This window comes from Arvicola amphibius, chromosome 14 (assembly GCF_903992535.2).
Source record: "Arvicola amphibius chromosome 14, mArvAmp1.2, whole genome shotgun sequence".
Taxonomy (NCBI): Eukaryota; Metazoa; Chordata; class Mammalia; order Rodentia; family Cricetidae; genus Arvicola; species Arvicola amphibius.
Genome location: NC_052060.1, coordinates 14,928,525 through 15,072,257, shown reverse-complemented (window position 1 = coordinate 15,072,257; position 143,733 = coordinate 14,928,525). Strand labels below are relative to the sequence as shown.

The 143,733-nt window shown below is 48.0% G+C and overlaps 1 protein-coding gene and 1 non-coding gene across 2 annotated transcripts; both read right to left on the bottom strand.

Moving 5' to 3' along the window:
* Window positions 1-24,851: 24,851 nt before the first annotated feature.
* On the bottom strand, window positions 24,852-24,957 carry LOC119801525. Its single transcript, XR_005283215.1, has one exon. It is a non-coding gene; the product is annotated as a small nucleolar RNA U13 (small nucleolar RNA).
* Window positions 24,958-52,556: 27,599 nt separating this feature from the next.
* On the bottom strand, window positions 52,557-113,889 carry Syt6 (synaptotagmin 6). Its single transcript, XM_038311462.1, has 7 exons — window positions 113,727-113,889; window positions 101,898-102,246; window positions 99,630-100,188; window positions 66,804-66,924; window positions 61,584-61,755; window positions 60,388-60,538; window positions 52,557-55,134 (listed from the first exon to the last, which is right to left on the bottom strand). Exons 1-7 carry the CDS (start codon window positions 113,887-113,889, stop codon window positions 55,063-55,065), a joined length of 1,587 nt encoding a protein of 528 aa, XP_038167390.1. The 3' UTR covers window positions 52,557-55,062.
* Between the last annotated feature and the right edge of the window lie 29,844 nt (window positions 113,890-143,733).

Sequence of the window (143,733 nt, the reverse complement as noted above, 5' to 3'; positions counted from 1 at the left end):
GGCACTGGATACTGTGGCACATTGCTTTCTCTAGAAAACTGGGAGAACAAACTATTTCCTTTCCATGGCAACTAGAATATTAATAAAGCCTATATTTGAAAACGGACCAAAACCACGCATGGGTACATAGCAAGATTAAGTCTACTCTGAGGACACTGGGCTGAAGGTACCCGGGATGTCAGGTAGACAATTTCATTTCTGTCTTAAAGCCCTAAAAGACTACAGCTAGAGAAAAGAGAAAAATGCTAGAGAAAAGAGAAAAATGGAGTGGGTGTAATCAAGGCAGGTTTTCTGGGATGCGTGTGCTCCCAGGGAGAGCTGAGAGTCCCAGGTGGGCTGGATGAGTGGCTCAAATGAGTTGGACCTTGATGGGGTGGCTAACAGGTGTACTTGATGTGAGGCGAGTGGTTGACTTGCCCAGAAAAAAAAAATGTGTTTGGGCCTTGGCTTGCAATCAATCATCTGCCTTGGGAATGGAGCCAGACAGTCATCTCATCAAATGAAGCAACCTGGCTGTGCGGAGCGCTTGGATTCCTCCCCTCCTAGGAGTCCTGAGATGCGCTGACAAAGAACAGTGGCTCATACGATCTATTTCTGCCTCCTGCTAGTGACTCACTGGATGACTCAAGGTGAATCTACCAATCTCCGAGTCCCGCCCCCTTCCACGGGGAAAAGAACTCGTCAGAGTTTCCCAGCAGGCAAGGTCGGCTGTCAGGAGGGGCTGGGCAAAGACCACCAGGCTGTCTTCCCGGTGTCTCACTCCCGTCGGGTCTTTCTGACTCTCTCTTCCCACTCCCCAGCTTTATTTCAGGCTTTTTCTTTTTCCCAAATAGCACTGCTCCCAAGTAACCCAGGCACGCGTCCTGGGATGACATCGCCAACAGCGCAAACTCTGAAGGCTCCCCCTGATCTGCGGGGGAGCCAAGCCCATGATTGCTTGTTGTTTGCAGGATAAATAATGCGAACCTGAGTGCTGGCCCCTGCGGGTTAGGGCAAATTTCCATTTTGCAGTAGGTCAGCTTCCCAAGCGGTGGAGCTTTGAATGCTAATAGGCGGTTCTCTCCAGGCACCCCTCTCCATTCTTTACAACGGGCCCGGGTCCTGGTGGGACTTTGCATTAGAATCCAACGGAGAAACTATTGCACTTCTCATTGTTTTCCTTACAAATTAGTTTTCTAGATTTAATGGCTCTGGTTGCTGAGCAGATTGAGGAAATTGGGGTGGATGGTGGGGTGGGGTGAACTGGAGAGGCCATTACAGGCGCTTGGTTATTGGTTGTTCCCAAAACGGAGGGGTTTGAGATTTAGGTGGAATTAACTCTCACCAGAGTTGGGGGGCGGGTTGTGAAGTGGGGGTGAGTTTTCTCTTTCTTGGAAGGGAATTTTATTTGTTGTTATTGTGTGCTAAAAAAACATTAGAGAAATTGTGGTGTCACAATATAATAGATTGAGAAGGTTCTCAATGGATGTGGGGGTGTGTTGTATTCTCAGTTGTGGGAAGATCTTGTTATAGTCAGACCTGGGAATTGAGCATTGCCTGAAGAAGATGGCTTCATTAATACCACGCAGCATAAAAGTGAAAACCAAACAAGAGGGGGAAAACCCAAGCTGGGAAGCCCTGGCCTAGAAATGTGGGCTTTGGTACATTTTGGGTGGGTAGAGAGGGGCACAAGATGCAACTCCAGTTCCAGGAGACCAGGGGTGGGCTGGGCTGGGCCTTGGAGGAGGTCACCAGGTCTGGGAGAGAGTTGGCAGGAGCTGGTAACCTGGGCGATTTATCTTTGGGTTTAGGATGTGTTAGTCATCTTTGCAGCAAGCTGAGACCAAACAGTGCCTTTCAGGCTGGAAATCAATGCCGAGTGGGAGTTCCCACCCGGGGCTGAGCTTCGAAGTCGGGAGATGGAAGTGGACTGTGGGATGAGCAGCAAGGTAAGTCGCTTTTCTTAAGGGGAAAGGGAGGAGCCACGAACTTATACCAAGCGTTAGCAGCCTCTGCTTCAGGTGGAAGCCTTTTTGGGCCAACAAGGTGGTATTTCACAATAAAAAACTAAGCTAATAAGGAGGTGAATGTCCCTATAGGTAAGACTAGGCTAATTTTCCAAAGAATAGGATTAAGACTGTGTTGATAGGAATACTATGTATCCCTTCTCTATCCTATACTTACTGCAGTCTTTGGAAAGAAAGAAATTTGTTGTTGTGCCCAGGGGTGTTTGTTTTCAGGTCATGCAGGGAAAAGCAGATTGTAACATCTGTTCTGGAGAGAGCAGAAAGAGTGGAAACAGTTCATCTTGCTCCTCCCTCAACACACAGTCGTTGTTCTCGGCTGAGAACCCAGTGGTAGGAAGAGCTCACACACATCCACTCAATGAATGGTGGGACCAAGAAGAAAATGGTTGAGTCTTGCTCCATCCTGTGATGGCTAATCTTCATTGTCAAGCTGACTGGCTTTAGGATCACCACGGAACAAGCCTCTGGGTGTGTCCATGAGAGTGTTGGCAAAAGACCTACCTTGAGTATGAGAAGGATCATCCCTGTGGCTGGGGGCTCAGGTGAGTAAAAAGGAGAAAGTGAATTGAGGACCACAGTTCATCTCTCTCTACTTTTTGACTGTGGATGTAATGTGACCAAGTGCTATCCCACCACAATAGACTGTGTCTCCTTGAACTAAAAGCCAAAATAAACGCTTCCCAACTTGTGTTGCTTCTTGCCTGGTATTTTGGTCAGAGCAACGAGAAAAGTAACTAGTACACCATGGGAGGGGAAGAACAACCCAGTAGTGGTGGTTTGAATGAGAATGGTCTCCAGAGATGAATACGTTTGAATACTTGGTCACCAGTTTGTGGAACGGTTTGGAAAGGGTGTGGAGGAGGTGTGTTACTGGGGCAGGCCAGCTTTGAGGTTTCAAGAGCCCACACCATTCCCAGTTAGCTCTCTACCTTGTGGTTATGGATCAAGCTGTGAGCTCTCACCTATGCCATGGTTTTGCTCTGCCACCAAGACGCTGACCCTCTAAAACAGTAGGCTCAGTTAAATCTTCCTTTTGTAAGTTGCTTTGGTCATGATGTTTTATCATGTCAATAGAAATGTATCTAATACATCAACAGAGGACAGGCTTTGAAGGAAGAGGCAGAAGGGATGGAGTGAGACAGAGTGGGAGAGCAAGGGATGCTCACTTGGTCCTTGTCTTCCTTATGTGCAAATATAGTAGCTGTCATTGATCATAGGACCTACTGTATTCTAAGTTCCTTTACACGGAGGTCTCATTTAACTCTCATAATAATATTAAGAAGGCACCAAAGGATGAAAAATTCCCTGATACTGAGAGGTGGTAGCAAATCCTTATAATCCCAGCACTTGGGAGGCCGAGACAGGAAGAGCACATGGTTTGTTTTGTTTAACTTTTTATTGATTCTTTGTGAATTTTACATCCTACACCTCAATCCCACTCATCTTCCTATCCTTCCATATCTGCCTTCTGCCTTTGCAGCCTTCCCCAGACAAAAGGAAAGAAAAGAAAACAAATCTCGCCATGGATGCTGCAGTGTGTCACTGTGTGTCACACAGCTTTACCTGCAAAATGTTCAGTGCTATCAATGAGTCATTGGTGTTGTTTGAGGCCCCTGACTTCTGTTACTCGATTATCAATACTGGATTATCAATACCAGGACTCCTCTTGGATATCCTGTTGTTCTGTGTCATGAGGTCCCATAGCTTTGGTTCTGCAGGACCAGTCCCTTCACATGCTCCAGCGGTTCCTAAATGGGGTAGGTGTTGGGGTGGGCCAACTCAAAGCCTTGGATCTGCACTTGAGTGGTAGCTGAGTTAGTCAACCTGCTCACTCTCTTGTGCCTGTGCCACCAGGGCCAGCAATCCCACTCTACCCAGGCAAGGGATGTGGCAGGTCTCCTACATCTATGACACCAGGGCCATCTCTCCTATGCTCCTGTCTTCAGGGCCCAGCTCTCCCACACCCATGCTACCAGGGCTAGCTCTGCCATGCTGCCTAGGAGAGGTGCAGCCCCACCCCCACCCCAGGAAGGGGCAGGGCCAGCTCTCCCATGAGAAGAGCACATGGTTAAGGCCAGCATGGGGTATGTAGTGAGATACCCATCTAAAAAAGAAAAAGTTCCTGTGACTTGTCCAAGGTCATTCCATTAGTCACTGGTGGATCCCAGCTCTGTCTCAGGCAGTGGGACCCTAGAACTCAGGCTTCCCACAGTGTACATATGGTCCTAGGAAACAGAGTGGGAGCATGAATTGACATTCTCAGAAGAAGCTATATCTAAAGATCTGGTGAACTGTTTGGCTTTGGCCTTGACCTTGGAGACCATTGTGGCAGTGGAAATATGGAACGCTATAGGTAGGGCCGAGTCAAAATTATCTAGGATTATCTTAGGACTTCTTATAGCCAATTACTTTAACTTTTATATGTGACCTAGCACTTTTATGACTGATAGATAAATTCCTCAGAATGTATTATGAGGCTTAACCTCCACGAAGCCTAAAGCGGACAGTGCTGTCAGATAGCATCGGAAGCCCACAGATGAGGGTTATGGTTTCGTAACTGCAGTTTGTATGGAAAAAGCCTAAGCCCTGGCAGCGTCCTCAAAATGCTGACTGGGCCGCCCATCGTCACAGAAGCTCGGTAGAGAGATGATTAATGGCTAATGGCGGTGGCGACGCTGGGAGGTGTGACCGATAGAAGGGTCTAGAGACAGCGACTTCAGGCTGAAATAGAGAGCAACCCGGTTCTTGTGAGCTGCCTCCGGCTCCAGGGCGCTGCCTCCTCAGCCTGGAGAATGGTAACCACTTGCCCCACCCTGCCTCCATCTTGGGCATAGCTGTTCTGGGAATCCCAGGTGTGACTAGAGAAAAGGTTAAGGGTAATAATGAATTATCTCTGCATTTTTCTGCCAAAATAAGGACAGACAAGACACAGAAACCAAGACATTGGTGTCAGGCGTTTGTCCTGCTTTAGTGACTGTTGTCATCTAGGGCCACCCTGTCTTGTAAAGCTCTTCCACTTTTCTTGAACTGTGACAATTCCAGAGACTGAAATAATTTGATTCCTCGAGCTAAACAACTTCCTTCTGCCCTCCCAGCCCTATCAAGCCCTAGCAATGCCTTGCCAGGAAAGATGTTTATCCATCACTTGACATCCTTAAACTGCCATTCCCTGGTTACCCCTAGCAACAACCAACAGCGAGCCGAAAAAGGAAACTTCAATCTCCTTTCTCTAAATCCTATAAGAAAGGGCTTCTACTCTTGTCACAGGGTCCTGGGCTCCCCTACGGGGTCCTGCTATGCTTGTCTATCTGCCTGTCTGTGGAGTAAATAACTCATCTAGTAATCCTTTTACCCAAAGGGACAGCCTGCCTCAGTGTCCCCCTCGAGCCCCAAACCCCGGAACCTTTCAAACTTGTCTGCCTGAGTGTGGAGTGTCAGTGCTTTATAACAAAAGCAGTTTCTAAGCGTTATGAGTTTAGATACCAAGTGTCCTCCCATCTCTCTGCCCCAAAGACTGATGAGTTGAGGGCTTAGCAGCCAGTTAATGGGTTTGGGGGAAGCCATTGGATCCTAAGGGCTCTGGCCTAACCGATGGCTAAATTCCTTGTAGACTGATAATAATCTGTCAGTATTATTAGGAGGTAGGAGAAAGAAGGAGGCAGGGGCTGATGGCAGGAAGTACATCACTAGGGGCATGCCCTGGAAAGATGTCTCTTTGCTTCCTGCAGGCTGTGAGGTGAACAGCTATGCTTGTCTAGGGCCTGCTGCCACTATGGTGTTCTCATCCCCTCAGGCCCAAAGCCACCCAGTCAGCCAGTCATGGCCTGCAGTGTCTGCATCTGAGCATTACCTCCAATTGAGTGGCTTATGCCAGGGGTTTGTCACAGTGACAGAAAGGTAATGGAGAGAGACTCCTCCAATCCACTGCCACCAGCCGACCTGATGCTCCCACCTTGCAACTGAGAAATGAAGCCACTGATCTGTGACTTTCTCTTCTTCTGTATCTATTAAAGTGGCTCAGAACAACTTCCATGTGTGTTCCTGGATCATCATCCCTCATGGCGTAGAATAAACTTTTTTCTTCTTTGTTCTAAAGTAGGATCTCTATTGGAGGACTGGGGATTGAGCACAGGGCTTTGTGTGTGCTGGGCAAACACTGTACCACTGAGCGACAGCCCCAGCCCCTGAGCTCTTATTTTAGGTCCACAGTAGTCACAACCTTCGGGGCTCTGCATCTTTCTTGCTTTGGGTTTCCCTGGTGAAGGACTGTCACCTGCCATTAGAGGTGGGATCATTTAGCCTCATGAAGAACAGATAAACTGTTAGAAAAGGGCAGTGGCCAAAACAGTGGTCACCCTACAGACCTGGATGACAGCTTCGATGAGTCACACAGAGAAGACGAAAACAATGACAGTCAGTCCCTTGTTCTTTGGGGACCTGTCACATGGGTCACAGTGGTCACTGATGATTATGGTGCTGGGGTGCCACATTCCAGGGTGAACAAGACTCGTCTGAAAGTGGTTCAGGACAGCAAAGGTCACAGAAGAACTGAGCTCCTTGGCACTCATCTGTCCCCTAAGTCAGAGTTCTTCAGACAGTTGTGTGTTGCGGAAGAATAGGACCAAGGTGGGCCTTCCAGAGAACTACCACCTGGGAGACAGATACTGAAGGACCTCTGTTTGTTCATTCATTCATCCAGTTACTCGGATAACATTCACTCTGCAAGTATTGTGTGACAAATACATTAAGAATAGAGGATCTCTGGCTGGAGAGATGGCTCAGTGGTTAAGAGCATTGCCTGCTCTTCCAAAGGTCCTGAGTTCAATTCCTGGCAACCACATGGTGGCTCACAACCATCTGTAATGAGGTCTGGTGCCCTCTTCTGGCCTGCAGACATACACACAGACAGAATATTGTATACATAATAAATAAATATTTTTTTTTAAAAAAAAAGAATAGAGGATCTCTGTTAGACCTTCAATGTTTTAACAGTATAGCTAGACCGAGACATACAGCTACGTGTGAAAAGTGAGAGCAAGACCAGTGGGCTAACTTGGAGTAGGGGAACGTGTAAGAAGCAACAGTCCTGTAGGGCCTGCAGCCGGGAACTGTTCTGGAGACTTAAAATTACACGCACACACAGACAGACAGAGACATGAGGACACAGGTCATCCTTGATACAAGAATGCCAAGTTTATTGTGCTCAGGGGAAGCTTCTATAGTGCTCTGGCCATGCCCCAGCTCTCAGGATCTTTCATCTGCAGGCCTCTTCAGAATCCACTCTGCCATCAGGGTCTCATGCTCAGAGCAGCTGCAGGGGAAAACAAGCTGTTTACAAGAAATCCAGGGTCTGGGGGTCCACAGCTCCCAACAGGAAAGCCAGACAGAACTCTTGAAAAAGGTACTGTCTACGCTGACCCCTGAGAGCCGATGGGCATGAGGCTTGGTGAGAGGTAGGCAGCCAGAGAGGTGAGCTTTCCCAGGTAAAAGAAACAACATGGATGAAGACCCACAAGGAAGCGAGAACATGATAGGCCTAGTTCTCCCCATTGACTGAAAGCCCATATCAGGCTGTGCCAAGGAAAGCCTTGTGAACTTTGTCTAGACATGCGGGCAAGGTAGAGTCATTGACGGGCCTTGAGAACAGGAGCATCAAGATCAGACTATGGATGTGAGCCACTCTGGCTGAGATGTGGAAGGCTCTTAGGAGGTAGACCAGTTACACAGCTATTGGAGTTTTCTAATAAAGAAATAACATTGCTTGACCTTCAGATAGGACATCCACAAGCCAGGGGAAAACCTTTGGGTGCTGTTTGGAGCCAAGGCTTCCTTTGCCACTATTCACAGATCAGGGTACAACCTAGAAGTGCCAGTGTGGGCAGGAGTCTAAAGTGGAATAGCACAGAGGGGTGTGGTGCCTCACACTTGTAATCCCAGCACTTGGGAGGCTGATACAGGAAGATTGGGAGTTCAAGGCCAGTCTGGTCTACATAGGGAGATCCTGCTTCAAAAATCAGAACAGTAACAACAACAGAAGCCAAACAGATCATAACTAGACGTGGTTCTAGAAGACACCAGAAATTCTATCAGATGTAGAAAAATGAAGTAGATATCCTTGGGCTAAGGCCTCAGAAGCTCAGCAGCATATCCAGGCAGGAAGCGCAGGTGAGCCCAGGATGAGAACATCAGCAGGCACAAGAAGTGAGGTCAGAGACACAGAACCAGGACATGGGGACCCATGAGTTTCCATCTCTGCTGTTTTGTCAGCTCTTGTGATTTTATAATTTCATTAGCTCTGTCATTTCAACCCCCTTTGCCTCTATTATCTGTGGGAATTGGTAATATGAAGTTTTGAAAATGCAAAGGGTGGTTGCTTGTTTTGATGAGGTTGGTATGGAAGATGTTGGGGCTGGGTCTATGTCTTACTTGGTAGGAGAAAGTTTATAGAGGAGGGGTTGGACAGAGGTGGGTCCTCTGGAGAAAATAAACGAATCAATTTATTCACTACTTTTATTTATTTATTTATTTATTTATTTATTTATTTATTTATTATTTATGGCAGGGTCTTACTTCTAGCTGGCCTGGAACTCCTTATGTAGACCTGGTTGGCTTTGAACTCACAGAAACCCACCCTACCTGCCAAGTGCTAGGATTAAAGAAAGACATGCACTGCTACACCTGCTTCACAAATTCTTTTAAACCTCTCCTTTCAAGAGGTGAGGTATAGTTTTGTCCCCTGAAATACAGGTTAGGTTGAGCAACGTGTTTCTTGTGACCTTCTAGAATATAGTGGAACTGACAGTGTGTAAGCCCCGAGGAGAGGTTATCAGTGCCATTTCTCATGGCTCCCCTCAGATGATTTGCTCAGGGGAAGCCAGCTGCCATTTGTGAGGCTGCTCAGCTAGCTCTGTGGAGAGACACACACAGAGGCAATAACCCACTTGTCACGGGCATGGGAGGAGGCAGTGTCTGCCCCCAGTCAAGCCTTAGGGACAATCAGGTCCTGGCTTTCAGGTTTGCTAGCTGAGATCCCAGAGTGGAGAGCAGAAGTAAGTCATTCCTGTTGGGCTCTGTCTACAGTTGTCACATAGGGAAATTGTCTTATGTTTGTCAGTCCTAGGGTGATTTGTTCCATAATGAAAGAGACTAACCCAGAGATGGAGTTGTAGCTGACTGGGTTAACTATACCCCCATAAGGGAACATAAGGAATATACCTTCTCACTTATGAGCTTCAGTCATTTATTCATCCATCCACCCATCTATCCAATTACCTCTCGACCCACTCACCTACCAGTCCATCTATTTATTCATCTGTCTATTAATCCATCTACCTATCCATCCATTCATTCTCCCACCTATCCATCTGCCCATCAACCCACTCACCCATCTATTCATCCATCCATCCATCCACCCATCATTCCATCCATCCATCCATCCATCCATCCACTCATCATTCCACCTATCCATCCATCCATCCATCCATCATTCCACCTATCCATCCATCCATCCATCATTCTACCCATCCACCCATCCATCCATCCATCCACCCATCCATCCATCCACCTATCCATCCATTCATTCTCCCATCTATCCATCTCCCCATCAACCCACTCACCCATCTATTCATCCATCTATCCTTCTACCCATCCATCTACCCATCCATCCATCCATCCATCCACCCACCCACCCATCCATCATCCATCATTCCACCCATTCATCCAACAAATTCTGTGTAAGTTCCGGGAGAACCGGAACTCTGCTGCCCACCCATTCCCCTCCTACTCTTTTTTCTTTTCAGGTTTTTTGAGACACGCTTTTTGCTCAGCTGCTGAAACTGACTCCTGCCTCCATCTGTTTAATGCTGGGACCACAGGCACATCTCTCTACACCTGATTTTCTTTATTTGTTTTTATGTCTCCAACACCTAGCACGCAATCAGAACTCAATATGTAACTGTTAAAGAGACAAAAATTGTCCCTTTCAGGGAGTTCTCAAACTCAGGTTATTAGATGAGAATATCAGCATTCAAAGAATGCTAGAGTGGAGATAGGTACCTCAGAGGACAAGGTTGTTTAGGATGGTAGAGTCAGAAAAGGGCTGTTGACCGAGCTGAGTGCGTTTTTAAATTTGAAGCAGGATCTCACTATGGAGTCCAGGCAGACTTCATATTCAGGGGAGTCTTTTTATCTCAGTCTCCCAAGTGCTAGGATTATAGGCAAATGCCACCACACTGAGCTTTGAGCCCAGTTTTACAGACAGACAAGTGCATAGGAAGTTGAGGCAGGCTGTCATGAGACCATGTGGTACACACACATGGAGTCTGATAGAGTTCTGGGTACCTGAAACCCTAACTTGCTCTTTAGTTTGGAGGGGGTAGGACTGCTGAGAGGCACACATTAGGAGAGCTTCATACCCTGACCTCAGGATCAGCAGCACAACCTTGTCATGGAGGTGCTGGGTATTCTTCAAGGGAATGCAGCCTTTATGTCTCCCCGGCCCTCAGGGGAGCTCAGTCATGTCTCTCCAGCTTGATGTTTCTTCTCATCACTGTGCTTCACTCAGTTCATTTTCTTTGTCTGGTTAATACACAGTCACCCTTAGTACTCAGTGCAAGAATCCTTTCTTTTCCGATAGCTGTCCCCGATCAACCTGCCTGCTGGTCCACTTTACCCTGGTCCCATCCTTCCTTTTCATCCTGTTGGGTTCGATGCCAGCTACTGATGGGCTGACTCATTCTCTTGGGCATTCTCAGGTCATGTTTCCCAGAGAGAGAACCTAATCTCTCAGCTTTCTCAGAGAACTGATCTTTAACTAATTACGAGCTATCAGTCAACAGCTGTTGGGAGCACAGAGGTCCTTGTGCTCACAGATAACCACCAAGGGAACCAGAAATGCTAAACACACAGACTTATTCCTTCAAAGGAAAGGCTACATAATTTGTGATCCAGCCAAAAGGCTGGGAGTGGATGCGGTTAATAACCGGGTGACATTTGCACTATCTGTATGGCCAAGACCACGCTGGATCCTTCTCTGAATCCTTATTGTGAGCTTGTAGAACCTATTTTTATGGAAGGTGTCACACATATTTTACAAAGAGTTTTGATGTAGTCATATCTTAAGTTTTATTGTGCATGTGGTATTGAGTTAATTATTACCAGGAAAGTTTTCATCAAATTATGCCGTGCTTAAAAATGCCTAAGGTAAATTACACGGAGTCAGACTCTCAAAGTTTGAACCAACACCGGCTACTAAGTGGTGATGAGCTGAACTCCCTTCTTGCCTTCCTCAGATGGTTACTTTGTTGGCTGTGGTGGTTGCAGAGACCCTAACAGCATAGCTCAGCCGCAGGGAAAGTTCCCTGAGGATCTAGGGGAAGATGTCCTATCTCACTTTGTGTTGCTCTGCCAGAGTAGCATAGCCAAGGTCATTTAGAAACAATAGAAGTCTATTTGGACCATGATTTTGGAGACTTCAAAGTTCAAGATTGAGAGGCTGCATTTAATGAGCACCTTATGTTCTGTAATCACATAGTAGAAAGAGACAACAAGTGATGTGTGTGTGTGTGAGAGAGAGAGAGAGAGAGAGAGAGAGAGGAAGGAGAGAGAGAGAGAGAGAGAAGAGAAGATACGCAAGGATCTATCTCTCACGTTAAGCGCGAGAGCACCAGCGATCGAGGCCCCTCTCATTCGCTCGCGCGCTCCGCCCTTCTAGCCTCTCCATTCCGCTCCTCGCCCTTCGCTCTCTCTCCTCTCTCTCTCCTCGCTCTCTCTGCTCCTCTCTTCTCGCTCTCTAGCTTTCTCTCTACGAGAGAGAGAGAACTGAACTCATTGAGTTATCAGATCCACTCCTGGGATAACTAACTCATGCCTGTGACACTGGCATTAGTCCATTCACATGCCACCACCAAGAGCTGATCACCTCTTAAAACAACATGACACTGTTGTCGATTAGAGATTGACTATCCGACATACCAACTTTGGGGGAAATGTTCCAAGTGTAGCGGACAACAAGCAGTAGACTGAAGGCTTGGGCTTTTGTAGCAGACAGTCTTTGTCTTTGGCCATCACATCTCATCTACCTCCAACGCCAGCTGCGGCTGCGTGGGAAGGTTATGACTGACCCTGTTCAACCTCAGTACCCAAGGAGTTCCACATTAAGCTCACACCCTGCCTGCTGCCTCTGAGTGTCAACAAGGCCATGTTCACTTGAAGCAAGGGAAGGTTGGTCAGTGTACCAGGGCAGCCTCCAATAGGGGAGAGACTGGAGCTGGTGGATAAATGTTCGGCAGCCTGCCTTGTAGGTGGGCAGTTTGAGAAATGACTTGCAAGCCTCTGGTGGAGTCGATCCCTCCGTTGTCTCCATCCCTCCATTGTCTCCAACAGGCGGTGTCCCCATTGCGTTGTCTCCTCCTGTCCCCTCACTCCTCCGTTTTGATAGCTTCACAAGCGGTGTTGCGTTAGAATCCTAATCTTAGACTGTTCGTAGGGGAACCGAGGATTTATTCTGACGGCCATGAGGAATGCTCGCAGCACTCTTTCTCTGATAATACCCCACGATAAGCGTGATGTACTCTTCTGGGCAGAGAGGGCACAGCAGAGTAGGTCACAGTCCTTCAGCATAAGGAGCTTATGGCCTCCCCCTCTCTGGTAAGCGCTTCTGGTGTTTGTATTTCCGTTATCTCCTTTGGCCCTCTTGGCAACCTCTGCAGAGAACCAGTGCAAACATCATTATCCTCATCTTACAGGGAAAGCAAGAGGAGACAGACGCGGTCAACATGGCCTACAAGGTCACGCAGTGGTCAGCGGCCTTTTAAGCAATTAAAATCTTTAGCCAAGTATATGAATTATCTTAGTTACTCTGAGAAAGCAATGTTAAAAGCAATGCATTTGCAATAATTTAATTATCCGCTTGCCTTCATTATTTTTTCTTTGCATTCTCTGTTTCTCCTTAACTTTCCAAATATTGTACTGGCTTTTAATCAGCGCTATATAATTTCTTCCGAGAAACTAGGTCAATCTACAACGTGTTAACACAGCTTTCCTTTTGCAGTTTAAACAAAATTTTAGTAAAATTTCATCTCACAAGGAGGGAGGAAAAAAAAAAACCCTTTGAGTGCTATTGCATAATTTGAAGCCGAATGGCATGATTGCATATGCATTGTAGATGATCAGAGGGGGCGGAGGGCAGTGTGGAGGGAGCCTGGCAGGGTAGGAGTCTACCTTCTCTCTGTAGGTGGTTCTAACCTGCTGGGGGCTTTAAATAACACCCTCAGGCTGGTGACTCACACATTTCCATCCCCAGCCCTGAGGAGGTCTCCTGAGCTCCCGGCTGGCATATTCAGCCCGTAATTGACATTGCTACTCTACTGAATGTCTCGCGGACACTCAGACTTCACGCGGCCAGAGCAGAAACTCTTGGTTTCCATTCCCCTACCACAGAACTGCTTCTTTCCCAGTGTTTTGTCTCTTGGTGGGCGGCGCCACCCTGCTGCGCTGTTCAAGCGACGGGAACGTGGAAGCTGTCCCTTGCTCTCTTCTCCCTCACCATTGGTTCCGTTCCATTACCAAGGCTGCGAGCTTGTGCCTCAGATCTGCGTCCTCTGCCCTATCCTGGCCTCCTCACTGGTGGAGCCACTGTCAGCTCTTGTCTGGCCTACGCCTGGGTCCTCCCAACAGGTCTCTTCCTCCTCTCACCCTTGCTTTCCGTTGAGTGAAGGGAAATTTTTCTTCCATTGTCTTGAGTGTCTCTGTTCGATTGGAACACATTGGATAAACAGCCGTGGCTGCCCTTGGTGATCCAGGGAGCGAGGACCTGGCTCATCTATTTGTCTTTTGTCTCTGAGAGATGCTGAATAACCCGCACTTCAGCAGTGTTTTAAGAGCAAGAGAACCCGTCCTTCAGTTAGTCTTTCTGTTCCTGTAAGAAAACATTGACCAAAAGCAACTTGGGGCAGGGCAGGAAAGGGTTCATTTGGTTTACAGATGACAGCCCATCATGGAGGGAAGCCAGGGCAGGAACTTAAGGCAGGATCTGAAACAGAGACCACAGAGGAAAGCTGAATACCGGCTTGTTCTCCACGGCTTACTTGACTTGCTTTCTTATAGAACCCAGGGCCCCTTGACTAGGGGATGGCACTTCCCATGGTGGGCTGGGCCCTCCCGTAATGATCGCTAATCAGGAAAATTCCCTCACAGACTTGCCTAGATCCCCGTCTGATGGAGGCAGTTCCTGAATTGTAGGTCCTGCTCTTCAAGAGACTCTAGTTTGTGTCAAGTTGACAAACATTAACCAGCACACCAAGAAGGACCCCTTACCCCAATGACTGGGCCACTCAGGAAAATTTATGTTTGGTCAGTTTGAATTGGGCGCTAGAATCAATGGTGTGTGTGTGTGTGTGTGTGTGTGTGTGTGTGTGTGTGTAGGGGAAGGGGAGTGTAGTGTGGAGCTGCGGGCGGCTTCCCACCGCCCATCTCCCAGCCACCGCCTAGCTTTACCTGAAATAACAATAGGGAGGGGACAACTTGCTAGAGTCAGTTTTCTCTTTCTACCTTGTGGGTTCAAGGATGGAAGTCATACCGTTAGGCTTGACAGCAAGCACCTTTGCCTGCTCAGCCATCTTTCAGATTCCAGAACATCCCCCTTAAGCTTATGTATCTGAACCCTTGGTCACTGGGTGGTAGTGCTGTTTGGAGAGGCTGTGGGTTCTTCTGGACATGGGACCTGGCAGGCAGACATACAGCTTGATAAAGGATTATAGGGTGACAATTCCAGCCCAAGCTTGGCTTTCTGACTGCTTACTGGACATAACAAGCTGCTTCTGATGCTGTCACAGCCATAAGCCACTCCGCTGCCGTGTCATCTCTGCCGCGAAGGACCATAACTCCTGAACAATGAGCCAGACTCGCTCTCACTCCCCGGAGCTGCTTCTGTTAGGTGTCCGGTCACAGGGAGGAGAGTGATAGCAAGTAGTCACCACCATGGGGCCAGCCAGACCAATAGGTCTTCTCTTGATGGTGCTGTTTATATGGCTAGATTGTCGATTTGACTAGCTTGATAAAATGGGCAACCCTACAGCTAGCAGAAACAGAATGAGGTGACATGAAGGTGGGGGCAAGAGGACCAGGCTGGCAGTTGGGCTCACAGGTCGTCCCGTTAGATATGGAAGTCAGGAAAAAATGTGTCTATGGTGAGCTGAGCAAGAGTGAGAACCTTGGGAAACTTAGAATTGAGGTTGGTGGGGAAAATAATAAAAGCCACCCTCAGCTGGGGCTGCGGGTGTGGCTCAGTGGGTGGAGCGGTTGTGTAGCATGAAGGAAACGCTGGGCTTACTCCCCAGGGCTACAGAACGCAGATGTTGTGATGCGCAGCTGTAATCCCAGCACTCTAGAGGCAGAGGCAGACAGGCCAGGAGTTCACGATCATTCTCAGCTACATAGCAAGTTTCGAAAGTCAAATCCAGCTGGGGATATATAAGGGCTTGTCTCAGAAGCAAACAAAAACAAAAATTTTCAATGAATGTGATTCCCTGTGAGAATAATAGGAGAGTTTCTGAAATACAAAATCCTCAAGTCTGGAAACACCCCAAATCTTATCAAAGTAGCACGGAAATGATTGTAATTCAGGGTGTAACTGAGTGGTTAGGGTCTCACCATTACAGCTATTTTAGGGACAATCTGTGAATACTGAAGATTGTTCAGGCTTGGCCGGAATGAAAAGTTTCAAGTTTGGGGTTCAAGGAGACACTGAGGCAGATTGTCCTCTGGGGTAAGAGACTTATTCGAGGTTATTAACTCCATAGGCAGACAGGCTGACAGCTACATGGTGGAGGCTCTGAGGAGAGTTCAGGCCCCTGTGGCAGAGCGGCGTTAGTGAGCAGTCTACTGCACGTGGTTCTATGATGCGATGTTAGAGAGCAGTCCACAGCACGTGGTTCAGTGATGTGTGTTAGTGAGCAGTCCACAGCATGTGGTTCTGGAATGCAGTGTTAGTGAGCAGTCCACAGCACATGGTTCAGTGATGTGTGTTAGTGAGCAGTCCGTGGCACATGGTTCTGTGATGCAGTGTTAGTGAGCAGTCCGTGGCACGTGGTTCTATGATGCGGCATTAGTGAGCAGTCCACCGCACGTGGTTCTGTGCTGCGCTGTTAATGAACAGTTCACAGCACCTGCTTGCAGTCAGGCCATCCTTGAATCAGCTATGAGGATGGGCAAGCAAGAAACTAGAAAAGTAAGTTCCTTTAGCTCTGAAAACAAAATTGCTGCAGTTTCAGAAATTGTTATGGTTCATCCAAAATGGAGGAGCCTCACAAAATGGTGTGACCCTGGCTAACTTTGAATACAGCTGGCTGCTTGTTTGTAGTTTCTGCACATAGCAAAATGCCTCAAACGCGTATTCATTTGTAACCCTTGTTCCCTACTCTCTTTGCAGTGCCCCCTCCCCTTGCTCCTTCTCCATTCCTGTATCATCTGTAGTTGACAGAGTCGGTACCTGAGCCAGGGACAGCCATTTATGATCAGCTATCTGTACAGTACTTGTGCAGGACCAATAGCACGGCAGGCGAGTTTACACTCCACAGATGCCTGAGTGTTGAGTTGAACTATGACATCACAAGTCACTGTGTATGAAAGGTCTTAGATTCAGGTTCGAAAGGGACGTTTAGGATTGTTGGAGGTAAGGAATTTATTAAAAGAGTTACTAACACTATGGACAGACAGACAGACAGAAAGCAGCACGGCAGGGGCTGTGAGGAGAATTTAGGCCCTAGCACCAGAGAAAGATAATGAGCTGGGGACTCTCAAGAGAGAAATCGGGGTGTGGGCGGAATCTGCGTGGCAGGAGTGGGGTCTCCTCTCTTCCCACAGCTTTATTGTTGGGGGACTTGTTTCACAACAAGAGCGTGCAACCGGACTTTCTGATTCCCAAACAGGCAGCACGCAAGAGGGTGGCCACCAAACTCACTTTTCCAGGTGAGAAATCCAGAAACCTAGAGATTCACAGACAAGGCCCTCAGGAAGCCTGTCCATGCCTGTGAGCCGGGAGGACAGCTGCAGGTGTCCTGGCCGGGGCACTAGGCTGGCCTGGATCCTAACATTGAATGTGTGTTAGCCAGGGTTTTCTAGAGGAAAGGAACTCATGGAATGAATGCATTTTAAAAGAGGATGCACTGATATTGAATGAATGCATATTAAAAGAGGATGTATCGATCAGCTTACACGATGTGGTCTGAATAGTTCAATCCTGGCTGTCTTCACACTAGGCAAGCTGAAAACCCAATATCTGCTTGGTCAATGGGGCTGATGCTTCAGCGTTCCCAACCTGGTGCTGAAAGCCCGGAGGATTCCTGGAGATTGCTGGTCTCCAGGCCATGTTGGAAGCTCAAAGTGGGTACTTCTGTGAGCAAAGGAATGTGCCAGCAGCATCAGGGTAAATAAACGGGCGGCAAGACACAAAGCAAGCAGGCAAAAGCGTTCTTCCTGGGGCCTCCTGCTATTCAAGCTGCCTCATTTCGAATGAGTCTTCCCACTTTAGATAACCTGAGGAAGGAAACCTCTGTGCCCTGCAGCCTGTCTTTGAGTTGCTTCTAGATCCAATCAAGTTGGCAATGGAGAGCCACCATCAGTCTACACAATGAAAAATTTTCAGCTCCACTCTAACCTAATGGGCCCATCATCATGTATATGTTTCTCACTGGCTACAGCATCGCTACTAGCTGACTAATCAGGTGTCTGCAAGAAGGAAAGCCAGGCAGACCTTCCAGTTCAGGTATGTGGGTCCTACCTCTAGAATAGAGGCCTCAGGCTTTTCACTGTGACCTGCCAAAGAACAGCACAAACCCTGAAACTTTTCAATCACCCCAAATTCCACAGGTGAAGAAAAATTCCACGTTGCGCAATTTATCACCAGTTAATCCAACGGCATGGAGCGATGAATACACATATGCACTCATGAGGCAGGCTGATCCTTATTTGTAATACAATAGTTTCAAAGTTATTCACAAATTATAGGCCCCAAAGATCATGATACACAATAACCATAACAAATTAAACTGGAAATTATACAGGTAAATAATCATGAAACTAAATTTGCAGTGATTTATAGTAAATGCAAATTTTAATTAAAGGCCAGCATCATTAACCTATCAAAGCCTACAGTCAATTCAGAGCAGCACTGTTGAAAGCACCGGCAATAATATGCCATTATCCCAAGCTGCAGGAGTTCCCGCTACCCGTGAGTCTGCACACAGGGAAAGCGTCATCTCATCTCCAGCTGTAACCTTAGCAGAATATCAAATTAGAGTCCTCAGGAGACTCCGACCATAATCATTTTCCTTGGAGTATTCTGTCTTTTAGTAGCCCTGGTGATGAGTTAGCCAGTTAGGTGAAAATAGTCCTGGCGTATAAAGTGTCTGGCGTGGATACAAAGGTCATTTGCATCTAGAATGTTCCTGGACATGCTTGCATTTAGGGAGGCAGAAGACGCCGCAGGGAGCTGCTGGCCCAGTGGGAGAATCCCTGCTCTGGAAAAAGTTCACAGACGTGTGTGTGTTACAAACGTGCAACTCATCTTTCTCGACTCAGATTTTCAGATGTCCTGATGGCTTCAGCTATAGCCACAGGTCCACTCTGGGGCAATCATCTGTGGGCCAGGGGTGGTGTGGCTCTGTGGGTGGGAAGGGCAATTCCTGAACGCCACAGAGGATCGTATATGATAACAGAAAATAACAGTATAAGCTGTATCAAGACTGTAAAACCCATACCTTGGAAACCCACAGAGACTTGGAATCTCTAGTTTTTCTCTAGCCTCGGGGTAGCTGGCGGTAAAATCTAGATTCTGTTCACAACAAGACAACAATCTAAGTAACACCTGTAGGATACTGCTAACTTTCCTGTGTAGAAATGCTTGCTTCCCCAGCCCTCTGGGCTCCATCTTGGGTCACTCGTCCTGGTCATTGCCTGCATTGCCAGAAGCTGGCAGCTAGAGGGACTGGGGATCTGGTCAGGTCCTATCATTATCTCCCGGCAGGCTTCAGAGTGTCTCTGGCTGGGTGTGGGGAGGGGCTTCTGAATTTTCCGCTGGTCCCGTGTCCTGGCTCTGCTGTGGTCTTCTCTGCTGCATCTCCAGGAAGGATCTGGAACTGAGAGAAGTACAAGACAGCTGACCAGACCGTCCTGCGTCAAATGAAGTCTCTCCATGTCCTTAGAGCTTGCCGTTTTATGTCGTTGTAGTCAATCTCAGTTCTCTGCCTCTCCGGGTAAGAGCCTGGGCTCAGAGATCAGTGCTTTTCGGAGAAATCTCACTTTAAATGTCAATAGCAGAATATTAACTTCTTGTTTCTTTTTGCATCATTCTGTAGCAATTTAATCTTTCCCCAGGCAGATGGATACGTGGGACCAAGCATGGGAAAAGGTCAGATCCACTGAAAGGCGAGTGAGAAAAGCACATTAATCATTTTTCTGAATATCGCTCTTCTTATCATAATAACAATAAAAAGAAAGCAATTACACAGAAACATAAGAATTTGAGCGTGACAGGGGGAAACGTAGACGATGCCCAACTAAACACTGAACTTTTTCTTTCTGTTTTACAGTGTTGGTACATAGGGCCTTATACATGCTAGATAAGCACTCTACCACCGAGCCACAGCCCAGTTTCCAGTTCCGACACTTGCCGTTGAGATGTCCTCACTGGGCTGCTCCTGATAAGAGCTCCTCTAACTATGTAGCAGAGAGATGTTATGTGAAGATGTTGAGAAGCCTCGAGAACTGCTCACCGAGGAACTTTTCTGGCCATATGTAATCACTCAAGTTTCTTACCCTAGGTAGGTGAACCTATCTAACCGTTATGTCTTCTGTGGTAGCTAAGCAGACTGGCATCCTCTGGCTAAGAGGAGCTATCCCCAAGGGAAATCTCTTATTGATTCTGAGCTGCTGAATCCTGAATTGACACAGCTGAGAGGAATAGTTAGTGAACAAGAGCTCTCCCACGGGACACACCTGGGCAGCCAGGCGTTCCCAGAACGAGCCTCCTGCTCCTCAATCTGGGTTCTCTGGTCAGAAAAGTGTCAGGAAACGGCTTCGGTGTGACGCTCTGATTGATGGGTGCGAACCGCAAAGCACAATCAAGAGCGGGGGTTGGGGGCGAACACGGATAAAACTGAGCTTGAGTAGAACAGCAGGTGGCTGAGGACTGAGCGGCAGGGTTAGCAACCAGTCTGTGGGAACTCCGAAGATGTGCGACACAGGGCGTGACAAGAGAGTGGGCTCTGGCCCCAGCTCTGCACCTGACAAGCCGTGTGTGACCTTGGACAAGTCATCAGCCAGCTCGGAAATCCAACTCTTCCTCTAAACCTTTTTAGGGAGGACCCAGGGCTCTAGGAGGCCGGGATGTTTACTCCCACCAGGGTGGGTAAAAGCAAAGCAAGTAGAATCAGTGCTTGGCTGCTAGACCAGCTATGCCAGGGGATATGATGGTTTTTCCTTACAGAGTGAGCATGGATGGATGTTCTTACTGATATAGCAGGTGGGTATTTGGTCATAAGACCTCTGATGAAACACCAGAGATTTACAGGTAGTAGAACCTCTTGTGGGAGGGGAACGAATAGCAGGCACCAGAGAGATGAGTCTGGGGTCAGCAGAGATCCAGTCTGGGTTCAATTTACTGGAGAACTTATTTTTATTTTTTAGAAATGTTTTGTTTTTATTTTTAAATTATATATATTATGTATGTATGTGTGTATGTATATATGTATGTATGTATTATGTATATATGTCTGAGTACTGGTTTGTGCACCTGAGTACAGCACCTGCAGAGACCAGAGGAGGACATTGGATCTCCTGGGGCTACAGTTACAGGCAGTTGTGATTCACCTGATGTGGGTGCTAGGAATCCAACTCAGGTCCTCTATAAGAGCACTTAACCACTGAGCCACCGAGCCAGTCTTTCCACATGGGATGCTAATTGACCCTCAAGGATGCAAGCTCTGCTTCTACTGTTAGAATGTGAGAATAGAGCTGTCCAGCCAAACATCACAAAACTTCAAGTTCTCTCTATTTGGGTTCAACAGACTAGGACTGGCTAAAACAATGAGAGCAGAAATGGGGACCGTGTCACTTCTGAGCTGGAGATGAATTGAAGCCATGCCTTCCTCTCCAGGAACCTTGGAAACCACATGACCCATGATAATGGCTCTGGCAAGATGGGAGAGAGCTGGACCTCTGAGCTACTGCAAGAGGAAAACAGCTTGGGAATGTTGCTTTTGCATCTTTCATGAACAAGAAATATAGTTTCTTGTTAACCAAATCGAATTATGGGGTGTTGTCATGACAACTCATCTAAGACAACTACCCTGGTAACTTCCAATGAACCCCAAAGCGAAAGTTCTGCTATTGGAAGAGCATGACTGGAACTCTAATGATGAGTCTCCTGATAAGTCAGGATGGTATCTTAAAATCTTTTTTTAATATTTTCTTTTCTAAATCATTTTTAAATGATGTGTTTATTCTTATTTTATGTGCACTGGTGTTTGGCTGGCATGTATGTCTGTGTGAGGGTGTCAGATTCCCTAGAACTTGAGCTACAGCCAGTTGTGAGCACTGTGTGGGCACTGGGAAGTGAACCCGAGTCCTCTGGAAGAGCAGCCTGTGCTCTTAACCGCTGAGCCATTTTCCAACTCCCTGATGTCTTAAAATCTTTATGGGATGCGAGACCTCCATTTTAGCTTTGGTGATATGATGTCGAGGTGACAGAGTCCAGTCTTGTGAGGCTGTCAGTCTAAGCACTTACTGTGCAACATCAAAACAGAGCTTGCTTTCAGTTTCTAGTGCTTTTTTTTGATATCTGCTCAGGATGGCAATATGTTCATGTAGGAGAAATATGGGCAGATCCCATGGTTGTCCTGCCCATTTGTAGACAATGAACAACTCTCTGGTCACTTTAAGTTGGCAGAAAAGCTTCAGTTTAAAAACGGAAATGAAGACCTGGAGAGATGGCTCAGTGGTTAAGAATGCTTAGTGTTCTTCAAGAATATGAGCAGGAACTTGGGTTCTCGCACTCTCCAATTTGCTCACAATGGTCCCAGTTCCTGGGGACCTGAAGCTCTCTCTGGTCTCCATGGGCACTTACACACACACACACACACACACACACACACGTGCACGCGCACACGTGCAGGAGAGAGAGAGAGAGAGAGAGAGAGAGAGAGAGAGAGAGAGAGAGAGAGAGAGAGAGAGAGAGAATAAAGATTAAAAACCCAAATGACCAGCGAAAGACAATATTTAGATGCTCCAGTTCAGTGCTGGGGATGTAACCTAGTTGGTAGGGTGCATGCCTAGGATTCATAAAGCCCTGGATTCAATCCCCAGCCCTGCAGACCAACCAAAGCATCCTGAATCACTCCAACCTAGCACTTGGGAGGTGGAGGCAGGAGAACCAGAAATTCAGGGTCATCTCTGGCTATATAGTGAGTCAGAGGCCAGCCTAGGATAACCAGGGACCCTGTCCCAAAAATCTAAAGCATGAAATAAGTAAAGAGAAAAGGGTTATTTATATAACTTATGCTGGTTGTACTGTTGGATCTCTGAAAAGAATTATATATTTTAAAAAGATCCTTCAATTTTATCCAGAGGTTAAGTCAACACCTTTGTGCTTTTTTTTCCTTTTAAAATTTTTAAATTCAGTTTACATGCCAACCACAGTTTCCCCTCCCTTCCCTCCTCTCCCTCTCTCCACCTCCCATCCGCTCCTCAGAGAGGGTAAGGCCTCCCATGGGAAGCCAGCAAAGCTTGGCATATCAAGTTAAGGCAGGACCAAGACCCTCCCTGCTGTATCAAGGCTGAGCACGGTACACCATCATAGGGAATGCGCTCCAAAAGGCCTGTTCATGCACCAGGGACAAATCCTGCTGCCACTGCCAGGGGCCCCACAAAAAGACCTAGCCACATAACTGTCGTCCGCATTCAGAGGGCCTAGTTTGGTACCATGCAGGCTCCCCAGCTGCCAGTCCAGAGTCCATGAGCTCCCATGAGCTTGGGTCAGCTGTCTCTGTGGGTTTCCCCATCATGATCTTGACCCCCGAGGCAGCACCTTTGAAATATGGTCTCTTGTAGATCGCTTTCTGACTCTTGAAACATGGATATATCCACCTTCTTATATGTTCCTCCTCCTTATCTGCCCCTCCCCCTAACTGGTATTTTATGTCCCATAGAGGGTAGAGTTTATATATGTGGGGTGGGGGGCGTAGCAAGGACACACACTGTTCTTAGTAGGTTGAGAGGTTTTGTGCCTGGGCCTGCAGATGGGCTGTCTAGGCTGAGTCTCTCTGTATGCTCCTGGCAGGTGGCACTTGTTCCCCCTCAGCTTCTAGGAAGAACAGGCCTTAGCTGGGGTTGTCACGTCTCTAGGAAGCCAGAACCCGACAATCCTTTCCTGGTTTTTCTTGCATAGTTGGTGTGTATCCCAACATTTACACGTTGGAAATTTGATCCCCAATTCTGCAGGCATGAGAGGTGAGGTTCCAGGGAGGTTTCACTGCTATGAGACGGACTTGTGGGAATAGGCCCTCTCTCTAGTTTGTTCTTCTACCTTGTGTATAATGGCCTTTCTCCCTCTCCTCCCTCCAAAGTATGCTGTATTCCAGCGGCCATGTGGGTAGCAGAGACTGGATACTCATGAGATAGCCAAACCTGCCAGCACTTTGATCATTGGCTTCCCAGCTTCCACCGCATTGAGACCAAGAGTTCTCTTCTTTATTGATTCTCAGTCTCAAGTATTCAGATCTAATGGCCCCAAAATGGACTGAGACCGTCCACGTGGGTCCATAGCAAATATTCAAACGTCTCTTAGCACAGCAGGCTTTGAAGCTGCAGACAGAGCTCAGTAGAGTACCTGCTCTGCTGCTTTACCAGGATACCCACGCTAGTCTTCGCAGGTAAGACTCAAATACAGTCTTGTATCTGACTCCTCTCTCCCATCTCAGTATCCTTGGAAAGCAGAATGTAAGGTCTCTAAATGGCCCCGTGTCTTCAGTACCCACGTACCTCTCAGGACAGCAACAATTCCTTCCAGAGAAGTCCTCCATAAATTCCCCTTTTGAGTCACTGCATTTTTTTTTTTTTTTGATCAAGCTGAAGGCACCAAGAATCAGAGAAAGGTTCACGACCATTTCCTTGTAGATTTTGTTTTGTTTTGTTGTTTTCGAGATAAGGTTTCTCTATAGCTTTGGAGCCTGTCCTGGAACTTGCTCTGTAGACCAACCTGGCCTCCAACTCACAGAGATCCACCTGCCTCTGCCCTCGGAGTGCTGGGATTAAAGGCGTGTGCCACCACCACCCGGTTTCCTTTGTATATTTTTATAGATGGTTGCCTAGGCTCGATAGCTCACATGTATTTCCTCAGTGTTTAGCCAGGGCACCTTTCTCCTAACGTCTCATTACATGGGGAAGCAAACGCATTAAGGGGAATGTAATTTCAGACACTAATAAACTCCATGAAGAGATGGGAAAGATGATGTGATGGAGGGCAAGCTGGGGGAAGAAGAACATGTCACCAGGGGAGTCATCTGCCGCCTATCAGGCACCAGGGCGTGAAGCCACTTCCACAAGATGTGGAGAGGATAAAGCATTCTGGGCGGCTGGAAAGGTAAGTAAAGAATCCTGGGTAAAAACAGGTTTCAGATGTTCGGAACTGGAGAGCCTTGGGGAGGGGCCCTGGCAGCCATCAGGAGGGGCCGAGGGTGTGATGAGGATTTGGGCTTTTATCTGCAAGAATAAGAGTCTGGGGCAGGGGAGTGGGATTAAGCCCAGACTGACCAGGTATGATTTATGTTTTCTTTCTTTCCTTTTTTAACATGTCAGACAAGTAACATCCTGCTGTGGTAACACAGTTTGAGGGAAGCCTATCCCTCACAATGACATGAAAACTCAATCATCACATTTCTGAATCATGAGAAAACATCTCAGTTTATATTTCAAAGAGAACAATGCCAGGAGCGCACAGGAGGAGAGCTGTTAAGAATGAAGGATCCCGAGGGAGAAAACCAAGCACTGCACCCCATCTCATTTACATCCTCTCGAAGAAAACATCTTTGGAACAAACCCAGGAACTCTGAATAGAGGTCACTATTCAACAGTATTATTATTTATTTTGTCAGGTGCAATGATACCATGATTTCTAGGTTAAAGCCTGGAGAAGCTAGAGATACAAAATGCAGGGATATATATGAGCGACGGGCTATGATGTCTGAGATTTTCTTTGACACAGCTACAGAAAGAAAAAACAAGTAATTGGGGTTTCAGATTCTCCCTAATGCAATTTGAAGACCTTTTTCTTTTTTTTACATTTTCTTTTTACGTGTGTGTGTGTGTGTGTGTGTGTGTGTGTGTGTAGGGCTTTCCTTCCACTGGCCAGCAGCAATCAGTCCTGGAACAGATACTAGCAGAAGGTCCTCTCAGTCAGTTCAGTTCCTGTGTTGTCAGGCTAGCAATAGCTGCAGGTCTCCCAGACTGTGGGCACATGGCCCAAGATTGTCCCCAGCTGAGGTACCAGCTGCAAGCCTGGGCCTTTGCAACTTCTGATCAACTGCTGCAGACGGAGGTTCTCACGACCCCTTCTTTGGGTTGGTTAATTTGCTAGAGAGGCTCAAAGAACTCAGGAAAAGACATTTACTGCTTTATTGTAAAAATATTTTTCTATTGATTTTATTGAGCTATACATTTTTCTCTGCCCTCCTCCCTACATCTCCCCTCCCCTTCAACCCTCTTCCATGGTCCCCATGCTTCCAATTTACTCAGGAGATCTTGTCTATTTCTACTTACCATGTAGATTAGATCCATGTATGTCTCTCTTAGGGTCCTCATTGTTGTCTAGGTTCCCTGGGATTTTGATTTATAGACTGTTTTTCTTTGCTTTATGTTTAAAAGCCACTTATGAGTGAGTATATATGATAATTGTCTTTTGGGATCTGAGTTACTTCACTCAATATGATGTTTTCTAGCTCCATCCATTTGCCTACAAATTTCAAGATATCATTATTTTTTTCTACTATGTAGTACTGCATTGTGTAAATGTACCACATTTTCCTTATCCATTCTTCGATCAAGGGGCATTTAGGTTGTTTCCAGGTTCTAGCTATGACAAACAATACTGCTATCAACATAGTTGAACACACGTCCTTCTGGTATGCTTGAGCATCCTTTGGGTATATACCCAAAAGTGGTATTGCTGGGTCTTGAAGTAGGTTGTTTCCTAATTTTTTAAGAAATCGCCATACTGATATCCAAAGCTTGCATTCCCACCAGCAATGCAGAAGTGTTCCCTTTTCCCCACAACCTCTCCAGCATAAGATGTCATCAGTGTTTTTGATCTTAGCCATTCTTACAGGTATAAGATGGAATCTCAGAGTTGTTTTGATTTGCATTTCTCTGAACGACTAAGGATGTTAAACATTTCCTTAAGTGCCTTTCAGCCATTTTAGATTCCTCTGTTGAGAGTTCTCTTTTTAGGTCTGTACTCCATTTTTTTTTAAATTGGATTATTTGTTATTTTGATGGTCAGTTTCTTGAGTTCTTTGTATATTTTGGAGATCAGTCCTCTGTCTGATGTGGAGTTGGTGAAGATCTTTTCCCATTCTGTAAGCTGCTGTTTTGTCTTGTTGACTGTGTCCTTTGCTTTACAGAAGCTTTTCAATTTCAGGAGGTCCCATTTATTGTTTCTCTCAGTGTTTGTGCTACTGGGGTTATATTTAGGAAGTGGTCTTCTGTGCCAGTGCATTCAAATGTACTTCCCATTTTCTCTCCTATGAGATTCAGTGTGGCTGGCTTTATGTTGAGGTCTTTGATCCATTTGGACTTGAGTTTTGTGCATGGTGAAAATAGATATGAATCTATTTTCATCTTTCTACATGTTGATATCTAGTTATGCCAGCACAATTTGTTAAATGTTTTCTTTTTTTATTTTATATTTTTTGCTTTTTTGTTGAAAATCAGGTGTTCATAGGTGTGTGGATTAATCTGGGTCTTCGATTCATTTCCAATGGTCCTCCTGTCTGTTTTTATGCCAATACCTGGCTGTTTTCAGTACTGTAGATCTGTAGTAGAGATTGAAGTCAGGGACTGTGATGCCTCCAGAAGTTTCTTTATTGTACAGGATTGTTTTGGCTATCCTGAGTTTTTTGCTTTTCCACATGAAGTTGAGTACCATTCTTTCGAAGTCTGTGAAGGATTTTATTGAGATTTCGATGGGCATTGCATTGAATCTGTAAATTACTTTTGGTAAGACTGACATTTTTACTATGTTAATTCTACCTACCCAAGAGCATGGGAGATCTTTCCACTTTCTAATGTCTTCTTTAATTTTTTTCTTCAAAGCTTTAAAGTTATTGTTATACAAGTCTTCCACTTATTTGGTTAGGGTTACTCCAAGATATTTTATGTTATTTGTGGCTATTGTGAAGGGTGATATTTCTCTGATTTCTTTCTTGGCCCACTTATCATCTGTATAAAGAAGGGCTACTGATTTTTTTGAGTTAATCTTGTATCTTGCTGCATTACTGAAAGTGTTTATGAGTTGTAGAAGTTCCTTGGCAAAATTTTTGGGGTCGTTTATGTAAACTATCATATCATCAGCAAATAGTGAGAGTTTGACTTCTTTTCTGTTTTATATCCCCTTGATCTCCTTTTGTTGTCTTACTGCTCTAGCTAGGACCTCAAGAACTATATTGAATAAATATGAAAAGAATGGATAACATTGTCTTGTTCCTGATTTCTGTGGGATCTCTGTGAGTTTCTCTCCTTTTAGTTTGATGTTGGCTGTTGGCTTGCTGTATATTGCCTTAATTATGTTTAGGAATGTTCTTTGTATCCCTACTCTCTCCAAGACCTTTATCATGAAGGAATGTTGTATTTTGTTGTAAGGTTTTTTGGCATCTAATGAGATGATCATGTGTTTTTTATTTTTCAGTTTGTTTATATGGTGGATTATGTTGACAGATTTTTGTATGTTGATCCATCCTTGCATCTGTGGGATGAAGCCGACTTGATCATGGTGGATGATGGTTCAATATGTTCTTGGATTTGATTTGCCAGTATTTATTGAGTATTTTTGCATCAATGTTCATGATTGGTCTGTAATTCTCTTTCCTAGTAATATCTTTCTGTGGTTTGGGTATCAGGGTAATTGTAGCCTCATAAAAAGAGTTTGGCAGTGTTTCTTCTGATTCTATTGTGTGGAACAATTTGAGGAGTATTAATGATATTAATTCTTCTTTGAAAATCTTGTATAATTCTGAGCTGAAACCACCTGGTTCTGGGCTTTTTTTTGGTTGGGAGACTTTTGGTGATGGTTTTTATTTCTTTAGCAGTTATAGATCTATTTAATTTGCTTATCTGGTCTTGATTTAATTTTGGTGATATTTATCCATAAAGTTGTCCATTTCCTTTAAGTTTTCCAATTTTTTGGAGTACGGGTTTTTGAAATATGACCTCATGATTCTCTGGATTTTCTCCATGTCTGTTGTTATGTTCCCCTTTTTATGTCTGATTTTGTTAATTTGGATGTTCTCTCTCTGCCTTTTGGTTAGTTTGGATAAAGGTTTGTCTATTTTGTTGATTTTCCCGAAGAACAAACTCTTTGTCTAATTGATTCTTTGTTGATTTCAGCTCTCAATGTGATTATTTACTGCCATCTAGTTCTCCTGGGTGAGTTTGCTTTTTTTTTTTTGTCCTAAAGTTTTCAAATGTTCTGTTAATTCACTAGTGTGGTATTTTTCCAGCTTCTTTATGTAGACATTTAGTGCTATGAACTTGCCTCTTAACACTATTTTCATTGTGTTCCATAAATTTGGGTATGTTGTGTGATCATTTTCATTGAATTTTAGGAAGTCTTTAATTTCTCCCTTTATTTTTTCCTTGACCCATTAATGCTTCAGGTGTGTATTGTTTAGTTTCCATGTATTTGTGGGCTTTCTAAAATTAATTAAAATTGCTGTTGAATTCTAATTTTAAGTCATGGTGATCTGATAAGATGCATGGGGTTTTTCCTTTTTTTTTTTTTTTTTAAACCTGTTGAGGTTTGTTTTGTTACCTCGTATGTGGTCAGTTTTTGAGAAGGTTCCATGAGGTGCCGAGAAGAAGGTATATTCTTTTATGTTTGGATAGAATGTTCTATAGATGTCTGTTAAGTCCATTTGAGTCATAACATCTGTTAGTTCCCTTATTTCTCTATTAATTTTTTGTCTTTTTTGTCTGACAGACCTTTCCAGTGGTGAGAATGGAGTGTTGAAGTCTCCCACTATTTGTGTGTGGGGTTTAATGTATGATTGAAGCTATGGGTTTTTTTTTTTTTTTTCATATGAGGGTGCCCTTGTATTTGGGGCATAAATGTTCAGTATTGAGATTTCCTCTTGATGGATTTTTCCTGTGACTAATATGAAATGTCCTTCTTTGTCTCTTTTGACTGATTTTAGTTTAAAATCTATTTTGTTAGATACTAGGAAAGCTATGCCAGCTTGTTTCTTAGGTCCATTTGATTGGAAAATTTTTTTCCCAACCCTTTACTCTGAGACGATGTCTGTCTTTGAGGTTGAGGTATGTTTCTTGTATGCAGCAGAAAGATGGATTCTGTTTTGTATCCAATCTGTTAGCCTGTGCCTTTTTATAGGTGTGTTGAGTCCATTTATATTAAGGGATATTAATAACCAGTGATTGCTATCTCCTGTTAATTTAGTTTTCATTGTTGGTGATGTTATTTTGTGTGTTTTCCCCTTCTTTGGATTTGCTGCTATGAGATCATCAATTGTCTGTGTTTTTGTTGATGTAGCCAACTTCCTTGGATTGGAGTTTTCCTTCTAGTACTTTGTGTAGGGCTGGGTTTCTGGTTAGGTATTGGTGAAATCTGGTTTTGTCATGGAATATCTTGTTTTATCCTTCTATGGTGGTTTGAAGGTCTGCTGGGTATAGTAGTCTGGGCTGGCATCCGTGGCCTCTTAATGTCTGCATAACGCTTGACCAGGACCTTCTGGTTTTCATTGTTTCCATTGAGAAGTCAGGTGTAATTCTGATAGTCTGCCTTTATATGTTACTTGGCCTTTTTCCTTTGCTGCTCTTAATATTCTTTCTTTACTCTGTATGTTTAGTGTTTTGATTATTATGTGGCTAGGGGACTTTTTGATCCAGTCTATTTGGTGTTCTGTAAGCTTCTTGTATCTTTATAGGCATAGCTTTCTTTAGGCTGGGAAAATTTTCTTCTGTGATTTTGATAAATATATTTTCTGTGCTTTTGAGTTGAACTTCTCCTTCTTCTATACCTATTATTCTTAGATCTGATCTTTTCTTGGTGTCCCATATTTCCTGGATATTTTGTGTTAAGCTTTTGTTAGATTTAATGTTTTCTTTGACAGATGAGTCTATTTCCTCTATTGTATCTTCAGTGCTTGAGATTCTCTCTTCCATCTTTTGTATTCTGCTGTTTATGCTTGCATTTGTGGTTCCTGATTGTTTTCTCATGATTTCTGTCTCTATAATTCCTTTGGCTTGTATTTTCTTTATTGTCTCTATTTCAGTTTTCAAATCTTAAATAGTTTCTTTCATATATTTGATTGCTTTTTCTTGGTTTTCTTTAAGGGATTTGTTGATGTCTTCCAATTTTTTTGTTTGTCTTTTCCTCCGTTTCTTTGAGGGAATTTTTCATTTTCTCTTTAAGGGCCTCAAACATTCTCCTAAAGTTATTTTTTTAGGTCACTTTCTTCTGCTTCATCTATATTTGGTTGTTCAAGTCTTGCTGTTGTAGGACTAGTTTTTACTGGTGTTGTGTTGCTCTTTGAGTTGTTGCATGTGTTTTTACCTTGTCTACCCATCCTTTCCTCTGATTGGTATAGTTGGGACGTCTGTGACTCTGGTGATCATTCTTTCAGGTGCCAGTGGATCCAAGGCTCAGGTGGCTGCTCCTTGGGTGCAGTCAGGGCCACAGTTCCAGTCACGCTATTGGTCATTCCATCTTCCTAGAGGTCTCTTGGCACTCCCGGGATTTGCTTTGCAATACCAGGGGTCGTTCGGACCTGCACCCACAGAGATTGCTTGCTTGGGGATTTTTTCTGCTAAAGTTGCTGCCTTGGGCATGCTCTGGCAGAGGGCCTGGCTCAGGTCTACTCCCTCAGCAGTTCCGGATTTGTGCCCTGAACCCGCTGAGGCCTCTGGTTCCAGTATATTTCGTCAGAGGTTCCAGACTCATGCCTGGACCTGCAGAGGTCCTGGCTCATGTCTACTCCCTAGGAGGTTTCAGACTCATGCCCAGACCCATAGAGGTCTCTGATTCCAGCCTACTCCCTCAGCGGTTGCTCCCTTGTACCTGCTTCTGTAGAGTTCGTTTTCTCAAGTCTGCTCCACCCTAGGCCGCTGGCTCAGTCCTGTTTCCATAAATGTTCCTGGCCTGGATCCAGTCCTGCAGAGGTCCCTGGCTTGGGGTTGGTCCCACAAAGGTTTCTGGCTCCAGTCTACTCCCTCAGAGGTCCCAGACTAACGCCTAGACCATGGAGGTCTCAGGTTCCCCCCTACTCCCTAAGAGGTCCCAGACTCACGCCCAGCCCCGCAGAGGTCCTGGCTCAGGCTTCTTTAAAAATATTTTAAAGGATACAAAAAAGCAGCCTGATGACGAGACACATGGGATAAAAGTCAAGAAGCATCCTGAGCACAAGATCTCATCCTGGAGTTGGGATGGGCTGCCGCCTCATCACCTAAATAAATTCTTGTTCAACTTCCTGTAAGCCTTGTGTGTTAAGCTGATGAGAAGTTCTCCCAGCCCTGTCCTTTGGGGTTTTAGAAAGATTCTTTGGATAAGTGGGACTGAAATATAGATGCCAGTGTGGGAAGGTGATTGGATACAGAGAGTAGGAGCAGATGCTAATGAACAGTTGGGAACCTGGCAGGGATGTGGGTCCTGAATCTCCTTGCCTCCACTATGCAGCACTCCTTCCTCTAGGACTTAGGGAAGGCCCCTTCTGAAAAGAGCAGGGCCTGCTGTTGGAGAATTTCCATATGACCACACAGAAAGGCCTCTGATTCTCTTCGGGGAAGAGATATTCTGACTTCTGTGGCTTGCCTCTCGGAGAAAAAGGAGTAGGTTAGAGAAAATGAGACTGCTCTGTGGACCACTTCTGGGGTCCCAGACTCCCTTCTACGTTCTTAAAAAAAAAAGGACTATTTTTCATTTTTATTGCTCTGAAACCGCTTTAGCCACTAAGGATGAGATGCCAGTTATTATGCTTCAACAGAACACATGCTCATTGTTCTACTTGTTCAGGAAAATAACGAGGGTTATGATGGGAGTTGCAGTCCAGGATCTGCGCTAGGAAAACAAAGCGTCTATATCCTATTATCACAGGGGACTGGAGGTCAGGCATTTGCTGGCGTACAGCTCTTCGCAGTAATCTGATGAGGAACAGGGATGGCTAAGCGTGGTAGGGTGGGCTGGAGTTGGTGACAATGACAGGCAGGGCTGGCAGGTCGGATGTGAGGGATGCAATAGCAGTCCTGGAAAGACTGATATGGAAGTGGCTTTGGGTACAACGCTGAGGAACGCAGGTCTTAAATTTACGCGTTGTTTGATCAAGTATGTGAACACATGTTTATCTGTAGAAATATTCTGTCAGCGTTTAGGGAGCTTTAATTCAGTCTCAAGTCTTGGCCCCAGCAAAGGAATTTCAGCCTGTCTGAGATCTGCCTGTAGGAGAGGCTGCCTAATAGTAAGCCATTTGGTTTTGCCACTTTTTCTTTTCCTTTCTGGACAGCTGATAATACAAATGGAGGTATGCATCTGTCAGCACGCGCATGCCAGTGGCTTGGGTTTCCTGGATATAACCTAATTTAATTGTGTCTTTTATTCTTGAGGCTATTTACCCCCTGTCTGTGAAGTGTTTTTGTTACTAATATGCTCTGATTTCCTGTCACTAAAATAACAATAACAATAATAAAACAGCTGCAATTCCGGTGGTGGTCCTATTGATCAGGGAGAGACTGGGAGTGATGCTGGAAGCGCAGATAACTGGGCTAGTGCTGTAAGACAGACAGACCTCACCCCTCACAGGCAGCCACTGCTTAATTCATTTTGTATTTATCCTGTCGTCCACCCTGGCCCTTGATTTCCCCCCTCTGCTTGGCCTACCTTGTCATGCTGTTCTCTAGAAAACCAGGTCACCCTGTACCTAACTTTTCCCTGGCCAATGATGTTTTAGCTGCTTACTGAGCCCGCTGTGTTGTACCTAATCCTCGCTCAGCCCCAGCTATGTGCACTGCCATTAGGAACATTATAAATCACCACTTAAGGACCATAATACCTACGTTAATGGTTGGAACAAAAAGTCACCCCCTCCCTTGTGTCTAAGCGGCAGTTGCGGGCTCCCAGAAGAGGCTCTGCACTGTCTTCCTAGCCATGGCCGCCGTCTTCCACATTCCCAGCCCTCACCATTCACAGAACATCCTACTCCATAGCACGCTGCTGCTTGTCCTTTCTCTGCTACCAGAGATGGGGACCTGCTTTCCAACCATGGGGTTTCCCTGAAAGGAACTAACCACAGTCACTTGCCAACAGATAAGGCACTTAATGCATTTATGGCACATTTCCTTATATGTAAATAAAAGAGTTGTTGTTTCTTTACTTGTTTTCTTAACATCGTACCAGGATTGGGAAGACTTTATTGATGATCCAAGGACATAAGATTTTTATCTTTCATAGAAAGACAAAGAAGAGGAGGAGTAGGAGGAGGAAGAAAAAGAGGGAGAAGGGGAAGAAGGAAAGGCCTTACACAGATGCTAACAGCTGCTGTAATGATGAAGAAGTACATACATGGGGCAGGTTATACACATATGTGTATATGCGTATGTATGTTTTATTTTATAATATTGAGTGGCACATGTGTCAGGTATAATGATAAAAAGATACTTTTCTGTGTAATTACTCTCTCTCTCTCTTTTGAGACAAGGTTTGATGTAGCCCAGATGACTGTGACTTTGGGGTTGCTATGATGATGACCTTGAATTCCTGACCCTTCTTGCCTTTGCAGAGTTCCTGTGGACTGGGATTATAGACATCCGCCACCACATTCACCTAAAAAGTTCCTGAGACACAGACAGGCCAGGGAATAGGCACTTGCAATGCAGAATGATAGGAACTATCATAATAATGAGTTACGTATGAGAATGCACGGAATGCATACTAATTCAGTTGAAGACGGAGAGGGATTGGGCAAGGTGCAACCAAAAAAAGGGAAAACAGGGACTCTGAGAGCTGAAACACTCTTCAGAAAGGATCTCTCAAAGAGTGAAGTCAAACGGGAAGACTGGAGGAGTAGGCAGATGTCACTCGTAGAGGGGTTGGAACACTGGTGTGCTAATGGGAGGTTTTAAGCAGGGGTTCACATAATCAGATGTATCTCAGTGCTGTACGGGAAATATCTGGAAGGAGAAAAATGAATTAAGGGAGAGCAGTTAGGAGGCTGCTAGGGTAAACTAGTCAAGAATATAATTGCCTGATCCAAGATAGTGCTGGAGGCTTACACAGAATGGGGTGGACTCGAGAGATATGTGGGAGGTAAAATCAATAAGACGTGATGTTTAATTAGATATAAGGGATGGAGTCGAGGAAAGAGTGAAGGGCAGAACACTCGTTATATCTGGATAACCACAGGGTTGATGGTGCCCCCCACTGAGATCATAGTCATGGACAGAGAAGGAGGTCTGGGGTGTGGAGGGATGATAATTTCGGTTTGGGATGTAACATGGGGAACTTTGGATTCCATGAGATGAAATAAATGTACACATGTACACGCACAGATACTGAGACGTTCTGCTGTTTATATTTTCTGATGAATTCTTGGATGTTTCTAATTCCAGAAAAGGGACAGAATTACAGACTGCATGGCTCTCACATGACTGCCAATGCTGACTAGACATGGGACAACTGTCAGGAACAACATCAACCAAATATGCTGGCTGACCAGTAATTTGTGTGGTCAGCTTCAAATCAATGTCAATCAGATTCTTTCGCTGGGTTGTTTCAACCAGGCAAGCTACCCAGAGCTTCCAGCCACAAATAGACAATGGCATGAGGTTGTCTTTCAGGTTTGGGCTGTGGTAGCTGCTGGGTCTCTGTGTAAATTGCTAAGAAGACAGCAAGCTGCCACCGCCTACAGTCTTCCTAAAAGACTTGAAAAGAGGAAGATGGAACAAATACAGACTGACGGAGAACTTGGAAACCAAGCCACTATCCTTGAGTCTCTGGAAGAGAAAGATACGCAGAAAGAGACAGGGAAAGAGGAAACACTTGGTTTGTTCTGACTTTCAATTCCTGATTCTTTGAACATGATCACATGCGTACACACACACACACACACACACACACACACACACACGCACGCACACACACACTCGCACATATCGTACATGCTGAGGATTGTGATGGCTACTCTTGGTTGTCAACTCAATTAAATCTGGAGTTAACTAAAATCCAAGAGGCTGAATGACCTGTGGGGGGTTTTTCTTAATCAAATCATTTGAAGTGGGAAGACCCGCCTCGAATCCAGATCTTCTGAGGTGGGAAGAGCCACCTTAAATCTGGGTCACACCTTCGGCTGGCAGCCTATAAAAGGACATGGAAGAAGGAAGCCCTTGCTCTTTGCCTGCTTGCCCACACACTCGCTGGCAAGTTCGTTCCTTCACTGACACTAGATTTTATTTCTTCAGGATTCTGACATATACTGAAGGCCAGCTGAGACATTCAGTCTTGTGAACTGAGCAACTACTGGATTCTTGGAATTTCCATTGGCAGACAAACATTGTTGGACTAGCTGGAACACAGCCTGTAAGCCACTCTGATAAATCACAATATAAATATATATTCATTATATCAGTTATATTACTTAAAGAACCCTGACTAATACAAATACTTAATTTTTTCATTCTAGTTCTTTTGAGTATATAGCCAGAGTTCTCATTAAAACAGAAATCAGAACCAGGAGTGAGGCTTCAAGTGATAAGGCCTTAAAATCTAAAGCTAAGCTATGATCTCATTGGAATTATATATAATAAAAACACACTACAAGACAGGAAGTTTGCAGCCTGTGATTTTGGGTGAAGGAATAAATAATAGGCACATATAAGCCATGGAAACCCAGTTTACATGCATAGGTTAAACCCACTGGAAGTTTTATGACTGAATTAACAGAAAATGCATAAGAAAGACTATTCGTTGCTTATGGCTTTAGCTAAACGCTAGCAGCAGAGAGACAGGGTTCTGTCTGGAAGACCTGTCTATCAGAAAATGAGGGCAGGGTGATTATATAATTTTGGTGCAAAGAGCCCATTTTGCCTGTAGCTGAAGCTCTCTGATTACTCAGAACCAAGTTCAGAAACTAATGGTCCTTGCTAAACTATGGTCTAATCCTAATTTTCTGTCTCATTGAGTTTCTAGTGCCAATGTTAAGTCCCTGATTGACAAAGATAGATATTGGGGCTGCTGAGAAAGGGCTGTTTGGGAGGAGACGTTGCTGGGACAACAGCCTCAAAAGCTCCTTCAAGATGTTTCTTATTCTGCCTTCCCTACAAAACAAAAAGACCCCTTTCCACTAAGTAGCTAAGGTTAAAACGACAGAGGAGAGAAGCCTGGAGGGGCGTACCCCATGCCTGCCAGTTGCATCTCTTCATGTAACATGGCATCACCATTTGAGAGAAGAAAAGCCAGGTTGAGGATGCTAATCCTGCATTCTAAACAGCAGGAAATGTATGAACATGGTACTCAAAATTTATTTCAACTATTAAGAACAGGCACCATCCCAAGGACACCGTCCTTATGGAACCAGCCAAGGCACTTTGTTTTGGTAGTATTTAATGTATACGTGAATAAAAACACGATGCTATTGTCTGTTCCTGAAGAGCTCTTCCTATCCCTATGCAACTATTTTGAATTCTTCCTCCCTGCTTTTGCAACCGTGCTGGTTGCTGGGGGTGTGGCCAAGGTTAAATTCACCATTTACTTTACAAATTGAAGACAGGAAGTTGCAGAATCTCACAGAACAAAAGAGAAATGGACCTAATTTGAATATTTGAATATCATGATGACTTCTTGACACTTACTGCCTGTGAACAAGGAGCAGGCTATACCTTCAAGATCGTCTGTGAGGGCACTGGAGAGATGGCTCAGTGGTTAAGAGCATTTCCTGACCTTCCAAAGGTCCTGAGTTCAATTCCCAGCAACCACATGGTGGCTCACAACCATCTGTAATGAGGTCTGGTGCCCTCTTCTGGCCTGCAGGCATATACACAGACAGAATATTGTATACATAATAAATAAATATTTAAGAAAAAGATCTTCTGTGGGGAGAAGGGGCATGACTTGAAGTTACAGAGGTGATCAAGGTAGACCACAGCATCTCCCCGTGATGCCACAGTATGGGATTTGGGATGGACAGCTTATGCTGGGGAGCTGGGCCTATGAACAAACAGGCTCATCAAACACCCTCAAGGTCTGAGCAAAGAGACGTGGAGTCCGGAGCGGCCTCTGGAGCTGGGCTCCAAACCCTGATAAGCCAGTGAGAGAGCTGAGGAAGGGGGTCAGGTATGGGATGAGAACAAAGCAGGTCTTTGGAGCTGATGACTCTAGAGAGGAAGAGACCCTCATGCCTAGCCGGTTTCTCTGCTTCCCAGGTCTTCTGAGGTCCCTGAAGTCTATTGTCTTCTGCTTTTTTTTTTTTTTTTGGTTTTTCGAGACAGGGTTTCCCTGTAGTTTCTAGAGCCTGTCCTGGAGCTAGCTCTTGTAGACCAGGCTGGCCTCGAACTCAGAGATCCTCCTGCCTCTGCCTCCCGAGTGCTGGGATTAAAGGCGTGCGCCACCACCGCCCGGCTGTCTTCTGCTTTCTTAACTCAAGCATAAGTATAATAATAAGCTCAAACTGCAAGTTCAAGAGCAAGATCTAGGCGAACATATATTTTCCAGATCCATATCATATCTCCATGTATCTAAGACCCCAAGAGTGTATGGAATCACACAATAAAAGTGCAGATGAAACACTTTCTTATTCTGGTCATTACAAATGCCTTGTAATACATACAAGAATGTAAATTATTATTATTTATATATTATTCTTTATTATTCTGTCGAGCCGTCCAAGCTCCATGAGGAAGCTACTGCTGCCGCTCGCTCTCCTTTTACAAACAAAGTGATGGAAAGGGTGACGTTACTTTGCCTGGGTCACACAGCCTACAGGAGTAACTGCAAAAGCCTGGGATGAGTTTATCTTTCAGTTCCTTAGCAACAGAAAGGACTCAGAGTTCACAGGGCAGAGGTATAAGCCCTGGACCAGAGTCTGGAGGAGCAATTCTTCTCTTAAAATGAGTACCACTTTGTAGTCACCAGGACATTTGCAGAGATGTTGGAAGAGAGCAAGCGAATGAAAGGATGTTTGTCCCCAGCGTTTCTCAATTCCCCTGTGCATGTGGGGGTTCTCGTCCCCCACTCCATCCACCCACCATCTCTAGTCTCGCTGCTCTCTGTTCTCTCTGGATGAGACCCACTAACCTGTCTGCTCACTCATGAAACAGAGAGAAACGTGTACCCCATAGCTGTCCTTCCTCAGTTCTATCCCCACTATTCTTAGGGTAATGCCCCCAGTTTTACTAAGTGGAAGTGAGCAGTGGACAAGGACAAGGTAAATGGTATTTTGTGGGAAAATTTTACATAGCCCAAATAATTGCGGAAATGCTGAATTAAACAAAAGGAGATGTCTGTTCTTGATTCATATCTCCTAGATTAGGGCATGCCAAGAATGTCCCAGAAGGACTTGACCACCCAACAGCTTTCTAATGTGGCAGGATTTTCAACAGTAATGGAGGAAGGGAGAAAGACGTTGTGGAGGCGGGAGGCGTACAGGAACATCTCAGATCCTCCTCAAGGGCTTGCAACCACCCACTCTCCTGTTCATGTGCAACTGACCTTGGCCGGAAATCGCAATAGGTAGGCGGGGGTTTGTCTGTGTGGGTTGAATGTGTGGTTCAGGCAACTGTGTGTTTGTACAGCCGTGCACCCACACACCTAAGCACAATTGCTGGCAAGCAGTTCAAAGGTATGAACCGGGAGAGATTTTATTATTCGGTGTTTGAAGTTTCCCATCACCTAATATTTGCTCAGATCTCTTTGGGGACACTTTGATAAATAAAGCAGAGCCTACCTCGTGGTGGCTGGAGCTTGTTGCTCTAGGTGGTTGGAGCTCCTATAGTTCTTCAAAGCCTAAGGTCGTTTGAGAGGATATATGCTCCGACTCCATGTTCTTGGCCCTCTCCTTCTCCTGCCCTACCTGCCGAGGACATTCTGGAGGAGCCTTTGCCTTGAACTTCTTCCCAACTTGACACCCTCTGTTTATTTTTGCACCCCTAATTACCCTTTCAACTTGCCCTGGTTTATTTTTAGAGGTTTCCTATCCACCTCATTAACAACTTGCAAAAGCTCCTGTCTCATATTTCTCCCCTTTATACCCTTCATTAAACACAGTGGCCTTTGTTATCTTGGAGCAGGGGCCTTGTTAGGATTTAAATGGAATGACTGGAAGCTATTGCCTAACTGATTTTCAGGCGTGCCTTTCCAGTCCTCCAATCCTTTTGTTTGCCTGGGAGTCCAGGGCCTGTCTCCCTAGGGTTCTCTCTGTTCTTTTTTGGTTGTTCTTTTTAGTAATCAAAGGCTCAGCCTGGAGAAGAGGCTCGGCTTCTGGCTGCTCTGTTTTGGTCTTGTTGATTTGGGGGGTGGGGGTAGACAGGCAGCTCGCACTCGTCCTCTTCCTCTGTTCCCACCAGGGGTGATGAGGGAAGAGGTTGGCTTGGATTTTACTCCCAAGCCTTGGCAGCCAATGTGTGAACCGAATGGCAATGCTTAATTAAATGAACACCAGGACCAAGGTCCCGAGCTTACACCTGCTGATCCGCCCACCTCATCAGGAAAACTCTGCCTAATCACTCCTTTCCACTGGCCCAGTTTGTATTCAAGCCTTCTTGGTAGGACTGGCCAGCATACTGAGCATCCTTCATCAGAGATACCATATCCCGGTACCATCCTGCAGAGGGAGGAAGGGCTGCAAGCGCCAGAAGAGGGGCCAGATCAGTGGTCTGATCTGGGTTTTCTGGGAAGGGTTAGGGACTCTGAGGGAACCTATGGTTTGACTAGAGCAGGGGAAGCCTGGTCAGTGAGATGTCCTCTTTTGTGAGATTTCTGGTGTCCCTGGCAAGAGATGAGCCCTGCCATCTGTGCTACTGGCTCAGGACTGATGGGTGTGGAGAGAAGGAGCCAGGCTTCTGGAAGCAGGATGGAGTGGGTAGGACCAGACTCCTCTGTGTTGAAATCTTTGCTTCTTTCATGGTCTGGAAAGTTCTCTTACTTCTCTCAAGAAGGAGGAGATATCTCAAGGGCGATGGCAGAAATGATCATAGCAATGTATGGAAAGGGCTGGGCACAGTGCCTGGTATGTCATAATCCTTCAACAGACAGCAACCAGTACGGTTAGTATCATCAGTAGAAGGTAGCCCTCCCGGCTCTAAGTGACTTCTGGAGACCATAGGAGAGCATATTTAGAGAAGTGAAGTGACCCGACCCTGTGCTCTGCGCACGGGGCAGGACAGTTTGTGTTTATTGTGAGGTTGCTGGTTTCGGCCTAGGAGACACCATCTACTCATTCTTTCCTAGTTTTCTTTGTAAGCACCATTCCATGTCTGGCACTTATGCAAGGCAGTCTGGAGACCTCAGCTCTCAAGCATCTCTAACTAGATTATACTCTAGAAGGAAAACACAGCCATTGGACTTGGAGAGGGAGAAAAAGGAGCTACTGATTTTGATCTGAAAAGTACAGAACTCTGGGCAGACATTGGAAGGATGTTTTGAGCAAGAACATCCTCTTAGTTCATTTTCCTGTTGCTATAGCAAATATTCAAAACTTAATAATTTATCATGATAGTGAATTTATTCAATTCATGGTTCTGGAGGCTGAAGGTCTTAAGATTGGGCAGCTGCAGCTATGGGGTGAGGGGGCGTCTGTTACGTCATGACATGGCAGAAAAGCAGGGCAAGTGGATATTCAAAGAAGGGGCAAAACGGGTGACTCTACTTTATAAAAAAAACCCACCCTTGTTCTATGAGCCCACAGTCATGAGAATGAACAAACTCCCGTGAAAAAGGCAACCCCTCTTGATGACTGCATCTCTCAGGGGATCCGCTTAACCAAACTACCACAATGGCCACCAAGCGTCATTGGACATGAATACCTGAGAGGACAGCCCATGTTCAAACCGCAGCAAACGTGAAAGATGAGAAGCCTTTTCATGGGCAAAGGAGGGACGGAAGAACATTCTAGAATGAGGGAAGAGTTTTAGTGAACTCCCGGAGAAGTGAAAATGCATGGGTGTTTGGTGAGTGCAGCCTGAGAGAAGAGAGGAAAGCAAGCACACAGGGCAGGACAGAAAACCTCAGGCAAGAGTTGATGACTCCCAGGTACAGAGGTTGCTAAGCTGGGAGCCGAGGAAGTGGGCAGTAGAATAGCAGAGACCCACAGACCACTTAATAAACCCCTGTACTGCTTGGGACCCAAAGGAAGAGGCCTGGACTAAGGCGTGTTGTGGTGTCCAGATGGTACTGGAGACAAGTCTAGAACATTCTTTGGATGAAACGGTTAGGATTTGACAAGTACCCGGCCTGAGGAGAGGTTGAACCAGGAGTAGAATTAGAGGCTCTGGGCCTGGTGTTGAGACTATTTATTAAGGTGCCACAACCAAGAGGAGATACCCAACGAGATTGGTAGTCTGTTAGGGTGGGTACCGTGTATAAACATCCTGCAGAATCTGTGTGGAGTTCTCTAGCAGGAAATTGGGAGCTCCAGAGAGGTGGCTGCTTTGGGCAGCTCAAAATATGTTCTCTTGGGCCGAGAGGTGGAGGTTCAGCTAAACTCCCATTCTTGGGCTCAGTGGTTAAAACCAGTGTCTGCCCAGGCTCTCGCTTTTACCTTCTGAATCCGTCAGTCCCTCATTGTCTAGCATCTGCTTCGTAAAGCCCTCCAGGATTTGCCCTTGGAGCCTGTGCAATGCTCGTTGGCTGTGGGAAGGTGAGGATTGGTGGAAGAAGATGGGCAGCTGAAGAGAAGCCCAAAGAGCTGCCCGGCCAGAGCAGCATTGTCCGGCTTCCTCATGCCCCTGTTTGTCCCCAGCCTGGGTTGTGAACACATGTCCTCAGTCAGGGCCAACTTTCTGCCTTGTTTTCTCCTTTCAGTCTGGAAGACAGAAGTAAGGATGTGTTTGTGGGAAGGAGATGGCTCACCCTGCTGCCACGGAGGCTGATGTGTATAACACCTACGAGGGCAGAATGTGACGTTCAGGGCCCTGGACAGAGCTTCTAGAGTGGGCATCTCTGCCATGAAGACCTTCTTTCGTTTGTGCTGAGAACAAGGGCTGATGCCACCTGGGGTAGACCTGAGTCTATCGCCCTGTGAGGACCCTGTGGGGAGAATTCGAGCACATCACCCCGGGAGCCAGGGCTGAATAGAGGTCTTCTCAGAAATGACCGTTCACACTCAAACCCAGTGTCTAAGTCTGAGACCAAATGCGCCTGAAGACACGGACCTGGACTTCACCCTACATGAGAACCAGCAGTCGGGAGCTGGGATCCAGGTTGCTAGGCTCCGACACTGGAGGGCTGGCGTCTCTGTGAGCAGTGAGTCCCATTTCTACCAAGCTTTCCGGTGGTTAGGGCCACATAAAGTTTAGACATTGCTGCCAGACCTTGCCCTCAGTTTCTGTTAAGCCTGGTGCTTGGCCATCTGTCCCCTTCCAGTGATGGATTCTTCCCTCTAGCAGAATCCTACCTGACCCACATGCAGGGCAGCAGCAGGAAGGACCTGGATGACCAGAAGGCCCTGATTGGTTGAGGACAGATTTGGTGAGAAAGAGGTAAAATTTGGATTCAGTGCCGGTTTCATCTGTGGAGGGAGGAACAGCCCCTCTGGGACTTCCTAGAGAGGCTGAAGTTAGGCCCCAGACTCTGACTGGGACTGGGAGTCTCGGTTTGGTGAGGACAAGCTCAGTTACAGAGGGTCACTGGCTGGAGAGACAAGCGTGGAGACCTGTGACATACTTTGAATGCAAGATGAATGCATGTCAGTTTTACAGGCAGCAAAGGCCTTGCTAATTTTTAAAGCTCTCTGCAAACATTAATTATTCCTTTCTATGCCTGTGGGCAAAAGGAAAGTCAGTAAACAGTTAACGGAGAGGTGTATGCCAACGTCTTATGGTGGCTGAGCTACCAAATAAGCACAGGGAGGGCTTGGGTGCGCGGTCATTATCCAGGGGCCAAACGTGATGAGTTTGCTCAGTGATGCTTAGAAACAAACAAACAAACAAACAAACAAAAACAATTTGACTGTCTTTAAGTAGAGCCGTCACTGTCCAGTTCCCACAGCCTGCCACTCTCTCTTCTTACACATCTGTGCTACCTGCTCAGCCCAGGAAGGTACTGGAGTTCTCAAGTCCTGGACTGGCATAAAGGAGGGTGAGCACTGAAATTCCAAGGAGGACAGATTGTGGGAGTAATCCACAAGGGATTGTGTGAGACCTGGAGACAGAGCGAAATAGTGAGAAAGACTTAAAGGGGACAAGAAAGACGAAATACACACGGCACACGGAGATGGAGGGAGGGGAGTCAAGAGTCAAACCAAGAGGTGAATGCGGCGGGAGCTGCAGAAAGGAGGTCTGCTGGCCGTGCTGGGACCAGGCTGCGCAGGATATTCTAGGGCCTTGCTGAAGGGGCTTGGGTACTCAGCCAGGATGTTGGCCAGGTCCTCTACAGGGTGGTCCATGATGTGAAAGGGTCTGAGGTCTGGACTATTGGTGTGTGAACTGGGGTGACAGCAAAGATGGATCCCATGATGGAGAGCAGAGTCCCTTAAGGGGTAAACTCCAGGGGAGCAGGTTGGGGCTGCCTTCTTCAGTGATAATCCACTGGTTCCCCGGGCTGGAAAGAAGGCAGAACGGTGAGTATTCATGAGGTTTGGCAAAACTCCCTAATGAGTGTCCTTAGGAAGCAGGGCTCCAGCGTATTTGGCTTTGTTTGCGGGGCTGGCAGGGGCTCCCTGCACACCTGGATATAAGCCACTCCACGGAAGGGTGTGGCTGCCTCTCTGCAGGTCACCGTGTACTCCCAGCAGCTGTGCTTGGCCAAGGCCGAGCTGTTAGGTGGCTTGGAATGTCCTAGATGTTCGTTCCAGCCAGAGAAGCTGCGCTCTGGTGCATGAGCCGGGGTTGCTGGAGCTCCTACATCTGCCCAGGCCACTCCAACTTGCAGGTTGGCCAAACACCAGCCAGCTTTCTGTTTGCTCTCCACTTACCTAAAGCAGCCTGTGAGGTCAGAGAGACTGGCTCTCAACTGGGGCCCAAAGTGAGGAGCACACTTTCAGGGATAGAGGTTGTACGTCTGGGATGAGAAGAGTTTGGTACCACGTGTCTTCACATTTTCCCCTAAAGTGAAAATCCAGCTGGTGTGTTACCTGCTTGGTCTCTGAAGCAGAACCTGGTATTTATAGGGACCAAACCAAGGGCCAGTCAGCTTCCAGAGGGAATTCCTGAGCCCAGAGTTCTCTGGAGCAAGCACCGCCTGGCTTTCTCCCATTGGAGTTCAGCTAAGGTTTTCTCTGGAAAATGCAAAGATCTGCTTGGCTTGGAGAAGTCTGAAGGAAGTTTGAAAGAGAGAGAGAGAGGTAGAGGGAGAGACGGAGTCAGAGACTGAGAGAAAGGTGGAGACAGACAGAGACTGAGAGACAGATCCGTACGTGCTTGCTGGCACCATATGCGCTGTGCTTATGCATACAGAGGCCAGAGATGGGCTTGGGTGTCTCCTTCTGATCTCTATTACTCCGAGAAAAGAATCGCTCCCTAAACCTAAACCTGAGTTTTTCAGTTAAGCCCCAGCAATCCTCCTATCTCCACCTCCCATTAACACTGGGGTTTCAGGCTCAGGTGAGAGCACCCTTGGCTTATTATATTGGTTTCGGAGTCTGAACGCAGGTCCTCACGCTTGTAAGTGTTCTCAGTCACAAAGTTAACTCTCTAGCCCCACCTCGTCTTTCCTGATGAGCGTATAAAAACACCTTGTGCATTTCTATAGTCGATGGCAGGAAAGTGGGTGAAGTCTCGGAGAACGATTCAGTTGTGTGTGTATGTGTGTGTGTGTGTGAAAGAGAGACAGAGAGAGAGAGAGAGAGACAGAGAGAGACAGAGAGAGACAGAGAGACAGTGAGAGACAGACACAGAGAGAGACAGAGAGTGAGTGTCCCCCTGCCTCTGAAATTGTGCCTTAGCTAACCCACTGTGCAGAATCTAGGCCTGGCGGTTGTTGCACACACACACACACACACACACACACACACACGCACACGCACACGCACACGCGCACACACACACACACACACACACACACACCTGTCAGCTGCAGGGAAAAGGACTTGTGAGATAGCTGACATTTTAAAAGACAGCCGGAATGAGTGAGATATCGACTGACAATTCATTAAATGTCACCACTTTTTGTTTCCCTTTAATGCTCGGCGCTTAAGTTATTCTAAATTAATTACGCAGCCACTTGATTTACTCCTCGCAAGCATCCCTCGTCCTGCCCCTCCCGCCCTTTCTCTGCTTCAGAGCAGCCCCTGTGCCTTCTTCCCTCTGTGTTCAAGTTACCCAGTTATGAAAGGTGAGTGGAAGGAAGCCTTCCAATTCCTGGGAGGCCAAGCAGGCGCCCAGGGGCAGTGTGACCTCAGTGCACCCTGCCCCTGAAGCTCTGCTGAGCCATGCATAGCTGCTGTTGGAAACCCACTGTAGAGTGAACAGAAAAGAGGCTCTGAGAGTCTACGGGACCCACTAGGGAAGACTCGTGTCTTCTTAGTACATTTGCTGATGCTATAACTGAATGTCACAGACTAGAGAACTCACAAAGGGAAGAAACGTATTTGGTTCATGGTTCTGGAAGCCAGGGAGCCTAAGAATACGGTGGTGGCATTTGCTTAAGGGCCGTGGGCTGGGTCATATTGTGATGGAAGGGCATGGGACACTTACGGTGGAGCAGAAAATCTAGCAGGCTCATTTTTATTAGGAATCCATTTCCAAGAAAACCAACCCATACCTATGGCAACAGCCTGATCTGCTCATGAGGGCACAACTCCTATGGATCTAATAATTGCCTGCAGGTCTCGGCTTTTAAAAGCATTAAGAAGGCAGTTATCCAACAGGAGAGTCTGGGAATACAGCTCAGTGGTTTAAGGCTTGCATAGCGTGCATAAAGCTGGGACTCTAATACCCAACAACAACAGCAACACACACACACACACACACACACACACACACACACACACACACCACATTTTGGAGGGATCATTCAAACCACAACAAGATCAAAGAAATCCAAGAAGTCAGGAATTAACCCAGGTCTTCTTGGATCCTGAGTTTACAACACATTGGAATCAAAGGGATAGATCCATTCCCACCAGGGAGATCTGGCAGGAAACAACATCGCATGACAGGTGGCCATCGGGATTCAATAAGCTGGAGAATTCAATTGTACCCTTGCTTCCTTGGTAGGAGGGCGGGCGAGCAAAGGGCACAAGGGCATCTGCAAGCATGAGGACGTCTCTGCACAGGGAGCTGGGCATGTCTGAATTATGGGAAAGCAAACACTATTGGAAATTTAAGGAAGACAGTATCTGAGGCTTGTGTGGCTCTTTGATTTCACAATCTATTTTAACTCCTGGGTGTCACCATCAGTAATTCCTCCAGAGAGATATAAGGCCAGGGCACAAAATGATTCTGCCCCTTTTGTTCTGGTGATTAGCAAGTCTCCTGCCATCTCAGGGAGTCAAATTTCCAGAAATTCTTAGAATTTCTAGCCACAAGCTTCCTCCACACTGTCCCGGACTGATGGGTCCCCACATACCTAGCTCTGGCAGTTTTCAGGAAGAAGCCACAGAGAGGAGAAATGTTACATGTCTCCAGAAAGAAAGCCTGAGGCACCTGCCTACGTGGATGCTTTTTGTGTGTCTGGATAGTCCCTGATATGTCACCAAACCTCCCCATCCACAGAAGTAAGAGAGAGCTACTTCAGGACACAGCGTCAGGCACCCTCTCCGTGCCTCTCCGCAGTACTCGTGTTCTGAGCTGGTTGTCTTCAGCTGAGAGCCCTACAGCAAGAGAGTCCCATTCTGGTACTGCAGGGAAGGAGACGTGTGATGGCTGGGGACTGAGTGGACCTGTGGAAGTGCCTCAGCTTGAAGGACTCCCCTGGAGTCCCCAAACCCTGTCTTTCCTGACCTGTGATGGCTTACATCCAAGCTGTCTATTTTTTTGAGTCTAATGGCACAGGTCTTGTTTGGAGCTACACATGGTACTGGAGTGAGCATGCTTGCCTTTGTTGAGCTTCATGCTACTTTCCAGTACAGCTGCCAGGGTACACCAGGGCTTTGCCTTCCTAGCATCAACCATCACAGAGCATGTATATGGGGTAATCGACGAGGGTGTTGAGCAGATCCCATGACATTTTAGTAGCTCCTGAAGGAAATAACTGATGTTGGGGACCAAGAGGCCATTGCCAGGCCCTGCCATGGAAGAGATGAGACTGAGGTTTCAGTTAGTTTTAGAGATGCCCAATGAAGAACAGATGTCTAGGTGTCTGGATTAGCCAACCCTTCTCTGGGAGGCCACACATCTCTGCTGTATCCTTGGCATCGCCCTTGCCATGTTACAGGGAAATGAACCTCTGTGGATGTGGCTGTCTCCTCCTTGGGGCTGCGGGGTCCTTGAGAGCTGTGCTTCATTAGAAGGCAGCTTAACATCATGGTTGAGCATGTGACTCTGAGCTTTAATCATTTAGATTCAGTTATGTGACCTCGGAGAGGTTCTTTAATTTTATAGGATTGAAGAGAGACTTGGATGAGTCAATGCCTGTGGAGCCCTTTAAATGTAGTCTGGCATAAAGTCAGTTCTTAGTGCATGCTAGCTGTTACTGTTATTGCCTGGCATATCCTCAGCCTTCACGTGATGCCTGCCGCTCAGGAAGTGATCAGCAGGTTTACTGAGTAACTGAATGATCCAATACCTGCATGCGTGCGGAAGAGGTTGGCCTCCAGTGATAGGAATTAAGGCAGCTGAAGCGGTTGAGCACTGGGGTCTGGGGTAAGGCAGGAAAGAGAAACTGGGCGGGAGAGTTGAATTTTGTTGGCAATCATGGGAGATGATTTCCAAAGGAAATGAGTGGAAGGTGAGTGAGTGTTCAAGGTCTGGAGGCTGAACTTGACCTCTAGACCTGAGCTTGGTCCTGAACTAAGGGTCACAGCCTGCAGGATCCCCCAATGAGCTGAGGTGACTTTGTGAACAGAATGTGGGCGTATGGTATCCTGAGGGAGTCATTATAGTGTCCTCAAGAGTAGATCCCTATCAGCATTGCTCAAAGCAATCCACAGATACATGACAATCCCTGTCAGAATATAAGTGATGCTTTCTTAAAGAAATGGAAAGCCTCATCCAAATAGTACTTATGTATTTGTGGTACCGAGGATCAAATCCAGAGCCTCACGTATGCTAGACAAGTGCTCTACCGTGCAGCTATGGTATTTACAGGTTGGAAAAAGAATGAAGTTGGAGGAATGATGCTTTCGGATTTCAAAAGTTAATACAAAGCTATGCTAATAAGAATAGCATGGTATTGACATAAGGATGAATCTGTGGAACAATGAACTATATTAGAGGGCTTTGAAAGAAACTGCTGCATGTGTGGTCAGATGATTTTCAGTCTAAACAACTCAGTGTACAAGGGTCCATCTTTTCAACAAATGTTGCCAGGAGAAGTGGGTATTCACACGGAGTGGATGCCTACCTCACAACACACACAAAGCATAACTCAAAATGGGTCACAACTACACGTTAAAAATGCTTAAAGGAAAACATTAGGTTTGGCAATGATTTCTTAGACATCAAAAGCAGAAGCAACAGAAGATACAGTCATCAAAACTTCATCGAAGTTAACTTTTGGGTATTAAAGGACATGGTCAATAGCATTAAAGAGCAGGGCCTTCAGAGATGATTAAGCGGGTAGCAGCACCTGCTGCAAAGTCATCACGATGAATGGGAGTTCGGATCCCAGTACCAACAAAATGAGTCAGGCGTCCCACCTGAAATGCCTGTGACTCAGCTCTGAGGGATCTGGTGCCCTCTTCTGGCCTCCAGGTGCCTGCAGGTGCAAGCACCACCCACACAAAGCAACACCAATGGGAGATCGTTTCGTAAATCACTTACCTGAGAGAAGATTAGTGTCCAGAATATGTAGAGAACCCACACAGCTCAATAGCAAACAAGCCAATTCAAAATGGGCAAAGAATTTGAATAGATATTTTTCCAAAGATGCTAAATGGCCAATTAGCACATTGATGTTCAGCACACTAATTACTGGGAAATGCAAATCAAAACCGTAATAAGGCTGGGGCTGGGGCTGGGCTCAGTCAGTAAAGTATTAGCCTAGCACACACAAAGCCCTCAGTTTGATTGCCAGCAGCATAGGAAACAAGGAACTGTGGTGAATGCCTGGAAATTTAGCATCCACAGTGGAGTCAGAAGAGTGTGAGGCCATCTTTGAAGACATAGTTGGGTTACATAAAACCCTGTCTTACTTACTTAATTAATTCCCATAATTAGATACCACTTTACACCTAACAGCATGGCCAGTGTAAACAATAACAACAACAAAACCACCGTGGCCTAGATGCGGAGAAATCAGATATCTTATGTACCCTGGATGAAGATGGTAAATAGTACTGTTGCTATGGAAATAAGGATGAGGGTTAAAAAAAAAAACAAAGAAATGGATTTTATAATCCTGCAATTAATTCTACTTTTAGGTATGTATAAGTAAGAGTTGGAAGTAGGAATTGAAGGACTTTTGTACTCCAGTTTTGAGAGAAGCATTATTCACAATAGCCTAGAGGCAGAAGTAACCAAGTTCCCACTGGCGGATGAACACATTAGCAAAATGTCATGTCTATACATAATGAAGTATTCGCCTTAAAAATGAAGAACATTCTAACATATACTGCAACATAACGAATCTTGAAGATTTGCTAAGTGAAACAAGCCAGCCATACAATGGCAGACTCTAAGATTCCACTCCTGTGAGGGACCTAGACTTGTCAAGTTTATAAAGACACAAAGCGGGGCTGCGGTAGCTAGGTGCTGGGGGGTGGTGAGTGAGGGCACTAAGTTTTGGGTTTGCAAGATGAAACCAGCTCTTTGGATAGATGGTAGTGACGACAGCTGCAGACCACCGAGCTCCGTACCAAAAAAAAAAAAACAAAACAATCAAAACAGCCTGGTTTTGTGTGATGTGTATTTTACCACAGTTTTTAAAAGGCAGGGGCAGAGCAGAGGGGAGAAGGGGAAGAGAAAGAGTTGCAAACACGATGGAAATGGGCTTTCGTGAACAGGGTTATGTGTAAGCAACTCGGACGAGCCTGTTCTGAAGATCCATCTTCTGGAGCCCTTGACTGATCTTTGTTCATCAGCGTTGTCATTGATGGCTCCCTTGTGGCCACCTTCCAACACTGTTCATGTTGCTGTCTTCTCCCTTGATCCTGAAGAACCTGTCTTGGAGACCCTCCCTGCCCACTGGTACCCACTCGGCAGAGTCAGCTTCCTGTCCTCACATCTCATTCTGGGCATGCAAGCTTTCGGTAATTACCATCTCAGGCCTGACCTCTCTGCCAGGCGGCATCTGGAACTGCAGCTGTCTGCTAGACTCTGCTCCAGCATCTCCAGTTGTTCGGCCCATACTGGACTCTGCCATTGTTCTGCTGTTCCTGGCTGTAGCAAACAAATCCGGACCACTTGGAGCTCAGGTGTAGAAGACACACGAGGAATGGCTTCCCCCTGCCTTGCTACCAGCTCAGCTGAGCTGTCAGCACTGTGCTTGCCCCCTCTGGGACCACAAACTACACAGGCGTCCTGCGTTCCCCATCTACTGTTTGTACTCGGCCTTCTTCCTTTTCTGAATCAACCATTCGGTAGCTGCCACGCTCCACAGGCTGGTTACGTTCGCTGTGGTCTTCCCTAGGGCTATTCAAGTAAACATTTTCTTGTCTTCTTCCCCTGAACTCTTGAACCTCGCGTGTTCTGCGAGGTCATATGGGTAATTCTAGCAGTGGGTTGTGAAGGAATGTGATGTGAGTCACTTCACCAGAACACATAGGCCAATATGATACCAGCGTTCTTTTCCCTTGGGCATGGTAACTAGCGATGTTTGAGAGGTTGGCTGCTCTGTCGTCTGTGCGTCTGGATAAATATATCGAGCAGGGCTCCCCTTGTCGACGTGATGGGCATGTAGAAAGAGTGACAGATATGCCTTTACTCTTTACTGCGTGAGCTGAAGGTTGTTAGTGCAGCGCAACCTAACCTGTACTGACGAATATGGACCCTGTTAGGCTTTTTTTTTGGTTTTGTTTTGTTTTGAGACAGGGTTTCTCTGTATAGCTTTGGTGCCTGTAATAGAACTAACTCTTGTAGACCAGGTTGGCCTCGAATTCACAGAGATCCGCCTGTCTCTGCCTCCCAAGTGATGGGATTAAAGGCGTGCACCTCCCCCCCCCTCGCCTCCGGCTAACCCTGTTAGTTTTTTAAGCTCTAGTTAGAAGCGGTGCCTCAGTGACTTCTGCTTGCTTGACCTGCTAGGAAGGTGACAGAAGGCACGGTGCCTGCTTGGGCATCAGAGCCCTTCTCTCAGCAGTTCGGTTCCCTGGAGAGCAGCGGCCATACAGATGCAGTTGTGCAGGAATGGATGCACCTTCTACTCACCTCTCCACAGGCCACCTTCTAAATTAATTAGAAGCTTGGGGTGAGCAGAGGAGCTATTCTCTTAAGCTGGAGTTTTTTTTTTTTTTTTTTAAATCTCAACTCTACAATACTATTTTTTAATAGTTTTTTTTTTTTTCCTGAGGCTTTGCTAAGTTGTGCTTTTATGAGAGTTAGCAGCATTTCTCTCCTGGAAACACAAAATACAAAAGCAGCGTGCTTTCCAGCTAGGAGGGTGACCCATTTCCTCACAGAGGTTTCAGTCTCTATAGGGGCTGCCTGTGATGCTGAGTGGCTGCGGGATGGCCAGGTCATATGTCCCAGATGCTCTGAGCTTCAGCCTGGCAGAAGGCAGGTGGGACCCAGCCTGTTTTGGTACCCAGATGTCCTTCGGGCAGAGTGAAAACCCAATGGCCATTCTGCCCGTCTCTGACTGGAGAAGTGGCTATCTGCATACGCGAATGAAGAGACAAACAGGAGTTATCCTGTGCCCTGTGTGGGTGCTGCCTGCTGAATCCCGGCAACATAAAAAAGACAAGAGAAATGGGCAAGAGACAGAGATTTAATTGAATAAAAACTCCAGGCTGTGACAGGGGTGGGAAGACACAAAGCAGTAATTAACAACATAATTTTTTTAAATGATGATACAATTAATTAACATCCTGGGTAAGTGCAAAGGGGGAGGGGAGCATCTCTCAGCCAAGAAACACTGCGAACTAAAGGAGGAGAATCTGGCGTCCTTTGCAAACCTCTGTGTGCAAATGGCCCCAGTTATCACAACTTCCACAAAGCTCATCACCACCCCCAAAGGGTTTCTTGTGCTAGGGGAAGCCAGCAAGCCAGTCAACATTGAATTTCAGTTTCTTCTGTATCAGCTTTCTAGGAATTCTCATGGGCGAGGGAGGAATCCTAGGCTGTTGAAAGGAGAAGCCGGTTTGTATCAATCATGCTTTAGGAAGAGGAGGACTGACTTGGCCACCCTTGGTGGGGCCTTGGGGGGCGGGGACCCAGGAACCCAAAGCCTTCCTGGAGTGGGCTTCCATGCCTACTGTATACCATGGCTGGTGGAACTAAAGCAGCCTACTGGGGTGGTAAGAGAGCTGGCCATAACCAGGGCACGGCTTCCTGAAAGTGTTGGGGTGTTCACTTAGTGGAAAGAGTAGCTGTGACATAGAAGGGTCTCTTGGACAGCCAGTGTTATTCCATAATCCGCACAGACCACACCCTCCTCTCTAAGAGTTTAGGATGGAGCATCCTACCAGCTTGAGGGTTTAGGGGTGGCAGCTGGGCATGCATTTGGAACCCACTTTTGGGAGGATGGAATGCTCACACTAACCTCTCTGCTCTTTATCACCCAGAAAACCCTGTCCCCTTCCTAGTTGCACCGATGTATGGCTGCAATAGTTGCCTTAGTGTGGTCCATTTAGCGTCAAGAAACACAACGAAGCTGGCTGCTTGCTGGGACTCTTGTCATGACTTTGTGGGTTTTCTCCCTCTCAAGAGTACTTCCAAATAGGAGACTGCCTGACTAGAAAGACTTATCAGCTGTAAGATATCCGGGGAGACAAACTTTACACACCAGCCTCTAGCCCAAGGTTCATTCTCAGCGGAGTCCAGATTCCTCTACGTTTACTAGAAAGTAGACGGCTTCTTTGCCACACCATCCTGTTGGCTCATTCCAACCTTCTTCTGGCTGGCAGGCATTACATAAAGTTACAGCAGCAGAGAAACTTGGTGGTTTGGCTTAAACTGGGGGCTACTTTATTAAACCACTACTCCTATAGCATGGGGTCTATGCAGAGTAAGATACGAGGTATGAGGATAGCGTCTCTGTTCTTCTGTTGTTGAAAGAAGGGCTTTCTCCAAGTTTGCTTGCTTCCTGCAAGGCCTACAGTGCCGACAATCGGTCCTGTGGAGCCCCAAGTCGGGGTGGGAACTAACCTCGTGTGCTTACTTTAGAGTGGGCGGATCACCCCACTAACAGGGCACGGTGGGAAGGCCACGATAGGAATGTGCTATTATAAATACAGTCATTCATTTTATTTTTGTTTTCTAAACTGAACTTGTCCTATGGTAGAGAGCTAATAGAAAAAACAAACAAGCAAAGATCCTCTCACTGAGACGGAAACAAACACCACAGAATACTTAATAGTTTCTAGAACTAAAGTTTAAGGTAAGTTACTGACCCAGAGTCTGTGGGGCTGACCTAGTCTCCGGCAGACTAGGTTTCAGCTAAGAGGAGGCTCTTCATAGACAGGCAGACTCAAAACTGTGGATTGGATTTCAAAATGCCCCATTCAGAAAAGAACGTGTTGTCTAGATTTTTCTTTGCTCTGTTTAGACATCTTAAACAGCTGCTTGGTACTTTGTGGAATTATAAAGCTATGTATAACACAGAAATCCACTCCGGAACATATGCGCCTCCTTTCTTTACAATGAAGGTTATTTTTGAGAACTAAGATCTTGTTTTCAAACAAATGTGATTATTAACTGCAGCGTGTGGGAAAACATATGGCGTGTTTAGTTTTAGCGGGATTGAAGTTTCCACGAGGGATCAAAAACGTTCCCAGTTGGGGAAAGCCAACAAAGGGGCGCAGGGATCCCCTACAGAGTCACAAACATGGCCAAGGTCTCATGATTTCAACATGGGCCGAGAGGACCACGCCTTGGCTTGTGTCACAGCAGTGAAGAGAGGCCGGCTCCTGGATTGATAGGTCCATTCTTGCAGGTCGCTGACAACACGGCCACAGCTCCATCCTACTGCTGTGCTCTCCAGGGGTGAGCACTTGGTGGAGGCACAAAATTTCAGAGTCAGTCTGCCTTTCCCCAAAAGACTGCTTATTTTACATTGTATTCCCCAGAGCTAACGTCTGGGCTCTCCACTCTCGGTTCTGTATCTCTCATCACTGCGTCTTTCTTCCTTTCTTGACAGCAGACCCAAACAAAGCGAACAACCACAAAAACATCACCTTGGGAGACAGAAAAGACTAAGACAGGTCTGATCACAGACAACAAGGGTCTCGGCCTTGCCCTGCCCGGGAGCAGTGAAGACCGTGGGCTGGCAGGCAGTGGCGGCTGCCGCTGCCATCACCGGGACTGCACAGACACTGCATCTAGACTGAAACAAGTGCGAAAAGAACATTGCTGAGTCCCCGTTGGCGTGGCTCGGCTGCGCGGCTCATGGTGTCGGAGGTGGTTTCGGAGATGGGCATGAGCTCTCACTGTCGAAGCTGGCAGCTCGGCCCTGCCACTGTGGGGAGAAGAAAGCCTGGTTATTGATGGCCGGGGCCACTGACATCTCAGAGTCACTGGCTCAATGCATTGTGTCCACCTCTCCAGGCCTCAGGAAGCTTTCTAGACCATTGCTGTCAGCCATGCAAACACAAAGATACAAGCTCAGGCTTCCTGTTTGGAATGTTTGATTCTTAGAAAAGATCTTCCGCAGACCTAATTTCAGCTTTCTTTACAATATGGAGTGTGTGTGTGTGTGTGTGTGTGTGTGTGTGCGCGCGCGCATGCGCGCGCGCATACACATGCGTGTTTTAATGAGGTGCTATGACTGAACCATTTCTGAGTGCTTCAGCCATTTTTCACACACTGAAAATCAGATCATGTTAGCGGCAAAGAGAGGCAGTGTGTGCTCTTACTGCCAAGAACCTGCGATCATGAATTATTAGCAATTTGCCTGGGAGCTGTTAACACAGGAAAAAGCAACCCTGCTGATGCTTTGGTGGGGGCTCTCTTCTTCAGTCTTAAGGCATCCTATGAGCATTTGCGCCAGCTTGTGGAGGGGCAGGAGGTGAGGAGACAGAGCCCCGCCCATTCCCTCTACCTGTCTCTCAGCGCCCCTCAGAGCCCCATCGAAGCAGGATGACTTAATGAGGCGGAATGGACTGAAAGAGCTGGCCAAGGATGGGTAGCCCCGTGCCTGGAGCCATTCGACCCTTCTTCGGATGAAAAAGCCAGGCATAGCCATGCAATGTTTTCTGGGCAGAGATCTGACCCTGTGAGTAGTCCTGACCTATCCGTCAGGGCTTTAACTCCAAAGTGAGTTAGTGTTCACCACTCTCTCTCTTCTACAACTGGGAGAACCAGTATTTTCTCAGTGCCTGCAGAGCAGGCCCCAGAGGAGTGGGGCGAGGGAAGAAGGGAGGGAGGGAGGGAGGGAGGGAGGGAGGGAGGGAGGGAGGGAAGAAGGGAAGGAGGGAGGGGGAGGGAGGGAGGGAGAGAGGAAGGGAGGGAGGGAGGGTGCTAAGTGATCTACATGGTGTTCTGAACCACAAATGAAGCCCCTTTCTAAGCTATAGGGATCTCTTTCCCGGAGAGATGGAGCTGAGGGAGCATGCGTCCGGATGCTGCGGGGGAATCCAGGACAAAGTTCCCCTTTCTCAACAATTTCCAGGCAAAGCTGAGCTACCTGAGAAGTAGACTATTTGACTTGCAGTACCACCTCCATAGTAAATGGGATGCCTACAGGACCAAGGAGAGCCCACGGTTCTTCTCTGGGTGACTGCCTCCTTAGTTCTCGCTGGGCAGTCACACTGAAGGCTTCTACAACCAGCCAAAGGGCTGTAGGTGTGTTGACAACCACGGCATGCCCCAACCTGAGCTACCTCTGTATGTCAGAACCACGGGTGAACTTGGGGTATCACCAAGTGTGACCCTCGTCTTCTGACAAGCAAGCAAGCAGAGACACAGAGAAGTCAAGATCCAGACAGCTAGGGGCAGAGCCAGGACCCAGTCGGGTCTCCTTACTCCTGGCACATCGTCCTTTCTTGTCCATCCTGCCACTGTGCTGGCGTGTGGCCACCCACTAGGGGAGGAAAGAGACACACGGTGTAACCAGAAGCCTAACCTCTTCAGGTCCACACCAGGTACTTACTCCTAACTCCAGTGGCTGTCTCTCCGCTTGCAGCATCCACGTGAGTGAAATCACAACCGAGGGGCTCCCTGGTGAAATATTGTAAATACATAAATGCCTGGTTCTTGAGCCCCCTCTGACTTCTGACTCCAGTGTTTCTTAACCAGAAGGTGACATGAGATGGCTCCTTGTACTTCCTCTCAGCAAAGCTTCAAACGTCTCCCTTCCCACCTCTAGTGTACACAGCTATTAAGGCTTCTCCCCTGGGCAAGCACTTAAACAGCCCGAGCCACAGACCAGGTCGGCAGAAAACATGAAATGACGAGGGAAGGGCCTTTTTCCTTTCTACGACAGCCCAGAGGGTAGTCACACAGAGCATGGCTGTTTATTCGGAACAAATGAGGGAACGCTGGCTCCCCTCCTAGCCCCTGATGCTCCCTATGAAGATAAACAAAGGGAAGAGATGGGCTTCACGGGCAATGCAGAGGTGAGTGATTCCAGCAGACTTATCAAGGTGGCTCTGAGATAGCACACAGGAAGCTTATTGTTCTGGGGCAGCTGTGTCCTACTCTGGTTCTCTGCTGTACTGAAATGGGTATTGTTCCAACTGAGATCTCAAAATCTGTCAGACCCTCTGAACATGGCCCTTGGTTAGTGAAGCACCTCGGATAAGGTCGCTGGTCAAACCAGCTCTGTGTGTGTGTGTGTGGGGGGGGGTAACAATGACACATAGCCCTAGGAGGGAAGGGCACTGGGTGACTTAATGGCTTTTTATTCATGAGAGATCCAAGCAGGGAAGAAATGCCTTTCCAGTTAATTTGTTTCCCTCAACCTTAATTTTAAACCCCAAACAGTCGAGCCCGCATGGTGCTCTCTGCTCTCATTAATGAAAAAGAAATGATCACAGCGTTGGGAACTCCGCTGAGAGAGGCGTGAGGGTAGGCCCTTTATCATCTCAAACGCTGGGAAGATCTCTTTACGGGTTGTGCAAATACAAGATCTGAGTCTCTGGGTAAACGGGGCCCCAAAGAAGGCAAGACGGGAGGCCATGGGAGGACTGGGAGGCCACGGGAGGACTGGGAGAACACGGGTGAGAAGAACCTCAGGGGCAGAGTGACTGGGTCGTATTAGCCAGGCAAGCATGTAGACGTGGTTTTTTTCAAAAAGGCACTTTCACTGAGAGGGGCAGTGAAAACCACACTGAATGCACACTGCCGAAACCCTAAGTTGCCAAGACAAATGTCCTTTTCAGCTTCTCCTCGTGGAGAGAAGCAATCCTCTGAGCAGAAAATGAGAGGAGAGTGGGTGGGGGAGGGGCGCTCTCCACGCTGCCAGGTCAAGAAAAAAAAGTAAACCCAAAGGATATGAATCAATTTAATCTCTTTTTCGTTTTCCATATACAGTTACTTTCCCTTTACGGTCTCATCAAATATTCATTTTCAAGGGCTTCAATCTACTTTATCTTTCTTGCCTTTGTCATCTGGACTAGACAGTTGGAGTTTCTCAAAGAAAAGGCCCTTGGAATCAATTATTTGGCTTAATTAGACAGTATTCGTCATGATTCCAGGAGCAGGGCCTGGCACTTCTGGGGTACTCTGCACTTAGCTCTGGCCACTGTTCTGATGGCTTCTTTCTTTGTCAAAGGCAGGCGGAGGACCTGGCAGCGGTGGCCCTCCATTGCAGATTTAAGATGAGAGATGCAGCTATGGTCCAACATGCGGGTTCCTGGGCCCATCTGCCCTTGAGGGTTAGCATTTATCAGAAAAGATGAGATGGGGGAGGGGGGCCTCTTTTCTTCTCATTTATCAACCCGAAAACCAAAGGAGGGCAGTGAATTACTTATGTGAAGGGTCACAGCCCAACAAAGGTCTCTTAGCTCACATTCCATGCCAGGCCCCCAGACGACTATTCTTAAATGTCTCCACAATATTACAACGGCAGGGGCGGGGGTTAATGCTTCATATCCTGCTCCTGGGTTGAATCCACACAGACTTTGGTGAGGTGTTAGAATGGCTTCAGGTTGGCTAGTGCTCTGTCTAGTCATTCCTACCTGTGACTGGGAGTAGAAACCTCACTCACACCATGAAGAGAGCCTTCTGGCTGACAGGACTAGACTCCACAGAGGAAGGAGGAGCCCTGAGAGGACTGGCCTTGCTCATTGAAGGGCTACAGGTGTGGTAAAGCCACTGCAGCCACAAGTGCTGGACGGAAAGACCTGAGTTGGCAGGATCCTTGGCCTATTCCTGGCTCCTTGATACTGTCTCAGGGTCTGGGGTTGTAAGCTGACTAGTGTGGCTCCCTGGAAGCCACCTCCTTCACAGATTTCAACGTGTCTAATCCCCTTAGCTTTTGTTCTTTCTGGGGACTGACACCTTGAACCATGGTTGGGATTGCTGTTCCTACCCTGAGAAGGGAAGGGGTCTGCAGGTCCTCAGGCGTGTCTTGCCTTTTTTGGTCAGAGTAGGAAAGAGGTTACTCATAAAGGCTATGTGGAAGAGGAGAGAACTTTTTAGTTTGGAATTAAGGGTTTTCTGTTTTGTACAGTTCTCTAGACATAGCGAGTGCCCACTAAGGTGGAAGAATTAGCACCAGGCTTTCCAGGATGGGCTGGGTAGGATACTGGAAATGAAGCAGACAGCTTGGCTGACCAGTACCTGGGGACCACCAAGAGAAGAAAGGGGGGCGGTTAGGAGGATGGTAACTTAGGGTCCAGACTGGGAGAGGTCTGGATAATGGGAGCCAATAGTGGGTCTTCAGAAGGGCAGGGCCAGGAGAAGTATCCATGTAGATGTGTCCTGCATCTGGACAGACAATAAGTTCTTCTCAAAGCTGCCACTAAGGGAGGAGTAAGGGGCTGGGTGGAAGCCAAGACCGGAGGCCCAGCTCTGCTAGGATTCAGGCCTCCAACTTCAGTGAGAAGGCCTGACGGACACCACCCTCGCTCCAAGCTGCAGTAAGAAGCAGTGCAGAGGAGAGGACCATATTCTTTGGCTCTCTCACCTAAGTGATAAGATAAACCGCCAGTGGTAGCTGCCTGGAGCCTCAGGGAACTTACTGTTCTGATGTTCCTTGCCAATTCTGACCTCACCCCCTTGGGGCTTACTCCTACAGGACAAAATTGGCCCTGCAGGAGCCTTGAGAAAGCTTTTCAGGCCTGGCACAATGGACTTCCGGGAAGACTTCTTCAGAGTTCTTACTTTCCATTAAGGACTTGGTGCTGCTTTTGAACTTTGCTATTTTTTGAGGCAAGGCCCTGTGGAGCCCACATTGGCCTCAAACCTGCTATGAAGCTGAGGATGAGGATGACGTTAAGTTATGAATCCCCTGCCAAACACTGGGGCTACAGGCGTGTGCAACCACGCCTGGCTTTAGACAGTGCTGGAAACTGAACTCGGGGCTTCACGCATGCGAGGCCAGGAGTCTGAGCTATATCCCTAGCCCCATCGTTGCTGCTTTTGAAATGCTCACAGTCAGGGCCGTTTTGCCAGGCAGACTATATCTCCTTTCTCATCTGTGTTATACATTGGATGGCCCCATGCCCGCTTTCCATTAAAGGCGGGGGACTCTCAGCAGCCAACTGCCATTCTCCAGCCCACGCCATCATGCAGGAAAACATGCCAGTGGCCAGGCAACCTCACCCACCTCTTTGAAGGATTTCTTTACCTCCACCAAGGAATGCCAGTGTGCAATGGGTTTCCGCGGATATGCCAGCATCTCGTTCCAGTGGTCCCTGCCGAGGCCTTCAGCATTGATCCCCACTCTACAGACTCCTATGATCTCATTGTGACCAACTCTGAAGGGGAAACAAAGGTATTGGTAGTGTTGGTCATTCAAAATGCCACTAGAACTGAGGTCTGGGCCTTTGGGGTTGGGGCAGGCTCTGTCTAGCACATCTAACTCAGAACCACGAGCTCTGAAGATCAATGCATCAGGGTCTTCAGCTGTGTGGCCCTGAGGCTTTGCCTAACCTCTTATGGTAAGGGACTTAAAGAAGTGAAAAAAAGGCCAAAACTTTATGTGGAATCTCAGGAAACAGTGGCAGAAGGTCCGGTTGGGTATTAGGGGTCTGTCTCTTCCCTTATTTGACTTGGGAAACATGTTACAACCTCTCTGAGGATCCCGGCACTTGGAAATAAACCAACCTGCCCTGAGCATCATTTCCCCACGCCACTTGAGGCTAGGCTGTGATTTATTCACTCAGCAAGAGCATAAATCATCCCTCAAGTGTGTTAGTCAAGCACCTACCATGCCTGAGAACTTGAGCTAAAAATCTAGGGTTGAGGCTTTATTGTGTGATTTCTGGATCCGTCAACTAAATGATACTTGGAGAAGAGTCATGGGAGATGGAGCCGTTGAAAATGTATCTGAGCCAGCCTTAGGAATGAAGAATAAAAAAAGGAGAATAAAAGGGAGGGGGGATTGGTGGATGGCAATTTGGGGTCCAGATCAAGGGTTGTCTGGACAATGGGAGCCAGTGATGGATCTTCAGAAGGGCAGAACCGGGAGAAAAGTGTCCAGGAAGATGTGTCCCGAGTCTGGTGACCAACTTAGGGCAGAAAGTGATGGGCTCTGCACAGTCATCTTGCAGGAAAGGATATTTTAAAGGGCAGAAGATGGGACTTGGCAGCAAGTAGAAGAAAAGCAGTCAGGGATGAATTCAGGGAAGGTGGTAGATAGAGTTATCCCTGATGGGAGCAGACTGGGAAAGAGGAAGTCCATGCTCTTCCTCCAATTCCTATGTCTTTCTTTCCAATGGGCCCTGAATCCCAGGTCTAAGGTCAAGGGCCCCTATGCTGCATTGGAGGAAGGTAGCCATACTTTGCTGGGCAGACACCTACCTATCATAGTCCATAACGGAGATAAGCAGGCTCACTTGATCCATGTTTTCTGGAGGGATGTCAAAGATGATGGCCTCGTTGTAGACAGGATTGAGGGTGTTCTTTTTGATGGTTGTTTTCTTCTTCTTCAGCCTCCGCCCGTCACACAGCAGGGATACTTTGACGTAGGGATCTGTGCCAAGGAGGGCAGTGCAAAAATATCGTGTGTTAAACAGATGGTTGCTGTCGTTTTGTTTGTTTGCTTTTTGACACGGGTTCTCCTTGGTAGGCCAGGCTGGCCTCAGACTCACAACTGTGCACCTGCTTCAGCCTTTCCAAGTGCTGAGGTGACAGGTGCGAGCCACCATTAGAGACAGGTGTTCTCCAACCATGATTGTCACAGAGGGACCGAAGCCCTGGACCTACTGCTGCTCATCAGATGGGATCGGTGGATTCAGATAATTAAGTCACCTTGTATTTATGTAGCACACCTGTCTCTGAGGACGCTCCACACTTAATAAACAGTCTCTGGCTACCTTTGTGTTCTTGGGAGAGTAGCTAATGGTGTGTCACTAATAGGAAAACTAGCCCCAATTTAGACAAGACACTTGTCAATGGCTATGTAGTTCCCAGCCCTAAATCTCAGCAGCATCACGGTCGGAGAGCTCAAAGAGAGTTGAAGCTAACAAAAAGCACCGTTTCTTTCACCTATACAGAATCATCTCCTCTGGAGGGTTGCCAGCTTTTTAACCAAAAGATTGGGGGGGGGGTAAAAATAGGACTCACCGCTGCACGAGGAGCAGCCACATGTTAGAAGGAAGCAATATCACTCGCAAAGCTGTTCTTGTCCTCCCTACTCGGAGACATGATTCTGGGTCCCACTGTCCCAAAAATCCCATTTCTATTTGGAATCAAGAAGCAGGGAAGTGGCCCTGCTCTCTGCTTCCCTGGAAGCCATTTCTTGGCCACTTCTGAGCAGTGAAACTAGGAGGAACTGTGGCCAGGAGAGCGAGGGAGGCAGCCCCCCCGAGACTCGGGGCAGCTGGTTGACATTTTATTTCTCAGTGGGATCTTGGATTCTCTCCATGCTGCAAAGAGATGTCTTTTTATTAAACTCCCATGATCCTCCTAACCTTCTCTCCCTTTTAGCTTTCTGAATGGATATTTCATGGTCATCTTTCTACCCTGAAATTTTCTACTCACCCAAATGAAGGGACAGCTATTATATCTCATGGCACAGGTGTCTTGGTCACCGCCATAATTAGTATTTACGCTGCACAGCTCAACAAAGAGGACAACTTGCAGGTAATAACAGCTTTGAGACCTTGACGAGCTCAGACATCCTCTTGTCCGGAAGCCAGGGCTCATGCAAACCCATTAGGAGGCATGAGCCAAAGTAGCCCCTCTCCTGGCCTCGTAGCTCTGAGGTACATAGTTGTGCCTCCTGGACCCCTGAGAACCCACTAGGCCTCACACTGTTTGGCATCGTGTCAGGGAAAGGACAGATGAAGGCTGTACTTAGAATAAAAACTAGACACCACGAGAAGAGCCCAGCCAAGCTTCAAGCCTTGAAAGCATTCGCACGGACGCCCAAGCGAGCTGCTGACTAACCCGTATGGCAGTGGCAGCTGTGCCGTAGCCACGGGGACACTTGGGTTTATGGAGGAACTGGGGCGACCACGAGGAATCTAATCAACCTCCTGTCCTGACTATACACTTTCAGCCCCCCAACCCCTACACACACTCTGGGGAGCATTTGGTAAAGAGGAAGAAGTGTTGAGAGCTTGTGGGCCGCAGCTGTCTGGTTTCCACAGGCTCCTTTCCCGATGGCTATGCCCTAGGACATCGGTCAGGTCACCACAAGTGAAAAAGCAAGGCCAGGACCCGACTTTCATGTTCAAGTCTCTCGAGCTACATATGGCTTTAGAAAACGTCTCTAGCTTGGCGCCACATTGTCCCTCTTCCGTTCCTGGTTCCAGACACTCCATTCAGAACACATTTCCATTTAAGGAAAACACAGGCATAGCCACTTATCCCATGAGCCACTGGGCCAGTGACCTCTCCGGATTTGTCCATCCCTGCAAGGAATACCTGGTTTATAGCATTCAGTGAGCAGATTTCTTTCTGCAGGAACTGAGCTCGCACCACCCTCCCAGAGGCTAATCAGAGAGCAGAGACTGCTCCCCAGGGTGCTTCCAGGAAATGTTTGAGGCGTTGACTAGAATATGGTCCCAGATGATCTTTGAGGTCTGCTCTACTCTATGATGCCCTGAGCACCAGGGGCTAAAACCCAGCACCGTATTCCTGCTCCATTGTGTGGGAGTCATCAGAATTCAGCATTTGGAGTGTGCTCTTGTGATAAGAGATGTCTATCATTAGGTTTACTTCCCATCTACCCTGCAACACATTTCATAGGCGGAAAATGGAGGGTTAGAGAGATTAAATGACGTGCCTAGGAGTTGATCCGAGGCCTGACTTCAAAGTTATTCTGGACCACTAGATAGAAAGCAGTGTAAACCGAAGGCAGCAGAGACACAAGGGTGAATCCATACTTCTGTACCGTTCCAGTCTTTATAATTATTTTGTATTACTTTTACCATCATGGTTCTAGAAAATAGGCTTAGGCAGTTGACTCTGGGCTTAAAGGAAGCAACAACCTCAAGCTCATGAGCAGACGATGCACCATGCGGTGCCCTGGGCATGCAGGTATCCACTTCATCACCTTGGGCTGGAGTCATGTGCTATATGTAAATCCATTCATTCAGTGTTCACTGGCTCATTCATTAGTCCACAGTTAATGAAGGCTTATGGTGTTTCATGCATTGCTGCAGAGACTTGCACACCTCAATGAACAAAACAGGCATCTCTGTTGCAAAGAAGGCCCTTGTGTTTGTGGAATCCAGCTGAGGTTTAACATGGGATTCCAGATCCCGGTAGGGAAGAGCGGAAGCTGTGTGGAGAGGTTAGAACTTAACACTAAGAACAAGCCTTTTACTCCAAACCCTCTGATCTACAGCAGCCCTCATTACTACCCATGGCTTCACTCTCTAGCACATCAATTTGTTTACAAGAGAAGACAGGGTTGGGGACTAGGGCAGCAAAATCCTATTTCCCTCAGCCGCCTTGAGAGTCCTTAGTGAATTTCTGTCCTCATGTGCACTTATTTTGGTATTAAAATGAAATCTACATTGGCTGTATTTGGGGGAAGCTGGCTTGCTGTTGCCTGAGAACTTTTCCCCATGTCAGCAGAGGTTTGTGATGTTCTCTGCTGCATCCTGATGTGACTCAGCTGCTTTGGGGGAGGAAGAGTTTGGGGGCCTCAGCGAGGGCTTTGGACTCAAGTGGGTACCATAGCGACTGTGGGAGGCGGGAGCAGAAACTCAAAATGATTCAAAGAAAATTTAGTTCCCAAGCCCCCAAACCACTTCCTCCATCTCCATAAGGTGTACCTGGGCCTAGGTGTTTTCAGCTGGACCATCAGCCCCTCTCTCTCTGTCTCCCTAACCCCCACCATGGTGGATACTGAATCCAGGGTTTTGTTCATGCTGAGCAAGCATTCTGTCTAGCGCTGTGCTACATACCTGGCTTTTGAGTTTTGGGACAGGGTCTCACTATGTAGCTCAGACTGGCCTTGAACTTGCTATGTGGTCTAGACTGACCTCAAACTTGCAGGGTTCTTGCTTCAGCCTCCCAGATGCTGGGGATTCAGGCATTGTGCCACTATGTTTGGTTCCACCATCACCATCTTTTCCTGGAACTTGTAATCATGTTTCCAGGAAAACAAACAGTGAACACAAAGAAAACACTTGGAAAACTCTACCATATTTTCATTCGAGTTCAGAGCTGCCTCCCGTATGGTTTTACACTGATAATCATAACCATTTGAAGAGCCTCTTGGGTGGAAGTCTTGGGAAGCAAACCAAGCCTTTTCCCAAATCCAGCATCCTGATGCAGCCCCAAGTTCTCTGGGAAACACTCTGGAAGGCTTCTCTTGTACACATCTCGGGGCAGTTTGAACTGACAGTGGGGGAGGAGGTTTCCAGGCCTCAAGCTATCACTTTGTTAACTCAAAACATAGATAAACTCCCCCAAGACAGTGGTTCTCAACCTTCCTAATGCTGCGATCCTTTAAACAGTATCTCTTGTTTGTGGTGAAACCCCCAACCATAAAATTATTTTCGTTGCTACTTCATAACTGTAATTTGCTTCTGTCATGAGTTGTAATGTGAATATCTGATATGCAGGACATCTAATATGCAAGCCCACAGGGGTTTAGAGCCGCAGCCCTATGACAGCCTGCAGGGTGGCAGGAAGGATCAAGCCTCCTGCACCATGTCGAGCTGGTGAGTTTCTGCAGCCGCTTCACACAAGCATCTCCCTCTGACTGGAGCTGCACTAGGTTACTCTTCAGTGCAGCTGCCGTGGTGCTTAGGCCAATGCAGGAGCTTTGCAGGAAAACCACACAGACTTGAATGCAAAGGCACTTCGCTTTCCAGGGCATCTACTCCTTTGGTGAACGCAGTACGCAGACTGTCGCCCCAGGCCTGGCTGAACCTGCTAACATTTTCATTCCAACTTCATATAACTTCTGCAGGCCCTGGAGCCCCATTTTAACTGGGAAGACTGCCCCTCCCCGAGAATGATGCTAATGGGAACGGTATCTACCGAGTGCCTACAAGTACATGGGTTAGTGAGCCTATTCTGAATCCGACCGGGACACAGGATGAAGATTTCCACTTTTCAGATGAAAAAAACTGCTACAGTTTAGATCTTGACTGTCCTTCCCGGACAGTGAAACCCTGGGCCCCAGTCTGTGGGACTAGTCATGGCGGAAATGCTGGGATCCTGGGGAACATACCCTTGAAAGGGATGATAGGACCTTGACCCCACTCCTCTCTCTCTTTGTTTCCTGGCTGACATGAGGGAACATTCTCCCCAACAGGTGCTGTGATATACTGTGCTACCCCAGGCTCAAAGCAAGAGGATCAGATGACCTTTGAACCTGTGAGTCTAACAATCTTTTCCTCCTTCAAGTCAGTCATGGCAGATCTCTACCCACATGGAGGCAGAATGCCAGTACAGAATACACATCTTTACATAGGAAGGAGGTAGCATTCGGATGCAGGGAGTTTGCCCCCTAAGGATAGTGGCAACTCTCGCCCTTTCTTCCTGAAGACTCTTCTGAACCCTACGGTTTGGACTTCATGGAGGCCAAGTGACAACCCGGGGTAAGAGAGGTACCTGAGTAGCCTGTGATGTCCATGGCCTTGAGGTTGCGGCACTTGATCACGGTGAGGGTGAGCCTGCCTGCTGTGGGCAGGTAGCAGAGGGAGAACATGATCTCTCCCAGGTCCACACTTTCCTGCAGAAGAAGCAGATGAGAGAGCAGGTGAGGGGTGCGTACTTTCTAGGCAATGGCTGGGGCCCAGTGTGCTTGGAACTGCAGTAGTCAATGTGTTTAAGACCCAAGGGACTGTTCTCATCTTGGGTAGCTGGAAACAAAGGGTGAAGATTACAATGATGCCCCTTCCAATACTCACCTCTTCAGTGTTCTCTCTCCCTCCCTCCCTCCCTCCCTCCCTCCCTCCTCTCCCTCCCTCCCTCCCTCCCCCCCCTCTCTCTCTCTCTCCCTCTGTTTTAAATTTTGAGACTAGTTTGAGGCTGACCTCAAACTTTCTCTGCAGCTAAGGATGATCTTAAACTTCTAATTTTTCTCCTTCTACCCTTTGTGCATTGGCTGGGCTTACAATCTCACATCATTGTAACTGGCTTCTGAGTTGCTAAGCAAGCCCTCTGCCAACTGAGCTTTACACTGCAGCTCATCCTTCTTGCTTTTGATCAGATCCTGGCCCTATCTTTGTATCCTGCTTTGGGCACTAGCTCTCTGCATATGCAGGGCTGCAGACCGCTGGTGTTTATATGCCGTGCCCTGTTGCTGAGCCTTTGATGTCCCATCTACCCAGTCATGTGGTCAGAACACACGCTCCAGCTCCCAGATTGTTCTTCTTCCAGGACATCTGCAACTCTTCTCTGCCCTGTTTCTCAGCTTGTTTGTCTTTCATCACCCGGCCGCCTTGGCCCCAGGCTCTATCCTCCTGTCTCGAAGTAGACGTGCAAGGAATTGATACCCTGCTGAGGCCATTCCACCAACCAGCCAGATGTACACTTGCCATCCTGTGCTTTATGACCCGCCTCACATCCGGCTTGTCCTCTTCCCTTAAATGTGATGATCCTTCAGAAATGCACACGCGCTCTGTCGCCTCTCCCACCCCAGAATCCTCCAGCCTAGGGATCCCCAGAAACTTCTTTGCGAGCAGAGTGTCCCTTCATAGAACGTCGGAACATCTTTCTAGGGAGACAACAAGCATGCCCATCTGTTGTAGAGGTGGTGCCTCAACAGACTGCTTTTTCTGCCTGTTTTCTACTTACTGAAAGAGGATACAGACGGCTTAGAATTCAAAGACATGGAGCTGTGTCCCAGAGGCACGTTAGTGGGAGGAGGAGGAGGCAAAGGAAGAAGAGGAGATCAGAGTTTGAGGGGTGCTGGTTCCAGACAGGGCCTTTTACTTGTTCATTCATCCACCCATTTATAAAACCAAAAATTTTTATTGAAAACCTGCCATATGCTAGGTGTTGATTTATAGGAGAGAATGAAGAAACAAAAATCCCCACCTTCACAGAGCTTACATTTTATTAGGGCCATAGATAATACTATATATATATATATATATATATATATATATATATATATATATGCTTTAAAGGCAAAAGTTAGTCAGAAGTATATGAAGGGGGGAAAAGTCAGACAGAGAAGGGGGTTAATAAATTACTATGGGGAGGTCATACTGGAAGAATTTCTAGACAATAAAGTCAGGGGTACCCTGGCTCCACCTATCTGTTCACTAATTGGTCCCCTCTCCTCCTCCTCCTCTTTATTCTTCTCTCAAATTTATTCAGTTTTTTTAAAATATTTTATTTATTTATTATGTATCCAATATTCTGTCTGTGTGTATGCCTACAGGCCAGAAGAGGGCACCAGATCTCATTACAGATGGTTGTGAGCCACCATGTGGTTGCTGGGAATTGAACTCAGGACGTTTGGAAGAGCAGGCAATGCTCTTAACCTCTGAGCCATCTCTCCAGCCCCTTATTTATTCAGTTTTATGTGTGTGTTTTGTCCAGTGCAGCATGTGTGTGCCTAGTGTCTATTAAGGTCAGAAGAGGGTGTCAGATCCCTAGGAACTGTAGTTACATATAGTTGTGAGCCACCATGTAGGTGCAGTGAATCACCCGGGTCCTCTGCAAGACCAAGTGCTCTTAGCCTCTGAACCACCTCTCCAGCCTGGACTGGCCTGTTCTTATTTTCTGAATGCTTACTAGAGACATGCTTCAGGGCTGGGTGGATACAGTGCCCATACCCACACAGGCAACCAGTTCAATGATGGCGCCCGAATCTCCATCTTTCTCAGGTGTGCCTCTAGTCTTCCTAGACTCTTCGTCAAATGAGGGAGACACAGAAGCTGCCCTATGCCCTGGACCTATGTGGTCATGGTCCCTTTCTGTCCTGGGGTCTGTCGGTAAGATCAGGGGCACATTTGGATAATACACAATCTCGGACTGAAGCCGAGAGACACAAGCAGAAATCCATCTCTCCCTAGCCCCCTTCACAGAGTTCTAAGTCCGACCCTGCCCAAAGTTCCAGAAACTGTTCAGACTCACAGAGAACAGTAATGGGAGCCAAGACTGTGTGCTGCTCACTGCCTGCTGTGTCCTGTGCTGCTTTCTCTCGGTGAGTCTCAGCAAAGCACTGCAATGTGGCTGCTCCTATTATGCCTGCCTCACACTGGAGGAAATGAATGTTCCTGAGGTTAAGGACTTGCCTGGGGTTGCATGACTAGCAAGTCCTTCAGTGCCAGACATACACATGTCAGTGTCCTGCTTAGACACTTTCAGATCTTCCCTTGTTCAGTTTCGGAATCAAGACTCTGCTTCTTTGTTTGGGGGCAATTGAGTCCTTTCTTACCTTCTCATCTTACTTTCTTCTGTAGACCAACTTCTGCTCCGCATGACTTGTCTATCTTTAGTTACTCATGCCCAAATCCTTCTCCCTCTTCCTTAGATGACTCCATACCTGATGAGCAGCTCATGGGAGTCACCAAGTTACTCTCTTTTCAGTTGTGGACCTCCCCTACCATGCAGTAATTAACCAAAGGACCCTCCGGTGTAGGATCCTTGCCTAACCAACCACGTGTGCTTTGGAGGCAGCAAACACCACACACAAGAGGCTGCAGATGCCTGCAAGAAAGGATGATTGCATTTCAGCCAAAAGAATGCCGGCAGGAGGGACTGTCTGTACCCATGTTATGATCAAGGTAGGGCCTTGGGAAGACTTCTGGAAGCCCCTGTGGTTCCTCTAACAGGGAACAAGCAAAGGCTGCAGTCACAGTGTCCCCATCATCACCACACTGTGTCCCCGTCATCGCCACGCTACAGTGGCAGGACGGCACTTTCAGATGCTATCTCTTTTAGGGAGTATGAGCTGGTTTGTTTATGAACTTGGGAAATTGGCTCTAGCTACCTGGGATCCATCAGGGTAAATGGAGTCTTCGGGAACAGCTCCCTCTGGGAAGCACTGGCCCAAGGGACCCCCTCTGTTTGCAGGACGGTCCTTTCCCACGAGACGGTGAAGGCATGTGGGTGCTGGACGTGTGTTACAGCATGGCATCCCCACACTGTAACCCCGTAACTCATGGTGACTTTCACTCTCCATTGATGGCGCAGACAGGGACAGGAACTGGCCCAGAATCCCATCATGATTCAGACAGGAAATGAGTATGAGGGTCGAAGCCCCATTCCAGGGGTTTCTGCTGTGGCAGCCTGGACCTCCCGGGCCTGCTGGCAAGCCGGCTGCTGTGATTCGGTGGACTAAGGAGCATTGTTCCACTTCACAGGCAGACAACACGGGCCTGGGGTATTTGCTCAAGTGAAGTAGGTTAATTCTGAGTAAACTGAGAGGTAGGAGACAAACAAACAGCATCCAGTCAGCCTTAGCTGGTTGTCACCTTACCTAGTGGGAGATGAGGCTACAGCTGGGGCACAGCCCTCTCTGCTCTGGCCTCTGTCTCAGGCTTCAACCCAGTTCTGCCCACCACGCCCACCTTTTATCCTCATTAGGAATGTTTGAGACTTTGGCCTTTAATAAAAGCCAGGGCTGACAGGGGCTGGAGACCAGCTGATACCTTATTGCTTGCATCTCCATCTGATGCCAGAGGCCGCCTTAGGGCAGACTACGGTAGTGCGCTTCCCGTGTGGGAGAGGCTACTACTGACGTCCACAAAAGCGGCAGAAGCCAGCTCCAGCCCCCTCGACTAACCCAGGGGCGGATAGGACTGATCTGAGCTCACTAGCAGCTTGGCTGAAGCCGGGAGGAGGCGGGCCTGATGCCAGGGGAGGAGAAGCAGAAAATTGGCTTCTGGAGAAACCTGTCCTAAGTGCAACACGTCTTCCACCCACCAGTGTTTCTGCCCATTATAGCAGCATGCTCCCTGGCTTCAGGGTCCAGGATGCCAGGGCAGCAAGATTCTAGGGCACACCCATTGCAATGCTGCTTTCACAGGACCCATAGCAGCTATCTGACACAGACGAGTGAAGTATTTCTTTCTCCCTGATGCACTTAATGTAACCCTAGACACAGTAGATAACGATGATGATGATGATGATGATGATGATGATGATAATAAGTCGTATAGTATGTTAACCAGGAAGAAACAGTGGACCACCATCCAAGAGACCCAGGCTTTTAGTCTCTCTGCTGTTTATTAGCTGTGAGACCTTGAACAAGTAATTTTCCATCTCTGAACTCTCACCTGTGAAAGGAAAGGGTGATGCTCCCCATCCATCCTGCAAGCCACAAGACCTAAGAGTCCACACTTGAGGATCTAATCTATCAACCATCACCTGCTGAGATGGTCCGAGAGATGCTGAACTAGTGTCCGCTGCCCATCTCTAGAAACCTAGCAATCTCGTTTGACAGTCCAAACACTCTCAGTCCTTCTGCTCTCACAGCCCCGAAATGTTCTGCTGTTCTCCGGGGTTAATCGCGCTACTTCCTAAATGGGCAAGGAGTGGCGTCAATGCCTGGAGTCCGCCTGGGGAACCCAGGCTGAGCAAAGAAAGAATGATGCTTCCCCATCTTTTAGAGAACACTTCTAGTCTCTTAATCATTAAGTAGCCTGTCTGACTCTCTCATCATCAGCAGAGAAGCATCCGCTACACTTTCAGGGGAGCCACGGGAGACCTAAAAAGGCTCTTGGAAGCACTGGCCAGGAAGTGCTGTTAAGTTACTTTGGGCCAAGTGGACCTGGAAGGGAGATAGGGTGGAAGCCAAAATGGCTCTGATGGGTAAAGAAGCATGCAATGATTAACCCCTCTGTGCAGGCCTGAGGTTTAGGATGTGGAGACTGGACCCTCCGAGCCAGGCTGACTCCCCTGGTTTCTGCCTTTCTCTTCACAGCATGGGTCCCGACACATACATAACATGAACATTAATTTCGGGGTGTTTTGATGGGTGCTTGTAGGCCCTTTGAGAATAGGGATGGGATAATCATTTCACATTTCATGTCTAGCCCAGGATCTGGCAGATGAGAATATGGATCTGGGATCAGGCAGCTCCGGGACCAAGTTCTAGCTCTGATTCACGAGCAATACCACTTACGCAATCCTTCATAGACTTGGGGCTAATATCTAACCTAACTTCTAGGGTTATTGAAAAGATTAAATAAGGTGATTCATGCAAAGTGCTTGGTCTGGCGTTTAGCACAGAGTATAAGTGCTCAGGATGGATTCGCTGTTCTAATTATTACTATTATAAATACCTCACAGTCTCCAGGTGGAGACAAAGGCGAGGAAGGCAGTCAGGGCTGGTCTGGGTAATAATATGGGCACAAAAGCAGAGTTGTGAGGACCTGGGGGAGCAATAAACTCGGGCAGAAGTCTCAGGGCCGGCTTCCCAGAGGGGGTGGCATCTGACAGGATCTAGAAAGGTGAATAAAAGGTGTCTGTCAGTAGACGGAAGCAAACCAGACCTTCCGGGCACAGGGATCTGCAGTGTAGAAGACACAGTTGGACTCGAAAGGTTCCATACAGCCAAAGGGTGTGGCAGGGGAAGGGATGGGGATAGATAGTAGCCTGGATGAGGTGGGAACAGGAGTAGGGCCCATCCCCGAGTGCCCCATGGCACATACATGAGTCTGTGCCCTTGATTCTTCAGGTGACGAGAGACTATACGTCTGCTCCTTCTGTCTCTGACTCACTGCCACCTTCTCCCCAGGCATCCACACCGAAGCCCATTCCTGCGTGGGTCTCCTATCCATCTCACAACTAGTAAGTGTGTGTGTGTGTGTGTGTGTGTGAGAGAGAGAGAGAGAGAGAGAGAGAGAGAGAGGGAGAGACAGAGACAGAGACAGAGAGAGACAGAGACACAGAGACAGGGGAGGGAGAGAGAGAGAGAGAGGGAGAATGTGTGATGGTCAGACAAAACTAAATCCTCTGGGAGATTATATTTGTCAGGGATGGAGACAAAGATAGATGAGGGCAGATGTATCCGATTAGCCGGAACACGAGTGGGGGTGAAATCTAACAGGCAGAGTAGCTTTGAAAGCGAAGGAGACAACGGTAGCCAAGAGTGGAAGGAGAGCTCTCAGTCAAAAGGCAGCAGGCCAGGAGCTTATGGGCCTGGCACTCAGAGAAGGGGTGTGGCTCAGTCCCGGGCATAGTGAGGAAGGAGGAACGGGCTGAGAGGAGGCTATGGACAGGTGGACGGAAGCCGTGATAGTCTTCAGGTATCATCCCCCATGACAGGCAGAGTCCCTGGAGGAACAGAAGCGGTGGAGGACCTCAGCAGGTGTGTAAGCGTGGATGGAGCACGAAGGGACAGCGTGACTCTAGATTCCCACACGGTCTCGTGGCTGGGTTGACTTTCCCCTCTCCACGGCGCTCTTTAAGTTCTGACCCACACTGTCCCTCCGGCTTCTGCTGCCTTCCCAGCCCCTCTGCCCACCCATCAGATCTGTCCTTTTTTTGGAACCAGGACGTTGCTCTTCTGTTCAAAATTCCTCAATGATGCCCCATTTCACGTGTGTTCTGTATTAGCTGACAACCTCTTCTCCAAGGGAAATGTCATTCAAAAGCCCAAATACATACAACAGATGACCAGCGGCTCTGGCTCAAGGCTCGTCCACCTTCTGCCTCCAGCTACCTCCCTGAAGACCAGCCGGCCCTTGCTTCCTTGCCAGCCTCACACCTCCTGCCCCTCTTCCCCGGTTGCCCCACGCCCAACCACAAAGCAGAACATTTATAGAGATTTTACTGTATGCCATCCTGTCCTAAGTACTCATGCCCGTCAAGCTCCGGTCATCATAAAAGCCTCCTGAGATGGGTCCCCATGGTACCCTGCACCCATCTTAGTTACATGTCCCATTGTCTTAATAAGGGACCCTGGCAAAGGCAACTTAAGGAAGAAATGGCTACTTTGGCTCACAGTTCAAGGCCATGATCCACCGTGATGAGGATCCTGAGGCAGCTAGTCACATTGCAATCACAGGAGAGAGGGAGAGAGGGGGGGGGGGGGAGAGAGAGAGAGAGACAGAGAGAGAGAGAGAGACAGAGAGAGAGAGAGAGAGAGAGAGAGAGAGAGAGAGAGAGAGAGAGAGAGAGAGAGAACGAGAACACAATCTACACATGCCAGTGCTCAGCTCCCTTTCTTCATTTTATGCAATCCAGGAGCCATGTCCAGGAAATGGTTCCATTCACAGTTAAGGTATGTGTCTTCCTACATCAACGAGCTCAGTCAAGACAGTCTTCCCCAGGCTGACTAACCCTTCACAGGTGGGCCTTGTCTCCTGGGGATTCTGATTCCATCAAGTTTGTAATGAGCACTGGCTGGCACATCCGCTTCCCACATGGGTAAAAAGACGATGAGAGCGGCCCCAGGACAGTTCTCAGTGGCAGAGTTAGGGTGTGAACTCAGGCTCAAGGGCCCACACTTTGAGCACTGCATCATGCTGCCTAGATAACCCCCCCTCCTCAAACTTTCCCGGAACCTTCTGCACCTCAATGCCATTGCCTTCTTCTCCCCCACCACCTGAAATGAAGCCTCACTGCTTCTGACTGTTGTCCTGGATAACATTGTCCTTCCAGGCCAGCTGCCCTGTTACCAACTCTCGGGTCACCTTCTCTAACCTCGTGGCCTGTTTTGAGGGTGTGTCCCCACGACCCTAGGGACAAGTGTGATACGTGCCATAATGAAAAGCAGGCTGTATCTAAGATAAATGCAATAGGATCTGGTGGCCCACTGGATGTCGGGGCTGGTGTAGAGGGGAATGAATGACACCTAGACCGCCCCACGCCTGCCTGGTTGGCTTGGCTTCCTGCTGAGAGAGTGAGCCATGGAGGTGGTAATGCATTCTAGGGTGCCAACTGGGGACGCCTGCTGCGAGCATCAGGCCCAGGGGATGAGTTGATTCCCTGTGTTCCTCAAGCCCGGGCTTCCAAGGCATCAGCGAGAAAGCTGGGGGTGGCAGAGGCGGAAAGCCGGGCTGTATCTGCTGGGTTGCTGGTTCTAGTTGCTTAGTGCTTCTCACTGGGTATTGGTGCAGGTTCTATTTGTTCAGAATTCCTTGCCTGCTTTTCTCACAGGTGTTTTTCTGCCCCAAAGCCCTTTCAGGGTTATGAATAAATGATCAGTTAGGATGGAGGTGCCTTTCAGGAGCTCAGTACTCTCTGGCTTCTGCTTCAGTGCGGATGCCAATATCTTGGGGTGGTTGTGGAAGAGCTGGTGACTCATGCCGAGCAGGGGTGCAAAGAGCAAGAGTGAGGCCACCCAAGCTGTGCTTGATCGCAGGGGACCCAGTGAGAGACTAAAAGACCTCCACGGAGGCCAAATATCTGAGTGTCTGGACGTCTTGTGGGAAACCTCCCCAGCCTCTCCTTTGAACTGCCATTGCCAAGAAGTTCAGAGTTCGACACACGCTTTCTTTGAGACACCTGTGTCGGTCACGATCACACTGGGAAGGTAGCTCTCTTCCTAATGACTTCAAGAAGGTGGGTGGAGATGGGAGAGGGTATATTGAGCACGGGAGAAAGGGAGCTTAAGGAGAACAGTTTGGGGAGGTCCTGAAGGGCTGGAGGCAATACCTACAAAAGCCAGAGTCTGGAGCAGAAGATGTTCTGTCCAAGAGGGCCCAGGGCAGGGGCCTCCCCTCAGATCCGCTGCTGCCACTGGTTTTCTATTAATGACATATGGGGGTGGTAGGAAGGAGTAAATGGCAAATTTGTGATGCTAATGATGGGAATCTGTCTTCATTTCTTGCCGGCAAGTTGTCCTGCCAGGTGACTGTCAGACAGCTGTCAGTTTTCCCAGGGAAGAAGGTGGCATCGCAGAAGTGAGTGATCTCAGCTTGCTGTCCCTTACTGGACTGTAGTGACAAGGTCTCTCTGAAGGATGTTCTGGTCCAAGTAGATGGTCCCCTAGGGTGACTGAGGAATATTTCTACAAATAGTTGCCCTGGAGGTGGTAAGTAGACAGAGCTCTGGTCTAAGCAAAGGCGCATGCTTGCCAGCTTCTCTGACTCCAATGTCTCTGGAGATTTGGGGCTAGGCATCCTGAAGGTTTAGGTCTTTGCCAGCTTTCTTCTCCTCTCACTCCAGAGCCTCTTGGTCTTGCTGAACCTCCTCTGGTTCCCTTCCTATTTTAGGGGCTACTCCTACCCAGCTCCTCTGTCTACTGGGGATCAAGTCCTAGAGATGCTGCCTCTGTCTACTGGGTTTCCTTCATTGCCCCAGCATGGGATATCTTTTCCCCTCAGGCATCCATGATGCTAACACTCCTCACCATAGTCCTGACTCCTGGCTTATGGGTCCTCTTAGGCTCTAGACCAGCGACTCTCAACCTGTGGATCGCGACCCCTTTGAGGGTCGAACAACCTTTTCACAGGGCTAGCCCAAGACTATTGGCATATCAGCAGCAAAATTACAATTATGAAGTAGCAATGAAAATAATGTCATGGTTAGGAGCCACCACGACATGAGGAACTGTTAAGAGGTCATTGCACTAGGAAGGTTGAGAACCACTGCACCAGACGGGCACCCCTAGCATGGTATTCGCTGCCTGGCTGTCTCAGGGAAACCTTAGCATTCACAGGGGCTCAAAGTCGAGCTTCCCATGTTTTGTTAACATTTTCCTTGGGTTTTCACTTCATTGGTAAACGGCTCTTCCATCTACCCCGGTGCTCGAGCCAGAAATGAGAAGCCATCATGAACCCCAGTTGCTATCTTCTTTACAATGAGTTCTTTGCCAAGCTGAGCAAATTCTGTCTCCAGGTCTCTAGAGTCTCACTTCTCTGCATCTCCCACGCCATGGGAAGCCAAGGCACATCTACCACGCCTGCCTGACCTCCTCGCTTCCTTCTCTTCCCACCGGGGTGCCAGAGTACTCTTTTCGGAACATGGAGAGGACTGCCCCTGCTAAGCCTCCAATGTGTCCCTTGTGTTGGGGTTTGAGTGTGAAATGACCCCCACAGGCTTGTGTATCTGAGGACTTGATCCCCAGATGATGGCATTCTCTGGGAGTCTGTGGGACATTTACGGGGGAGGGTGCTAAAGGAAGTGCGTTGTTAAGGGGTAAGCACTGAAGGTCGCATCCAGCCCAGGCTCTCTGCCTCCTGCTTAGGTGCTGTGTAACAGCAGCTGCTGTATGCTACTCCCTCCACGGAGCAGCCTGCCCCCACGCTCTCCCTGCCATGACGGATGGTATCCCCTCAAACCATAAGCCCAAACAAATCCCCCTTCTCTTTTCCTGTCAGACATTCTGTCACGACCAGGAGGAAATAACTAACACACTTTGCATTGGGAAAATGCTGTGAACTCTCGCCAAGCCCTGCAGGGCTTTCATGAACGATGCTAGATTCAGCCCCAGACTATCTCCTGGCTCTTCCCACACGCAGGGCTTCCTGCATCAGGACTTTGAACCCCGTTCCTTCTGGTGTCTACTCCTAAAGGACAGGGACTTACCAGGGTATGAGAGAGGCAAAAAGACGTATTCACACACAAAACCGAACAAAACACTCATATTACTTAGCTTCACGCAAGCCCTGGAGAATGGCTGCCCTTTAGATGCCCCCCACCCCCAGCTATTTCATCTGCTTTAGTCTAGTCCTGACACTTTATTTTCTCCACCACTGTATTCCCAGTACTGAGCCTGCTGCCTGGGACAGTGCACATGCTGCCAAGGATCTGATGCACTAACGAGCAATTCCACATGGAGGGCCTCTTCTTGTCTGGCTGAGAAAGTGACAGAAAGAACAGCCAGTAAGGAGGCGAACGAAGGATGCTATGAGGCTCAGGGGTAGAGCACTTGCCTGGGGTATGCAAACCCCGGATCCAGTCCCTAAGCTTTGTAAAGGGAAAATAGAGAGTTGACTGGGAAAGCCACTTGTTTCATCTCCACCCCCCCTCCCCCCTCCCCCCCCCACCTCCTCAGCAGTGCTGATACAGAAAGCCTCAGGGTCGAGCCTTGTAGGTTTTTCTTGGCAGTGGCAGGACTTCTGCATGTAGGTCACTTCAAGAGGTGAGGTCTTAGGGTTGCCTAAATGGTTCAGTGGATAAAAGGAGTTTGCTGTACAAGTCCAATAGCCCGAGTTTGATCCCTGGAACCCAAGTAAAGATAGAAGGCAAGAGAAACAATTCCACCAAGTTGGCCTCTGGCCTCTACAATACACCCTATGATATGCCCACGCCCACGGACATCATAAACATTTCTCTCTCTCTCTCTCTCTCTCTCTCTCTCTCTCTCTCCCAATGAAAATAACTATTTTTCCCTAAGAGATGGGGGATTGTTTCCTGAGTGGGATCTAAGATCTCTGAATCAGAATCTCTGAAAGTAAGGTCTATGTGCTCAAATTATTGATTAACATAGCCTCAGGTTATAGAGAAAGGGAGAGGTGAGCTTCTGAAGCTGCCCTGGGACAGACCCTGTTGGGAATCATTGCAGCACAGAACATGGTCCAATGTACTCCAAATCATTAGACACCAAGGCAGAGCAGAAGGGATGTTCCTATATGAATCTCTTTTTTTTAAAAAAAATTATGGTTTATTTAACTTTATTTTATGTGCATTGGTGTGAAGGTGTCAGATCCCCTGGAACTGGATTTTCAGACAGTTGTGAGCTGCCATGTGGGTGCTGGGAATTGAACCTGGGTCCTCGGGAAGAGTAGTCAGTGCTCTTAACCACTGAGCCATCTCTCCAGCCCCATGAGTCTCTCTTTCATTGGGCTTAAACAGGAACTCTGAGGACTGAAGCCTCAGCTGGTCCTGGCCCATGTACAGCAGCTTGTTAAGCACCACCCTGGGCCTCTGCCAGTGTACCATGAGGTACGCCGGGGAGTTCATTTTTAGCAAGAAAATGGCTAACCCAAATTTAAAGAGTTTAAAAGTATAATGTTTAATCGTTACGGTTTAATTATTAAGGTAATTCCCAAGTGCACTTCTCTTTGATGGACAACATCAGCAGCACTTGGAATCTATCAGGATCACCTCTCACCAGTGGGAAGGTCCCAGAGGTCTATTCACCCAAGCTCTAGTGACGTCAGGGAACTGACAGCCATTGCTGCTACGTAGAGCAGTGGTTCTCAACCTTCCTAACGCTGCGACACTTTGATATAGTTCCTCGTGTTGTGGGAACCCCAACCATAAAATTACTTTCATATCCACTTCATGACTCTAATTTTGCTATTGTTATGAATCACAATGCAAGCAACTGTGTTTTTCAATGGCCTCAGGCAAACCCTGTGAAAGGGTCATTCGATCCCCAAAGGGTCACGACCCACAGGCTGAGAACCCCTGAGTTAGAGGAACCAACTTGAGTAAAGATATTCTGGCCAGTGATTTGAAGTTGCTTCTGCTTCTTTTTGACCTCTTTTTTTTTTTTTTTAAATGATAAAAGTCAAAGTCAAGAAAGAAAATTCATAGTTGAGGAGCATCAGCGAGGGACCATGCTGGGAAATTAGTATGTATTCAGTTCATTTCCGCTCAGAGGACCCCACTCTCATGGGCACCTTGTCTCAGAACTCAGAGGAGTCAAATACCTTGCTCAGGCCTGAGTGGTCCACTTTGATTTGGTCTCAGATGGTAATTCTGGAGGTCTGACTCTTCTTCATCCCTGCCAGCCTCCTCTAGGATTGGCCAAGCCCCAGCCCACTTTCTGGCCCTGATCACTGAAGATCAAAGGATGCAAAGGACCCAAGGAGGTGACGGTTTTTGAAGCACTAGGCTTTTTAGAACACTTGCCCCTCTGCCTCTTCTCTATGACAGATGAATGCACAGCAACATCTCATGTCACAGACTGCAATAGAACTCGCCTCCTAGTCAGCTGAACAGCTAGCGTGGCTCTCTGGCGTCAGACTGTTATTTCCCATGGAAAACATCTGGTATGTCGTCATTTTCTCATATGCTAAAGTGTTTCTGTGATCAAGGAAGACAGAAGGAAGCTTCTAGCAGTGAGCAGAACCCCTGAATCAAAGCTCGTACCTGCATGGAGTAGCTGGGCGGAAGGACTCAGAACACTCTGCACAGACCTTTCTTCTTGGGTTGTTGGGGTGCAACTACCAGCATTGTGTCGGGGATACCATCAGTGAAGCAGGTCAAGTGTTGCCTCTCCATCTCCCACACAGCTGGACTTGGCTTTCTGGTTGTCGTTCTTAGGTCTCGAGGAGGGATAAGGACATGGCCTGCCATCCCTACAGGCTTCTTGGGGGAGCTGAAGATGTCAAACCCTTGGAGTTCATTCCCTTAGAGTGTGATCTCTACAGTCTGCAACAAGACCATGCTAGACACATGTCACTAGGCAGAAAGGGACAGGTAATCAACCAACTCCTCCAGGCTCAGCTGGGAAGCCCTTTCCCTTCCTTTTCTAGAGTCTGACACTGGAGTCATCAGGAAGTCATGCCCTTGATGTCCTCACCAGTGTTCCCAGAGCTGCTTATGCCCTTTCCCCTGGTCACCAGCTACTGTTTTGTCCTAATTACGCCATTACGCTTTTAAAAACCTGTATACATTTCTTTCCCTTTGGTTTTCTGAGACAGGGTCTCATGTAGCTCAAGCTGCCTTGAGGTCACAAAGTAGTGGAGGCTGACCTTAAATTCCTGGTCCCTCGCCTCTACTTCCAAAGTTCTGGGATTACAGGCATGTACCACCACCCTTGGGTCCTGTGTTTATCTTTATTACATCTACTTTCCTCCGAAGCAGAGAAAAATGGAGAGCTCAATAAAAATCAATTAAAAAAAAAAAAAAAAAAAACGATGTCACCAATTCTTCCTGAGCTGTTGTCTTTAGCTTTAAAACAGCACTGGGCCATTTGACCTGCCTCCCATGGGATGGAGTAAATGATGTGGCCCAGTGAATGCATGCTTTTGAGACCTTCTACTTGGTATGAAGTATATGACTCTTCAGACATTCTGTCAAGATGTAGACCCCCACTTCTGTGGAGCTGCTGGCTGGGGGTGGCTCCCGCAGCCTCTGAGCTGTTTCCTGACAGCCCATTGTCAGAAGACAAGTCTAGCAATGCAGCAGAGGAGGACAAAGACCGAGGGAAAGGCCTCAGGATCCTGAAAACGCCCGAGGAAGGGCAGGGCTCTTCACTGAGAGCTGGTTCTGAAGCAGGCCCCAGGCCTCCCTTCCCCCTCCCGTGAGCCTGCCCGGGAGGACATGATGAAATGCCAAATTAGCTCCATTATTGTAACGCCTCCAAAAATTATAGGCCGTGTGTTCTGCCAGAGCCAGCTAATGGCACCCACTGGTGAGCAGGCGACACTAATGGTTGCTTCCTCCTGTCCAGGCATTGAGTGCAGTGGCAGGACTGAGGCTCAGGCCAGGAGGAACATGTCCCTGGGGGTGGGATGGGAAGCAGCCGTGGAGACTGCAAGGCTCAGCTTTTTCTAGTGCCGGAGTTACAGGTGGAGATGCCTGAGAGTTATGGCAGGGGGAGGCCTCGGAGCCACCACTGGGGGTGCCTGAGTTCCTCGGCAGTCTCTCAGAGGAAGGAAGTTCCTCTGCCCCGAAGGAGCATGGGATACCTAGCTACTGGCTCGGGAATAGGCCCTGCTGGCATCAAGGCAGACCATTCTGCAGGTCACAGCCCTGGCCCTCAGGCTGACAGTTCCTGGGGCTGTCATCCTGGTTTTCTCCACAGCTCCTCTCCTGAGTGAGGCCCGGCGTTTCCTGGCCTCCCACACAGCCACCAGCATTTCCTCTCTCACCTCTTCCTGCCTCCCCCACCCACATCTGCCTCTCCTCTCACACCCCACCCAGCCATCTCCGTTAGCTGAGGAGACTCTTCCTCCCAGAGGCAAAGGCCCACACAGGGGTGGAATTAATAGGTTCCAAGCAGACCCCAGTTCCTTCCTTCAAAGCCCAGCAATGGGGACTCACATGTTCCTGGAAATGGGGTGGTTCCTATAAATCTGTGACCACTGCTATCTGCATGCCCCAGATTTTGTTCTATTCCAGCCCACTTTTGTCCCTGAGAAGAGGGTGACATCTGGCTCTGTCTCCCTGACCCTCTCTAAAGACTGCGCGGCGAGCCTGGTTCTTCCATAGTGTGTGGATTCAGAATAAAGACTCGTCTGTGGTAGCCGGTGTTGGAGCGCCAGGTTCCTGGAGATTAGATTCCTTCCCAGCTTGCACATCAGAAGCCTTCAAGGGGCCAGAGAGCCCAGCTGATGCTAGACAGAGTTCCCATGCTGACACCTCTTTGCTAATATTCTAGTCCCATCTTATCAATGCAAGGCCAGAGTTCAGGGCTTCAGGGGACATTCAAAGAAATAAGCCGGATGGGCGGCCGGGGAAAGTTGAGTGGCCTGGATTCTGTGGCCTGTCTGCCTCAGATACAGAAGGGAGATGACCGATAAGTGTGGGAAGGCATTGCTTGTAGCCAGCGATTACCAGACGCTTGCCCTGTGCAGGCCGTGAAGAACCTGGTGTGGTTCTCTCCTGCGATGTCCAACATGTCTGTATAGACTCTTCTTACCTCAGCTTTCCACCGAAGCAAACAGAGGCTGAGTTCACCAGCCTGCTTAGCTCATCTCAGGGAGGTGCAGCTCCAGTCCAAGCAGCCTTATGCCAAAGCAACCCGGTTCTCTGTAAGGTTTTCCCCGAGGATCACATTCACTACACAAGTCATCCAAAGCCCGTTGTTCTGGAATCTCAACCAACTACATGGGGTCATTTTTTAAAGTTTTTCTTTTTATGATAGTCTCGTTTGCAGAGTGCATGGTGTCGAGGGACCCTCGAGGAAGCTGAGGACAGGGGATCAAGATCAAGGCCAGCTTGGTCTACACCAACTTTCAAAACCAGGCTCGTCTGGGTAGACAAGATGACTGAGCGGGTAAAGTCCTTGCCACACTAGCCTGCCAAGCTAACACGCAGCTTTACAAAGAAACACGTAAAGCTTGCAGAAGAACAGACCCAACCCTACAAAGCTGTCCCTCTGGCCTCCACACGTGTGCACGACACAGGTAGGTATACACACACACTGTAAACACATACATAATCATAGTAATTAATAATGATGATAATGATAATAGATTTAAAAGTTTTTTTCAAACCCAGCTCTTAAATTCGTGGTGACAAATAAATGATTTTTTTTGTCTGTTTGTTTTCTTTTTGAGCTGGGTCTCTTTGTGCAGCCCCGGCTAGTGTGGAAATACTGTGTAGATTAGGCTAGCCTTGACCTAGCTTTGGCCTTACCATGATCTTTTTGCCTTAGCGGCCACATTGCTCAGATTACAGATGTATAATCCACACGCCTAGCAAATGAAACTCTTTTGTTTTTGTTTCTGTTTGGTGTATTGAGAGAGCTTCACTGTGTGACCCTCTAGTTGGAATGAAACTTTGCTAGTTTGAGTTTGGGGCTATTATTACTCCCACTTTACAGATGAAGAAACAGAGTCTAAACAAGATGGATAAAGAGTTTCAGAACTCAGAAACTGAGCTCTGAACTGACCCCACGCTGAGCGCCTCCCGTTCTAGAGCTATTTTTCCTGGCACCTGGTTTATTTTACTTAATGGATGCTGAATTCTGTGCCTATGGTTTCCTCTCTGCATTTGCTGCCAGATGCCCCAAGTCAAGAGCGGGGGGCCTGGAGCTCAGCGGTGCTTGGAGGCAGGGCGCGCGCCTGTTGTCTGGGCCCTGCAGGATTCCATCCTACGTTCTTTCATTTATCCTTTTGCTACTTTTAAGCACAGTTTTTAATCTTGCTATTGTCTTAGGCAATAGCTACAAGGTGACAACGAAATAGATGGAAGTTCTGGTTGCCCTGCGAGCTCAGACAACTCAGTCTTTCTCAGCGTAATCTTCTCTGTCTGCAGAGCTAGGATGATGCCTTGTACAAAAATTTGCTAAGGATTGAACAAAACAATAAGGCAAAAAGGCATTGTAAATTCAGCCGCGTGCTAGAAACGTCAGGTTGCCCTATTAGCTTGTTGCTACTCCCTGTTCCTCCAGTGCCTGCATCACGGCTTGGGAAGGAGGGACAGCGCTGGCTGCTTGGCTCCCAGGGCTGTGTCACTGGGATACCCAGAGTTGGGGGGTGCGAAGAAGCTCAAAGGCTGACTCAAACTACCCATTCCTGGGCAGCGGGCAGCTGAAGCTCTGCCCACCAAGAAACTAACTGGCTGAAGAAGGTTCCTCATCAGGTTGTAGGAGGCCCTCGAGATAGAATCTGCGAGGTGCTTCAGCCTAACACCTCAAGATTCCAATTACATAAAAAAAAAGATTCCAATTACAGGGGAGCAGTAGCCATGTGGCCACCAAACTGGCCTCCCTGCCCCACTTCTGAGCCTGCCCACCTGCCCACCTCCTTTCTGCTACTCTTCATAGTACACGGTTCCCTTCCCTGCAGCATTTCCGAATGTGCATGCAAGCTTGGGGTATATACGGTGTGTAGCAGCTGCCCCTGGAGCCCGGGAGAGGATGTTAGACTCCCTGCGGCTGGAGTTACAGGTAGCTGTGGGCTGCCCGGCACGGGTTCTGGGAACCAAACTCCAGTTCTCTGGAGGAGCAGTAAATGCCCCTAACTGCAGAGACATCTTTTTAGCAGCCCCCCCACCCAGAATTTTTTTTGTTTTTGAGAATTACTTCATTCTAGAAACTTCTAAGACTCACCCAACTAATGCATCAGCCTCACAGGTGTGGATCTCTTTCCAGAGCATTCCAGAATGCCTTCCTGACTATTGCATTCACGTGACCAGTCGTTTAGCAACAGGGAATTTTGTGAAGATGGTGTCTACCTTCTTCCTTCCTTCCACACTTCTTTCCCTCTCTCTTTCCTTCTTTCTTTTTCTTATTTCTGTCGTCCTTTCCAAAATATCTAAGACAAGTATGGAACCACTCACCCTGAGCCAAAGGAAGAGTGAAGTGTATTAGAACACCTGGTTCAGTCGGGTATGGTGGCTGGTATTCACAGTCATAGCACTTGTGGGGCTGAGGCAGGTGGATCATTGCAAGTTTCATGCCAATCGGAGTAATATGGTGAGAGTCAGACCAGCCTGGGCTATTGAGAAAGACTTTATGAATGAAGAAATGAATAAATGAGAAACTGATCTCAATTTTGCTCCTCTGCTCCATTGCTTTAAAGCCACATGGCTGCAGGGAATTCCGCCAGTTCTTCTCATCTATAAAATGGATTTCTTACTGTATTGAGAAGGTGAAATGAGGTAATGCATTTGGGAAGTTCTTTATAAACATGTTAGGTATTGGTGGTGCTATATTAAGGAGCAATGAACCGTGGCCCTAACCTGGGAAGTCCCTCTCCTTCTCCTGGCTTTTATTCTGCCCTAATTTCAGACCTGTGACGGTGGTCATTGTCCCACACGTGACTACCGAGGGAATAGAGGTTATTTGCTGGAGACCACACAAGCAAAGGCAATTTGAGTCCACCATGGCAGACTCCAAATCGTGCTCACCAAAGGTCTTGGGAGGCTGGTACTGTGTCTAACCTCACACCAAAACCTTTTCCAGACCTCATGAATCTGGACTATGGCCTGGCTGATTTTGGCCTCCCTTATCAGCATCCCAGGGCTAAGACAGGGAGGGGTAATCTTCACCCTCCTTTGACAGCACTTGTAAGACATAACCCTAAGTGGATGCAGTGTGAGACTTATAACCACATTCCTGGCTATTCATAAGATGCCCATTTCCCAGCACACAGAGTCCCATAGAAATTCTCTTCTTCCAAATGTACTTCATTACAAGAATCAAAGTACCCCCCTCTGGGGTGGCAGGGGTCTCCTGGGAGGAGAGAGTGAAATGGGCTAGAATGGGAGTGAGGCTCTCTCATTGCTTCCCCAGTGTGGTACAGATGTGAGGGTGTGTGTGTGTGTGTGTGTGTGTGTGTGTGTGTGTGTGTACACATGCTCACTCTCCTTTCCTGTTTCATGCAAACAGAAGCAGAGCTCAGCCAGAGTTCCTCTTATTAAAAAAAAGTCTTCCAAATCAGGTTGGAATGTTTTTCCTTGGGGTACTCTCATTCCCTGAAGAGGTTTGGGTGTCTACCCAGGCTTGGATAGAACACCCGCGCGCGCGCGCACACACACACACACACACACACACACACACACAGAGAGAGAGAGAGAGAGAGAGAGAGAGAGAGAGAGAGAGAGAGAGAGAGAGAGAGAGAGAGAGAGAATAGCCTAGTCATAGTCAGCAAGACTGGATTAGGAAGGTATTCACAGCCTGCCTTTCCCTGGTCTAGCTCAAACCTACCTACCCCAAAGCACCAGAAACCTGAAGAAAGTTTGGTCTTCATAATTTCCCCCTAAAAGCCACCTAGAGCCCTAATCCTCACCTGCAGGATGCCCACACAGCCTGTCCCACCTCGGTTTGCTAACTCCACGTCCATAGTGGCCTCTGGGCACCATGCTGGCTGCATTGTGCCCTTCCTTACACCTTTCTTATTGCCAGCGGCCTCTCAGCAGCTGACTGAATGTGTTGATCCAGGGCGGACTGGACAGGGTAGCTGCTCCCCTCAGAGTGACTCAGCTGGAGACTGCGGCTGGTGGCGTGGGGGTGACCCTTCCAATGGCTGCCTCAAGACACAAAGCCAGCCCTGTCCCCAACTTCTCCAGAAGAGAAATGTGCCTCACACTGCCATGACACACCACAGAGCTGTTTTCCTCCTCTGAATTTGGAGGAGCCACGAAGATGAGTCAGCCAAAGGCTCCAGGAGGATGGGGGCCCTGGCCAGCCTGCTGCAGGTGGGGCAAAGACAACTTGTCACCACACAGGTGGCCTCCATTATTCCAGTTAGACACTGAGCCTTCCAGGGGACAGAGAGGGCTTAAAGAAGCCTGCCAGGGTGCGAGGATGCCTGGAGCGGCAATCCTTGTCCACCCGAGGGTCTCCTTTTCGGTTTCTCTTTGATTCTGGCTGCCAATCCATGTTCTGTTTTTGAAACTTTGAGGTGTCGATCCCAGCACGTCTTTGGGTTTCTCCTGTGCCCTGGAGTTACCTGGTGGTCTAAAAAGGAACACTGTGCCAAGGTGACCAAAAGAAGATAAACACAGACCATGAACTGACAATTCCCATAGTCCCCAGACCGTGGGAGCCCAACAAAGGCGAGACTCTTCAGAGGCCCCTCCCTGACTTCTCCCTGGGAAGTCTGCCTATTTCTGGGGGTCGGCACCCTGTCTTTTCTCCATACGCATCTGCAATCTCCTCATAGCCATGCTTCTCAGTAAAGACACCGTTCGGGACCAGTTGTGGGTAAGAAGGACTAGGTGACTCCCAGTCAGTCACCGCTAGCACGGGATGGGCAAGGTGGGGAGTGGCTATCCCCCCCTCAGTCTCAGGTACATAGAACACATCTTCCCAACAGCAGCACCTCCACCATGTACCGGCAAATGGCCATGCAAAACACAGCAATGCTTAGGTAACAAGAAAATAAATGTCCTTTGAAAGCGCAGAGGTCTCCTGGGGAGGACAGAGAGAGCAGGCTAAGACACTAGGTAGCAACCTCACTTTGTGCCCTCAGGCTTTGGGGGGATATGGGAAGGTAAGACTGGAACTGAGCCTGGGCAGAGCCAGAGAAAGCTCAGTTACCCTGGGTAGTTTAAAGAGGGGTCTTGTGTGTTTACGTATTTGATCTTGAGGCCTGGATAGGGCGGTGGGAGGGGTCACTCTGTGAGAAGATCCTGGACAGGAGACATAGCAGGTAGTCAGTGCACCGCTAGGTTTTGGTAGAGCGAACATGGTCCCCATCACTGCACCCCTCTAGGTGATGCCGCCACTCACCTTGTGTGACATGGGAGTGCGGAACCTGGCTGATATACACTGACTGGGTCACTGAGGGAAGAGTCATCAGAGGCAGAGAAAATAACGACATCTCAGAAGAGCCAGACAATGGGAACCAGAGGGGACTGTGAACATATAGGCTGGCAGAGGCCTCTCCCAGCCAGCTCCAGAGAGGCAGATCACAGAAAGGTCAGCTCACCCAGAATGACTCCTATCACTCACCCTGTAACCCTTAGCAGGCTGCCCAAGTCACGGTACATGGAAAGTGCGGGATAATACCGGAGCCCATTCTGCAGGTGTTAAGGATTACACATCACCTCTGGCATTTTGCGTCTCTCACACAGAAGGCTGAGGAGCTCCAGCGGACATCGTTAAACCAGCAGTCATGACGCTACACATGCTGGACACCTGATTTCGTCCTCTCGCTTTCCCCAAGCTCACTCCACACCCCCACCCAAATGCTCTGAGTTGATAACACACAATAGCTCTTAGAAACCACTCCCGAAGGCACCTGCTGGTAATGTCCGGGGTCTGTCAGTGTTCAGAAGATCAATGGAACAGAACTCTAAAACGACAGATATGGAAGCTCTCTGGGGTAAGCTAGCATCTCTCGCGTCATGAAAACTACGGAAAAAACTAGTCTGTGTTGACCAGAGAAGGCTGAAGGCCTTAACAATATGTCTGATCCTTCATCCCCAGCAACTGGTCTTTATCTCACGGCCAAGTGGACTTCCTGGTGAACCTCTGTATCCTGAGTGTTGGTGTGGCCCTGGAGACTCTCAAGACCTTAGGACTTTGTCTAAAAGGAAGACGTGAAATATTAACGAAGAATCAAGAGATGTCAATTCAGACATGAGAGGAAAATGAATGAGAGTCACATGGGCACGGTGTTTGGGAGATGTAGAGGTTGAGTCGGGACTGAGTGCTGTACCTAGAACATTCTTCTACGTAGTTGTTGACACAAACTCCATAAAAATACGCCAGCAACTGGACCAGCCTGACCTAGACTCTGCAGCTCGTGTGCCACCGCCTCCTTCAAGGTATGAATATTTATTGTGCACAAGGGGATGTTTTGAGCCGGGGGTCAGCTGGCTCGGCATCAAGGTACATTGACGGATGGCTTCTCTTTCGATCTTGCTTTACCTCTTGGTATTGCCTTGCTCTGGGCCCTTTGACAGCTCACTGTAGAGGCAGTGAGAGAATGGGGGCCTTGGGACAAAAGTAGGGTGTTAGGGAAAACAAACAGGGCATGAGAACTGCCTCTGAAAAGCTAGAGTCACAGCAGGTGGTGGGAAGGACACACACTAGGGCACTTCTGTACATTAGCTTATGGAGACACCTGGGCAGATTGTGTGACTCTCATGGTCTTAAGGTACTTCTCTGTGGCGGTTACAAGTTGATCTAGATCATCTTTGAGAACTGTTCCAGCCTTGACATTTTCCAAGACCAAGAATGAGAACACGGAGTCAGAACACTGTGGTCCATGAGACAATAAGAAGCCTGCCTCCAAATGGTCCCAGCGTTTCAAGTCTGTTGCTATTCTGGTCACTCTTCTGCCCCAAGGCCCTGGCCTCTCTGAATTGTTGCTGATCTAGGGGACACAAGACAGTCCCTTTCTCCCAAATAAATCCTGGAGTTTCAAGTTGTGACAGTGTCCAGAGGGCCTAACAGTATCCCTCCAGGGGAAAATGTCACTGCGTGTTATCAGGCGACAGAAGAAGCAGACAAGTGCATATGCTCTTTCAGTGAGGTAGAGAGATCGTGCAGAGAGTGCCCGCGCTGCAGGAGCAGAGTTTGGGCTTATTGCAGGAGCTAGGTGCCTAATGATTTCCCATTCATTCTTGTGTAAGGCAAAGATTAGGTGTTTATACCACTGAGAGGCACAGAGTACTAATGAGGGGCACAGAGGGCTGGGTACAGGGCAGCGTGGGCTTACCCAGTCAGCTCTATGCTGTCAAGATGCAAGAGCGGGGGTGGGGTGGGGGTAAACCTGGGTTGTGCTGTGGTTGCCAGTGTAAGCTGGTCTCTGCAGCTGGCATGCTCCAGCAGGCACCAGGGCTTGTGGATGCAAAGGGACTTGTCACAGGAAGAGCAGACGGTCTCTGCTGTTCTGAGCCTCAGGCAGTCGTAAGGCTATTTCCTCTAGAGCTACAAGAGATGGCCTATTGCAAAAGGACAAGTTTAGAAATAGAGCACCCATGGCCAGTAGAGCGGTTATAGAGTAACTATGCTTAAGGCCAGGTCACAGCCCTGTCTGCATCCATTAGCTTTGTACCATGTAAGAAACCTCTTCACCTCAGGTACCCAAGAAAGGCTGCTGGTCCCAAGTGGCCAGGTGAAGCGTGTAGAACAGTTGGTACACAGCCATTACCTCTGAAGAAGGAAAAGTTCAGAGACATGGGACATGGGCTCACCTCCTGCACCCACCATCGGGATCCTAGTGAAGACAGAGCATGGGATGCAGTCCTTGTCAACAACTCCCTCTCTTTCCCTTTCTGGGCCTTTGGTAGATTGTCACTAGCCCTTTGCTTGAAGAATCTTCGTCCCTCAAGCAGTCTCAGAACAGGCAAAGCCTGTGAGGTATATAATATTCCCAGTATGGAGGGTCTCCCTGGCCAGAGTGGAAAGAAACCAATGAGAGAGGACACCTCCTCCCACTATCCCGAGGGAGAGGGTGCCCTGAGACGATGCTGTGAGAGATCAGGGCATCCAGTGACTAATGAGGATAATGGGGCTAAGTCAGAGGGAGGAGCGGGGCAAATGAGCACCCAGCAGAGGCAATCAGACAGCCAGCAGCTCCCACTGGGCTGCGAGTAAGCAAGGGAGTCCTGCAGCCCCTAGTGGCTGTGTGGTTTCAGACTCAGGCAACTGTCAGGGAGGTTGCAGATTGGGCTCATAGGAGAAATCCCAAGATGCAGGGCTGGGCAGGCCTAACCAGCCTTGTGAATTATTCAGGATGTTCTAGGTGTGGGGTTTGCCCTAGGGAGCTGTCTTCACAGCTCATGCAGGGCCACTCTGTCCCCTTTGTACCTTCTGGAGCTCTAGCAGGCCTACGAGTTGCCCCAAAGGACTCTGCTAGCAAGCTCTCCTTCAGTCCTGCATGTAAGCATTCAGACACTTGGGGGTTTTCAGGCTGAATTCTAGGGACACCAAGGCCTCGCTGCAGAGTCCTGAAGAATAAATTTCCTTGGCCTAAGAGGTGCTGAAAGACTCAGGGAAGCTCACTCCTAGACTTGCCTACACCCATGCCTTTCTCACAGACAGGATGGCCTTGTGGGCACACTGCAAAACCAACCTTCCTGGGCCTTCATGTCTCCACATCAAAAGCCATCCCCTTTAGGAAGCTCTCCTACGACGGCATACCCTGTCCTGTCTCCCATGAATGACCTTCCCCAGTCAGGCTCCACCAAGATGGTCTTTGTCCTGGCTTGTGCTGACCTTGATGCTGGGAATCATGGTCAAGTGTCAGTCTGCCTTTCTCTCCACTACACACAGCAACTGATACAGTAGAGCCTCCCTCCTCTCCTGGTAGGACTTCTTGTTTCCCAAGTCACTGTACCTTTCCAGCCTTGCTCCCATGGCATTGCTGCTAGCTTCCTAGCCCCTTGGCCACTGTCTCTTCACGGTTCCCAAGTCATTGACCCAGGGCCCAGCTTGGCTCCTCTTCTCTATCTAGACCTATCCCTATGGGACCTCAACCAGTCTCAAGACTTTAGTTCCCAGTACATGCTGTCTCCTCTATTTATTTCTTCATCTCCAGAACTCTAGATTCTATATCCAGCTTTCTCCTGACATTTTCACACAGATGTCAAAACACCGTCTCAACTATAGTGTGTCTAAGCCTGAGATCTGATCACCCTTCCTATCCTAGGATTTTTCCACTCAGTGAATGGCGAGGTCCATCCTGGATTGTTCAAGCTGGAAACCTCAGTTCTTCTCTTTCCCCTACATTTTAGGCTCTAACACCCGATCTGCCAGCAGATAGTATTGCTTCTCCTTTCAAAACATGTCCGGATGCCAGACATGACAGCACATGCCTGTAATCCCAACATCTGGGAGGCAGAGATAGGAGGGTGGCCCACACATTCAAGGCCAGCTTATGTTACACAATGAGGTTCAGGTCACTCATGGCTCCAGAATATGAACCTATCTCAAAGAGCAAAACCAACCAAATAAATAGCAATAAAATTGTCCAGAAATTAGCCACATCTTCCATCGCTACCTTGACCCCATTCCTGTGGTGTTCCTCAAAGCTCCGTTCTTGTTCCTAGATCTCCTCCCTCCCCACCCATTCCTCCAGCTTCAGCCATCTTTCTCTCCTTTTCCTTTACATTTAAGTCACTGTGCTCCTTTGGTCACATTTTGCTTCCCTTGCAACTTCTGCTTGAGTGCAACATCTGAGAGCAAGGGCTGTGCTTGTCCCTTTAATGTCCGGGTGTTCTAGGACCCAGGTCTGCTTCAGGAGGGAGCACGAAGATCTGGTGCTGGATGCAGACTCCTGAGGCTTCTCTCTTAGGACTCCAGTCAGGTCACACCTGGAAACCCGGCATCCAAGACAGGCATTCTGAAGGAGAGTGTTAACTGCTGGCCAGCCCGCCCTTGGGAGGCTTCGTCTTAGCAGGTCAATGGTAGGAATCTCACTTGGCACTTGAGAAAGCTTTTGTGGGTACTCTTGGGTATCTCTTGGCTTCAGAAAGTAGGCATGCGAAGAGGATGCAATTGGAATACTTTCATCCCTGGAGGCCAGCCTTCCCTTGATGTGCTGAGCCAGCAAGGACCTGTGTGTCCCCAAGACTACAGAAGAGCTCTCTTGCCTCTTCTATCAGACTGTGAGGCCAGATGTAAGGAAAGGACTGGAGCTGAAGGCGCCTTATTCCCAGCCTGTGCCTGCTACACACTGCTACACACACAGTGTGGAAACCACACTGCAAGGGGTTATGTCACAGTGCAAAGGAATCAAAATATATGTAGAGATGCTCTCTCTAGATCTTTCTTCCAAGCCAAAGAAGTCAGAGAAATAGACTCCCCTACTTCTGACAACCTTATCTATCTCGTCCTGGTGCAGGTCTCCACTATCATCAGAGCAGCCCCAAATTTCCTTCTCTAGACCAGCCTTGAGTGACTGTCCCCCCCGTTTCTCTACTGTCTGAAGCAGGGCACAGCTTGCACAGCTGTGTTGTCAAGGACTGTGGATGAGTCTCTGGCCGTGCGAGTGCTCTGTGTATGGGTGTGTGCGATCACGCCAGGCATGCTCGACTGTTCCTTTACACCTGCACACTTGGAGGTGAGCGTCTTTGCAATCTTTCCCGTAGTGGCCAACAAGCACTCAATGAAGCAGCTGACTGTCACACAGTCAGTACTCAGAAAATGTTTAAATGAGAGAGGAAGGACTACCAAAGCCAGTGTCTCCGGGAAGGACACTGGAGGAAAGATAAAGGAATGCACATGCACAAGAACTGTCTCTCCAATAATCTGATTTTGAGACAAATGAAGCAGCCTAACCAGACCGCAGGGAAACAACCAAACAAAACACCCAAATCCCTTGACAAGGCCCACAGTTTCAGCATCTAGTTTCTGCACTGACCAGTGATCTAAGCACACTAAAGACCTAGATCCAAATCTTGGTTTTACAATTTTGTCTCTGGGTGAAATTAGCCAGCTCACTTAACATTGGACCTTCATTTCTGTATTCACACGTAGAGGACAATCACTGGCTTACAGTGAGGATGAGTGTGAGAAACATGTTCTTGGCACCTCAGGAGCTCAGGGAGAGTAAGTGGCTTTTCCCCAGGAGTGGGGAATCTGCAAGGAGCTAAGTGGGAGGGAGCTGAGTGAGGGCAGTGGAAGCCTGTGTGTCTTGGGAGAAGGAGGAAGAAAGCCTGGTGCTGTGGTGGGAACCATGGCTATTCCCCAGAGGCTCTGAGAGAGGACAATAGGGAAAATTAAGGGAGAAGAAGGAATGCCTGAACGAGGACCCATGTCTGATACCCCAGGTTCTAGGCTTCTGTGGAGACCATACAGGTGTACACAGCTCTGTTTCCATGAAAGCAAGAAAGCCAGGGCTCTTTCTATGGGAGATACTGAGAAGGTAGAAAAAATATCTCAGAACTTTGGCAAACTTTCCTGAATGCACAGAGGGCAAGTCACTTTCTTAAGGTCACAGACAACATATGGTTAAGCCAAGAACTACAAAGATACAGTACTCCTTGCTTATCTGTGGTTTCCCTTTCTGTGGTTTCAGTTACTCACAGTGAACCACAAGCCTAAAATATTAAATGGGAAATTCCAGAAATAAACAATTTGCATTCTAAACTTAATGCCCGACAAAACACTACACCATCCGTCTCTGCCCTGCTTATCCCTTTATCTAGTGTACCCGCGCTGCATACACCACCCACCTATTAATCCCTTGGTAATTGTCTTGGTTACAGACTAGACCAAGGTAGTACAATGGTGCTTGAGTCTAAGCAACCCTAATCTTACTTAATAATGGCCTAATATACAAATTAGCAATACTATTTTACTGTGTTTTATTGTTCTGTTTTATAATTATTGCTATCAATCTGTTACTGTGCATATTTATAAATGTTACTTTATCATAACATATAGAGAGATTGGTACTAGGGACGTCCATAGGGGAGCCTTTGAATATGTTCATCTTGGATAAGCGTGTGGGGTGTGTATGCCCTTACAGGGTCTAACTACCAGCCAGACAGGTGACCCACACTGAAGTAGACACTAAGGCCTGGGAATGGGAGAAAAGTGGCTCACAGGCTGAGCCAGCAGGGAAGGCACAGAAGAACAACGTTCAAGCTCTGGGCCAGTGCTGCCCTACGTAGGTCAGGAATTACACTACCATTGCAGAACAGAAAAGACAAACTGCCCCCAGTCTGTTGATGGTGAGTCGCAGTCTAAATACACCCAAGGTCTCAGAGCATGTAAGCACAGAAGCTAGAAAGCAACACAAGTTTATTTGCCCCCCCCCACCAGTGGGGAGGAAGCTCTTGGTGCACGGCCCCACTCCTTACTGCACTAGAGGCTCTTCCGCCACCTAGGGAATCCTTTCCACTATGCACTGTGCAGGCTCCCTGGAATTACCATTTTTCCCGCCCCCCCCCCCCTCTCTCTCTCTCACACACACACACACCTGGTAGAGACCCGGGAAAGCAGGAAGATATCCAAGTCAGTCAGTACCACCGAACACAACACACTGATGGCTCCGATTATAGCAGGGACAGTGACTGACAGAGACAGCTGCATGCGCTGGGCTCTGAGGCCTCTGTAACAATAACTACAGAACTACAGAGATGTTAGCAAACCCAGTGACAGCGGCTCTATTATAATGACAAATCTAGAGCTTTATATAGAAATAATGAGACTGGAGTAGGAGAGGGGAGGAAGGAAGAGTTGGATGAGTTTAGTCCATCGGAGCTCTGGTTGGAGAGACGGAGGCAACCCCCTAGGATTGCCGTGATTGCCTGGGAGACTGGCAGGGGCCTTCTTCACGCCAGTAGGAGTGAGGGCTGCAGCGATGAGAGCCATGCCCCTGGCTGGAACGGATGCCATGAACTCCCTTGCTTTCTTTCCCAAGGCTAGGCCTGGAAATCACTGGAAGATTTGAGGGCTCCAAGTGCCCTAGCATATCTTGTCTGCCTGCTTCTCACCCTCCCACAAGCCAGTGCTGTGTATAGCTCGGAGGCTAGGCTCCCCTGGGACTTCAGGTTGCCATCAGTACTGCCAGACTACCCAGATGTTAACCTCCCTCTCATTGCCTTAAGTTTGGTATAGGCAATCATAAGGCTTTGCTACTTCAAACCAACTTGAGCACTGGGCCAGTGGGCCAGCCTGGCTCCACGTGCTAGTGTTGAATGTGATTTCCGGGGGTGCTCGAGGAGCTACTGGGACAGCATCCATGCCAGGGCATGCCACAGAGCATCCTTCTAATCCTCCATGCTAATGGTGCCTCTTTCCACTCAACTTGTGGGTTGCCGGATCTCCTCTGTTTCAGTTCAGACTGCCTCGCTAGTTAGTCTCTCGCCCTCACCAGAACAAGCTGTGTACCCCAACTCTGAGCAAGTGCACAGGGTGTCCCTTCCCAAGTTTTGTTGTACCTCCTCTAAAAAGATGACTGGAACCCCTCTAGGAAACCTTCCCGGGTTCACCTACAACACCAGTAGAAAGTCAACCATGGACTGTTCCTGAATCCTTCATTGGGAAACTTTCCAATACAGAATATGATGGGAGATGTACCTTGGGGACACAGAAATACACGGGAGGGGCGACTGCTGTGACATCAGATGACCACATGGAGGAGGGCTCCAGAGAAGGGTTGGAAGGTGGATTGGTCTGTCGGAGAGGTGGTGGACAGACCTGTGTTACAGTCTGTGGCTGTTAGTTCTCGTCAGCGTGATACAAACTAAAGTCACGTGGGAAGAAGAAACTTTAATGAAGAATTTGTCTCCATCAGATTGACCTGGTGGTGTATCCATGGGGCATTTTCTTGACTAATGGTGGATGTGGAAGGGCCCTGCCCACTGTGGATGGTGCCACCACTGGGCAAGTGGTCCTGGGTTGTATAACTGAGCAAACTGTGAGAAGCAAGCCAGTAAACAGCATTCCTCCATGGCTTCTGCTTCAGTTCCTGCCTTGACTTCTGTTAACTATGAACTGTAAACTGTAGGCTGAAATAAACCATTTTCTCCACAAGTAGCTTTCGGCCAATATTTTATCACAGCAATAGAAAGCAAAGTAAGACAGAGCCTTTATAAACCAAGACAGGACTGTTGGGCATATTGAGGGACCAACCGGGCTGTAGCAGGAAAACTGGCCCAAGCTCAGGTCTGAAGTACAGTTCTGAGGATTAAAAATCAGAGGGGAGAAACAAGACCTGGCGTCTCCACCACCCCCCGCCCCCGCCCACTGCATGGGCTACTGCATTTCACATACTCTGAGCGCTCAGTCATTCCCTGCGACTGTGACTTGGGTCTCCCTGGTCCCCAAATAATTAAATTTTCACAGCCAACAAACATCATGGTATAGGTAAAAAAAACACCAGCCTGTTTGCAACAGCTCTGTTCCCCTTGTTTGAGCTCTTGTCTGTGGGGTTTGAGTCATTTCTCCAGGCCCATGCTGACAGGCGAGGCTTTGGACTGCAGGGTTCTCACTTCAAGAGGAAGCCCAGCTCAGACAGATTGCAGGCAAGCCCAAGTGGGAGTGTGGTGGTACCCAGCTCTGCAGACCCAGACATGCTTGGGCTGGCCTCCCTCTACTCCTTAGCTGGAATACACCCGCCGTTTTGGGCCTGGTGGGTTATTAGTACCCATCCTTGCCCATCGAGGTCAATTCCTCTCATTTAAGATCTTCCCCCGTCTTTCACTCTCACGGTTTTGGAGATTGTGATGGGTAGGCTGTAGTTTCTGGCCTGCAGCTGCTGAGCACAAATCACTGTCTCTTTGGTTAGATATTAAGTTCCTGTGAGTTGGAAAGGGTTGCCTTTTATCCCAGACCCAAACTCACCCTCATAGCCCTCTCAGGATAAGGAGAGGGAGGAAGGCTCTTCCCACACTGACAAAGGGAGATCTGCCTGCTTCTGAACCTGGGCAGGGGAAGTGGCAATGGTGGGAAATGGACGAGGGTGGGGACAGCTACATTTCAGGAAGTGCAATGTTACATACAGGCGAGGGGTGTGCTTGCACACAGAGTGCCCGTTCTGGGAGGAGGCCTGCTCTTCTGTACCAGACAGGAAGGCAGGGGCTCTGTTTAGGGACAGAGCAGGCTCCTAGGAGGGCAGGGTAGACCACAGCCCCTGACCAGCAGAGCTCCCCACCCAGGGCCAGAGCCTCACTGTGAAAACAGAGCTGCCCTTCACCCCTGCAGCCACCGTGAGGAAAACCCGCTGCAGGTGAGCACGGGGAAGGGATGCACCAGACGTGAACGTCAGAAAGACTGATGCTGCAGAGCTCCTGGGCCCACCCTGGTGTGCGGTGCCTGTTTTGCTGTCCCCCACCCCAGCCCTAGCTTGTCGCTAGCCAGGCTGGCTATTCATGCTGTTCCTGGGGATGGCATTTCAGGACAGCAAAGCTGGGGACAGCACTGGGACATCTCTGTGTCCAACAATGAGACCGGAGTGCCCCAGGGTCTCTTCCTGAGACGAAAATAGAGTCTATCAACTTTCTGAACATATCATACTCTCTACCAACCAGAGTGGGGCTGCTTTCCCCAGAGCCTCTCCTCACAAATCCCACAGGACGATGTTAAGTACAGACTGTGCGAGGGTATGGTTTGTATGTATCTGGTCACCTCTGCTAAGGTATATGATTCAAGAAACATCCAGGGAGACACTCCAGCAACCAGCGCTCCAAGTCAACTAGAGTTTGGCCGAGTGTCCCTGCAGACATTCACCCACATGAGCAGGGGTAGAGGGTACAGCCTAGTGACATCTCCAGGAGCATGGCATGCTGTCCGCGCTAACAGAGGCTCTGGGTAGGCCTCGCTAGGTCCTGTACCAAGCTTAGCCTCCATTCTCTTAAAAACCCAGCTCGGTAGTTGAGTGTGCCCTGCTCTTGCAGAGGACCTGAGACTAGTTCCTAGCACCCATGCTGGGCAGCTCACAACCACCTTTAACTCCAGCTCCACGGGATCTGATGCGCCTCTTCAAGCCTCTACAGGCATCGCACGAACAGGCACAGCCTACCCTCCCTTCGAACAGACACATGCACACACACAATTTGACTTTCAAATCTAAAAGCAAAGAAAGAAAGAAAGAAAGAAAGAAAGAAAGAAAGAAAGAAAAAAAAGAAAGAAAGAAAGAAAGAAAGAAAGAAAATTAAACCTTGACTCTGAAACTATCCTGGCCAATTTCAAGTGATTGTGGACAGGCCAGGAATCAGACCATGCGTGTGAACTCTGTCAGTCTTTCAGGCTAGCCACCGGTATCTCCCAGACTAACGAGAGGACCGTGTCCAAGATGAGGGACGTGCTATGTGCTACAGCCTTCTTTCTGGACACAGTAGGATTGTTTTGCTCCTGCCTATTTGACATTGAGAATTGCCACGTGTCTTGTTTTGGCTAATGGAATATGAATGGAAGTGACGTATGTCACTTTTGCCCGGAAGCATTAAGGAATACTGTGTGCTTTGCCATGGCCTCTTCATCCTAATGTCTAACTGTGGGAGCACACATTGACACAGGGCCTCTTGGGTCTCTTGGTAACAAGGTCTGGTAGAACCCACAGGCCAGCTGTGAAGCATAGGGAACATAGACAAGAAATAAACTTTAGTTGTCTTAAGTCACAAATTCCCAGGGTTGTTTGTTATTGCAGCATGACCTGGTTCATACTGATTGGCACAACCTGGACTGATCACCATTTCCAAGCTTCTAAAATATATCAGTGATTACTAGACCCTACTGACTAGTTAGGTATGGACTTACCTTCAATTTAAAAGACTATATAACATGATTCTTTATAGATAACAAAGTTAAGGTTCAGCAAACAGAGAGAAACTCCCATACCATAGAATCAAAATGAAAGGACAGAAATCCCCTTCCTTCCTTCCTTCTCCCATCTAGGCAGAGTTCAAGGACTTCCTCGCAATGAACTGGGCCACTAGGATGTTTCCATAGTATCCTATGTATCTCTAGAGGAACAGAGATCTGGAAACATGACCCACCCAACTCAGAACTGCCAATGCCCGGGCAGCCAAGAGGACAAACAGGGCTGTACTCACACTAGTGGCGTACTGGATGTCCTTCCAAATGGAGGTCTCCCGGGACAGGTCAGAGGCCTCAAAGAGATTGTCCAGGATGACCTCCCCGATCATGTCATGGCGGGAGAAGCGGTCAAAGTCAAAGACACTGAGATGCAGCTTGCGGTCAGCCAGTTCCTCGTAGGGCACTGGGAAGTGGAAGTTCTCATCAAAGGTGGGGTTCAGGGTCTTGCGGTGCACCCGCGTCTGCAGCTTGCACTTGCGGTCAGGCAGGAGGTAGATCTTGACATAAGGGTCAGAACTTCCACAGAAGTCCTTGGCAGGGAGGTCAAAGGCCTTCAGGATACGCACAATCAGGGTCTCACTCTCGTAGTCATAGCGGAGGCTGAAGTTGATCTTCCCACAGCTCTTGGCGGCCTCAGACTTGGCATCATCCCCATCCACTGACTTCTGCTTATAGAGCTCAGGCTTGATGCGGCCAATGCTGGTGGGCTGCTCGGCCGCTGGTGGCAGCTCATTGCCATAGTCTACGCTGGAGACGTGCATCTGCCGTGGCAGGTGGCGTTTGAAGGACGTGTGCCTGGTAGAAGACAGGAGGAGGAAAAAGTGTGTCAGGGCTTGGGAAGGAGTGGGATAAAGATAGACCCAGCCCTGGCGGCTCATCTTCCCACTCGTGGGCCCCTCTTCCTTCCCTCTCATTGACCCCGCTTTTCATCTTTATACACTTAGTGCACGGAGTTGGAAGCATTGTGTGTCTTAATATATGTAAAGTAGTTGGAACGATGCCTGCTGTACAGCAAGCTCAATAAATGTTAGCCATTGTTTTAATCACTGTTCCTGCTTTTCTGACATCTGCTTTCTAGGTTTCTTTCCTGGGTAGGCATGACTACTTTCTCCATTAGAGCATGAACCTCTGTAAGAGGAGGGCTATCCTTCCCACTGCCTGCATCTTCATCATCATCATCATCACCATCATCACTGCTGCCACCATCATGATCATTTATTTAAGATTTAGCATCCAGCCGAAAGTCAATTAAGTTAAAGGCATAGGCTTTGGAGATAGGTTACGTAGGTTCGTTTTGGTCCGGCTACTTTGGGAGGTTAGCAAATTCTCTGCACTACAAAATAAAGATAATAAAAGTAACACCTGCATAGAATTATGTGAGGGTAAAGTAGATGCATACAAAGTGCTTTGAACAGGGCCACGTGTGCGGTTAGCAACGCGTTAGCTCTTAGCATTATCACATGGATTCTTTCCCTGGTTCCTCCCAACAACCTTAGCAGAGTCATTTGCCCTATTCTATAGTTTAGAAAGGGAGGCTTGAAAGGAGCTATATGCCCAAGGCCATATGGCAAACTCAGCCTGTGGGACCTTAGCATCTTCGTGCCTGGCTTTTCATCTGAAGACCACATCTCTTTCCTTTTGGTGTCTCTGAGCCTGAAGGAATGTTTCAGGGATCCAGGAATCTACCAGATTCTCAGATTTTGAGGAAACACAGTGCCCGTTCACATCTTTTAGAGATGCTTCTGGATTTAGTTAGAGTAAGCAGGCAGCCATCATGTCTGCTGTCGGCAGGATTTTGAACTAGATGATGCCAGGTTATGCAACGCCTGCCACGTAGGGAACTCAAAGTTTTTTTTTAAATATATTTATTTATTATGCCTACAATATTCTGTCTATGTGTATGCCTGCAGGCCAGAAGAGGGCACCAGACCCCATTACAGATGGTTGTGAGCCACCATGTGGTTGCTGGGAATTGAACTCAGGAACTTTGGAAGAGCAGGCAGTGCTCTTAACCTCTGAGCCATCTCTCCAGCCCCCTCAAAGGGGTTTTTTTTTACAGAAATCCTTAGCCTTAAAGAGCCTGGACTCTTTTGCGTTACCTCCAATACATGACAGACTGTAGCTACTAGGCTTCACTGACCTAGCCTTTAGTGCGTCATGAACGTTCAAGTCTCTGGAACTTTGCATATACTCTTCCCCTGTCTGAAATCCTTCCTCTCCTCACAACTCTCAACCCAGTTTCTAGGCTAGCCTTCTGTGTCTGTACATTCACAGCCACTTGCTAGCAAGCTCACAGCATCTCACCTTGGAGGTGACCCTTTCACCACACCTATCCTGATGCCACCTCCCCTCTAGATTGAAATGTGGCTCACAGCATCTGATCCATCCTCAAAGGACACATGCTATTATTTCTGGACCCTGATTCTCAGAGTCTGGAAGCTCTTTGACGCACTGTTCTGCAAAGTACGCAAGGGGGTTAGGAAGCGAGGCGGGACACCCTTCACCTGGTAGAAGATGCTGGTTCTGTGGTCTGTCGCTGCAGCCTCGTGTGACGCATGATATGCTCTTTGACCGACATCTGCACCTCAGCTGGAATATCTGGGGACGTGTGGCTGATCTTCACAGCCGCCTCCAGGAAGCCCAGGGCACTGGGGTCTTTCAGCTTATCTGCCATGTTGCCTCTGGAGCTGGGACTCTGGAGGGTCTCTGAAGCAGGGTTAGCAGAAGAAGGGCTGGAGGCTTCCTTGTTCCTCCTGGGCATCCAGCACAGCTTCCAAAAGAGAAAGAGAAAAACTGCCACCAGGGCCACGCCACACACAATAACTACCACGGCGAGGAGGCTGACAGAGGGGCCTGCCCTCAGCATGAGGCAGGCAGGGAAGGACAGAGACAGACAGAGGTGAGGATAAGCAGGTGAGGCATTGGAAGAAGGCACACACAGCAGGGACAAGGACGGAAGAAGAGAGAAGAACGGTCGTGAGCAAAGCCGCCAAGTCAGGGGAAGAGGAGATGGTTTGGGGTGACCACTGGTGGCCCATTTTGTCAACTCTCTGCAGCCTGCTGTTCACCAGTCTGATTGCTTCAGCATCGCCCTGCCCCCACCTTTTACTAGCTTGGGGAGCACTGGCTGCTTGCCCTACTGCTCCTGGCTTGTGCCCAAGAAGGGGACAGTGATTGAAATGGGAATCTAAGCAAATGTGCAAATTCCTGAAGCGTTTGTATTTGTACGCTGTTCGAATTTCTATTAGAGCAGTTATTGTGGCCAGACTTACAAGTGTCTTGCTTTTCTTTTTTAAGTCATTTTATTTTGGTATCGGGGACGAAACCCAGAGCCTTGCCCTTGCTATGCAGGGACCCTCCCACCGAACTTTATTTCCAGCCCCATCGGTAAATTCTGCACACAAGTCTATGAGGTAGGGGGTAGATACTGGTTACCTCATGCTCCCTTCTTTGTCCAGGCTCTATCCTTGTTCGATCCTGGAACAAAGCAGGAATCCAATAAACACCCAGCTCTCTCCCAGGGAGAGGAGCCCAGCCCCATTTCCCAGAGGGCAGGTGTGTTAGCGTCTGTTTTCTTAGAGCTTTCTACGAGCTGTAGGCTAACCGGGTACTTGTATTAAGTTGGAATCTGGTTACCAGGGTCTATACAGGCCAAAGCTAAGTACAAAATACAAATGAGTCCCATATCACTGTCTTTTTCCGTTCTGTGGTCCTTTGGAAGCTTTGCTGTAAACCTAGTATTTGTGAACAGCGTGGCTGGGTTGGAAGCAGGCACATAACCTTAACCTGCACCTGTCCAAACCCAGGGGTGCCCATCATCTCAAGAGAGCGATGCAGAGTGCTCCCTCATGTGCAGAGCAGATACCAGACTCCTACCCCACTTTCTCTCCCCAGAAATGAGTCTTTGAGGCCAAGGCAGAAGTCAGAAGGCTCTGAGCCAGGGGTATGCCTGGCAGCGCTGTCACGTGATGCTTGTGGATGAGCCAGCAGAGGAATTTGGTTTGGCTAACGTTGCGAGTGAGAAGCTATGAAATTCCGTAACTGCCATCACCCCAGATGTCTGACTTTCTTCCAGAAGAGGGCAATGACTTGCTAACCGGCCCTGGGCAGACTGGTGACTCCCTCTGCATGGATGTGTCCCATCAGCTCGACCCTCTGCTCTCTCTCAGCTGGCTAGCCCCTGCAGATTTGGAGGCTGGAACCTCTGGACCGGTTGCTAACTGCCTTACAAATCTTAGGACTTACGGTGTGTAATTAGTCAACAACTGCCAAGGCAAGGCTGCCTTTTCAAAGATGGCAGCAGTGGCCCAGAGGAGGGGCTCATAAGAGGCCACAGGTTAGTCAGACCCAGAACTCAGGCCAGGGCCCAAGTGTTCCCTAGCCTATGTACTATGACTTGTTTGTCCCAGATTAAACCCTAGACTCCCATGGGTTCCAATATAGTGTGTCTTCATTCACGAACCGGCATTTAAGGAGGCATACGTGAATGAGTAACAATTCTTTCTCTTTCAAGTTCAACTATGCCAGATTGCCAGACTCTGAGCTAGGCTTGGCAAATTTTGCCTAGGGTCCTCCAGGTACGTTTACTGTATCTAGTACTTAAGGAAAGCCACCCTACATCCCGAGGACGTAGGACTTTAGCCATGTTCTGGAGAAGCCACCACTGCCTTCCAGCTCCCTGGACAGTCCTTGCCAGGATCAGTCACCAGGCGCCTCCATGCAAAGGGTTGAAGGGGAGATTATCTGCAAGTCTCTTCCCGCCACCTCTGCCCCCACTCAGCCCAGTAGCTCTAGCCCCTCCCCGAGAGCAGCGGTTTTCAACCAGTAGGTCATGACCCCTTTTGGGGCCAAATGACCCTTTCACAGGGTCACCTAAGACTATAAGTAAACACAGATATTTGCACTATGATTCACAACAGTAGCAAAATTGCAGTTGTGAAGTGGCAACAAAAAATAATTTTACAGTTGGGGGTCACCACACATGAGGAAGGCTGAGAACCACTGCTCTAGAGGCTACCAGGTCTCCAATGAGGCATGCATGTTCTGTTGGGGCAGCTGGCCCAATCCCTGCGTTCAGGGGCGTGGCTGCTCCAGCGGGGTAGCATTCCCCTTAAATAGGATTGGGGAGCCAGAAGGCGGCCCGTTCGTTTGCGCTGCCCCGCGCGCGCTCACCTTCGGCTTCGCTGGACCCTTGGTTCTGTAAGTTCCCTTGTCTCCCCTTGTATTAAAATTGAGTAATTATAAAAGGACTATTTTTGGTTATTTCCAATCTTCGCCGCTTCAATGTTCCCCAAGAGAAAAAAAATCCAAGATATTATAATATTTATTATGTCATATAAGTAGTCAAAAAGTCATATATGGGTTGAGAGTAATAAGCATTTTATTATTGGATTTAGTCAATTTATTCAAGATCATTATGCTCAATATTAAAGTGGCTTTTGTGTATCCAATCATGTGGTTCTCTAATGAAACAGGTAAAATGATTGTACTCCCTTTGCATCTACGACCATCCAGAGAATTCACAGCTTGCCCAGGTCACACAGTCAGTAAGGTGGGCTTAGTCTCCAGCCTTGCCCACATGACTCATCAATGGCGTTCCAGTAGAGCGTATATATCGCTTGGAGAAAAATACACATGCATTGGAAGTACTTACTCAAATATTTTCCTGTTGCCCATTTTTTTTAATCTAAATGGCTTGGAGGCTGCTCTTCCAAGCCCTTACCCTTCTGGGAGCATCTTGAAAGCTACTATAGATATGTACGCCTTATCCTAAGTGTCTGGACACCACTGGACCCTCCACATCGGCTCTTTGATACAGCTGTTCTGGGCCCATTTTCTGCAGTGAGTCACTTTAAAACAAAAGGTATTTCTAGGGCCGTGCTTTCCTTTGATCATACATTTCACTTGCTCTGGTAATAATTAGAATTTTAATGAGAAGGGAGGAGGTGAGGGGGGAATCCAGAGAGTACAGAGTGCATTTAAATATTCAGCTTGACAAGAAAAAAAGACCCTGAATTCATAAATAAAAGAAAGATGGGGGGACCAGGGTACCAAGGGATTCTTCCCCACTTCATGTAGTTGCTATTTCAATTGCTCCTCCATGTGACCTCCAGCTGCTGTTCCCTTGGCTCTATGCTTAAGAGAAGACAGAGGGTATGGATTATTGGGAATCAGTCCCTAGCACTCAATACTGATTATGAAAGAACAGGAGGGCCACCCCATGCCTGGAGAATCTTCTCCCAGGACTAGAAGAGCCTGGACATTGGTATCTCACAAACAGGCAATTCGAGGTGAACTAGGAGGTTCTGAACACCGAAAGAGTTCATCTATACAGGAGGTGTGAGGTAGGAAGGAAGGAAGGAAGGAAGGAAGGAAGGAAGGAAGGAAGGAAGAAAGAAAGAAAGGAAGGAAGAGCAGGTCAGGTGGTGGTGGTGCATGCCTTTGATCCCAGTTATTGGGAAGGCAGATAAAGGTGGATCTCTGTGAGTTCAAGGTCAGCCTGGTCTACATAATGAGTTTCTGAACAGCCAGGAATACACACGGAAACTTTGTCTCAAAAAACCAAGAATCAATAAATGAGAGACAGGAAGGAAAGAAGATGTTGTGGGATATTTGTACCGTGTGTGAAGGTGTATTGCTGTGACTAATATAACAAAAAGTCAAATGACCAATAGCTAGGCAGAAGGATAGGTGGGACTCTGGGTAGAGAGAGGAAGTAGGAGGAGGAATCTAGGCAAGTGAGAGAGACATGAGGAGACTCAGAGGAACCAGGATGGCTGGTATGTGACAGAACGTAGATTAATAGAAATGGGTTGATTCGAGTTATAAGAGCTAGTTAAAAATAAGCCAAGGGCCGGGCGGTGGTGGCGCATGCCTTTAATCCCAGCACTCGGGAGGCAGAGGCAGGCGGATCTCTGTGAGTTCGAGGCCAGCCTGGTCTACAAGAGCTAGTTCCAGGCCAGGCTCTAAAAAAAAAGCTGCAGAGAAACCCTGTCTCGAAAAACCAAAAGAAAAAAAAAAGAAAAAAAAAAAGAAAAAAAATAAGCCAAGGCCAAGCTTTCATAATTAATAATGTCTCCATGTTATTATTTGTGAACTGGCAGCCAAAAGAAAAATCTAACTACAGAAAGAAAGAGAGAGAGAGAGAGAGAGAGAGAGAGAGAGAGAGGGACGGAGGGAGGGAGGGAGGGAGGGAGGGAGGGAGGGAGGGAGGGGAGAAAGATCAGATTTAGACAAGAGAAGTTGGTAATTGTAGAGAACTTAAAATACTCTGAGTGGTCTTGAACTCAGTCAACCTTCATCCCCCAGTGTGTTAGTCAGCTCGCTGCCATTGTAACAAACGACTGAGATAACCAACTTATGCCGAGAAAAGGTCCATTGTGGCTCACAGTTCTAGAGACCTTAGTCTATGACGTGTCGGTCCCATTGTGTGGCCCATGGTAGCACATTATAGAGGATGGCAGTGGTGAAACATAATCTCGTCTGTCATGACCAAGAAGCAAGAGAGAGGAAGAGAAGGGGGAAGGGGCTGGGGTTCTGATATCCCTGTAGGGTCTGCCACAAGATTTCCCACTAGACCTCATCTCTGGAGGGTTCCATCAGCTCCCATCCGGCCAACAAGCTTGCAACACATGGTGGGCCTTTGGGTAGGCACTACAAATCCAAGCTATGGCACCTGCTTCCAGCCATCTGAGACTATCTAGCCACTTCTGGGAGAGAAAAAAAATGGATAGATCTATTTATGCTTTGGAGATATAATCTCAAGGACATTGTCTGGAATAAAGGCATGTGGCTTTAATCCTAGCTGGGGATCTGGACTTCACAAGGTACTCAGAAAATGACAGGTATCTTAAGAGGTGTGTGTGTGTGTGTGTGTGATCTCAGGAGGGTGTGTGTGTGTGCGTGTGTGTGTGTGTGTGTATGATCTCAGGAGGGTATATGTGTGTGTGTGATCTCAGGAGGGTGTGTGTGTGTGAGAGTGTGATCTCAGGAGGGTGTGTGTGTATGATCTCAGGAGGGTATGTATGTGTGTGTGTGTGTGTGATCTCAGGAGGGTGTGTGAGTCTGTGATCTCAGGAGGGTGTATGTGTGTGTGATCTCAGGAGGGTGTGTGTGTATGTGTGTATGTGTGCGCGCGTGCGTGATCAGAGGAAGGTGTGTGTGTGTGTGTGTGATCTCAGGAGGGTGTTGTGTGTGTGTGATCTCAGGAGGGTGTGTGTGTGTATGTGATCTCAGGAGGGTGTGTGTGTGTATGTGATCTCAGGAGGGTGTGTGTGTGTGTGTGTGTGTGTGTGTGTGTGAGAGAGAGAGAGAGAGAGAGAGAGAGAGAGGAGGGTGTGTGTGTGATCTCAGGAGGGTGTGTGTGTGTGTGTGTGTGTGTGTGTGTGTGTGTGAGAGAGAGAGAGAGAGAGAGAGAGAGAGAGAGGAGGGTGTGTGTGTGATCTCAGGAGGGGGTGTGTATGTGTATGTGATCTCAGGAGGGTGTGTGTGTGTGTGTGTGTGTGTGTGCACATGCGTGCGTGATCAGAGGAAGGTGTGTGTGATCTCAGGAGGGGAGGTGGCACCACTGCAGATGACTGAAAAGAGCCAGCCATCCACATTGCTTCCTGATGGTTCTTCCTACCTCTCTGGATCATTATGAAAATCAAATAAGCATAGCCCTAATATGTAGAGAATGTCCCCCAGACATAAGCTGCCAGGACTTGGTTTTCTTTTTTTTGGTTAAGGATAATTGTTTGCTATGTAGAGTCAGGCCTCTGGAGCAGAAACAGAGACCCTAGATCAGAGGGCAAAGTGGCAGAGTGGCCTCAGGCCCCTCTTCCCTCCTGGGAAATTAAGATTCCTCTCGAGGATCTTAGGGTAGAGTCTGCTTGATCACCTTACGTGAGACTGTCTGGTAGGGTGTTGGCTCATGGCCTCCTTCCTCATCCAGAGATGCTAAGTTATTAATTAGCATCCCAGGGCCTGCTTATCTTCCCTGGTGACCCTTCATTCTCTAAAGACAGACCAGGCGCCCCCTCTTCTTCCCTGCATCCGTGGTCTTAGGATTCATCAGCAACTCTTATCGCTTGCTATTGTTCCCGTTTCTCTAATGTGTTCCTGTGTCAGGAAAATCTATTTTGCAACCATCACGGGCATTCTTGCTAACAGATTGTAATTGAAAAGACAACTAGAGGGAGAGGAATAGCAAAGAAAGGACCAGGTCTCAGCTCACCCTAGTACCAGATATGCCTGGCCCAGGGCTGGAGTTGGGGCTGGCCCCTCAGAAATGCAGGTGTCCAGTTGAGGTTTTCTTCACATCCTTATGGAGACATAGGTAAATCCCAGCCCAGAAACTAGGGAAGAAGGGCTATAGAGGTTCAATAACATGGAGGGAATAGCACTTAGTCCAGGGAGGGAAGAGACTCCAGGCAGAACTATTCATATTAATATTAATGATAGTATTTGCTGTTCATTTCTATGCAGCAAGCACTGTGCTTTTCGTATCATCTCATTTAATCTTTACAGCCTCCTGAAGAAATTCATATTCACTTCTCACGGATAAACAAAGTACAGATGTGATAACTAAGTCCCCTGCTCAAGGTATGCAGTATGTTAAGCAGAAGAGCAGGGGTTTGAACGTAGGGCTTTCAGATACCAAAGTCCAGGCTCTTGAACCAGGCCTCTCTAGGGACTGCAGACCCAGGGCTGCACAGCACAGCCAGGGCGGCTCTTACGACTAGAATCTGGAGAGGGGTAGGGTGTTCTCCACGCTTTGGTCTGGTATTTGAAACCGGGACAGACCTCTGCAATCTCAGATTGTCACTAGCCTCTACTCTGATTTGTCTTCTTCTCTCAGAAGTGCATGTCCTCAAGTTACCCATGAACTACCAGACAAATAGCCAGTGGCTTCTGAAAAGTCCCATCCAGTGATATTCCTGAGGAATACTCGTGTGTGTGTGTGTGTGTGTGTGTGTGTGTGTGTGTGTGTGTATTGAGAAAATTGTAGCTAGTCTTTACTGAGGCTAACAGACACGGTCCATTAATAATAAGCCCTGCCGTGGCTTGTAAATTTATTAGGAAAAGTGGGTGTAATTAAATTCAGAGTCAGGGGGAGGGGGAAGCAGAGGGCCATTGCTTCCTTTTCTTCTTTAGAGAGCCAGGCAGAGCTACCGATGGGGATAATTAGCAGAGTCCAAACAGAGAAGGAATTAATGCTCCTGAAAAAACTGTGATGAGGAGAGACAATGCTGGGCTAATTACGGCCGCACCAAGCTTTATGACTGGGCACCTTCTCCCACCATCATTAGAGGATTCACAGACAAACTGGGGGCTAATGTAAAATGCTATAGCGAAAAGAGCTTTGGAGCTAAATCAGCTATTATTATTATTATTATTATTATTATTATTATTATTATTACAGATGGTCACTGTACCTTTCTACCCCTGGTACCCCTACATGGGGAATTGAAGTTGGCATGGTGGAGGGGAGGAACAGTCAGCCAGTCTCTCCCTTCTGTTTCCCACCCAAATTTATAACTGCAGCTATTGAGAGGAGAGAGCTGTGTGGAGAAGAAGGCGTTCCATGTCCGAAACAGAGATGAGGGATACGGTGTCATTTCAACCTGCAGTGTCTGGGCTGGGTGCTCAGCTGCCTAACCTCTGACCATACTTCCTAAGAGGCTTAGTATTAGAGGTTCCTCTTCCAACCTGCGGGGGTGATAGTGAGCCCAACTGGGTCAACCCAACTCAAGACAACCCTAAAGAAGCCTGGCTTGACCCTGAGCTCCAAAGTCAGTCCTAATCATCTACAGCCTCATATCTCACCCCCAGCTCAATGGGCCAAGAAGACAAAGGAATGTTTGAGCAGTAAGAAGAGAAAGCACAGCTTTTGCACAGAGCTTGAAGGAATGAGACACACTAGAACTACCTACCAGCCCCACTTGGTCCTGTTAATCATAGGAAGAACAAAACTTCGGGAGATATCTAGAACTCAAGGGCTGTTAGATGTTGGACTTTCAGCACTCGATGTGCATTCTAAGTGTGGTGATGCTGTATCAGGAGGCTGGTATGGAGGATAGTCATGAGTTTGAGGCCAGCCTGGGCTACACAGCTGGATCCTGTCTCAAAACATCAAGAGAGAAAATAATGTGAAGGCATGAAACATACTAGGATTGGAAAAGCATCCCACCAGTTGGTTAGGGTGGTGTGCTTCTTTCACAAACATAAAATATAGTATTTCTTTTCTGCCTCTAGGAGCCAGGGAGGGTCTGGTTCTTCAGATGAGGAAATGGGACTCTGTTTTAGAGAAATGCGCATTTCATTTGCCAGCACACACAGGAAAACAAAAACATTCTCTGGGCTGCAAAAGCCAACTTCAAAGCCAGGTGGCTGTATCACAGAACATCTCTAGAGTCATTAGCAAAGCTAACAAACATCACATCCATCCAGGGCCAGAGGTAGGCTGGGAACAACCACTCCTGGCTGCCAGCCTGCTGCACCAGGCAGCGTGGGTCAGCTTTCAGGTTCCTGCGTATTCTGGAACACTCTTAGATTGCTGATGCACATTTTGCCCCCTGTAACTTGAACTATGTATAAAGTTCATTCACCTCCACAAGGAAAAGGACTGGAGGGAAGGCATGCTGGTGACGGTTTGAGTGTGTCTGGCAGATAAGGAGTACATTCAGAAAGAAAGATGTCTTTTTATCCTTAGGGTTTTTAGAGAAAGTGGGGGAATTTGCTTTGAATTGAGATGTTTCAGTATAGATCTTTCCAAGTCAGGGTCTGATTCATCCAGATGTCTGATTCAATTCCTTGCCCAGACCCTGGCCTATGGGAAATTCTGTGCCAATGGCAGTGGACTCTGAGTCTCAACTAGTGAAGCTGAGGATATTACTAGGAATATTAGGAGTTAGAGACTTTACAGCTGGCAGAAGGCAAGGGAAAAAAAGATAAAACGGAAAAGGGAGCCGAGCATACTCTGCCTGTTTACCATTTTTTTTCTCATAAAACTGCAGATGCAAAGGCCCAGCATTGCTCTGGTCGGAGGATCGGATCCTAGATGGAGTCTCTGGGGTGCAGGCAGGGTGCGGAAGATGGCACCCTGGCCTGAACACCACATCATCTCCGTAGACCTAAATCCCCAAGGTCCTGGAGCCAGCCAGCTGAAGCACTTTCTCGCGGTGTGATCCAGCTCCATCTCTACCTGCATCTCTTGCCCTACCTCGGCCCCAGGATTTCTTGGGGTCTTGTGACAGACGCTGTAACCAAGTTAAGCTCCCCAGGGCCAGGGCAGTTTATACAACTCAAACTCACCTTAGGGCAGGGTACTGATTCATCTGGTACCCCGTCTCTCACCCTGGCTTCACTCACCTCAGCTGGTCCATTCAGATTAAAGGAATCTTTAGGGAGTCAGAATACCACCGTCGCCCCCAACACGACACACAACATCCCCCCCCCGCCCTCCCCCTCTCCCTGCCGGCATTTTTTTTTTTTTCAGTAGCAGCGCAGAGCTCTGTAGATGTGTTCTGGCCCTCCATACTCTGAGGATCAAGCCCTGAGGGAAGACTCCACTGCAGATGGGGCATTTGAGGAAAAGATGGGAAGGAGCGAAAGGAAAGGAGGGAGGGAGGAAGTGAGTACTGAGGAAATTTCTGTCGAGGAAGTCTATGGAGCTGGGGGGTGTAAAGGAGATGATACCAGAGAAAGAGTGTCTAATAACAGTCTAATCTGTTCTGAGAATACCAAAGAGAGCCAACTTTAATTACTGTCCTACTCGCAAAAGTTCTTTAAGTCTAATCTTGGTCTGTTCTGCTGCAGTCATCTACTCATTGATTAAATAGTACCAGAAATGGCCAGAAAGAGAGCAGCGGCCCTAATGACTCACAAGATGTGAGGTGGGCTCCATCACACAAGGCTGGATACAGCCGCCTAAAGGATACGCACAACCTTCCCTGGCCTGTCTACCCCCTCCCTCAAAGGCTATATTCCTAACCCATAACCTACGTCTATCTTTGACCTTTAACCTCAAATGGAAACAGGGCTCTGGGATCTGAGGTCACTGGGGAACTGACTGGTCTGGCACCTGCTCCTAGAGCCTGTCCTCTGGTCCCTGGCCACTTGTCCCGGGCGAGGCGAGTGGGGACCATACTCCTGCCTCTAGCATTCCCCTTCGATCTTTCCTGCGTCAGCCTTATGGAACCAGGAAGCGACTAGCACTTAAGCCTAGGCCCAGAGCCACTAGGGTCCGAGCCCGGGTCTTGGTCGGGAACAAGGTTTGGTGAGTCTGCGGAGCTCCAAGGAACCCCAGTGCCTCGGTCTCTGCAGGATCTCCCAACCCCCACACCGCATTCACCCCGGGCCTCGCGCTGCCCCGGGCCCTTCCCTCCGAGGGGACGCGACCCATACTCGTCTGTCCTGGACCTTCCTAATTGCGGGACAAAGGATTCCGCTGCAGCGGGCGAGCTTGGCGGCAAAGACTGGTGCAGCAGGTACATACCCGGGCCGGTCGGCTGCCACGCCGCGGACACTCCCGCGGCTCCCGCCGCCAGGGCGCGACACGCCACCCCTGCTGTCGCGACTCCCGCGAGACGTCGCGGCTGCAAGCGGGACCCTCCCCGTGGGGGTTCGGGCTCAGGACTCACCGACTCCGGTGAGCTCGACTTGGCTCAGGCTGCCACCTAGACTCGGCGGCCACCGGGGCTGCGTCCGGCGCAGGGTCCCGCACCGCCCGGGCAGGAGGTTCCCGCCTGGCAAAGTCGGCGAGAGGCACCGGCTCAGTAGCGCACCCGCCCAGAGTCCGAGTGAGTCAGAGAGAGACCGAGGGAGCGAGTTATAGGGGTGCCGGGGAGGGGGGTACGCCACGACACCCTCCCCACCCCGCCCCCCCGGCGAGACGCAGGCAGCCACTCGCTGCTGAGAGACCTGGACACAAAGACCGCGTGCCAGCTGCAGACGCAAGTTTTTCCCAAGCCCAGAGGCTCAACCCGCCTTCACCCAGTCACTGAAGGGCCCTGGACCCTGGAACCCCCGGGGCACTCAGGCGTTCCTCCGCAGCCGGGATGTCTCCCTCTCCATGGCCTTGGCGGACCGCCCCTGGGGTGAGCCTAAAGATACAAGGGAAACTGAGGCCCCGAGGGTGCCGCATCTAGGAGCTCTCGCATTTGTTACCCGAGGAGAGAAAGGGGTTCCCCTTCGGATCTCTTCCTGCGGGCAGTGAGCCAGGGGACTGGTCCAGACTGGGACCCCAAGCTAGAATTCTGAGGTTTCTGGGGCTCTTGGACCGGTGCCTTGGGGGAGGGGAGGCCACCAGGGTGAAAATCCAGGAATGGAGGGGACTCTGGGTCTCCGGGTACCTGAGTCGGCCGCGCTCGGACTCTGCTCCGGGGGCTGCAGCTCAAAGCTCCGACAAGTCTCCACGTCCAGTCCGAGAGGGGGCGGCCGGGCCCGGCACAGAGAGGCCAGGACCGCGAGCGCCGCCTGGCACCGAGGCCCTCCGGCCCCCCAAACCCCACTCATGCCCCGTACACTCAGGCCTGCGAAGCTGTGGCTCGAACCCCCCGCCACGACCGGACTGGGGCGGGGCAAGGCGGCCCCAAGAAGACCCTCCCCGCAGCGGCCCCCTGCGGCTCTGCTCTGCTTTTAATGACTTCCCCGCAGGGTCCCCGCCCCTCACGTGGCATCCCGCGGCAGCTGGCAAGTCTGGCGCCTCTCGGCCGCCCCCTCCACACGCAGGGACCTGCCTGAGTCCGGGAAGGTTCCAACCCCGCGCTGTCCCGCACGGTGCAGGATTTAAGGCCAGGTGAGAAATCACTGAGTATGTGACCTTGCGCCTTTCTGGATCTCAGTTTCCCTTTTCTTAAAAAGAGATGTAATAATTACTGGTGCTTCATGAGCTCCCTGAGAATATAGGTAGTACTTGTGAAAACGTTGGGGAAACTGCAACACGCCACACAAGTGGGCATCTTAATAACACAACATACTGTACGGTGTTAGGACCCTGCCAAGGTTGCTGACAGGAGAAGTTAGCCAAACTTGCTGGGTCTCAGCTTCGGAGATAGAAGACCCCAAGACTGCGGAGCGAGGGGAACCGTAAAGACTTTCAGAGCCCCGCAATCTGTGGTCCGAGGCACCCGCACGTTGCTATGGCGACGGAGGCAGCGGCCGTCTCTCTCCATGGCAACGAGAGGAGAAAGTTTCTGGCGAATAGGAATGGGGAGCATTTCAAGAAGGGGTTCGGTTCCCACCAGAACCACCTCCACGCATTAGACCAAACCCACCAGAAATCATACAGTTTTCTATTTAGCATACATAACAAGGGCCAGAAAGACGGAAAACTAAATAGAAGGCTAGATTGTAAAAAGAGCTCCCCTCAGGAACCGTGAAGTGAGACTCAGAAGCAGGATGGCTGGGATGCTTCACCCAACCCTGGAAATCCAGAAGCCATGGTTCCGAGACCCGTAAGATTCCTGTGCTCACCTATCATCAATGTGTTACCTTCCTGAGGTGGTATCTGGAGGAGGGGGGGACTTTAGCCAGAGTTCCTACCGGGCTGGTGTGTGCTGGAGACAGTGGTCAAGGAGGAGGGTCTTTTCTCCGAATTAACACACTAATTGGAAGTGGCTTGGGCTGTGACTCAGGTTCCGGGGGGAGGAGATTCAGAGCGCCAACACCAGGCGATCCCCATCGTGCACCATCTGCACCAGCCTCATCAGCGGGCCCCTACAGTAGCAAAGCCCCAGACAGCCAGGGTCGGGTGCAGCAAGAGTAAGGCCCGAGACGCTGTCCGTGGTGCTGAAGGTTTGCTTGCTACAACCAGCACGTGCACACAGTTTTAGGGAATAGTGGGGAAGGGCGGTTAATTAGAGCCTGTTCGCAGCTTCCACCTGGGTCCCTGGCCATAGAGAGGTGTAGGATTTCGGGCGGGAGGAACTGAGGAGGCTTGATCTATGGGCCTTCTGCAATCCGGACCACCTTCAGCGGGTGGTGCTGGATTACTGTTTCAACATCAGGTAAGCTTCTGCCTCTCCACTTGCCTTCCACTCACCTGAGGAAGCCAAGACTCCCCGTCATCCTCCCCCTCCACCGGCTATACAAACCTCAGCCCCCAGGAGATATCGGAGTTCCAAGGCCCCGGGCTAGTGCTCATTAGCAGCTTCCCAAGCGGGGGTTTGTGTAAAACACAAACGGAGAGTTGCTCACTGCCAGTGTTTACGGCAACTCTCACTCCGCGGCGGTTTCTCCCTCCCCCCCTCTCGAGTTCCTGAGGACGTTTTGCGGAACAAAGCGCCTTGTTTTGCCTTTACAGAGAATGAAAAAAAAAAAAAAAAAAAACCACAGGACCACCTTTCCAAGGGCCCAGGTCTGCGGTGCAAGGAAATCAATATTTTGGTTACACTGAGTGGGGGAATTTGCCTCTAAACTAAAGGCAAAGAAGCCTGTTCGGAGCAGAGCAGGTGGCAGGAGCTGAGAATTAACAGATAATTTCTCATTGTTCCAGGATCCAGCCTCCACACTCCGCAGGCAGCTCTGCGTCTCTGGCATTTCTCAACCTAACAGAGCGAAAGAGGTTCTGCCCTGACAGGGCTGCAGGAAGAGGCTGGAGCTCCAGGCTCCGAGTGCCAGAGTAACTGCAGGAAAGAGACAGAGACTGAGGTAGAGGAAACAGTCACAGAGACTGTGGGTGGAGAAGTCACAGAGAAACCTAGTCAGACACCTATAAAGGCACACATTCAGAAAGTGACTACAGCAAGCTTCACCTTAGCTGTTCTCTTCCGGCTCACCGTCAGCTGCTGGTGCCACTGGTGAATAACCAGGATCAAACCAGAAGTCCACTTCCTCCTGAATCTATCAACCCTTTCCCCCTAACCCCTAAACACATCTAAGAGTCTTCCCACAGGAAGAAGAAACCAGAGTCAGACTCTCAGGGTGTCATCTGAATGCCAGAGGGGAAAGGGTTGAAAGAAATGGAATTGTAGACCATTCAACAGTAGAGAAAGGCTATACTGAGTGTGGGTTAGGGTGTGGGGAAGAGAGAGGGGAGCACGGAAAATATGACCAAATGCCAAACAGGGACATCAGAGGGGGTAGTAGGAAGCCTGGGGCAGTCACAGCCGCTGTCTGAACTTCAGTGCCCTTCTGAAGCAGGCGCTTTCCAAGGCTAGAGACAAGATGATTTCCCACATGCCCAGCTCACCTTAGTGTTTTCCTTTCCACTGGCTCTCTGATAGCTTTGGCCAGAACTGTCTGAATTCAGGGTCCCCAGACCAGGTGGCTCAGAAACACAGACGGGTCTAGAAAAGGGCCCTGAGGCAGAATGAGAGATCTGACTCAGAAAACAAAGTCCTCCCACTCCACTGCCCTTGTCCTCCTCTCCCTGGATAGCCAAAGTGCACATTCCCCACCTCCATCCCCTTCTCTGCCCTCGGGGTGGGTGGGCACCAACCCTACTAAGAGCAGTGGTGTCTTGTTGAATTATGCTACAAATAAAATAAATGAGGACCTACCTCATCTTTTTTTTTTTTTTAAATTTGAACCTTGGTAAGAAATTGCTAATGCTGTAGGCGGGAAGAGAGAACTCCTTTGACATGAACTCATGTGTCATATCATCTTTCCATCTTAGTGAGGTTTCTAAATAGGGATCCCTCTCCCCATCCCCACCCCCCAGCCTTTCCGGTCCCAGCAGAGATGTAAAGGCTGCATCTAATGCTCATAGCTGGATAGCCTGACGTGCAGGGAGAGATAACAAGGAACCAGACACAAAGGAGTTCAGTGCTATCCCAGGTACCTCAGAGCCACAGGGGCTGCCTGACCCAGCTTCTGTTCTCTTCCCCCCTTACCCCCTGCTTTCCGAGGTATTTTCTGAGATCATAGAGGGTCATCCAGGAGGTGTGGTGTTCAGAAGCTCCACTCATTGCCTAGGCTAGTCCCTGAAAGCAGCCAAGCAGGACTTTATCTCATTCACATCAGAAAGGTGGTTCCCAGACCCTCTAAGCATAGAGCAGTGCATCTTCCTGCTTCAGATTGGAAGAAGGTTGGTGGGGTTGCAAGATTTTTATAGATTTTCCTTTAAAAGGCTATGACATTTTAAAACAGACTTTCTTATATGTAAAAGGTATTTAGAAATTAATTATAGAGGAACGGAAGATTTAGTCCTCTGTGTTTTTGCAAAGGTCTCGTCTCTCTGAACTTAGCCATTCCAGTTGCCTCTGGGCCCCAGTTGCTGGCTTAGAGGAAAGAAAGTTAGTGTCATTGCTAAAACCCAGAGTCAGAATTTGGGCTGGCCAGCTCCTCCTAAAAACTTGCTTGACTATTTCACTTCTGGCAGAGCTGGGACTCTCCAGAGGGCGACTTGGAGAATCTCTGCGTTTACCTATGATGTGCCCTGTGCTCAGAGCCCAACTTCCAGGAAAGGACCTAAACCACAACCTCAGTGTTGAGAATTCTCCCCAGAGAGCCAGCAGAGAGTATTCAATCTCAAGACTCTGGCTGCTCTACTAATGAAAGAAAACCAAATAAAATGTCAAAAGTAATTAAAGTGACACGTTAGGAAAGGGCTGCCAAACGATGTCTTAATCCTTGATCTCGATAGAATTCAGACCGCAAAACAAGGGCTTGAAATCTCCCATGGAATGAAGGGGCCAGAGCCCGTGGAAAGAACAAAGCTCTTTACCAAATTATTGTTTCCCTCTACACTGTGGGGTCAAGTTCATTTCCTGTCCAAGACCCCAGGTGGCATATGTTTCTGCTGTGTGCTGGCTGAGGAGTCACCTCTTTCCTTCATAACATGGCATTTGTAAAGTGAGAGGACTCAGGTGTTAACTTCAGTGAGCAAACCTAAGAGCAAGGTATATTACTTAATCTCATCTCACGGTGAGCCCCCTGCCCCTGAGGGGGGGGAGAGAAGGGGGGGACACAGAGAGAGAGGACAGAGAGGAGAAAGAGAGAGAGAGGACAGAGAGGAGAAAGAGAGAGAGGACAGAGAGGAGAAAGAGAGAGAGAGGACAGAGAGGAGAAAGAGAGAGAGAGGACAGAGAGGAGAAAGAGAGAGAGAGGACAGAGAGGAGAGAGAGAGAGAGAGAGAGAGAGAGAGAGAGAGAGAGAGAGAGAGAGAGAGAGAGAGGGAGGGAGGGAGAGAGAGAGAAATAGCAGGCCCTTGGTTCACAGTCAAAGTAGAAGCAGAACCGGAACTCATGCTTGCATCTTTATTCTTGTGTGCCCTCTCTTGGAACTCATTAAGATCTTCACTAAGACCCACTCTGAAGAAATGGAGACACAGTCCTGTGACCTGTCCATGGCAACCTTCACATACACCACACTGTATGCAGATCCCTAAGCTCTGCTCCTGGCTTATCGCGGGGGAGTGCACTGGATTGCTATGGAGAGAGGTCACGAGTGAAATTGACTTAAGATGAGTTCTTTGACCTCTGTGTTGTAGAGTGCCCATGTCGGTATTGACCAGGAAACACCCATGGCATAATTCGCTCTAAATTTCTCTCCTCAGTTCTCCACTCTAAACCTTCCCGTTTTCTCTAGGGTTCAGCTCTCTTCCTGTGTCCTGTGCACTTTCTCCAAGTGGCCCACTCTCCTCTTGAACCTTAAATATTAAACAACACTATTTTTGTTTGTTTAGCCTAGGCTAGCCTTTGACTAAATATGTTGCTGAGGATGGTCTTGAACTCCTGGTCCTCCTGCCTCCACTTCCCAAGGGCTAAACTTATGGACATATGCCATGCCCAGCAATGATACTATCATCAGTAGTAGCACTGTGGGCTGGTGAGATGGCTCAGCAGATAGAATTTACTGAGAAGCCTAACAGCCTGAGTATGAACCCCAGAACCTGTGTGATGGGAGGAGTGAACTGACTCCTGCAAGTCTTGCAAGTTGTTCTCTGACTTCTAGGTGACCATTATGGGACACTTGCACCATGCACATACATATGCATGTGCACATGAAGTAAGAAAAATGTAACATATATACACATATATGCATACATATACATACATACACACATACATGCATACATATATATATGCACCAAACATTCAGTTAAGCCAGTCTGGGTTCTGTGTTGTCTCCTTAATCCTCACAGCAGCCCTATTAGCCAAAGCTTCCAGGTGCCAAGTGCCAAGGCTGGAACCCAGGCCACCTCACTCCAGAGCCCTCCCCCCAAGGATCTCTCCTTCTGGTCTCTGACTCCCTCTTCTTGCTCCAATGTGCACTTTTAACTCCAGTTCTGAACAACTTGGCCCTAGGTCTCTCCCATACAACACATCCAAGCTGGTAATTACTTTATTTTGTGAACCTGCTCTTTTTCCCTAAAGGCAAGAACTGAGTGAGTCTTAACTGAGCACCTCAGAGTCCTCCTGACGCCTTCCTCTCCTTGCCCACGTGCACATAGTGGATCCCTGGGCCTTCTTCATCTCTTAGCATTTGAAGCCTTGCCCTGCTCTGATTGCCCGAAACATCCTCACTGCCCTAGTCTAGGCATTCAACACCCTTCCTCCGGATCATGGCAGATGCTACAAGATATCATATGACTGTACCACCCTCATCCTCAAAATCCCTCAGATTCTCTCTGCCCTTCATGGCAACTTTGGCTCTACCCAGTAGGGCAGACAAAGCCCCTCTAGAGCCTCCTTCCCTCTGTCCCTCTGTCTAGCTGCTTCTCCATATACTCTGGTGTCCTCCACGGGCTGCCTGAGCTGTGCTGTCAAAGGAACAATCCTTGTGTCTCTCCCTCCCTGTCCTGCCACCCCACCTTGCCTGTCCTATGCTTCTTCAGCTGCTCAAAGCTCTGGAACTTGGCAACCATGGGCTACTTGCTGAACCTCTCTGTGCCATTGTTTTCTCATGAGTGGAAGGAGATCTGGAGCCTGCTCCCCCATGAGTTGGTATACAGACAACAGACTTCTGGAACTGACTCGGGGGGGGGTCTCCCTCTGCACTCAGTGTTCTCCTTTGGCATGGCTTTTAACAAGTTGTACTTACTGTTGACACTTCCTAGCCTGTATGCTTCTTAAACCAAGATTTGCCTGTCTCACAATCTTCAAATCCTTAGTGACTCCCATCACGTCCACCTCCTACAGTGCAGGGGAGGGGTATGAGTGCGTGCGTGCATGCGTGTATGTGTGTGTGTGTGTGTGTGTGTGTGTGTGTGTGTGATGGTGGAAGTAGTGGTAGTGGTGGGGGACTCCCAAAGTAGTTTCCCAGGCCAAACCAGGCAGGCTTCTTGAGTTCTTTGAGCACTCCAAGGTGTGTTATCTCTCTTGCTTTGCCAGGTGACTTGAGCTAGAAGGGACGGAAGAACATTCCAGGCTTGAAGGTTTCAAGCTAAAACAAATACTTGCTGGGAAAGGGAAGGCAACATACTCCTTTTCCAGGGCCAGGAGAGAGAGGGGACCCCAGGCTCTCAGGTTTTTGGTGTTCACGCTCCCTCAGCTATGGGGGAGGCCCCACCTGGCCTTCCGTCTCGGAGTACTATCCCCATGGGAAGCTGGAGGCATCTACTCTGAACCTCTCAGCACAAACAGCAGAATTCAGGGCTCAAGAAGTTTCTTTTAGGGACGAAATTGCTCATTCTCTTGAGTGTCAAGCCATCGCTGTGAGGCAAGTGAGTGTCTGCTGGGGCAGCTGACTGTTTGCCAGGATAAATTTCTGATAATAACAGAAAGTCATTACTGTGCAATTAGCGCTGCTAATGAAGAATGCGAGATTCCCTCCCCGCCACCACCCCCATTCCTACCCGCTCTGATCTTTCTCCTCTCTTCTCCTTCATTCTTCTCAGCCTCTTCCTTTCCAGACCTGGGCCTGAGATGGGGAGAGAAAGCATGAGGAGGGGCGTACATAGAGGAAGCTTTCATCAACTCCATTTGAATCTCGATCCTCCCAAATCCACAAATCACCTGTGGGACTGGGAGAGAGGTAGAGAATGGAAGTGTGGAGAAAGAGAGCATGCAGCCTTGGATGTGAGCAATGATAATATTTTAAGGGGTCTCAGAAGTGATCCACCACCCAAGAGATCCTGTCTAGGGTCTGGACAACAGGATCTCTGCCTCAGCATGGAAGAGACAGCCAAAGCCAAGGCCTGGTAGCTGTGCTGTGGGAGGGTGATACAGTGATTGTTTCTAAGAACAACAGCTAAGCTTGATAGGTATCTTTTGTTTCTTTCTGAGTAATTATTTCCCCCATGACACACACACACACACACACACACACACACGATTTTTCAGTCACAGTCCTGAACATATCTGACAGACACTCTGAAGTTCTCCTCAGGGGTAGCTGTCCAACTTTTGGGATGCTTTAGCATCCCCAGGAGAGTGGGATGGGGCAAAGTTAAAAACTCTGAGATAATCAGAGACTTCAGTCGCTAAGGGTGCTTCCTCAGGGCGGGCTGCTCTGGCGAGCAGGGAGCCAGGTGGCAGGTGGAGCCCACCTTAATCTCTAGGAAGAGCACAAGCAAAGAGAAACCGGCTATGAGGGATCTCAGGGGAGAAGGCCGGGAACTAGGACCAGAATTCCAAGAACCCTTGCAGAGAGAGCAGCAGGCATGGGGGTGGCTGCAAGCCACAGTTCCAGAGCCCAGAGAGCCCAGAGTCTGAGAGCTTGTCACCCCAGCAGGAGGCGGATTGGATGGCCTGCTTGTCTCTATCCAATGCTTTATCATTCTTGTGCATGAAAATTGCCAAAACCCAATTGTTTTGCTCACAGCTGTGCTCACCTGGGGCGGGGAGGGAGAATGGCCGCCCTTGCGTCATTTCTCTGACTAAAGCTACAGCCCAACCGCACCACAAAGAGAACTGTCTGTCTTCCCCAGAAGCCATTCTAATTGTAACTGAGTTGGGGAGGGAGAGGCCAGCCTGGGAGGTTCTGGGCTACTGCACCCTAAAAACTTTCTGCACCCCATAAGCTTCTCCGCTGATGCAGCAGTACAAATCTGACCAAATCAAACTGAATTAGAAAAGACACAGGTTTAATGGATAAAACGCTCCTAGATGATTTTCCAGCCTCCCCCTGCCAGGAGACAGAAAAGGAAGACCAGAAAACCACGTGTCTGCTTTCTGGGGAGGGAGGCAGTTTAAATACTCTGTGGGAGTGGTCTTGAGCATCTCTGGGGGCGGGATCATCATTTGCTGGGCTTTCTGAGATGTGGCAGGGTTTGGAAAGAGAAAGGGAAGGAGTTTGGGGGGCGGCTTCCACCAGAATGTTCCAGACTCTTTGGATATATGGGTGCCCGTGGCTAGGGTAAAGCTTCCCCCAGAACACAGACAACACATACCCTGCCTCTAGGTAGTCAATAATGCTTTGACAAGGCTTTTCTTGGGTTCCCTCAAACTTTCTTAGGATAGTTTCTTAGTCAAATATTTCTACAAGATCCTCCATTCCAATACCCTCTTCTTCCCCTGCAGGGTCAGGCGCAGGGGCAGTGCACAGAGCCTTCCTCTTTGACACCTTCTTTCCTCCTCTGCTTAGTTGCCCCTCAGAGCATGTTATTTCTATTGTTGTAACTGTCTTGGACAAAGACCCCAAAAAGTGACTGAGTAAGTGGTGTGTGTTACCTAGCAGATACTCAGTTTCATCTAAGTAGCTTGGCCAAGATAGGAGTTTCAAAGTTTGTGGGGTAGTGAGTTAGTGTCTAATTAATCCCTCTTTGCCAGGAAGGCAAGTGGAGGCCACCAAGTATCTAAAGCTGAACACCAGTCTGTTGAGCCCCGGTGTGGGAGGGGCTGTCTCCCTCTTCTCTCCTGGGTTTCTAAAGCTGGCCATGTGTTGAGAGCAGCTGCTTTGAAGACCCTAGGCATATCTTGGAGCTCCTCCTACAGAGCTCGGCTACCTAGATTGACAGACACCCACCCCTCACCTCTATCTCCTTTCTTTGGCTCCCTGACACTGGTACTGGGGGCCTCCAGAGCCCTGCTGGGTTGTTGCTGCCCAGTGGGTTCCATGCCTGCTATTCATCTTCCCTGCACCAATGGCCTCAGTTGCTTCCACCTGAGCCGCGTTGGGATCCTGCTGTCACCGCCACATTCATCCCAGGGCGTCTGCTCTATCTCTTAGTTCCCCTATCCAGCTGAAGACCAGAATCCTCCTCCTTGATTTTTCTCAGTGTGCCACAGCAAGTTGACATTAGAAAAGGATTTCCAGAACTCTAAGGAAAACACTACCAGAGCCATAATTTCTGAATAGGTTTCTGACCAGAAAGACCAGGTTCCACGCCCATAGACCTTTCCCAGTGAGGATGAGTCGGTAGGGTGTCACCGAGGCAGAGTTCTCAGAGAACCAACTGGCAACAGAAAGAGGAGTCCTGGAGTGTGTCGCACGCTCTCCGGCAACAGCCAAGTAGTGGCTTGTGCTATACTAGGGAGACAAATACTAAAGGCTCCTGGGACCAGAGGAGCCAGTGCCCCAGGTTCAGACCCAGAAGTGAGGAACGAATAGAATTGGGTCAACGCAAAGCAAGCCAGGTCCCGGGAGACAATTGCCACAAACACCCGTGAAGATTCAGAATTGCTTTTGGGGGTGCTGGTGTGGTGTGGTGCCATGCAGTCCCAAGGTGAGAGACAGCAGAGGATCCCAGGCAAGGCAGAAATCCTCACTTCCCTGCTTCCAGCTTCGGACAGCTTTCAGAAGTGTTGAGCAAGCCACTCTGACCTCTCTGATAAAAACTGCTAAGAAGACCAGAAGAAGCTCACTTGGCCCTGGATGGCTCTCATATTAACTCCAAGACAATTCTAGTTGGCAAAAGAGAGAGGTTAAGTGTGTGGGCCTTGGAGCTGGTCAGAAGACAGATCTAAATCCTGTTTGGTTTGTTCAGTGTCTATAACCCATCTGAACCTCCATTCCCTGAACTGTAAAATGAAGATTATATGACCACTTACCTGAATTGGAATAATTCCTGGAGAGGGTCTGGCATACATTATCTGCTCAATAAATGGCAGCAAGTGATTATCATTCAGATTTGATTATGGTCTATTGGATGGCCTCAAATTCAAGAGTGTGACCTTGATAACGTCCTCTGTTAGGGGAACACCCTACCCACATTTGAATAGCAAATCTGACAGCAGAAACTGCCTTTATCTGCTCTAAGGGGAGGAGACAGCCTTCAGGTGGCCCTTTCCCTTCCACACTGAGGTGGACAGTAGTGGGGAAGCGGAGAGGGGACTGATGATTAAATCGAGCCCTTTAGACATGAATTATGGATCAATGACCTTTCCTGGCTTAATTACTCCCACTGCTGTGTGGCCTGGGCTCTGGTGTGAGGCCCTGGAGGGGGCAGATTCCACTCACAGCCAGCAAAACCCAGAGCCCCAAGCTGCTGCTTTTAACCACCAGGGTTCACATGGCTATTTCTGTGGCCGGGGAATTCTCTCACTGTGATGAAGGTCGTGCCCTGGTCCAGGAGCAGACCCCCTCTTGACTCTCCTATCCTTTTGACCTTTACAGAGCCATCTTTTTAAGCCTCCTGACACCAGCTTATTTTTAAAGGTAGAACCTGAGGGTTCTTAATGAAGCTGTCTCACTAACAGATCTACGGGTTCTTACTGCACTGGTACAGAGAAAGAGCACAGGGAACTGGACGGAGGGTGACCCTCACGGCTTCATGAGGGGAGAGAACAAGTCATGGAGTTTTGCTTGATAAGTGTTTTCAGATGCAAAAAAAAAAATAAATAAAAGGAAAGAATAATGAAACAAAATCCCACATATGTATCATCTACCTTCAAAATATATTGATACTCCAGGCTTGTTCATCTCATACCTCATCTCTTTATTTTCCAAAGTTTTAAGGATTCCAGACACTATATTAGCATATCTGTCAATTCATCTGCATATGCTTCTGATTTATACATATGTGTATATATATATGGCTTTGCATTCATTTGTAGTTATCACCCCCCCAAAAAACTAACAAATCATTTTCTTATATTCAATATATAATTGTCATTCTGTTGTCTACAATCTCTTATAATAGTTGGCATATTTTGGGCTGGAGAGATGGCTCAGAGGTTAAGAGCACTGACTATTCTTCCAGAGGTTCTGAGTTCAATTCCCAGCAACCACATGGTGGCTCACAACCATCTGTAATAAGATCTGGTGCCCTCTTCTGGCCTGCAGGGACACATGCAAGCAGAATGCTGTATACATAATTAAAAAATAAATCTTTTTAAAAAAATAGTTGGCATATTTTGACCCAAAGTACACAGTGTGTGTGTGTGTGTGTGTGTGTGTGTGTGTGTGCTGTTTGCATGTGTGTATGTGGGTACATGTGCCCACACATGTGCATGGGAAGACCAGAGTGGACATTAGTATCTTCTTCTGTTGTTCTCTACCCTATTACCCTGACAGAGGTTCTCTCACTGAAATGGCTAGGCTATTTTGCCTCGGCTGGCTATCCAGCTAGCTTCTGAGAATCCTGTCTCTTTTCTGCTTCGCTGGGGTAACAGGCAACCATGGCCATGCTCAGCCAATATGCGGGTGCTGAGGGTTTGGACTCTGGCCCTCCTACTTACGGAACAGGTGTGTTTGCCCACCGAACTATCATCTCCACTGCAGGACAAGGGTTTTAAGTAGTAGCACCTGACTTTCTTCATCTCGAGGTCATGGTTCCCAGTAGAATTACCTAGATAGCTGAATATGGCCAGTCATCTCATTAGTGGAGGGATAAAGACGAGGACATGAAGAATGGCCAGCCTTTAGGCTGTGTAGCCTATGGCCATTACAAACTTGACTTAGGGCTCTGCCCTGTCTCTCAAGTCATAGCCATCTCTTCCTTCATGGGCCTCTTGGATCTTTATTCTGAGCTCAAAGTTGACGGGGCAGATAAGGAAGAGGCTGGCAGCTACAGGAACTCGCTCTCTGAGACTGTGACAGTCTGGTGTCTCGAGCCTGGGGTCAAGCATGTACAAAGAACGTTAGGCTAGATGAGGGAGCTTAAGTCTGCAGGAGCCAGGGAGGCTTTAGAAATGGTGGTCTTGTGAGGGCAGGGAGATGGCTTCATTAATAACAGTGGTCACTCTGTAAGCATAAGGACCCAAGTTTGAGTTCATAGCACCAACATAAAAACCCAGTCGTGGTTGTGTGCCTGGAGCCTCCGCATTGGGTAGGAGTAGGGGTGAGGATTGGAGCCAGGTGGAGTTCATTGGCCAGCCAGACTAAAATAGTTTCTGGTTCACTGAGAGGCCTTGTCTAACAATAAGAGGGAGATGGCATGGAACATCTTGTTCTAGTCTCTGCAAGCATACCCATGGGAACCTGCGCTTGCATAAATCTCTCTCACACACAGACACACACAGACACACAGAGGGAGAGAGATGGAGAGAGAGAGAGAGAGAGAGAGAGAGAGAGAGAGAGAGAACTGGGGTTACAGGTGTCCCCAAGAGCGTCACATCTCCAGGTTCTGAGGCAGAAACAGACGCAGAGACCAAAGTGAGATCAAATATCTGCTTTCTTCCAGGTGAAGCTGAAAAGGAGAACACAACTTAGACCCAAAGCCCAGAGGGACTCCCCGCTTCTCGTTGTGAAAGCTGTTAATTAATTGAGACGGCACGGAGCGGCTATGGGCAAGAGAAGGAAACATTAAACAAACACCGTATCATTGTCAACAGGCCAGCACTACTAGAATGGGCCCTGGAGAGGGATCCTGAGAAGCTTGTCTTAGACCAGATGGTCTGTGGAGAGCAGCTGTGGTTCAGCTTCAGGGGATCTCACATCTGATAGGAGAGGAGGCTCCTCTCTGCCTGTGTCCTCCATGTCCTCTCTCAAGGCCCTGGCCTGGGCACTGTGCCCAAATCTTCTCAGGCAAATCATTCCCCACATGGGTTGTTCTCCGGAAGTCTTCTTATGCTTCACTTCCTGCTCACCATATTGACTCCTTAGACCATGCTCAGCCTGACTCTCGCTGCTCAGCTCCCCCACACTCTGCTCAAACACCTGCCACTCACCGGTCCTTAGGCCCACATGCAGGTTCCTTCAGATCACAGACACCCCCCACACTGATAGTAAGTCAATGCTCGAGAACTTCTGACGGCTCTCTGCCTCTTTTCACTCCAACATTGCTCAGGTGCTTACTCTTGGCAAAGGCCTATCCTCCAATGGACACCTTTAGCTGGTTACTGAATCCACGCCTAAGCCTGAGAGTCGCTGCAGCGGTTGAACCCAGACTCCCAGCCCTCAGAAGCTCATAAGATCATAGATGAGAGGGAGGATGAGCCAGGATCAGGCTGTCACAAATGTCAGGATGAATGACGAGGCCTGAGGACGAAGATGAAGAGCCACAGGTGATGCCTTGGGGGGACAGTGCTCAGGAAACAATTTATAAAGAGATGACATTTGACCAGGACTCAACGAGGGAGTGAGACATTTGATAACCAGAACAAGAAATTCCAGACAGGGAGAAAAACAAGTACAATGGGCACGGCGTGCTTAGATGTTCAAGGAACATCAAGAAGGTCAGTCAGTGTGCCTGGAGCCAAATGAAAGAAAGAAAAATGGGGCCTGGGGGTGGGGGTGGGGGTGCCTGCTGCCAAGCCTGAGACCTGACTTAGAGCCCTGGAACCCACATATTGGAAGGAAAGAACCAACTCCCAAAAGTTGTCCTTGGATTTCACTGTATGTACTATTGTGGAACACGTGCTCTTACACACACACACACACACACACACATCTCATAGTGGAGCATTGAGTGAGGTGTGCACTCAGCATCTATCACAGCAGCTATTACAGAAGTGTCTGCGTGAATGAACAATTAGGAGGCAAAAGTCAGGCACGTAGGTTAAACCATCCAATATAAATAAACACGTTTTGCTATTTAAATTTAAAATAATTAGAAGGGAATGAAATTAAACTTTTTTTTATAATCAAGAGACTGGAAAGATGGCTTAGCAGTTAAGAGCACTTGCTGTTCTTGCAGAGGACCTGAGTTCAGTACTCACCATGCACACTGTGCGGCTTACCACCTGTAACTCCAGTTCCAGGAGATCTGATGCCCTCTTCTGGTCTCCCCGGGTGCCTGAACGTATGTGGTGAACATACATATAAGATAAACACACACATAAGATAAAATTTAAGTCTTTAAGAAAAGAGACGTGGGAAAATGACTCAGGGAGCCCGGAGAGATGGGCCAAGACTGAGCCCCGGGTCTACAGTTCCACGGAAGAGGAGGAGCCACAAGGACAGATGGAAAGAAGTGGCCCATGAATGGAAGAACAGAAGAGGGAGGCATCTTGGGAGTGGACCAATCATTAAAGAAGAATGAGCCACACCAAAGATGGATGAAAGCTCCAGAACAGGGGTCCTAAGATCTGGGCGCTGATTTGGCAGAGGGGACCTTGGCAATGGTTCTACCCATGGAGGAAGGAGCGCCACGTAACTGGAGAGTGTGCAGGCAGAGTGCTAGGTGAGGCTGCGAAGATAGCAACTGCAATTACACTTTCAAGGGAGCTCTGCTGTAGAGGCCCAGGGAAATCAGTTGATGGCGTGGATTGTGGGGGTCAAGGGATGACCTTATTTTAAGATGGTAGATATTATAGCATGTTTTCCATGCTGATAAGCATGATCCAGTAAAGAGCAGAGAGTAACAAAGCAGAAGAAAGAGGGGCCAGTGCAGAAACAATGACTCTGAGGAGAGGGGGAAGAGATGTACTTCAAGCAGAGAGTTGGGCCTTTGATGAAGGCGGGGACTCTTCACTTCTTGTAATAGGAGGGCAGAGCACTGTGCAGACTCAGTGTGCAAGCAGACTGATGGGCGTGGTGGAAAGTTTCCTTGCCTGGGTGAAAGAATGCACAAGGTCATCAGCTGAGGGTGGGGAGAGGGTGACAGAAAAGGAGGCTGAGGAGAGAGGAAAAGGTCTGTAGCAGCTCTGGAGAGAGGAAGAGCCAATTAACTAGGCGAGCAAAGGAGCACTCCCCACAGCATGGAGGGCTCCCCCGAGGCTCATGACCATGAATTTAAATGAAACAAATCAATATGGGTGTGGATTTTTCCCAGTCGTGATTGCAGGTGAGGAGCAGACAGTGAGTTGGGTTCAATCAGGACTAGAATTTTGCCAGGCAAACATTAAGAACGAGGCAGGGGCAAGATAGTTGATTATAATGACGCAAAGAACGATTATAGGGCTGGGCGTGGGAGTCAAATCCGGGTGTGGAGGGGAGGGGAGTAGAGTAGGGAGGGTGCAGGGTGGTAGCCGGAGAACACGGCAGTCGTGATTAAATATGCAGTGACATCACAGGTAATGAGGGGTGGGGTCAGAGGAAGAGGAAAAGACAAAGGAGAAGGAGGAGGAAGAGGAAGAGATGGAACAGGGGACTGGAGCAGTGAGGTCAACAAGCTGAAAGGGCACAGTGTTTCTATGACAACAAAAATCATTAAGTATCCTAACAAGCAGGTGATGGGGTCACATGAATAGGAGCGGATGTTGAGGAGGACAGGGGGGTAATGTCTCAAAGTAAAAGAACTTTTTAGTAAAATATGATCCCTGTGCCTCAACGGAGTCCAGGAATTACAGCAGAGCGAGAGAAAGCCGGAAAAGACACCGACAGGACAGGTGTGTGAGCTGTGATTCCTGGTGCTGGGAATTATCTAGAAATCAGGCAGACAAGGATCCAGTCTTATGGATGTTAGTCCAACTGAGGAAGCGGCAGAGTGACAAGACGCTATTGGATAGTGAGACACGTTAAGGAAGAACACAGAAGATGAATGTTATCCTCGGTGTCTGGCCACGGGGCTGTTTTCAGTTGGGCAGTCGGAATGACATGGCCTTGGTGTCAGGCAGAGGGGAAAGGAAGTTTCATAGCAGCAAGTTCAAAATCAGGGGCCAGGGCTGGGGAAACGGCTCAGCAGCAGGTAAAGGTGCATGCTGCTGAGTCCAACAACTTGAGTTCAATCCCCGGGCACCACACCATGGAAGGAGAGCACTGACACACGCTGTGTGCCATAGCATGTGTCTGCAGGCTTGAACACACACGCATACACACATACACACATACAATAAAGAAAGGATGGAGGAAAGGAAGGAATGAAGGAAGGAAAGACACTTAAAATGAAACCAAACCAGTGTCAAGAAAGACTTACAGGGCTGGCATCCAAGTCAGAAAGGCGAACTCTGCAAACCCCTAGGAAATAAGACTCTGAACCACAATGTGCATCTCTCCTAAGGACATATCGGCAATGGAAAGAATGTTCTAGTGGATCTTTTTGTGTGGTCAGAAAAGTTACAGCACGCTCAACACGCGCTTTCTAGAAAACGATACATCTCGTCTTCTTTTGCCCTTAACCAAATCCCTCTTCCTTTGTCTAGAATCGAAGAACATTTTAATTCTGTTTGCGTTGTTGGCGGAACATTAAAATTACATCATTGGTTTTCTTTCCCACTTGTCCTCATTTTTTTATTTTATTGTTATTCGGTGCAAAACAAAAAGCTGTGATCAGATGAAGACAATAGGGAATGGTTGGAGGAAGCCTGGGGAAATAACCTCCCTCCCCCTTGAGTTTCGCCTCTGCTCGAGCCTGAGATGTTCATATGCATAAAAGGGCCAGAAATCCATCACAAATGGCAGAAAATTGCACTGCATTAAATTCAGAGCCTTTGACTCTGACAGCTCAATCTTCAAGAGTGGTGCTTCTGGGATGTTCAAGAAAGGGAATAAAAGCTATTTTGCTTATCTGTTTCATATTTTGGAGGAATCTATTCCACTGCATTATCCAGGAAGATTTTGCTCAGAATCTCATCAGTTTGTTTAGAGCTCACTTGCACAAGCTCTTGACTTCAACTCGAGGGCAAAAGCTCAGAGAGTATGGGCTAGGCTGGGGAAAGCAGGGCCTTGTAGGAGCCAAATCAAGGGAAATGAAATGCCTTTCAAAATGAACCGAACTCCTTGAGAATCAGACGCTGGAAAGAAAACTTGGGTTCTTAGAATCATCACCCTGGCTGCTTCCCAGGCGTTTGTTCATTCAACCTACACTAGATCTGTCTGTGACAGGGTACTTGGCCTCCTCTAACAAATCATTCCATCTTCTGTGGCACAATGCAAAAGGTTCTTCCTTTCCTGTTGATCCCGGGTCACCCCTCCACAGCATCCCACTCAGAACAAAGCCAGGCTCCTGTCTGCCTTGGGTCCAGCATCTCATTTCGCTTCTCCATGGGACTGCTGCCTGAGGGGGGCCTCTTTCCAGACCACTTCCGTCCGGATCCACAATGGTTAGCGAGGCTCCCACGCTGGAAATCACATTCAGATATACTTTTGATCGCATTGTTGTTGGGAACCTGAGCAGGGTGGGCACAACAGAGGCCAAGGGATGAAAAGCAGCTGTCTACCACGCCGCTCTGGTAGACACTGTGGATACCCTGCAGAGCCAGGACTGGCTCCCACCCCTTCTTCTCCTCAAGAACCAAGGCCAGACATCACACAAAGGCGGGAGATATGTGTTTTCTTTTGTGACTCATTTAAAACATATACCTTTCAATTACATTTATTTGTTTACTTATTTAATTGTCTGTGGGGGTGGGGGTGGTGGATATGTTTGTGGCATGCATTTGTCAGAGGACCACCTGAGGGAGTTGGTTCTTTCTTTCCACCGATACGTCCTGGAGATCCAGTTCGGTTCATCAGGCTTGGCAGCAAGAACCGTTAATTCACTGAGCCATCTTGCCAGTCCTGTGAGTCAGTCTAGAAAGATGGCCGAAGTTATGTATCTCATCAGATTTATATGCCTAATTAAGAATCCCACGTTAAGACTATACCCTCCCCAACAAGGGTGAGCCAGCTTCATTTGAAAACCTCTGCTCCAAGTAAAAGCTTTCTAGCCCGGCACTGAGCTGGGCGGGCTGGACATTCCACAGCTTTCAGCAGAAGACCTGAAGCAAGTCAGACTTTCCACCCATCTTTTGAATCGAGCTGCATGTATGCTCGTGCGTCTCACAGGCCAGCGCCACTGCTCTGAACAGGCCACAGTCCCATTCTCAGGGACGTCACAGTTGAGCGGGAAGAGAGCAGGTAAGAAACTGTACTTGCCCAATGATGTTGTCATCCAGCAGCGCTGCAGCAGGTAGGAGGACGTGGCATGCAAGGGGCTGAGGTGCGCAGCCTTGGGGGCTTCTGACGGAACTCCTCAGAGGAGGCTGCTGAGTAGTGGAAAAGTTTTGCATTCGTTTAGAAAAAAAAAAGTTGTTTTTCTAATCCCAGCTTTGACCCTAATTTAATAGGCAAGCTGGCCACATTCCCAGTGCAATGCAATACTTCAGACTCCCTTGTTCTCTGTGCTCAGGGCCACCACCCCATCACCTCCCATCATATGCTCAAGAACCCACTTCTCTTCGTCCACCAGCCTCTTTTATGCAGCTGCTGCTCCTTGCAGAAACCAGCAGCCCCCAGGCAGGCAAAACTGGGACACAACTTGGGCCGCTAATGAGGAGATGATGTTCCTCTAATGAAAACAGGACACGGTGCTGGGAGCCCACCATGGATGAATAATTACCTCCTAATTAAACACTGTTCCCCCGCCCCATTTATGTATTCACTGTTAACTGTGAGTGAAACTTGCTTCATGCAAGACTCAGCTTGGACACACACTCCTATGGAGTCGTCGGGAAGGCTTTTCTCCCACAGTGCTTAGCATAGCACTGACGGTCTTCTTTAGAAATGAGAATATCAAGACCTGGAGTAATGGCTCAGCCGTTCCGAGCATTCGTTGCTCTCCCCGAGGACCTGAGCTCAGTCAACTACCTTTAACTCTGGCTCCAGGGGATCCGATACCCGATTCCGGCCCCTGTGGGCCCCTGCATTCATGTGCACATACCCACACATGTGCGTGTAATTAAAATAAAATCAATCCTTTTAAACACTTAAATGGAAAATATTCCCTGTAGCTCTGGATTCTCTTCAGACTGATGATCTTCTCTGGGACTTTCTTAAAGATTTATTTGTTTACATGTGTGTTTGAATGCGTGTGTGTGTGTGTGTGTGTGTGTGTGTGTGTGTGTGTGTAAGCATGCACCCGTGGGAGGCTGAAGAAAGGTCCTGGCTACCTCCCTCTATTATTTTATACCTGTTTCTTTGAGACACAGTGTCCCTAATCCTGGGGATATTGTTGTGTTGCCTTGGCTAGCTTGGGAGTCAGCGAGCCCCAGTGATCCTCCTGTCTCTGAGACTCTCCCATCCCTTGAAGTTGGGGTGTGTGCTGGATACCCACTTATTACATGGGCGCTGAGATCCGAACTCTGGTCCCTGCAATTGCAGCTGTAGTTTCTTCAACATGGACCTCTGGGTGACTGTGATGGGCAGACCTCCTCTCCTAAGGGATGGGCATGCATTTATTGAAAATATGTACTGCACAATCATTTATCCACCACAAGGTCTTTAAGGTGACCTTTATCCTTAATAAAAGTAAATATAAACTCAAATTTCGGAAAGTGTTTCTGCTCTTTTTTTTTTTTTCACAAGCGTGTCTTGTCAGCACTGATTGGAGTATCAGTGTGTTACCGCCTAGTCCAGCAGATGAGGCGCTTATAGCTGAAGTAGGGATATCAGTTCCCTCTCTTTATGATTGCTCATTCAGGCTTGTGAGTATTAGCATTAGCTTCAAACGAGAGCAATCTCTTAAAACCATTTGTCTATTTAATGAGGAGCACATTGATTTAGAGCTAGATTACCTAATCTCTAGAAATGAAATGTAAAAATTATGGGACTATAAAAAATAGTGCACTGATAAGAAAGGATAGCAAATCAACTCTTGTGTGCATTGGACGCTTACTCTTGTATCTCCCTGGGTCATGCAGACCGCACAGCCAGTCAATAAAGTGCCCAAGTGTCTTACTTAAGGTTTCCATTGTTGTAAAGAGAAACCATGACCTTATAAAGGAAAACATATAACTGGGTGGCTTCCATTTTCAGAGATTTAGTCCGGCGTCATCTGGCGTAAGCATGGTGGTGTGCAGGCAGACATGGTGCTGGATTCAAGAGCCCTACATCTTGATAGACGGGAAACAAGAAGTGGTCTCTCTCACTGGGGTTAGCTTGAGTATATATGAGACCTCAAAGCCCAGCTCCACAGTAACACACGTTCTCCAACAAGGCCACACCTCCTAATAATACCATTCCCTTGGGAGACATTTTCTTTCAAACCACCATACCAAGTAAGGACTCTGAGGGCTCTGGTCAACTCATATCATAAATATTGGTAAATTTTAGTTACAAATGCAAATTCAGTACTTGCTGCATCAAACACATGCATTTTTGTAGTCTAATGGCTCTAAAATTAAGATGCATCTCACCTAGTTTTTCAATGAAAAATTCTTCCTTATGTACACAAAATAGCAGCGATCAAGGGAATCTTTGGTTAAACAAGATTTGGTAAACTCAGGCTGGAACTAATTGCTTCACGTCTTGAGCACCTGCGTTTCTTCAGGATCACTGTTCGACACTGGTGTTCTAGAGTCTTGCTTCTCAGAGTGCGGTTTTGGAAGCGCACCAAGTGTGTCTCTGAGAGGACCCTCAGTCCCTACCTCCTGATCAACTCTCCTCAGCTGGAACCCAGTAACTATGTGTCTCAGTTCAGTTTCTGTTGCTGTGAGGAGATACAGCTCTCCATTATCACCATGGCAGGGAGCATGGCGGCATGCAGGCAGATGTGGTGCTGGAGGAACTGAGCGTCCTACGTCTTTCAGGCAACAGGAAGTCAACTGAGACACTGGGTGGTATCCTGAGCAGAGGAAATCTCAAAGCCCGGCCCCACAATGACACCCTTCCTTCAACAAAGCCATACCCATTCCAATAAGCCACACCTCCTAATAGCGCCACTCCCTATGAGATTGTGGGGGCCATTTACACTCAAACCACCACACTGTGTGAACAGGAGCATTTGAGAAGCCTGCTTTCCAGACATTGGAATTCCAGACTTCCCCAGAAGGGGCTTCCACTGTACTTAGTGGAAACAGACAGCCTTCAAAGGTGAATGAAGCACCTCGCCGGTGCCTGCTCCTTCAAGACTCAGCTCTGCGGGTGTACAGGCAGTGGTGTGCTGGGAAGTGGATAGCTTTGACAGTGGAAGAGCTGAAAGCAAAATAGAAAAGACCCACCAAGCCAATTTATCACATTTCCCAATTATGTATTACATATACACATATTTACATATCCTATGTTATTCATATATATGTATATATGTGTATATATATTCATATGTATTTCTCCAGTGGCTGATTTAAATCCACCAACGCTGTCAAGAGACCTTCTAGAGCCAATGAGAGTCACTTCCAGTGCACGACACTCCAGGACACCTTTCCTCCTGACTCTCCCCGTGTCTTTTAAAGGTCAAGTCTTTTTGGTTTTGTTCTTTTTTTTGACAGTATCTCACTATGTAGCCTTGGCTGGCCTAGAATTCCTCAGTGCCTCACCTGGGCAGCTCTCCAGCAAGATAGAACCAAATCATATTACTTTGCTTGATTCAGTGTCTGAATCGAACCCAAAATGATGGCCCCACCCCAAACCGTCCCAGGTCTAATCCTGGAATGCCTGCAAATGCTGGACCCAGTTGCCCATCAGCTGATTTTCAGATGGAGAGATTATCCCGGATTATCTGAGAGAGCGAGTTGTACTTGCCAGGGCCCTGGCGTATCAGAAAGAAAGACAGGGCCATTCCAGGGATGCAGAGCGAGAAAGATGCCATCAGGGTGGATAGAGGACCAGGAATCAATAACCCGTGCAGCCGGAGAGAAGCAGAAAAAGAGCAGAAGAAGCCGCCAGCCCTGCTCACACCTTGATTTTAGTGAAACTGAATTAGGGAGGCTGCTTTGAACTTCTGACCCCCAGAACTGTAAGGGAATGAATCTGAGGTGTTTTAGTAACTAAGTGATAATTTGTTACTCCATCCCTAGAAAACAGACATAACTTGTCTTTGCAGATCAGTAATGCTTAATCCTGACCTTGCACCGGAATCCATGAGAACAGATACAAGGTACAGATGCCAAGGTCCCTGAAGGAGTGATTTGGATTTCATCATGATCTTGGCATGGAGGTTTCATTTACTTAAAAACTTTTTAATGTAGATTTTATTACACTTATTTATTTGGGGGGGGGGTGCACACTGCACAGCATGTGTGTGGAGGCCAAAGAACAACTTGTGATAGTCACTTTTCTCCTTCCACCTAACAAACAGCCCCATGCCCTGTGCTAACCAAGCTGAGGTCAAGGGTCAGACTGGGTGAATGGGCCTGTGTACCCAGACTGAGCTCAGACAAGGCAGAAGGGAGCCAGCCCAGCTGCATGCCTTCCACCCTGATGTTGCTGAACTTAACTAGGTAGCAGATACACTTGGTAACAGACTCCAGTCTTGTAGCTGACTTGGGCCAAGACACTGAAGCCGACTTTCCTTCCATAGTAAAAAGGTTCCAGCTGAGGTCCAATAGTGTCTGATTGGCCTAAGCTAGGATCTATGCCCTGGGGAACAGGTTACATGTATAGTGTTATTAAAATTGTATCTAGCAGTAAGGAAGCAATTCCCCGAAAGGGGATCAAAATGTGGCTGGACTGTTATGTCATTTGACATTCTGGTCAGAGAACCAGTCCCATGTTTGCATAGATCAAAATCAGTGCCTCATCTCAGGCCCCATCAGCAGGCTCACCTCTCCCCGGTCCTGACCAGAAGGAGCACAGGGCATCCCAAGGTGACCTCATCAGGGGCACTGGTGTTACTTTAGCACTATTCATAGTCAGTCCCAGGCAGCAGAGCCTGCCAGGATGACATTCTGCCCTACAGAACACCAGCCTTTGCAGCATCATCCTGGGTTCAAATACCAGGGCTGGGTCTTTGGAAAGGGAGGAGGTAGGGAATGGGTCAGGGAGGAATTAGGGGAGGAATATATATATTCATGTATGGTTGCATGAGCTTGTAATTCCATTACCGGGGAGGCAGAGATAGGCAGATCCCTGGGATTTCCTGGCCAGCCAACCTGGTTTACTTGGTGAGTTCCAGGTCAATGAGAGGCCCTTTTCCAAGAAAAAGTTGAATGACTGACACCTGAGGAAGGATGCTCCAGGGTGTCTTCCTGCCTGCATGTGAACACCACCCCTACCCCAGTGTGTGTGTGTGTGTGCGCGCGCGCGCGCGCACACACACACACACACACACACACACACACACACACGGTTGGAAAAGAAGGAAGGGAGGGAGGAAGGAAAGAGTGCATTGTTGCCAGACCTCAGGTGGAATCTTTTTGCTACTAAAGGAAGGTTGGCCTCTGTGTCTTGGCCTAAGCCAACTGCAAGGCTGGAGTCCATTACCAAGAGCATTTGAGGTTCCCCTCCTTATGTGTCTGTAACTAGGCAAGAGATTAAACAATGGGTTTGCTAAAGACTGATGAACAACCCAACACAATAAATCTACCCCATGCTACCCCTACTACCAACGTACTTTTAATCATCCCACAAGCTTTCTATACCCATCCACTCATTTCCAGATAAACCATCACTGTAAAAATTGTCTGTGTCCAAAGGACAGGAGGAATGGGCCATTAACAACAATCTGATTCCTACAAATGGCACCAAGAGCTGCCCTTGATGTGAGCCTCCAAAGCGCTAATGAGCTCCTTTGCTGATGGGTGAGAGCCCAGCATCACCTCTCAAGAGAGGGAGCTGGGGAACAAATGCTATTTAAAAGACTTCTCTCTAATTTGCAATCAGAAACCAAAGCTGGGGACTCACACAGACCCAGCCATTCTTCGGTATCTTGGTCCACGATAGGGCCATCGTTGACTCTCTGCCCCAGTGTCCTGAGGAATATCGATCCGATATCGAGAACTCTCATTATTCCTGTGTCTTGGCTTGTTTGGAATCCAGTTTTTGGCTATGCAGTGGTATAAGGCATTGGATTAACAAGGACAGTTGCTCCCAGTGGGCCTCCACCATTATTTATGAGGAATTGACACACTAGGACAGTCCCTGAGCCTGGGGCGTGTCACCTCCTGAGATGTCACTTATAATGCAGGACTTAATGAGGCCAGTGTGCAGTGAATAAGAAAATTGGTTTCTTGCGAGTGTGAACATTTGCCTATCGGTACACTGAGACGGCAGAACGGCCTATTGATAGCTTAGATGGGCAGATCGAGGAGGGTGGGAGGAGAGCGGAGATGGGGGAAGATTTGTGCGAGAATCAAATTTGCCAGCCCACTGGGTTCCCCACATGTCGCTAGAGTTGCTAGCTTCTTGCTCTCTACCCCAGAAAGGAAATCAATGCGTCAGAGAGGGGGGGTAGGACTCAGCGAAGGAGTGACTCACTCAGCGATGGTTGAGCTCAGCATCCCTGCTCCTCTCACCACAGAAGGGGCTCATGGGCTAAGGCCGAGACTGCTGTTCACTCATCCCAGGCCTTTCCTGCCTTGCTTCTCGCTGAACTCAACTCAGAGGTAGGGAGATACTTTAGTAATGGATAGGGACAAGGAAAGATGGTCCCAGCTTCAACCCTAAGTCACCACTGAGGGAAGCCAAAGGCAGCAAAGGGCCACTGTGGCTGGTAATAACGTGTCCCTTCTGTCCTTTCCTTCTCTGAGCCTTGCCTTGCCCATGGGGAAGCAGTCCTTCCTTGCCAGGCGGCAAGGCCTAAGTGCTCCTCAGTCTGTGGGAAGCCCTGCCCATCCCCATCAAGGCTCCATCACACTTTTGGGTGATTTAGTCTCTATAGCAACCCTAATGGGGAGGACTTTGCATTCCCAATTCACACCCAAGGAAAAGAAAACTGAGAGGAACCAAGAGCTCTGAGTGACTCTGTGTACAGCATGGACGGAAACCAGCTTTACCCATTTCTCCAAAGCTGACACTCTTGAAGGCTCTTCCCAGGTACCCACTGAGGGGGGCGCTAATGCACAAGGGTCAAGTCACTGTTAAAGCCCTTCTGTGAATGCATAAAAAACAAAACATAGCAAAAATGTCAGGAGGCAGGGGAGGTGGCTCACCAGTTAGGAGTGCTTGCTGCTCTTCCAGAGCAACTGAGTTTGGTTCCCAACACCCGTATCAAGCTGCTCACCACCCCCAGCAGCTCCAGCTCCGATGGGATCTGGCCCCTGCAAGCACCCACACACAAGTGGCATACACAAACAGTGGCAAACACATATGCACATAGATAATCATAAAAATAAAGCTTTAAATGTAAACAAATCCCAGCACTCAGGAAACAAAGCAAGAGAGTTTGAGGCTACCTCAGCTACATGAGTGCTTGTCTCAAACACAGCACTAAAAGCAAAAAATGCAAGCTTCTTGTGCTCAGGCTGTTTCTAACCGCTACTGGGATCTCCATGACTTTCTGGGCTGATCAAGGGAGATGATTGTTATGCAAATGTGTGAGCCAGGCTATTGTAGATGCTCTATTCAAGAAGTAAATAATTCTTTCAATAGGGCACATATTATTAGTAACAAATTATGTGAAACACTCACACACAACTGGTGGTGACATGGGCCCCAGAGGGTCGCCAATGTCAGCGGTGTGTAAGAGGCAGTTTTATGAGTGCCCTCCCTACTGATTTGACACAGACCATCTGGGACTCCACACCTGAAATTCTAAGCTGTTCTTCAGGGGATACTGAAGTTCATGGTCCCTCTGGGAGAGTGGTTCTCTTCCTGTGGGTCACAACCCCTTTGGGGTCAAATGACCTTCTCATCGGGGTTGAACATCAGATATCCTGCATATCAGATATTAACATTGACTCAGAACAGTGGCAAAATCGCAGCTATGAAGTAACAACCAAATAATTTTGTGGTTGGGGGTCCCCACAACATGAGGAACTGCAGTAAAGGCTCGCAGCATTGGGGAGGTTGAGAACCAGTGTTCCAGGAGGTGCTCTGCATAGGGTATGCTGACTCTTCATCAGGCAGTGAGCTAAGGAGGAAAGGAGAAGGGTCCTGGGTTCTAATCTCAGGCCAGCAGCTCCCCAGCTGTGTGGCCTTAGGCTGGTCTCTCTGGGCTTCAGTGGCCACAGTGCCCCGGATTAAATGATTGTGGGCACATCCTCCACCTCTAATAGTGGATGACTGGAGGCAGGGTCTCTAAAAGGCACAGAGAGAGGGGACTGGCAGAGAAGCTGAAGAGGGAGGAAACTCTATAGGTGCACTGGCTAGGTATTTTTTGTTGTTGTTTGTTTGTTTGTTTTTATCAACACGAGACAAGCTATGGCTGTGGGAGAAGAGGAATCTATGGCTGAGGAAGTCATGGGGAGCAAGCCAGTGAGCGGAGTTCCCCCCATGACTTCTGCTTCAGTTCCTGCCTCTAAGTTCTTGCCTTGAGTTCTTGCTCTGACTTCCCTTCATGACGGACCATAATCAGGACATCAAGTTACTTTTGATCATGAAGTTTAAATAAAAGACAAATTAAACAATGGGTCTGTGCAGATTCACTGCCCTGTGAAAGCAGCAAAGTGCTTCACTGTGACCCTTGTCTCTAACCTAGCTTCTTACAGACGTAGTGTAGCCCAACCCAGGAAAAGTGCACTAGTTCTAGAAACTCCTTCTGCACAGATTTTAGAGATCTGCTGGGAAATATTTGTTTATACTGTGTGAAGGGTTTTGCAGTCCAAATGGACTTACAAAGTTGACAGGTGCCTTTTACCTGCTCAGACACAGAATGGGAAACCATCTTTAGCTAATTTGTGCATACTGTACATTTCATATTTGTGTTAATTCAGATATGTACGCTACCTTTAAAAGTTTATATGCTTGTAGAAAAAAAAAAAAGAACCAGACACTAATGAAAACAAGTAGCCCAGGTGATCTAGCCTCTCAGAATGCCTCTGTGGCAATTTCCTCAAAAATCTACATCCAGGATAGCTTCAAAGCTGCTAGCTGAGAGGGCTGAGTGTTATGCACTGCTCCAGTCAGGACCTCAGATAAGATCTACACTTTCCATTATTCAGACTCTGAACAACAAAGGATACAGCCAGCTATCCCAGGACTTGATCCCAATTTTCTCAGAGTTCCCTAAAGATGACATCACCCCCAGACAACAGGAAGTAATTTAAGAACACGATGCCCACATTTGCAAGAGGTAGGGTGATGGTTTTTGGTTGTTTGGTGGGTTATAGATGTTTTTCATTGTTTAGGGGGATTAATTTCAAGTTGTTATTGGTCACAGTAAGGGAGGAAACTAAGCAAAGGTTAAATTCAGAAATCTCTTTCTGAAAAGAAAATAGGGGGATTTGGGAATGATAGAATAAAAGTGTAGATTATTGACTCTGCTTTTAGACAAAAAGAAACTACTAGTCTCAAATAGCTTGCATTGGTATGGATTTTTGTTTATTGATACAAATGTAAGGCTATTTTTGTTATAACATGCTGTATACATGTTTCTACTCTTGTTTTGGATATTGTACCTATGCAGCTCATTTTAAAATGTAATGTAAAGTTCTAGTCCTTGAAAGCTATTATTAAAAACTATTTAGGATAATTAAGAAAAGCAGGCTGGTAGCTAGTCATCTATAACAATCAACTTGTAGTCATGTTAGGTATGCTTCCAAAGTTAAACAGATATATTTTAGGTAGATAAATGGTCTTCAAATACTTCAGAGACCATCAGAATGTGTCATTTAAGATGTTTCAGTAACATGAGGCTTTTCATGACAGTGAGATAGTTCTGCTCCTGGAAGCATTTTTTTTTTTAAAAAAAAGGTTGATGGGCATTGAAGAACCCCATGTAAATTTTATTTTCAATGTGGCAAAGCTAGACACTTGGCAAGAAACTGTCCTAGCCTCGATCGTTGACAGTAAACTGCCCAAATTAGACAAGCTGGACACAAAAGAAGGCAACTGTCAAATTTTGCCAAGACAAGGTAGGACAGTCCTTCAAAAGTTCTGCTTCACAATAAAGTCTGTCAAATATTCTAGGTTTGTAGGCTGAAGATGGGTACCCCAATGGGTAATTGTTCCGACTGCCAGATGTCTCTGTCATTTCTATAGGTTGGGAAGTTGTTTGCTCTGCATTTCCTGTTTATTTTGGTAATATTTTGTCCTCTTCAGGTCTCTGATGGGGTTGAAGACTAAATACTTAAACCATTTTCTTTGTTATCAAATTCAGGAAAGAAACTTACAAAAGAGATGTAAAGTTTATGAGACTGAGAGACATAAAGCTTAAGTTGTGTATATATGAAGATGATTTAAGGTCTAAAAAGAATTTTTTAGTATGGTAATACAAGTTATAATAGAAAATGATTTAGGTTTAAAAGTTTGGATCCACCAAGACAGGATAGATAATATTTTCTCTGATATTGCCAAATACAAATGAACTGGACATTGTAGATGTAATTCTTACCTGATAATTGTTCTTATTACATGTAGTTTTACTGCGCTAGAGTTAAACTCTTTTCTTTTTATTTAGACAAAGAGGGAGAAATGTTGAGGAATATTTATTTACACTGTGTGAAGATGTGTCACTGTGATTGGCTTACTAAAGAGCTGTGCGGCCAATAGCTAGGCAGAAGAGACTAGGCGGGACTTCTGGGCAGAGAGAGGAACTTGGGATGGATCTAGATACATGAGAATTGCCAGCAAAATAATGAAAAAGTTAGACATATGGTATAGAGGAGAGATAACCAAGCCATGTGACAGAATGCAGATCTCTAGAAACAGATTAATTTAAAGTTATAAGAGCTAGCCGGAAAAAGTCTAAGTTTGGACCAAGCTTTCATACATATTAAGAAATCTCTGTGTCATTATTTGTGAGCTGGCAGCCCAAAGGAAAGTCTGAATACAGAGATCCATACTAGGGCACAGCTGGTGCTAAGAGGGAGTCTAATATAGGGGGAGCATTCAGTTGGGAATCTGCAGCCTGGGTCCTCCAGGCTCCAAGACTAAAGATCCTTTCCTGAGTTCATCTCCCTCTTGGGGTTGCAGGGCCACTTCTTAAACAGGCTCTGGGCTTAGACCCCTGGGACTATGATTTGATGATTCTGAGGCCTCTCTCTTGTCCTTCAGTACCTTATGTCCACCAGAGCCTGTCTTTGTCACCAAGCTGTTGAAAGCAGCCTCACATGGTGCCACCCAGCAACGGTCAATAAAGACCAAGGGGGAAAAGCCACTGTAGCCTCAGTTCTGTACAAAGTGTCTCAGTTCCAAATTGCCACTTGTACCTCTGCACATGCTTAAAGTTAACATGCCAGTTACTTTTTGACAGCCTGTTTCTAATACCACAGCTAAAATCACTCTGCTCCTGAAAGAACACAGGGGGTGGGGCACAGCACTGGCTGTGCTCCAGAAAAGACCTTTGTGTTGAAAAACAGTCCTCTTCCTGCTGTTGTTAATCTAAGCCACAAAGAAACTATGGGTGCAGAGACACTGTGCCCAACTTTCTAGGTTCCTTAGCCAGCTTGGAGAGTGCTGGGGACAATGGCATCTGTG

Coding starts and splice junctions, on each gene's coding strand:
- Syt6 (XM_038311462.1), bottom strand. CDS start 113,889: ATGAGTGGGGTTTGGGGGGCCGGAGGGCCTCGGTGCCAGGCGGCGCTC. Junction 66,925..99,629: donor ACATCCAGTACGCCACTAGT/GTGAGTACAGCC, acceptor CTTCTTCTGCAG/GAAAGTGTGGACCTGGGAGA. Junction 61,756..66,803: donor GGACATCACAGGCTACTCAG/GTACCTCTCTTA, acceptor TCCTTGGCACAG/ATCCCTACGTCAAAGTATCC.